The sequence below is a fragment of the Podarcis melisellensis genome (assembly GCF_964234715.1).
Source record: "Podarcis melisellensis genome assembly, chromosome: 15".
Classification (NCBI taxonomy): domain Eukaryota; kingdom Metazoa; phylum Chordata; class Lepidosauria; order Squamata; family Lacertidae; genus Podarcis; species Podarcis melisellensis.
In genome coordinates, this window is record NC_138532.1 from 9306299 (window position 1) to 9436167 (window position 129869).

Sequence of the window (129869 nt, forward strand, 5' to 3'; positions counted from 1 at the left end):
GAGACCTCTGTTCCCCTTACAGAGGTACATGTTCTCAATGTGGTTTAACAGTCCATTCCTCTTCTCTGGGAAATCTGGGAGTTGTAGCGCTATGAAGTGGACAGGGACTCCTAATAACTTGCAGAACTTTTAACAAACTACGGTTCTCAGAGTTCTGTGTGGAAGCCATGACTGTCTAACATGATATGATACTGCTTTAACTGTGTAGTGCCCATGTAGACTTGATCAAGGTCATTTGGGGTTGAGCTGGGAACCACCGGCACATAGACCTTGGAAGGTTGCCTATGAGGGAGTGGGGGCCTCAGACTAAAAAAAGGTTCCAACAATTTTAGAATTGTAGAGTTGGAAGGGACTCTGAGGATCATCTAGTCCAACCCTTTGCAATTCAGGAATATACAGCTGTCCCATACAGGGATCGAACCTGCAACCTTGGCATTACCAGCACCACGCTCTAACAAACAGTAATACTGGGATTCAAGTCAGACTCTCTGACCTGCAAACCCTTTCCCTTAATCCAAGATATGTGTGGCCCTCCTTGTGGCTTCTCGACGATATGGGAAAGGTATTCTTAATGTTAGCATATAGCATTAAATAAAGCAGCGAGAGTCCAGGGAGAAAAGAAATCCTGGCAACACTTTACTGAACAAGACTGAACAGAACTCATGCACAATCTGAGGAGAAAAGAAAAAGAGAGAGTTAGATACACAACCAAACATACAAAGAAAAAACCCCTCAGAAGCACACAAACAGTCACAACACATGTTTCCTCACCAGATATCGTTCTACTCTACCTGTTTGCTAAAGCAACACCTCTGCCACTCTTGGTTAACTGATGTGGCTAAAATCCACTACATACCCTCCAACATTTCTCCAATGAAAATAGGAACGTCCCATTCCATAATGATAATTTTACTATTTATACTCCACCCATCTGACTGGGTTGCCCTAGCTACTCTGGGCAGCTTCCAACATATTATAAAAACATAATAAAACATTAAACATTTTTTAAAAAACTTCCCTATACAGGATTGCCTTCAGATGGCTCTGGGGTTGGATAACTGCATACCCTCCAACATTTATCTGATGAAAATAAAGACACCCTAAGAAAAAGTGGGGCATTCCGGGATCAAATCAGAAACCGGGAGGCTTCTCTAAATCAGGGATGTCCCTGAAAAATAGGGACACTTGGAGGGTCTGCGACTAACTGACAATTTAACCTTTTGGTTATGCATGGAATTATTGTTGCTGCTGCTGCACTTCCAACACTGAACATTCTCAGCAGCTGTCTCAGTCCTTGCATACTCTTTTCCAGCTCAGAGGCCTATAGAAATATTTATTAATAACAACATAGCTCGGGAGAAGTGTTTAGATCAGTTTCCTCTCTTTGCTTGAGCTGCACAACACAACTCACAGTGAAGCAAAAACTTCCCTCCAGAGCCGCCTGCAAGTCCATGTTACTTTCAAGGAGCTGGAATGGCAGAGAATAATCACACGAAAGGTCCAGACCCCACTTCAGCTAATGAAACTATAATGACTCTGAGTTCTCCAGGCAGCCCTGTTTTCCAGTTAAAGCCCTGGAAGCCTTGGCGACAGAGGGGAAAAGGCAGCTGCAGCAAGTCTCAGGGCTCCCTGCAGCGATTCCAGGTGAGCCAGCCTTGGCGAACTTTCCAGAAGAGCTTTTATTTATCATCTCGCAGCCCTGTGATTTATTCCTGGCTGTCCTGCCACCCTCCGAATACCAGACGAATAGAGTTGCCGCGTTGCCATTTTTTGCTACATTGCAATAATGCAAATCCCTTATGCGAGAGGTGTCCATATTTCACATTCTGCCGACATATTAATTGTCCTGGGAAACTGAAGCGTGCATGGGGCAAGGGATGGGAAATGGAAATAAGTTCCCCTCCCCTTTTCAGCAGATTCTTAACTTTATTATACTTTTTGACCTCTATTGCTCGCTCGCTTTCTTTCACACACACACACACAGAGAGAGAGAGAGAAAGAGAGAGAGAGAGAGAGAGAGGGAGAGAGAGAGAGAGAGAGAGAGAACCAGTGAGACAGAAAGAGAGGAGGGAGAAATCCCTTCACCATGCAGATGCAACTGTATTTTATGCTGCATGTCCCAGTTTCCCTGTAATTTCATAAAGTGCAAATGGGCTGTCCGGCTCCCAAATGCCATATCGGTGGTTTGTCATAACAGTCATCAGTAACTGTCACCTCCTGCCTGGGGCTTAATTAACCCACTCGCTCATTAGCATGTCCGTGCAGTTGTAAGGAATGAAAGCCTGATTATTTTCTACAACAGTCGTAGCCAATTACTGCACCAAAATGGAACCACATTAATCAAATCTTTAGTACAGTGGCAAATTCAGAGATATCAGATTGCAAAAGACTGCAAAACTAATATGTCACTGTCAGCGGGGCTACACAGGCATTTAGTGAATTGCATTAAATAGATGGCTTCGCTGAAACCACATGAATTTAATATGTGATGGGATCTGGAAGCTATTAGTGTGACATGGCAAAGAACTGGGAGCTTGGCAGTTTGGGACTTTATCCTTGAACTCAGCAAAGTAGTATGGTAACTTGCTTATATGTGTGCGAGGCTTTTAAACCATGCACAAGGAAATTGCCTGGCTGTAAGAAGAAGAACAATATTTTGCATATAGCTGGAAAAATATGAAACATAACATTTTTTAAAAAGCTTTTTTAAATAAGTCCATAGTGAAATGGGTGGGAGGATTTAAAGAAGGAGGAGGAGGAGGAGGAGGAGGAGGAGGAGGAGGAGGAGGAGGAGGCACCGTTTGATCAATTGCCACCATCCACTAGCAATGATAGGCAGCAAATGTCAGACTGGGAGAGAGGGACCCCCCCCCCATTCATACACTGCATAATCAACCTCTGGAACTCATTGCCACTGGATGTTATAATAACCTCCAGAAAAATTGGTTATTGTTGTTTAAAAAAACAAACAAACCTAAAACTCATGGTATGTAAAGCTTTTGGTCATTCCAGATCACACTCACCCCAAAGGGGAAACTCTGTTTCTAGAAACAGACGCACGTCTTCCACTTTACAGAGCAAAGTAAAGGCATCTTGAAGTTTCATTGGCTCCAGTGAGAGAGGCATAAGCATATGAAATATTCGGGTCACATTAAAGAGGCATACCAGAGCATACTCATTTGGTTTCTCAGTGGGGGTTGTTTCCAAGTAAATGTGCTCAGCATCAGAGGCTTAATCATGCACCAAATAACCGTCACATGCTCAGGTGTGCACTTCTGCGTCCATTCCTTACCACAAGCTTCCACTGAGCTCTGGGACACAGCAAAGCAGCCAGGTGACAGTGATGACTGATGAGTCTCCACAGTTCGGGGCTGCTCTTACACAAACTGCCTTCATCAGCAACTTGCCACTGCCATCAGTTAATCTTGCCGCAAAAGGTACACTCCAGATACATTTGTACATTTCCTTTCGCAGTAACCTAATCTACCATCCAGTTTATGCATACATGCTCAGAGTGGTTTCTCCCCCTTTCTGTTTTGTTATGTTTCTTCCCCCTTAAGCAATCAATCTATCTAGTGGATGAGTCGCAACTGAATTTAAATACCGGCATTTTCATTATCTCCAGGTACAGGAGAGTAGAAAGAGAGTGAGGCAAAACAAGGTTGGAAATACAGTAAAATAAATTCCAATCTATTGAGCAATATACTTGTTGTTGTGTGTGTTTACATATGCTCACATACATTCTCTAGCTTCGTTATGTCTGGTGTGTTTCACCAATCTTATTTCAGCAGAAATGGAATAGATGCAGAAAGTATGTTATGATACCATTTCCATTGTCTCCCCCATTGCATCAGCTCATTTTTCAAAGTTATTTTAATAATGGAGAATTGGAACAGATCCTTCCCTTCTGGGCACTTGGAGGGGTTTGTCATTGGTGTTCTACTAAGTCTTCATAGGAACACAGAAAGCTGCCAAATTTTAGCAAGTTACCCAACTAACTCAGTAGCTCCCCAAGTCTTTCCCGGCAATACCAGAAGATGCTAGAAATAGAACCTGAGACATGCATGCTAAATAAGTACCATATTGGCCCAAATATAAGCCACACCCGAATATACAGTAAACCGCTCCCTTAAAATTCCACATGCACTCACACCCATTCCGTTTTACCGTATGTCTGTTTCAGCAGCAATATCGTAAAAGCCATTTTTTGTAAGGTTGCGAATTTAAGCCGCACTTTAATTTTTCACAGTCCGAATTGGGGGGGGGGGGAATGAGGCTTATATTCAGGCCAATACTGTATTTATTTCATAAAACGTATATACCGCTAGCTTGTAGGAAAAACCTCAAAGCGGTTTACGAAAAAGATAAAACAATAAAATTATCACTAACAAATTGACAACCATAATATAAAACATACAGAAAGTTAAAACCACAATAGAATAGACAAAAACGCAATTACTACTCATGCAAGCTTTCTAAATATTTGGGTAGAAATAAGATTGTCTTCAGCAAGTGCCAAAAAGAATACAGTGGTACCTCAGGTTAAGTACTTAATTCGTTCCGGAGGTCTGTTCTTAACCTGGAACTGTTCTTAACCTGAAGCACCACTTTAGCTACTGGGGTCTCCTGCTGCTGCCGGGCCGCCAGAGCATGATTTCTGTTCTCATCCTGAAGCAAAGTTCTTAACCTGAGGTAATATTTCTGGGTTAGCAGAGTCTGTAACCTGAAGCGTATGTAACCTGAAGCATATGTAACTCGAGGTACCGCTGTACAGTGCGTTCCAAAGTGTCAGTGCTGCCACACTAAACAATCGAGTTTTCATAGATGCAGCGCAGATGTTGTGTAGCACCTGTCAATATGTGTGCTCTACACTCACCCAAAGCAGTTCTCAGCTCCTTGCACAAATAGGCATGATGTCAACTGTGCTGTGATGTGCCCCACTATTCCCAATCATTCCTGCAATGTGCTCTGTGGGCTGCTGCTCTTGAGGTTGGCCCAGAAACTGTACCTTGTGCCAGAGCAATAAAATGTGTCCGTTCAACTGCTCACTGGAGCAGGGAATTGTTTCTGTACCTCTTATGGGTTTGACTCTTTTATTTGTTTTATCATGGTGGGCCCTTGTGGCAAAGGGTGAGTAAGAAATCTAATAAATAAATAACCAATGCATGGCCATTGTGCATCTTTCAGGGGAATCTCAGGAGTTGAATGTGGCTTTCCAGGCCTTTGTGACCCTCCTCATATTACACTTCCTCCTTAGCCTCACTCCATATTCCTAGAACACATTTCTTGCCGCCTTGGCTTTGCACTCCTTTTGAGTGTCTTTGCCTGGCTGGAATTTGTCCTTGAACTCGGACAATGCCTTTTGCTTGCCTGGATGGTCGACAGAGAGAAAGGGATTTATGTGTAAAGCTAGCCTACTGCACAAGGGTAAAAATATTCCTTGTTGCCCTGTTCACATTTTAGCCTGTAGCCCTGCTTACCACTGGCATGTGGTCATTAGAAGATTGCCCAGAATGGAAGGTGGCCCTGGGCCTGATATACACCAAAATATGTGGTCATTCTTTCCAATTTGTAATCCTTAAGGTAGTCATTTGTGCCTTATCAAGAAGATGAAGACAAAGAAATGCATCAACAGACCAGAGGGGAAAAGAGGACTCTGAGTTCTGTACTGTGTGTGTGTGTGTGTGTGTGTGTGTGTGTGTGTGTGTGTGTGTATACACACACGCGCACACACAAATTTTGAAATAATTAGCAGTCATGGACTGGCTGGACACAGAGGAATGGTGTGAGGAACCACCAAGGGAAGAAGGTTCAGAGTCTGGGAGGTAGTGGTTGGACAACAATGAGGTGTCGGACATTGAGGAGGTAACAGGGCTTCATGAGCAGAGGAGTCTGTGGCAGAGAGAAGTCCAGAATGAGAGGCAGAAGCTGAAGCAGGAGAGTGGAAGAAGGGAGACCAAGAGGCTGAGATGAGTCAAACTGGTGAAGAGTCACAGTTGTCTCTCCACTGCTCTTTTTATAGAAAATGAGGTGGCAGAACCCACCATGAATGCCTCCCTTGTTCTCTTATAATAGCAATGGCGCCCACCTGAGGGGTGCCTTCCAAGAAAGCAACTGCCATTATCAGAATTCAAGGGTATATTTCAATCTGGTGGAAACATCCAAGGGTGCAAAGCAGGGCCAATTGGGTGGGGGGAAGTGTGGTAGGGGTTGTGGCCTATGAGAATCCTAGAGGCCAGATAGAGAGGTCTGTAGGGTCTCATTCAGTCTCTGTGCCATCCCATGCTAATTTATATGCAAAGTGCCTTGGGGAAATTGACAAGGTTGATGCATAGGATCTCACCACCACTGGTTTGTATCCAACAGTAGTCATGAGTAGACCTGTTGAAATTATTAAGCATGCCTAACTTATGTCCATTAATATATATTTTTTCATTGTGTTTATATATTCTGCCAAGGCACCCAAGGCAGTATACAATTTTAGAATACTAAGCAAATGATATAGCATGTAAAATAGGAGTGGAGCAGTCTGACTGGAGCAGGCCCTGAGAGTGTCTGGGCCTCCCTCCCTCATATTCTTCTGTTTCCTTACAGGGCAAATGGTGTCCATTAGCCTTGCCAAGAGAAAGGGGGCAGTCCAAGTGGAACAGGCCCTATGTTGTCTATGCCTGCCTGCCATAGGTCTGCTCTGCATAGATGTTAGTTGGATCAAGCCTATTGTCTTTTGCACCTATAACCAAAGCAAAAACAAAGAAGTTAAATTTAAATAAAAGGTGAAGAAGCAGGAGATCTTGGCTCCGCCACCAAAGATCCAGGGCTTGCCCCTGCTACCAGGATACCACCTCAACAATGCCTCTGGTTGCAGTGGTACTAGTCAGTCTCCTTTTCTATATGTACCCAAAGGCCCGGGGTACCCAAAGCTATATCGTATCGGGGTGGGTCATAGGATCTGCAGCAATGGATTTTCACAGCAGTCTCCAGGAGAAGTCATTTATAAAAGAAGCATTTTGTAACAAAGAACAGCAGGTTTGGTAAAGAGATTCAGATCAAGAGGTCCAGATTTTGAAGACTTTCCTAGCTGTGAGCGTTTATTATTGCTGGTGCAGTTCGTACTGGCTGAATAAAAGTGACATTTTGGCATTGCCAACCCAGCTTCACGATGCCAGTAAAGAAGGTTGCTTGTTATCCTCCAATAACTATTGAAGTCAATGGCAAGACTGCCTCTGGCGTCAGTAGGCTTTGGCTCAGACGTGGTGTGGATACACGTTGCCATCTTCGAGGCTGGAAATAGCCTAAGAAGTCAAATGTCCTGGGCGATTTGTGTGATGAGGCTGGGACTCTTTTTAACAGACGTTCTGGTAACCTTAGCCAATAGCTACCTGTCATCCACTTTCTGTGTGGTAACACTAGGAGACACCTAAAATTGAAAGACATATAAATATACTGAAATGAATCCACAGAGAATAAATAGAAACATGTCACACCCATGCACTTGAATTTCCTCTACCACTAAAGAGAGGCTTCCCACCTGTGAGGTTCGTGAGTTATGGGTCTTTTCCACTTGCGGAAGAAATGTAATATGGAGCTGTCCCCAGGCAGGTCCAGGGCTTGGAGCCTGTGCTTCATGCAGACACGTGGCCTCAAAGGATATATAATTAGATCCCTCACCACCTTAACGAAAATCTCTGCCAATTAATCACGTGCATTTTAGTCAATTAGTGACTGAATCAATCCATTAAATCTGCTTAATTTTGCATATTAATAAACCAGGAGCAAAGAAAGGGTGGAAATGCTATATTTTAGCCAATGCACGCACATGTAAACAGTCTGCAAGAGAAGGGGACTGCCTCTTCTTAGATGGTATCTTCTACCTGCAGGAGTTTACCAGTTCTGTAAGGTTTGTAATTAGAACTGGAAGGAAACGCACTCTTGAAATTCTCCACCTTATTTGTGAGTTAAGGACAAAGTGGGGAGCATCACTTCTGGAGGAAAAGAAATTCTCCAACAGTTTTGGGGGACTGGGGTTCACCATTCACACAGCTTCTGCCTTACCCACTAATGTTTTTTTTTGGGGGGGTGTCGTTGCTGTTTCAGCTGTTTTTATGGACAAAGTAGGGGAAGTTTCGGGAATGGACCATTGCTCAAAGGCTGAAGAGAAGGTTAAGAGTCAGTACAGTGTAGTTGTTAGAATGTTAGACCACAACCTGGGAAAGCAGGGTTCAAATCTAGGGTTACCATACATCTGGAATTTCCCCAGACATATCCAGAATACCACATTCATCAGTAATGTCTGGGCAGAAATCAACCAAATGTCCAGGAAAATGCAGGTGTATGGCAGCCCATGTTGGCAGTGCCGATTTTCAACTTTTCTGTCCGGGTTTTCATTGTTTGGAATGTGGTAACCTTATTCAAATCCCACTCAGTCACTGGGGCAGTCACTGTCTCTCAGCCCCACCTACCTCACAGGGTTGTTGTGAGAATAATAAGGTATATGCCACTTTGAGCCCCAAAGTGAGAAGGTGGGATAAAAAAGGAATAGATAAACAACATAAATATGATTTTCAGGTTTAGAAGTTTCCAGGTTTAATTCCTGCAACCTCAAGATACAAAACGGGATACAAAAAATAATTTCCTCAGGAAATTATTTCTTCAGCTTTCTTTATTTTTTAATTTTTAAAAGATCTTCTGTTTCTGTTAGAACTTTCCGAAGATACATAAATAACTCAACAATCTAGTGAACAAATCTCTTTCTTACTCTCTTTCTTCCAGCATTTGATGGTTTCTGCCTCCCAAGCAAATGACATTGCAATGGAGGTTTTTAAAGTCAGGAGTCAAATGGCGGTTTAAGACCAGGCTTAAATGGGTCTCATTATTCAGAGAGAGCAAGAAACTGAGACGTCATCTGCAACGGTTCAGAACAAAGACTAGGAACATAGCATCCTGACGCAGAGGAATTTTATAAGTGTTGATATATGGCTTACATTATTAACTATAATTTCTGTAACCACAACTAGAGGAAATAGACAGGCAGATGCACTGAGAATATTAATGCTCATTCCCAAATTACTTGCAGTTCACTCCAGGTTCTCTTGTGAGCCAGGGCTGACGTTTCGTTTTGTAACAGATTGCCTTTCGTTCAGGTGCTTTGCCCTTTGTGAGAGAGCTGTTGCTCTACATGCTCTGCTGTGCATCATAAGGACATCTCATCACTGCTTACATTCATACTTGCAATTCACCTTTGAACGTTGACGGTAGTACTCAAAGCAGCCATATAGTCATGATGCCAATGGTCGGTCAGGCTGAAGGCCCCAGGGGCTCAAGAACCTAATTTGGACCTTGCAAAACAGTATGTGAAAGGCAACACAGACATCTTTTGAATTATTATTTTTTTAATCTGTTTTTATAGGTTTATCTTTATTGTTGAATTTGATAATTAAGCGGGATATAAATTGTTTAAATAAATTAATAAAATAGACGCTTCCCCAGAACTGGGGATCTTGCCATATACTAGTCCCCGTTCAGTGTCAGTTTGCATTTCTTAGTGCAGAAAGTATTGATCTGATGTGTAGGGATCTTTCCTATTCTAATTGATTCAAGAGGGTTCTGGAAGCTTCTCTGTGTGAAAGAAACAAGCAGAAGGTTCCTGATGTTTGGGTTATTCCTTCAGAGAAGCAGAGTACAGCTGGTTTAAACTTGTTCTCTTATGTCTTTCTGTCAGGGTCATGCTGACTATAAAAGTAGGGCCAGAAGGAGCCTGGAGGTTTCTCTCTTTCTTTCTGGTGTGGTGTTCTATATGTAGTGTTAAGGCTTCGGACTTATTATAAGTTATTGTAAGTTTAAGTTAAGTCTGCTGCAACTGGATTTCTTATGGACTGTGCCAATCTAGAAGGTATTGGGTTTGTGACCATTATGCTCATTTGCCTTCAGTAGGAGTAAATCTCTGCTGGGTGAAATATAATTGCCTGTGGTCTATTTTCTGGGAATCTTGCAACATGTTTACTTAAGTTGTTACTCTGCTAATTATACATTGGAATCTACTCTGGATCAATATTGAGTAGAACTTCCATGACATTCAATTCAGTGTGGCCCCATATCCTTTACTCGTGTACTCATTACTTCTGAACATTCTCTAATATGAGGCCGTTTCTTGATTTCATCCGTGAAATGATAGAGAGGGTGTACCGCCCCATGTGCTCTATCCATCCGCACTGCGTTTTCTTCCAAGCCATCCCACATGGCTCTTGCAGTGGGCGCAGTTCCTCAGAAGCACATAAAAGAAAATGCTGGACCACTGTGGTGTGTGTTTTTCAACAGAAAGTATGTAATTGTTCCAAGACTCCCACCCCAACTCTTTGTCATTCTGTTAAAATCTAATTACCAAGACAACTCTCTTCATTTTAAGTCATCATCGGGCCCAATTATTTCTAATGCATGCACGCAAAGAAAATTAACAAAAAAAAAAAATAACAAGAGGGAGGGAGCGAAAGGGGAAAATATGTATACAACAAAACAGCACATATGCACTCACACACAAAAGACATTGAACAATGAAAAGGCATTCGGTAACCTCCGCCTTTTTTCACAGTCAGACTTCAAGTTTGTATGTGAATTTATGCCAGTTTTGACATTAGCAAAGAGAATTAACAGTTCTCGCAAAACAAAACAAAAAAATGTATTATTTTTTTTAAAGAAAGGAATGAAACTTACACAAAAGAGATTTTGTGTTTCAGGCAGAATAAATTATAGAATGATGTTATTAAAACACTTAGTTGTTAAGTTGCCAAGAAAAAATCCAGTATATTCACACGGACTCGAGGACCTGTCTCCATGCAAAGTAATTAAATTAGATTTATGGGCTGCATTACATCAGTGTTTGATAGTTCATTTTTCCTTTCTTCATATTTTGTCCTGCTTTATTAGAGCATGTGACAGATGGTAAAAATAGTGTGAAGTTTCTTGGCCCTGTGCTAAATCCCCCTTCGGTAGTATATCTCTCTTCTGTCAGTTCTCCCCAGCGATGATAAATTAACCTCTCCTCCTTTATCCCAAGTGTGGCAGTAAAGCAGTCTTTGACACAGAACTATCACTTTATCTTAATCTGTGCTGTTCTAGGGGTGGGGCAGAGCACAGGGGGATGGCGGGGAAGAGAGAGAGAAAGAGAGAGGATGCAATCAGGACTCTGAATTGATAGCATCAGGAAAGGATCTGTACGTGGGACAGAAAACAGGGGGATGAGCTTGGAGATGTTGCTCCCCATTGGTTTGTCGGATTTGTTCTGGGGCTGGTGTCCAACTTAAAGTATTCCATCAGTGCAAGGATATCTGCTTGCATAAGGGAGCTCTCCCCCCTCCATGCCCCCCCCCAAATCTGGTTTGGAGGGATGGGGAAAACCCCAAAACAGAGTTAGGGGGACAGGATGGAGGAGAGGGTACATTGTGCAAATGTAAATCCTTGTGCTGATGGGACATGGTGCCTACGGCATTGGATGCAACTCATGGGTTGTGGTTGTTGTTGTTGTTGTTGTTACTTGCTGGTCTCCCTTTGGCTGCTGGTAAGGCAAAGGTGGATGAAAACAGCATTGTATTTGAGGAAATTGTTTTACAAAAGTGTATTAGGGGAAATACCATAGGAAAAAAATGTGTCTATTGGGAGGAAATTGCACAAAAATGCTGGTGGGTTTTCATGATGACTTTCAAAAGAAAAACCGGTGCAGAGAACTAAACTTAGAACTAGAAAAATTAGAAACAGAGAGAAACTGAAATTGGGAGTTTCTCCCATCCCTACTCCCTAATAACATTGTTTAGATCCGCGGCCGTAGAATATAAGTGATTTTTGGTATGAGAACCAGTTGTTCCTATTTCCATTTTGTAATGTTAAAGGATATGTAAATACACACAGCTGAGAAGTGTCTGCTATTGCCACGCCATCTGTGCATTTATGCAGGCAGGCAGCACTAAGGTTGCGTTCATGTTGTTGTTGTTTAGTCGTTTAGTCGTGTCCGACTCTTCGTGACCCCATGGACCAGAGCACGCCAGGCACTTCTGTCTTCCACTGCCTCCCGCAGTTTGGTCAGACTCATGTTTGTAGCCAACCATTTCATCCTCTGTCGTCCCCTTCTCCTTGTGCCCTCCATCTTTCCCAACATCAGGGTCTTTTCCAGGGAGTCTTCTCTTCTCATGAGGTGGCCAAAGTATTGGAGCCTCAGCTTCACGCTCTGTCCTTCCAGTGAGCACTCAGGGCTGATTTCCTTCAGAATGGATACGTTTGATCTTCTTGCAGTCCATGGGACTCTCAAGAGTCTCCTCCAGCACCATAATTCAAAAGCATCAATTCTTCAGCGATCAGCCTTCTTTATGGTCCAGCTCTCACTTCCATACATCACTAGTGGGAAAACCATAGCTTTTACTATACGGACCTTTGTTGGCAAGGTGATGTCTCTACTTTTTAAGATGCTGAAGGCTGTGTTCATACATGAGGTTAATTCTGTTACTTTTACTGAATACAAGGCAAGTGTTTTTGTCTCATTTTCTCACGTTCCTTTCAAACTGCATTCACGGTCATAGCAAGTGGGGCAGTGGGGCGGTCAACACTGGGTGACATCTCTAAGGGGGGTGACAAAATCCCCCCTGGGAGGATCTCTGTGCAGTCTCCCTGGGCGCCGATAGACCCTCTGGGCGCTGATTACCCAATGGGCTCTGGCCACAAGCTCCGCGCTGTCTGCCGGCTGCCTCCCCCCCCCCCCGCGCCAGCTGTAGGGAAGATGAGGCCCTGCAGTGTGCACCTCCCCGGGTGCCTGAGAGGCTTCCTTCGCCACTGACTGCAGTACAGTGGTACCTCTGGTTATGAACTTAATTCATTCCAGAGGTCTGTTTATAACCTGAAACTGTTCTTAACCTGAAGCACCACTTTAGCTAATGGGGCCTCCCGCTGCCACCGCACAATTTCTGTTCTGATCCTGAAGCAAAGTTCTTAACCCGAGGTACTATTTCTGGGTTAGCGGAGTCTGTAACCTGAAGCGTCTGTAACCTGAAGCGTCTGTAACCCGAGGTACCACTGTACCAATACAGTGGTACCTCGGGTTATGTACTTAATTCAGTTTCAGGTACATAACCTGAAACTGTTCTTAACCTGAAGCACCACTTTAGCTAATGGGTCCTCCTGCTGCTGCCGTGCTGCCAAAGCACGATTTCTGTTCTCATCCTGAAGCAAAGTTCTTAACATGAAGCCCTATTTCTGGGTTAGCGGAATCTGTAACATGAAACGTATGTTACCTGAAGCGTATGTAACCCGAGGTACCACTGTATATCGCTATGTTTCAGCCACAGCAATAATTACCGCAGCATGAACAGAACATTAAAATCAGGACAGAAGCTCCTCTGCTCGACAGTTATTTAGTTGGGAATACATTAGGGAAGTATATTCAATCCTTAAGTCCCATGTGTGGGGCTTGACTCACTCTCTAGCCAAAAGAGCCCCCAACAGAGTATTAAAACACAAGTACAGTATATGCGGGTGGTACTGTGGGTTAAACCACAGAGCCTAGGACTTGCCGATTAGAAGGTCGGCGGTTCGAATCCACGCAACGGGGTGAGCTCTCGTTGCTCGGTCCCTGCTCCTGCCAACCTTGCAGTTCAAAAGCACCTCAAAGTGCAAGTAGATAAATAGGTACTGCTCTGGCGGGAAGGTAAACAGCGTTTCCGTGCGCTGCTCTGGTTCGCCAGAAGCGGCTTAGTCATGTTGGCCACATGACCCGGAAGCTGTATGCCGGCTCCCTTGGCCAATAAAGTGAGATGAGTTCCACAACCCCAGAGTCAGTCACGACTGGACCTAATGGTCAGGGGTCCCTTTACCTTTACCTTACAATATAGGTTACTGAACCTTTCAATATCCCGCTTTAGATACTTACAGTGTGTACAAAATACAAAGTTGTTCTCAAAATATGGAGTCTGGGCTTTGACCAAGGGTAGCTTGGTCAGGGTGCTTGTTCACTTTGGGGTAGACGGACTTTTCTGAGGTTGTTTCAAGTTTGACAAAATGTTGAGCTGAAGAGAAAGGCATGCAGAAACTAAGCACAGAACTCCTGCAATTTTCCGAGTTAAGGGAGCCACAAACAGATTATTTCTGGAATCATAAAACATGAAAGTGAGCGATAACCTCGTGCTATATTCCATTCCATTAGTTTTACAGAAGTGGCTTTTACATTGTGTGAAAGCTCAAATATAATGCGCAAAATAACAGGGAAGCATCAGGAAAATGGAACAAACTGCAATGTGAATGCAGCCGAAGAAGCGTGGGATTGGTCTCCCTGATGCGCTGCTTCATCTCTGAACTTGTCCAGTTTGGACAAGCAACCAATGGAAGGTGCTCTGGGCACCCACAAGTATAATGAGGGATCTGCACACATCCACACATGTGCACACAGTTTCTGCCTTTTCAGACTTCCAGAAGATTTGATTCTGCGTATGCCTTCATTATGAAGACCAATCAGGCGTCCAATCATGAGAGGACCTGCTCTCTGTTCAAAAATCAGGTTTTTTTTCCTCCTATTTAACAAAGGCCGTTTTTGGTACATCTTTCTTTTCTTGTCAGCCTCAGCTGAAAGGCATTGATCAAACTGTTCAGCTGCTTGGACCATAACTAAAGAACACAGACTATTTTGTCACAGGCAAGAATGTAATCTCCCGCCTGGGCAAAGTAGTTCTCTTCCCTTTGTGTCTCACTTTGGCAAGGAGGCTGAGGAGAACATGTGCAGATCTACAGACAAAAGAGATGACTTCAGTCTAGTTATACCAGCATGAATCAATAGTTCTTTTGCTGAACTTTAAGCAGAGGTCCTTGTTATGGGCTACTTTAATTTAATATTATTTTTAATCTTTGCTTCCCAAGTATAAGGATGGAGTGTCCATCAGTAAGTCCTATTAGGACAATCTTCTCTTTGAATGTTGCTACACAAAGTTTCTGTGAAGTTTTTATTATCACCAGGGGGGTGACCTCTTGAGCAAACAGTAGTAACTAGTTATAGAAATTTCCCATCAACTCAAATGAGGACAGGCTCAGTATGTATAAGCTATTTTGGTGAGTGTTTAGTAGGGATGTATGAAGGTATCGTTTTCTGCATTGCTCTGCATTAATCATGTGCAACACTGTTTCCATTCCACTGCAATTCATATGCTGCCCCAAATTATTTTATTCCTCTCAGTATCCGCTGTGATGAAATTATGTGCTTTGCACAATTTAATTGATTAATTATGCAAAACACATATATTAAATTATTTGGCCCCCGTTCATTTCAAGGCAAAAGAAACACAATGCAAATGAGTGGGGGAGCAATCATTTGAAAACTGAAAGCCATAGCTACAGTGAATACCAGTCATAGTTGCTACATTGATTTATTTCCAGACATGGGATGAATAAGCAAGCACTGACAAGTTATGCTCTTCTCAGAATCCTGCAACATCCCTGTTAATGGTAGGGGAAACTCATCTGCATTCCATTATTATTACCTTATTATTACCATCATCAAATATCCATGAATGTTGCCAAATAAACTCTTATTTAGCAGGAATGTGCCAGCTATGAGTTTGTTTGGTCATATATATCACAAACGGCGCCCAAGCAGGAGCAAAGTCAGAGGATTCCATATCACCCTTGGCAGCATGTATTTTGATTCAGTTTTTGGGAAATGGCAATGAGCATGACTTCATTAAACCATACAGCCATAGGATAATGAGATGCATCCTTCCACCTTTGATACATCACTAGATGAGTGGTAACCAACAGATATAAAGTTAATTATCAAGAAGAAAGGTCAGCATCAAAAATCGATAAGAGACATAGCTTAGTGTCCAAGATGACCTGTTTGCCAACAATAATACCAGTCTCCATTGCAACCTGCTTCCAGAACTTGTGTACATAGTTACCTACTCACCACATTTGCCAATATATTTCTCATACTTCTTTCTCTCTAGTCCACATCACAGCAACTCTAACTCTAATCTCTCTTCTGAAATCTCTGGCTTTATCTGTTGAGGGAGAGAGGGGGCACATCCATTTGTAGTCTCAGACAGAGTCACTTGATCATATGCTCTCCTTAATCACACATCACCCCAGGGTATCACCTCAACACAGGAAACTTAGCCTAGCTTAATTAGCTTTTAACACTTGCTGATTCCGGGCAATTAAAAGTATCTAGCACACATCTTAATACCCACAGATCTGGCTTAATACGCACCAACTTAATATACACAGATCTGGCAAAATGCACACAGTCTGGCACCCAGTCTCAACACTCCAAACATTGATTAATCCTAGCACGAGCCCGATCCACAGAGTATAGAGGTTTTATTATTATCACAAACTCATATCACTATGTTTGAGGACTGGAGGTAATTTAAATGAAACTGTTTGTTCAGATTCCTAAGAATTCCTAGGAATCTGAACCCCCAATTATCACAAGGAGGTAGAACAAGTCATGATGCCAGTGGACCATCTGATAGCTAGTTGGGTCTGGGAGTTTACATTTGAAAATAAGAACTCTGATTTGTCATAGTTTATGCAGAGACCAGACACTGCCCCAAAATAATTTATAGTTTTAATTACCTCTGAAAAAGCAGCTTTTAGGTCTTGAAGCATGATTGCAATACCATCAGTAAATAAATATTTTTATCCTATCTTGTAATGCTGTTGCATGCATATTGATAAACATGGTCATCCTATTGTCCTCTTGGGATTGTAGTTCTTAGTGCCAGTCATGGCAGAGAGCCGTCTTGATGTTCAGCTACTCTAAACATACCTGGGCTCTAGATAAGTTTTAAGATCTGGACATGGGCTTTTGCAATAAGCAAGAGAATTGACTAAGGGCATTTCTAGACTGTTGCTGATTTGGAGAATGTGCATTTTTTGGTACACATTACTTGGCTGAAGAACAGCATTGCACAGCTGGGTGAAGTGTGCATTTCAAGTGTTCACATATTGCTTTGGAAAGTGTGAATTAGTTAGCTTTGCCTTTAAACATGAACTGAATTGAATTCCCCATCTCTACCCATAATTTAAAAATTCTGAGCTCAGGAATTTGTTCTGAAATCCAGAACTGAACTGAGATTACAGTCTTTCCTTCAAAAAAGAAAAGAAAAATTCATCTGGTTCACACACTCACAGCTTCCCCCCGCCCCCCATTTATTGTTAACAATTGGGAGACAGAAATTCATGTCAAAGTACCTAAAATCAACCTGAAATCTGCCAGTAGATCCCCATCTACTTTCTGTCCACTGCTGCTTTATGGCATATCAGGGTTCTGGGTGCCAATTTATATTTCATGAAATTGAGAAATGAGGTGAGATATCCCTCATTCCATTTCTTTATCAGGGTTCCCTCTGCCCTTTAAAACACATTAAAGCTTTGCAGGACAGCTTTCAAAACAGATCAGTAAAACTAAGCAAAACAGAGACCATTGTTGAGCCAGGTATATGCCAGAATGTCTTGAACTACCTATGGATTGCCTAAGCTGTTTTACCTAAGGACATCTGAGAGAGATGCTCCATAGAACCAGCCTCAGTAAACTACCACTTGCATTTTGTACTAACCAAAGTTTCGGAGAGGTCTTCAAAGACAGTCTCATAACAATGCATTACAGTAGTCTAATCTGTTGTGTTGTTGTTTAGTCGTGTCCGACTCTTCGTGACCCCATGGACCAGAGCACGCCAGGCACTTCTGTCTTCCACTGCCTCCTGCAGTTTGGTCAAACTCATGCTGGTAGCTTCGAGAACACTGTCCAACCATCTCATCCTCTGTCGTCCCCTTCTCCTTATGACCTCCATCTTTCCCAACACCAGGGTCTTTTCCAGGGAGTCTTCTCTTCTCATCAGGTGCCAAAGTATTGGAGCCTCAGCTTCAGGATCTGTCCTTCCAGTGAGCATAGTCTAATCTAGTGATTGTCAAATCACAGAGCATGCTCTCTGTGACTGGGCTGGATCAGTCTGGAAGCTCATGTAATAAGGGAGGAAACAATCTCATCACACTCTCCCTACCTGGAGGAATTTAGTTTCTTCTTCTGAGTACTCACCATTTGTTTTATTTTATTTTAAGTGATGTTCTCCCATTTCCGTGCTGCTCCGGTCTGAGTGTCGCACCACATTAAGTAGCCAATCCAATTCCATTATCAGTCTAAGTAATTCTTATCATTAAACGTGTAATTTATTTCCTCTGCATTTTCCAAAATGTGAAATATTACTGCTCATTGTGTGCCCAGAGAGAAGGGGAATGCTCCATTAAGTTCAACACGGCTCCTCCATAAGACACAGTAATTATATGCATTTTTTACTGCTAACTTCCTACTTGTAGATGCTAACAAAAGAAATAAGCTTTTAATCCAAACATAATTAATATGAATTACCTTCAAACTATACCCTGGCTTTGCACCATTAAACTTAATTTTTGTTTTGCCTGATAATTGTGTTATCATTACCATTTATAAGAGGACTCTGGGACCTTTACTCTCTTCTTCGCCAGGACCAAAACAACCAGCGAGGGAAACCTATGCTGCCTTGTGTTTGTGGTGGTGAAGCCTTGGATGCTGATTGGCTGAGCCAATGCAATGGCTTCCGTACAAAATGGAGCAGTTTGATGTCCAGCTTCTGTGTGGGAAGAGAAGGTTGTCTGTTTGGCTGGGATTAAAAATTCACACAAGTGTGGCTGAGAACTGAGATGGGAGTAAGACAGGGTTTCCAGAACTCTTGAGCTCTTTGATGAGCTTATAAAGTTGTCAGTGACCTCAGCTCTCAAGGAGTCTGTGTGTTTGTAGGTGTGGTGGTGAAGTACAGCTTTGAAGGCTGGTTCCAACATCTGTTGAAATGCTCCTTGAAACTTTCCACAAAGCTCCTTGAAATTGAAATTCTCCTTGAAATTTTCCCTTTTACTATATATCTTTGAATCTTTGGAGGAAAGGGAGATGTTAGAATTATTCTTTTGACACTGTAAAAAATAATTGTTTAAAAGTGAAACTCTGCACTGTATACGTTTTTTTAAACAATAAAGCAGCATGGTCTGAGAATACTGTTGTATTGTCAAATCATGTTATTAAATAAAATAGTTCCTCATTGACAAGGGAGGTAAACTCTGTACATGCACATGCCTTATATTTCTTAGGTTTATGGTTCCTTATTAGTATTCGGGGGCACTGTACAAGCATGCCCCCACTTGTGTGTGATCAACTCACCCATGACCACATATCCACGTGGTGTCGGGAAATAAATAAATACGTTCTAACTTGAAATGGTGGGAGAGAGCTGGAAAACCTCATGGCTTGTGGGGAGACCCTCTCCAGATTCTGAATTGGACGTCAGTGAGCCCAAAGTCCAGGGAGAAAAAAGATGTCATGGGCTCCAGAATGGTGTGAGGTCTGGAGGGTTGCAACACAAAAAGGGGCCTTTTCTGCAGTGGCTCCCTTTTTCTGGAATGCTCTCCCCAGGGAGGTTCCATGGGTGCTTTCACTAAAAAAAAATCTTTAGGCGCCAGGCAATAACATTCCTCTTCAGCCAGGCCTTTAGCTGATTAACATCCTATACACTTTAAAACATGTTGTGGGAAAGGGTGGGGGAGGGGGTTATTGTTTTGTTCTTGTTCTTGTTTTTATTATACAGTCTGTGTTCTTTATCTTATATTTTTATGTCGTGAAATGCCCTGATATCTATGCATGAAGGGCAACATATGAATTTAATAAAGAATTAAAGAAATGCATCTGGAGGAATCACTTGCAGAAATGTGTACAAAAGTCAAAACTGCATGCATACAAAACTGAGTTTATTAAGACAAATTCACATAAAATGCTGAAGGAATTTCATGAGGATCTATATATATCCTTTTATATATATATCCTTTTATATATATATATATCTCCTATATATATATATATATCACTGTAAAAAATAATTGTTTAAAAGTGAAACTCTGCACCTGTATACCTGAGAATACTGCTGTATTGTGAAATCATGTTATTAAATAAAATAGTTCCTCATTGACAAGGGAGGTAAACTCTGTACATGCATTCGGTACATATATATATATATATATATATATATATATATATATATATATTCACAAATTGCTGCAGGAATGTGGATAACTGAATTTAAGATTAGAAAAGAAAAAGAACTGGAGAGAACCAAAAGTGATAGATGCTTCCAGGCCTAATCCTGGCACTAAAGAGGGAGTGATACACCAAGTGAGGGTATGCTACAGAGCTAGATTTGGAAAGCTGAAAGGCTAACTTGTGGTTCTACAAAACATAGCTAGACTAGAGTGAAGAGGAATACCAAATACAGGAATACAGGATGACCACATCTTTACCATCAGTCAAGCCCTGGGGCAGCTGCTCCTGCCCCTTCTTTCTGAAGAGCAGAGCCAGATACTGGGATTGCATCACCAACTGCCAGGGCCAAAAGAGACAAGCAGCTCCACATGTTTCAACATGTCCAGATTCACGGAATACTTTTTTCTTGATGGTTTCAACTGTTTTCAAGCAAGCCCTTGTGGTCTCTTCCAACTCTATGATTCTATGATTCTAAGCTTGACTGAAGAGGTGGGGGAGGAGCAAACCCTGTTTTCCAGCAGCGAGTCTAGATCTAGATCTAGTCTGTGACAAGGACTGGGATGGGAGGTTGGAAGGTTGAGCAATTAAAGTTGACTCAGAACATTTGCACCACAAATCCACTGCGTGCTCGCCACTGACTTTTCGCTGTAAAGAAAATTCATTGGAAAGGATGGGATAACACCATGTTGATGCTGCACTGTCAAACCTCCCTGTAAACAAACCAGAATGAATAAACAGGTCATCTGGAAGTGACCCTTGTATAAAGCACAATGGAGAAGAGAAGACCCTGATCTCTTATGTGACATGGGAACTCTTGCCGAAGGTCAGTCCCCTTCTTTGAATAGAAATATTACGGACCACCAAAGATAATGGAAGGGAGGGGGTTGCCTCCCCACTGTCACCAACAGTGCACAATTGCTTCCAAACTGAACAGGGCAGAGCTAATTGGCTCGTAATGCCCGTGACTGAATGATGAATATTCTGGAGCAGACCCCAGAAGAAGGAAAAAAGACAATTCAATTAGCTGGCCCATTTGGAGGAACAGCTGAGCCAGACAAAAAGCCTTTCCGCATTCTCCTCCAATGAGCCTGGGGTGTGAGGCAGCCTTGGCTTGGTGCTGGGTCTCTAGTGGGCAGGTGTTGAGAGACCCATCTAATAAAACATCCATGAGTCATTCAACCGAACGTGCCATAACATGTGTGGATCTGCTTGGAATATGAGGTTCGTGAGGTAGAGGGGACACAGCCATTTCTACTAGTGTGGCTTCATGATGGTACATGTAAACTGAGGGGAATAGCAAACTGGGTGGGCAGCTGCTATCCTGGCATGCATGGGGTGTAGCTGGAAAGCCTCCTGAGCTACTAAATCATTTCTCACAATTTTCTGGACCCAGCCAGGCCCCACATGCTCCATGTGCAAACAAATACCAGACTGTTTGTGTCATATTCCTGATTCCTGTGATTCCCTGTGCTCCATAGAGGACAATGGCAGTAGAAAGCAAAAAGGTAGTTGAGTAAGGGGATGGCTGAATCAGTTAATTTCAGTTTCTCATTCTTCTTAAGTTCAGTTCTTCATATTTCTGCATCCATTTGCAATGTTTCTTTTTTTTAAAAAGAAGAAATCTTCATGAGCATTCATCAGCATTTCCCCATGTTCCTCCAAATATACACAATCTGCATTCAGCTTTGCCTAATATACAGCATTTTGTGTTGTGAACCGCCCCAAGATCTATGAATGAAGGGCAGTATACAACTTTAATAAATAAGAAATGATAATAAAATGTCGTGCACATTTTTTTGCAAGGAACTTTGCAAGGAATTTTGTCTGTCATGGTCAGGAAGGCAACCTCACTGATGCATCAAGGTGCTGGTGGTCTGGCCAGAAGGTGAGGGATATTGTAGGAAGAGTGAGGATGCAGCGCCACTCAGCCTGACTGGTGGACAAGGCGGGGCAAGAGAGCCACTGGGTGTGGGTCCCAGCCAGGCATGAAGGATAGAGTGAAGATGAGCAAATGAGAAACGGGGACTGGAATGGAGCATAGAAAGCAAGCATGAATATGTGAGGACAGTGGTACCTCGGGTTACAGACACTTCAGGTTACAGACGCTTCAGCTTACAGACTCCACTAACCCAGAAATAGTATCTTGGGTTAAGAACTTTGCTTCAGGATGAGAACAGAAATCGTGCTCCAGCGGTGTGGCGGCAGCAGGAGGCCCCTTTAGCTAAAGTGGTACCTCAGGTTAAGAACAGTTTCAGGTTAAGAACGGACCTCCAGAACGAATTAAGTTCTTAACCCGAGGTACCACTGTACAAGAAACATGGGACATTGATTGAAACAGAAAAAAGAGGAAAGAGCATCGCCTGAGGTGAATGAGGAAAGTTTGCAGCTGAGTAATTGCCCTTTTCTCCTCACAGAGCTACAGTTTCTAGAATGACTCAACAATCAATACCTCTTCCCAGGGAATTCTGGGAATTGTAGCTCCTTGAAGGGAATAAGGGTCTCCTAACAACTCTCAGCACCCTTAACGAGTTTCCAGGATCATTTGGGGGAAGCCATGACTGTTAAAGACTGGTATGATTCTACTTTAAATGCACAGTGCAGATGTTGTGTGTCTGTGAAAGAGAGACTCTGTGTCCATAACTGTCGATAGCCGTATAAATGGCCACACCCACCGGAAGCTCTGGTCATGCTTATTGGCATATGTCCCATCACCTGACGCCACCCGACCACATGGGCAACATCGCCCATCCCTGTCCTAGATAAGGCATCATATTGCAGAATCAGGTGTGGGGTGACGATGACCACAAAAATATGGCAAAATCTAGGAGAAGAAATACAGAGAGATCTGCCACCCCCACTAATGTGACTAATGAAAATGAATGTGATCTTAATGAATGAGTAATGAAACAAATGTGATTTTAATGAATGGATAATGAAACGAATCATTTTAAAAAAGAGAGAGAGGAGCAAACGGAGAAACAAATAATCTATCTACCTATCTGTCTGTATCTTGCACCACCCATATTGGTGGACCTGCCTTGTAGATCTTGGAGATTTCTTTATTCTAATAAGCCATGAAAGCCCGGTGACGAGACCACAAGAAAGAGGCAAAATGACGTCTCATAATTATTTATTGAAATTACTGCTGCTGTCAAGCAAGTCTGAATTATTGCCCGACTCCATTAGCTGACTTGCTATATGTGTGTGAGACAGAGGGAATGAGAAAATGATGAATGAGAGAGAGAGACAGAGAGAAAATTAGAAAGGGAGAAGACAGAATGAAAGAAGAGTAGGGGGGGAGATACACTGATCCAATTTATTTCTGCCAGTGGAACTCTCCTGTCAGAACATGCAGGTGATGGTTTGTTCTGGCAAACCGCTGTCATAATGGTCCAGCATTTCAGCTGCCGGCAAATCTAGCTTTGCTGTACTCACCCCTCTCCTAGGTAGATGCTTTTCGGAGTTGCAGGAAACATGGAGCAGCTTTTACAGGGTTACTTTCCTTGGAAGGAGAAACTGCAAGAGCTATAAGGTACTTTAGCAATAAACTGTTTATTGATGAGTGTGCAGGAGGAGCAGGCATTCAGCCTTAATTTTAAAGATCCGGCATCCTCACATAAAATAAAGAACCCTCTTTCTATGCCAGGAATGCGGGAGGAGAAAGAAATACAGACCAGGCAATGAATGGTGGGAACCTGGGTTAAAAGTGGGGGATCTCCCCTTTCTGTCCAACTTCAGCCACTTTTAAAGGCAAATCAGGGATGCTGGCTCTTTTCCCTCTGACCTGAAGGCTGAGGTGGGGGGGGGGGTTTGGTCAACTGAGGGGAGGAGGATGAACAGGATGCGGCAGCAACTGAACAGAAGGTTGCAGTCTTGTCACCTAGAACCAAGCTCCACTTCTGAAGATGAGAGCCCTAATGGAGCACATATTTGCAATCTCAACATTTGGTCACTGCCATGCATCTATTTGTCTTGATCACCTCTGTGTTCCATATTCTGCCTGAGGTTCTGTGGTTTTTATTTCTCTCTGCATGTAACTTTGAAAAGTGATGGACAAATAACTGGGGTAAAGACAACAAGTAAGTGTAACTCATGCTACAGTCCAATCACAAGCAAGACCCAGTAATGTGGAAGAACGTAGTAGAGGGAAAAATCACCATGTAAAAAATTTAAATGGAAAACTTTGTTTTATTGGCCTCACTCTATGATAGGTTAGTCAAGTGTCCTACTTTACAAGGACAGTCCTCTGTCTGAAAGGCTTCTCATCTAAGTCTGGTTTAAAGTTGAAGAACCATCCAATGGGGGAACAGAGGCCTCGGCACCTGGAGAGAAGGCACTAAAGAAGGTATGGAGAACCTTTGATGATTGGATATTGCTGAACTACAATTCCCATCATCTCCAGTCATGCTTGCTGAGGCTTGGTTCCACTGAAAATATGAACAATTCTCACCTATTATAGCTATTATCATACAGGTTATTATACCTATAATATTATGCACATATTCACTCCAGGTTTCCTAATGTAACGAGCACATAAACAGATGCATGCAGCAATGCATAAAACGGTATAAGAATGTATATGTATTAATATACTTATAAAATTATACTGAAGAAATATAGAACCGCATGGGGCTCAGCTCAACATATAAGCAAAAAAATGCTTTTTGTAAGTGTATAATTTTGCATAGCATTAGTAAGGCTTTAAAAAAAGAAAAAGAAAACACAAGCAGCTCAGACATAAGAGGGTGCTCAACACAAGAGGTTGATCAAAGCTCAGTAGGGTCAGACCTGATTCCTTCTCATTCCCTCGCAGGCACATGGGTCATCTGGCAAGAGTCTTATCCCTCAGTGCCATGGTGAGATGTGTTTCTGCTGCAACTGCAGTAATTCGATATAATTTTTCAGCTCTTCATAGAAGTCCGCTAATCTTCCCCAGTGGGCAGTGTTGCGGCTGGGCATCCGCAGTGATCTGGCTAGGGGCGGATGGGTGACGCCCCCCTCACACTGATCCAAGCTGTGTCATGTCCTCGCCAGCCAATCAGTGCCAGCAGGGGCATGGCCGTGGGTGATTTAAACCACAGTGCAGCCAAGGGGCTGCCCTCTTACACCACATGCACATTTTATGCAAATCCCTGTCCTCCTTGGGCAGTGCATAACCCAACTACGTGAGTAGTCTCAAAGTCATGCAAAGCATTTAATGTGCTGGTCCTGGGGGCAAGGTTACTGTTGGTGTGGTCAAAGTCCGGTCCTGGGTCACGAGTCTGGAAACAGTTCACAAAGAGCGAGGTGGGGTCCGAAGCAGGAAGCCAGGTGGGAACGGGAACTCTGGGAGGACAGGTCTGGGTCCGGGCAGAAGCAGGTATTCAACGACGTTGCTCCCACAACCTGGGACCAGGCTGACTGGCCTTTATCTTCTCTGAGACCAGGGGCAGTCCCGGCCCCCAGGAAACCCGCCTCTCCTGGCCTTAAGGCGAGCACTTCTCCTGGGAGAAACCAGTTCCCTCCGCCTCTCTGCCCTGAGCCTCTGCAGCTCAGGAGAGGCTGGAGGGTTACTGGACCCAGGGGGAGACTCACCTTCCCCTGACAGGGCTGGGAGAGGCACACCTGTAGGCACTGTGTCCTCAATCACCTCCAGAGCCAGAGTGGAATCACTTGGTGCTTGCTCCTGAGGATCCGGCACAGGTGCAGGCGCTTCAGATCCAAGGCCCCACCCCAGCTCAGCCGGCCCTGGAAGCAGGGACTCCTGTGCAGGCTTGGGTTCCTCCGGTTCAGCCTCTGAATCGGATTCCCAGGCCATCACATTTAATCACTTATAAATATTGTGGGCTAAATAGTGGAAGTTGTTCAGAAGTGGGAAGTTTCCAGCACCAGGGAGTCATAGAGAGTTTCTTGCACCACAAGATTCCAGCACCTTGCCTCCTACACCAACAGAGTCAAAATTCTACCTCAAGCCTTGCAGACTGGAAAATGTTTATTGACGCAATCTAAGTTGCAGTGCAAGCTGGGTCAACATAGTCACTTTACTTTTAGTCAGCCACTTGACCTCAGCCACTCACACTAAGCTTTCGAAAATCACATAATCACTGTATGGTCTTCACTCTGAGCAACTTGCCTCACTGCAGAGGACCAGCCTGGCTGAGGGCCTGTTGCCCTTCCTACACTGCTGCCTTTAGAGGCTGCCTCACACCAGACGACAGTGCTTGTTTCTGGCCCTTCTGAATGTCAGAATGCCAAACGGCATGACCTCATCCATGCTAGATGGGGATATCAGCAAGCTTAGAGAAGCCCCCCCAAAAATTTGGCAGTGGAACCCAATTGGGAGAAAAATTGCCCTGTAGCAACGAGGATCATGCTCGGTGTGCATGAAATATTGACTAGCCATGTGATGGAAGACAGGAACACTTTTGTTGCCAGTCAAATATAGGCTGCATTCAAATGCTTGTTTTATTGTGTTTCTTTCACTCTGCAGTACCTGTTGTGTTTGATCAATATACTTTTTGATCAATATACTGCCATGTCACACTAAACCACTGCTGCCATGCTATACTCATTTGTAAACCCTGAGGGAAAATCTGTACCCACTCCCTTGTGGAGCATCTTCAGGAGAGAAAAAGGCTAAGGACTAAAGGTAAAGGTAAAGGGACCACTGACCATTAGGTCCAGTCGTGACCGACTCGGGGGTTGCGGCACTCATCTCGCTTTATTGGCCGAGGGAGCTGGCGTACAGCTTCCGGGTCATGTGGCCAGCATGACTAAGCTGCTTCTGGCGAACCAGAGCACCACAAGGAAACACCGTTTACCTTCCCGCCAGAGCGGTACCTATTTATTTACTTGCACTTTGAGGTGCTTTCGAATTGCTAGGTTGGCAGGAGCCGGGACCGAGCAATGGGAGCTCACCCCGTCGCGGGGATTCGATCCGCCAACCTTCTGATCGGCAAGCCCTAGGCTCTGTGATTTAACCCACAGCACCACACAAATGTGGAGTGGAGTCCCAAAGACGGTTGGATTGTGCCTTGTACTTCCGGCAACTCCTGCAGCCAAGCTGGTGCCCAACATATTGCTCTGCTTTCCTTTGGACCACATCAGTGATGCTGAAAGGGGGTTTTGTCGTCTGGGGAGCCCAGGACCTCCATATGTACTGCCCAGACTTGTGCCCTGAAGAGGTCACTACTAGGTTTGATTTCATCCCTGAAGGTGCACTCCATTGTCTTTCAAGATAGACAGATGCCAACAACAACAAGCTGAATTTTAAATGGCTGGAAAGAACTGTACGCTGAGATACCACCCCAGTTTTCATCACATGAGTATCAGTGGCATGATCATGAAAGCCACAGGAAAATTATATCATAAAACTCAGACAGTGTAGTTTTTCTAGAAACAATTGTTCTGGAAACAGTTAACATGGAAATGTGTACTAAACCACCATGAGGTTCCACCAGATTTCCAGGAGTGGCTTTGGTATCATGTGAAAGGCAGCAGAAATGTGAAAATTAACAGGTAAGGAAATGTCAGGAAGACAGAATAAATTGCTATCTGCATGGAGCCATAGTGATAGAGAATTCACAAGCTGAGTTGTGACTGATATGTAGTGAAGACAATATGATCAAATTCAGAAATTCTAATTCATGCTGTTCATGGTTAGCGAAATTGTAGAGGAGAGTTTTCCACCAAATATTATTGGGAGGAGGAGAAGTTATTACATGTGTCCAATTCTTGCCATACTCAGGGTAGACCCACTGAAATTAATAGGCATAGATAACTTGGATCTATTAATTTCACTGGGTCTTCTCCGAGTCGAGCTTAGGTGGGAACAACCCATTATTATATTTGTTGATCACTTTTCGCAAAATGAATCAAAGCAGATGACAAAAAGAATAAAAATGCAGAAACATATTTAAAACCCACAACACAGAGTAAAACAAAAGAATAAAAAAGTGTCTGTCCACCAATAAAAATAAAAAGGATGAACCCTTGGCGGAAGATGAATTGCAGTGGAGTGGAAACAGTGCTACAAGCAATTTGTAGGGCATGGAAATGGAAATCCAAGCCTTATTACATCCCTACCTTTGTATCATAGCTACAGCCAGTGCTTCTGACTGGCAAATCATCTCACCACAACTGCCCCTTCACACATACATATCCAGGAAACTTGAAGGTTTCCCTGATGTTCCATGAGGGCCAATCGGCTTCTTGCCCACTCCCAGTTCTCTGAAAGGCTCCTCAAATCTTACTCTAGAGAAAGTGAGGGGGCTTAAAAAAACCTGTGGCCCCCTGTCTCCCCCCACATGTGCTTCCTTTCCCAACCTGCTTACTGATAATAATGAGCCCAGACACTTTTATTATCATTATTAATTAGCACTTTCAAGCAATGGAATTAAATCAATATGGTGGACTGAAACTAATTTTAACAAGCCATTGAGATCAATCATTGGGACTTTTATCTACATAAATGCCACTAAACTCAGCTCGTTAGTGTAACATTAGCTGGGGAAAGGGGTGGGGGAGAGAAAAGGAAGACTGGCGGGGTTTTAATTAGGGAGACATAAACCGTGCCATGATTTTTCTTCTTTGATTTGCTTTTAATCTCATCTGCAAGTTCTGCCAGTGCCCGACTTGATTATTACTCCCTTCAAAGGCAGCAGGGGGAGAGCAGGAGAGAGAGACAGAGAGAGAGAGAGAGGACAGAAGCAAGGAGACACTCAGAACTGCTTGGCAAACTTAACTGGCTGCCTAGCACTTTCCCCCATTAATATCACTAATGGCTTCCAACTGCCAAGTGACCTTCGCCTCAAGGTAGACTAGAGTCAAGGGAACATTGGACAAGAGGAGTAAGGTCTGCTCTGGCTCCCCTGGGAGAGCACACATATACAACAATATATAATTTTGACATTCAGTTCTGAATCCAGTCCTATGGTGCTGATGTGGTAGGGAATGCTGAGGCCTGAAGCAGTCTTTCCTCCAAGGACTGCCACTCATAGAAGGGCATTTCTGTAGTCCAGTGATGGGGCACCTGTGGATCTCCAATTGTTGTTGGACTACAACTTCCCTGACTGTCACCATGCATGCTGGGGCTTATGGGAGCTGTAGTCCATCAACAGCTGTAGGGTGGCGGGTTCCCCATCCCTGCTGTAGTCAGTCACCACCATTATGTCAAACAATGGTCATAATTGCCCACCTCATGGATGAAGCTACCAACACAAACACATTTGTCTGGTCTGCTGAAACTGGGCACAAATGACCCATTCCAGTTATACCTACACAAAGGTCTATATAGTTAAAGCTATGGTTTTCTCAGTAGTGATGTATGGGAGTGAGAGCTGGACCATAAAGAAGGCTGATTACCAAAGAATTGATGCTTTTGAATTATGGTGCTGGAGGAGACTCTTGAGAGTCCCATGGACTGCAAGAAGAACAAACCTATCCATTCTGAAGGAAATCAGCCCTGAGTGCTCACTGGAAGGACAGATCCTGAAGCTGAGGCTCCAATACTTTGTTGTTTTTAAAAAAATAATATTTATTAAATTTTTGTTTAAACAGTAAAAAAACATACAGAATAACATATAATTTTCCAATATCCACATTTCATTCTCCTCATTGGACTTCCTCACAACTCTCGTTCCTGCATTCCAAAATCTTAAACTTTACCAGCAATTTATTAACTTGTTTCAATTCTTATAGTATAATTTTCCAATATTAAATCCCTAATTTTAGAAAATTTAGATCACAGTTTTAAAGACTTAGTTTTAACATAGTATTTATCCAAAATTTGTCTTTTCTTTTAATTGCATTTAAGTTCATATTCCTTTTAACTAATTTATTGGTACCATGTTGTTGCTAATCTTACATCTTTCTTAACATTCATACAATTTGCAATGTTTTTGTAAATAGTCCTTAAATTTCTTCCAGTCCTCCTCCACCAGTTCTTCTCCCAGGTCTCGGATTCTGCCAGTCATTTCTGCCAGTTCCATATAGTCCATCAATTGCATCTGCCATTCTTCCAGTGTGGGCAAATCTTGGGTTTTCCAGTATTTTGCAATGAGTATCCTTGCTGCTGTTGTAGCATACATAAAAAAAGTTTGGTCTTTCTTTTGCACCCTCTGGCCGACAATGCCAAGAAGAAAGGCCTCTGGTTTCTTAGGAAAGGTATACTTAAATATCTTCTTCAGCTCATTATATATCATTTCCCAGAAAGCCTTAACTCTAGGGCAGGTCCACCAGAGGTGAAAGAACGTTCCTTCAGTTTCTTTACATTTCCAACATTTATTATCTGACAAATGGTATATCTTTGCAAGCTTGACTGGGGTCATGTACCACCTGTATATCATTTTCATAATATTTTCTTTCAAGGCATTACATGCCGTGAATCTCAGGCCGGTGGTCCATAACTTTTCCCAGTCAGCAAACATGATATTGTACCCTATGTCCTGTGCCCATTTTATCATAGCTGATTTGACCGTTTCATCTTGTGTGTTCCATTTTAGCAACAAGTTATACATTCTTGAAAGTATCTTAGAACTGGGTTCTAACAGTTCTGTTTCTAACTTTGATTTTTCCACCTGGAATCCTATATTTTTGTCCAACTTAAAAACTTCTTTAATCTGAGCATAATGTAACCAATCTCGCACTTTATCCTTTAGTTTCTCCAAACTCTGCAGCCTCCAGTTACCTCCATCTTTTTCTATTATTTCCCAATATTTCGGCCATTTGGCCTCCATATTGAGTCTTTTCGGGGCCTTAGCTTCCATTGGTGATAACCACCTTGGGGTCCTATTTTCCAATAAGTCTTTGTATTTTGTCCAGACATTAAACACTGCTTTTCTGACAATATGGTTCTTGAAAGCCTTATGAATTTTAACCTTGTCATACCACAAATATGCATGCCATCCAAAAGCATTGTTAAATCCTTCCAAATCTAAAACATCCGTGTTTTCAAGAAGCAGCCAGTCCTTCAACCAGCAGCTGAGGCTCCAATACTTTGGCCACTCATGAGAAGACTCCCTGGAAAAGACCCTGATGTTGGGAAAGATGGAGGGCACAAGGAGAAGGGGACGACAGAGGATGAGATGGTTGGACAGTGCTCTCGAAGCTACCAGCATGAGTTTGACCAAGCTGTGGGAGACAGTGGAAGACAGGAGTGCCTGGCGTGCTCTGATCCATGGGGTCACAAAGAGTCAGACATGACTAAACAAAAACAACAAAAATTCCTTCCAGTAGCACCTTAAAGATCAACTAAGTTAGTTCTTGGTATGAGCTTTCGTGTGCATGCACACTTCTTCAGATACACAGATAAACAACAACAGTTATACTATACTATATACTATACCTTAAGAACATGTGAAGACCCTGCTGGATCAGATCAAAAGCTCATCTAGTCTAGCATCCTGTTCTCACCATTTGGGAAGCTCACAAGCAGAACTAGAACACCACAGCACCCTTCCCAGTTTTTATTCTCCCTTACATCTAGTTTTCTATGTGCAATGACTTTTTGAGTATGGGGTATGGAGGAAAGCTTTCAGTAACGTAAGTCTTCACCAGCAGTATGAAGTGACAAAGCTCCACCATTGGCCTAGCATCAAAGTGAGCAGCTTACTTGCAAAATATCAGCCTGAGTAATATTTCATTGGCTGCTTGAATGTTTAGGAGTAAAAGTGTGTGTTTGTTGGTACATTGGTTTGATCCAGGGGTGGGAACTGTGTGTCTGATGGAGCTGATGGAAGTTGGACTCCAACAACATCTTGAGGGCAGCATGTTACCCATCCCTGTCTTAATGAAAGGCTAAGCTAGACTGCTATCAGAGGCAAACTTGCCTTTTGCATCCATTTGGTTCTCCTTTTCTCTCTTCCTTTCTTCACCAGCTTCAATCAATTTTATTTATTTATTTTTACTGTTGTACTTAACTGGTGAAAATGTGATGGATTAGTAGAACACCATGTGTGATGTGCCCTTGTGAATGCTTCAGTCTGTGTCAAGATGTTTCAATTCTGGTTTGAGGATTTGCAAATGGGTTCATCATGTTCCAGAAGTCAACTTTAAAGTAGCTTTGACATGGATCCAGATCAACAAAACTATATTGTGCAGACTTTCACAATAAATCCAGAATATCATTGAATATTGTATATTTCTACCCAGAAAGTAAGCCTCATTTAGTATAGTTGTATTTACTACCAGGAAAGTGTCTATAGATTTACAGCCTGAGAAAATAACAATTTGCATATATTTGATTCCCACCCACCCCCATCTTTAGCCATGGACTCAGCCTATAGAGCAAGATGAGCGCCGCAACCCCAGAGTAGTCTGCGACTGGACCTAATGGTCAGGGATACCTTTACCTTTTTAGATATTCAAAAGGCTGTTCATCTACAGGAATTAACATTTTCTCCTGTTAGACATGTGTTTACTCAGCTCATATTACAAATGATGACCACATAATATCTGACCAGTACATATCTGACGAATGGCCATCTTTGTGTGTGTGGGTCAGACTAGACTGAAGGCATTGTGAACCATATTCTTTACTGCCATTTAAACAATTCACTTAGCAAATTTAAAAATAATGACTATAATTTAAATAGAAATATGGCTTCCTATGGCCACCCTTGTCTCAGCTTAGCTTAAAATTTAGGATCTGTCTCCCATTGCCATGTTTACCCTACACATTCCTTTCATTCATATTTATGAAACAAGAGCCACTTCACCTCCTTTTTTGTTTCCAGTCAGAGGTCATTGCTTTCCATTTGGAATCAGAGCTGAACAGGATCTCAAAGGTCATTTAGTCCAGTCCACTGCCAATGCAGAAAATCTCTAACCTCTCTTTAAAAGCTAAGCAGAGTCCACCACGTTCCAAGGCAGTCTCTTCCCATATTGAACAGTTCCTCCTCATATTTATTCAAAATCCTGTTTCTTGTAATTTGAACCCATTGGCTTGACTCCTAGAATTCTGGAGTCAATAGTCAATGTGAAACCCACCAGTTGTTGTTGGACTCCAACTCCTATAATTCCTGATCACTGGCCATGTTGGCTGAGGCTGGTGGAAGTCCAAGAACATCTAAAGGGTGCCAAGTTGGTTGTCCCTGTTCTAGAGCAACAGAAAGCACATTTGTTCCATCATCCATCAGACAGCCCTTTAAATAGTTATCATTGCTCTCCAGGTTGAATATATCAAATTCTTCCAAATTATCCTCATAGGATTTGGGCATCTCAACAGGAATAGATCAGAAATGAAACATCCCCTTGTTACGTACAAGATGTTCTTCAGTTTCCTTGGCAGGTCATTTCCTACAATCCCTAACAAAAATGCTTCAGGGTTTTTTACAAATGTTAATTGGAACATTTTCTTCAACTCATTGTATATCATTTCCCAGAACTTTTAAATTTTACTACAATCCCACCACATATGATAAAAAGTCCCTTCTTTTTCCTTACATTTCCAACATTGCAACAACGGCGGTAAGTCTTAATAGCACAAGGATGGAAGAACGAAGAAATCCCAACTAAAGAACCGTGGCAAGCGAAACTGATGGACTATGTGGAAGTGGTGAAATTGACACACAAACTGTGTGATAAGGACAACAGTGACTTTAAAGAAGAATGGGAACCCTTTACAAAGTACCTAAAGAAACAACAAAATGAACTGGACTCCTTGGCAGGTTTTGAATAAACATACACAAATTTATTATCGGTAACATACAAATAGATAAATTAAGGATCTTTACAATTTTATAATATGCAGAGAATAACACGTGGTGAAAAAACAGATAGGGGAGCTGAGGGAAGTTTGGGGGTGGGTTTTTTCTTTCTTTTTGGGGAGGGGGGAGGAGATAATAGGGGGAATTAGGATGACACGTTTTTGATAAATGAATTTGGTAAAATTCCCAATCCTTTGGTCCTCCTGGCCCAGTTCCTCCTGTGGGGTTCTTCATGTGTGTTCACCTATCTTCTTGAAGCAAGGTAAGCAATGAGAGGAGCGAGCAGGCACAATAACTTGCACACACTTTGGTCTCTCCTCTGGCAAGTAGTGTGGATCAGGCCCAGAGGAAGATAGGAGTGAATGGGTGGCAGCAGCAGTGGCATGGCAGTAGCCACATTCAAGGGGTAGGGGTCCCGCTTTGAACATCTCCTGCAAAAATCTGGAACCAGCACTGGAAACTGCAGTGATGGCTGCAGTGCAGGCTTTCCCAAGCTGGTGCCCTGCAGGTAATTTGGAATACAGCTCTTATCATCCCTGGTTACTGGTCGCATTGGCAGGGGGGCACCAGTTTGGGGAGCACTGCTATAGTGCACCTAGGTAATGGATGGTGCCCCTACTAGCCTTTGCATGTGATTATCTTGTGGTTCAAAAAGAGAGAGTTAATATTTGTATGCAGCAGAGGGGTGGGGGTGCGGATATTGAGAACATCAGGATGGCACTGGGATTTTAAATCACTGAGCCCTGCCTGTCAGCCAGTTTCTCTGCAGAAAGCTCTTAGCAGTTAATTTCTGGGTAATTTATTATCCTTCAGCTTAGCCCCACAGTACCATTAACAGTACAGTGACACAACTGAGTGAAATATTGTCTAATTTATTATCTTATTACTCCTCTGGAACAGGATCAATTAATTACCCATTAAAGTATTTCAGTTGCAGAGATTTATTAGGGGACTCAGCGTTTTAACAGATGATTAGTTATATATGTTTGTTTGCCGGAGGAACACAGACTAGCAAACAACTGGAGGGGAAGGGGAGAGGCACACTGTGCTAGGAGGGAGCTAATGGATCTTTTCTGGACTCTCTGAAAATGGAGCAGTCAATGACAAGAATTATCGACTCATTCACTTGTGGTTTGGAGATAACCATATGTACCAAGAGGGAAGGAGGGGGGAAGAGGGAGAGAGAGTGAAGGGAGAGGGGGAAAAACTCTCACTCAACTGCTTTTTCCATTCAATAAATTTGCTTCAGAATATATTGGATTGGGGTTTGATGGCTATTTCGTGTTTTGCAGAGTGCTGACACTGGTATGATTCAGTAATTATTGTTTCTTTTAAGTTATTGCTGTAATTTTGCTTTCTAAGATCCCAATCAATTCCTGCCTCTCAAGGGCACGCTTGAAAAGCGATATTTGAAAACAGCCCTCTGATAGATTGCGCCGTTAGACAGTGGCTGAGACAAATAGCCTAATCTGGCAGAAATTAGCTTGGCTTCCACAGATAGTTTTATACAGCAATGTAAATTATATTGTCAGGGCCAGTCACTTTCCTGCTTAGAGTGCAGCTAACAAGAAGCCATGGAGATATTACAGGGGCTGCCTTTCATCCCTAGAGCAAGCTGCTGCAGAGCCATTTATAAAAGGGGGGGAAGAAAGAACTCCACAGCAGGCGGCTGGGAGGAAGAATAGATCTGACTGTGCCTGAGCCTAGGCTCGGCTCATGATCAGCCATGACAAGGTGGGCATTGACAGGGGGTAGATGGAGAGTTCTAGAGTGTAACCCACACCACCTGTGCCTAAGTAGAGGAGGTCTCCTGAGGTGCTGTTAGTGTTGTGCAGTGACTAGACTAGCATGGGGAAAACCCATGGTGGTGGATGGCGCCTCTCATCGAGCCTACACAGGGGAGTGGGCGGGCTTACTGAGGTGTAAGGTGGAATAGTAAAGGTAAAGGGAATGCTGACCATTAGGTCCAGTCATGACCGACTCTGGGGTTGCGTGCTCATCTCGCTCTATAGGCCGAGGGAGCCGGCATACAGCTTCTGGGTCATGTGGTCAGCATGACTAAGCTGCTTCTGGCGAACCAGAGCAGCACACGGAAACGCCATTTACCTTCCCACCGGAGCGGTCCCTATTTATCTACTTGCACATGACGTGCTTTCGAACTGCTAGGTTGGCAGGAGCAGGGACCAAGCAACGGGAGCTCACCGCGTCGCGGGGATTCGAACCGCCAACCTTCTGATCGGCAAGTCCTAGGCTCTGTGGTTTAACCCACAGCGCCACCCATGTCCCTTCCAAGGTGGAATAGTAATTTTCCTCAAATCAGGACCAGATTACCACCTTTCTAATAGTCCACACTGCCCTGGAATGGTATAGAGGAGTTGTGGACAATTTTGAGGCACAATTCTAGGACCTTGTGGGCAACTGAAACAGCAAACACCCGGTGTTCATGGATAAACGGGGAAAGATTGCCCAAGGTGGTGGCATCAGCAGTCATGGGCTCTGAGGGGCTCCAATGCCTGCAAATTCCATCCACTTCTGTGAAACAGGGAAGGAAAAGCTATTGCTGTTTTTAGATTCCCCATTTTAGTGAATGGGCAGGGAAGCATTTTTAACAAATCCAATTCAGTCCTGAATAATGAGTTGTACTGAAAAGGCACAGATCAACTTTGAAACAGATTGGGATGCCCCCCCCAAAGCAGAAGCAAAAGAATGAGCAAATGCTCTGGGTTCAAAAGGGAATCCAATAATACAAACTCTGCCCCAGAAGGAACAGTAAGTGGCTATTTAATGACCACTTCAGGAATGCCAGAACCACATGAATGGACAGGAAGCAATTAATTTAAGAAGCAGAAGCAGTTTTTAAAGGAAGCGGTAAGGAGGAAACTACTAATTAAACAAGTTGTAGTCTGAGAATCTGAAACAGGTATGTTGATAAATACTTTCAAAGGGTCTACACTGAGCATAACTGGCATTGGATACAAATCTTGATTTCTTCACTGATGCCACCGAAATAATATTGCTGACAATATAATATGATGGCTGTGTGTACCTTACCCTGTTCCACCCAGTGACGCCCTGTGGGAATTTGACCTGCAACACCCCAGAGCCCACCCAACCTGGATCCATCCCTGAATCAATTCAGAGAGCGAAACTAAAGGTTTTCTAAAATATTTTTTTATTTTCACCCATCAAAACCATTTTAAAAGGCAGGGATGCACAGCACCTCGCAGGACTAGATCCTCCTGCTTAGCTATTGTTAAGTGAGGTGGTCCAATCCTGTTCAGGTGCTGCTTTACACTCCACAGGAGTGATGCCTGCTCCTGCAGGGTGAGGTGTCAAGCAAAAAGGAGAGATGTGGGAAGGCACAGTTGCCAGTGAGGCAGGTCTTGACCTTTATCACAGTTGCGTGTCGAGGTCCCCAGGGCCACCCCAAATAACTCACACATCACACATAAATTTTGTTTAAGGTTTTTGGCATAATTTTGGCCACAACTTTATTAAAATACAAAAATGTGAGTGGTTGCTTAGGCATTGGTTGCAACTATCTGCCCCCCAGTGGGGGACAGACTGACATTCCGCAAACCTGTGAAAGTCAGAAAAGGGGAATACATTTGGGGGTAGCGACAGAGCAGGGAACCTGCCCTCAGCCCTCCCTCAATGCAACCAGGGGCTCTTGCGTGGCCCTAGCCCCTTGACAGGGTTCGGACAAAAGCAATAGTGAGCCCCTGATTCCTTTAACAGAATCCCTTGCAGCAGCAGCATTAGAGGGGCAGGCACAGCCAATCCATGCCCCTCAACCAACCATAGCTGTCAACTTACAGATTTGAAAATAAGGGACCAGCGGCCAAAATAAGGGATCTGCAGCCTCACCTGTTCCAGGCACTCCAGTCTTCCTGTCCTCCTGCAGTCTGGTCAAACTCATGCTGGTAGCTTCGAGAACACTGTCCAACCAATTTTGTAACCAGAGGTTCAACTGAATAGACTCTGAATCACATGCACCACAAGGCCTATGCAGCCTCAACTTAAGATGGCTCCCCGGCCTGGCTTTGCACTGCAAAGTTTGCAGCAGCACGTGCAACAAAATGGTGTCCAGCATTCAAAAAAACCCTCAGCTTGCATTAACTAGCCACACACGAGGCATGCAAGCTCCACCCCCCAGTTGTTCTTAGACTTCTTATTGGGTGAGCAACACAGCCAAGCAACACAGTTGGAGCCTCCCTCCTCCCTGGCTGGCAGGGAGGGAGGGAGAGGAGCTGCTTCCTTTGAAATTTAAGGGACATAATTTGAGGGACATCTATCAATAAGGGACAGCAGCGGGACATGGCGCTGGAATAAGGGACTGTCCCTTCAAATAAGGGACACTTGACAGCTATGCAACCAACCAAACCATAAACCAATGCCTAATCGCAACCTTACAAATTGTGACGATTTGCTACGCAGTAGGCAAAAACCAAATGGCCCCAGCCAATCAGCCAGATGGACAAAATTCCTACCGGGCCCCTGCCCCAAGAGCAGATGGCCCCATTACAGGCATAGCAAGGTCAAAGCGAACAAACGTAAATATAGGGAGGAGGGATGGGCAATCCCATGCCCGGGGCAAAAAGAGGAAGCTCTGTGCCTCATGCAAGGAGTTTTAACATTCCTGGCTGTCAATCAACAAATGGCAACATTAACTTCTTCCCAACAACAAGGGAAGCCCAATCACAACAGTGGCCAGCGATCAATTAGCCTGCGCCACAACTTTGGAGTGTCCTGTCCTGCGGCCCCTACCGCAACACGTGCTCTCCATGAAAGAGAACACGCTTTCGCCTCAGGTTTCAGCCGAATCTGGTGTGCAGCCCTAGATAATATTGCAAGAGGTGATCTTGGTGACCCTCTGTGCAAGACCTCTTCTGCAAGTTAAGAAAATAAGTAAGATTACCCCCAAGAGGTGAGCTTCCAATTTTATGATTCTAATCAACTATGATTCCAACTTGTTAACAGAGCACTCTTGCCCCAGCCCCCAATATGGTTTTCACTGTGTATTCATTATGATTTGTGCCCATGATGGTGTCAGGGTGGTTATATAAAAACCTGTTTCAACACAGTTGACACCCGCAGCATTTTTTGGACATTTCCAACCAGTGCACCTTCTGTTTTTTATACCTTTTTGGGGGGAGGGGTGGGTCCAACCTTGCTGTGCTGAACTGCAAAAGTGCCCCTCCAAATGACAAAAATGCAATAACATCTGGAAGCATCCCGGACTGACGTGTGGACAGTCCAGTATAAATCTACCACTAATATTCTATTATTGCATTCATGGCATTTTGCAGAATACACCTGTGAAAAACAAAAACGAAAAACAGAACTGGAGGGTCCTTGTGCTTTTAAATGTATCATTACGAAGCCCCCCCCTTTTTGTGTAGACATTCAAAATTTGATTCAAATGAATTCAGACATCAACATTACACACCTTACACTGGCTTTGTTGTTGCCAGTGGGAGACAGGAGACCATCTTCCAGTTTATGGGGTGGAGCCTTCTGAATATAGAACTGTCAGCAAATATGAGATAGCTGTTTTGCACGTCTCGCGTTTGTGCTGATGCAAGCTAGAAACAGCTCTATGATCTGCAGGTATAACACGCTGCATTGCCTCAGTGTTTCTTAACAGCTCCCAAGGAGATGCACACACACACACACACACACACACACACATGCAAACACAGAGGAACCTTTCGAAAAGTAGAAGGCAGCTGCTCTTTTACAGGTGTAGCTCAGGGAAATCAAGGGGTTTGCCCAGAAGCGTTCAGAATCCATGTTTATGCAGTATCCATTAGTGTATGGTTTCTCAGATAGCCCTCGAGTTGGAATGGGGAATCCCAGTGCTGCTCGACTGGTAAAGCTCTAAAATCTTAGAGAATGTTGCAGCTGTGCTTTAGTATTTATGAAGGGCTGCCTTGCTTCCAATATGAACACTTCTCTGTCCTTGAGAAGGGAGAGTGGAGTTGCTTCTGTCAACCCCACCCCATATATTGCCAAACCCACCCATGCTTCCACTCGTTATGAATTTGGAAAGTATGAGAGGGGTGCTACATGGAATCATAGAATTGCAGAGCTAGAAGGGACTCTAAGGCTCATCTAGTCCAACCTCCGTAAATGCAGGAATCTTACCTAAAGCATCCATGGCAGATGGCCACCCAACCTCGACTTAAATCCTAAGTCTAAGTGGAGAACCTTACATTTGTCCTTACTGAAATTCACTTGGTTAGTTTTGGCCTAGTTCTCCACTCTGTTAAGCTCATATTGAATCCTGGTGTTCACTTCTGAAGCATTAGCTACCCATTTTGATCCTTCATCCAAGTCATTTATAAATATGGACTGGTGACCTTGGCCCTGACACCAGGAAAGGTCCTAAAACAGATAAGTAAACAGTCGGTCTGTGAGTACTTAGAAAAAGATGCTGTGATGACTAAGACCCAGCACGGGTTTCTCAAAAACAAGTCATGCTAAATAAATCTATTCTTCCTTCCTTCCTTCCTTCCTTCCTTCCTTCCTTCCTTCCTTCCTTCCTTCCTTCCTTCCTTCCTTCCTTCCTTTCTTATTTTCCTACCTCCCTTCCCCTCCCCTATGATGGAGTTACAACCTTGGTTGATCAGGGTAATGCTGTGGATATAGTGTATCTTGGTTTCAGTAAGTCATCTTGTTTGTTTTTATAAAAAACTTGGATTCAGGGATTCATGGGTCACCAATGACTTTTGATCCATTTGCCCCTTCTTAGGCAGGACCAGACTACCCACCCTCCAATGAAGCAAGGCAAGGCGACCACCTCAAGCAGCAGGATTCACAGGGGCAGCAGATCTAGCCTCCAAGGATTGTGTCGCAAGAGCTGCGGCAAGCTCCTTGAAGGCTGGATCTGCCAGTTCCTCAGCAGCCCCCTCCCCACAATGCCACTTCTACATCACCCTCTTGGTGAATAGGAGGCACTGATGGACTTCCACTCATGTTCCTGTTGTAGACATTTATTCCTCCTTTGTTCCTGATGTAGATCTTCACTCACCCATTCTTCCCTCACTCACTCAGCCATTTTGTGCTTAGTCCCGGTTGCTAAAATGTCTTGGGTCAGCCCTTTCCTCAGTCTCCTCACTATGGTAACCTGGAAGTAACAGAACTACAGTGGTACCTTGGGTTAAGTACTTAATTCGTTCCAGAGGTCCATTCGTAAGCTGAAACTGTTCTTAACCTGAAGCACCACTTTAGCTAATGGGGCCTCCTGCTGCTGCCGCGCCGCCGGAGCATAATTTCTGTTCTTATCCTGAAGCAAAGTTCTTAACCTGAGGTAATATTTCTGGGTTAGCGGTGTCTGTAACCTAAAGCGTCTGTAACCTGAAGTGTCTGTAACCCGAGGTACTACTGTAGAAGAAAACCTGCCCCCAACTTCTGCCCTGGCTTTAGGGAACTAGCAGGGCTTCCAGTGTGGTGGAGGGTCCCTCACTCTGCGTCTCCCCAGCCCCCCATTAGGATTGTGCTGCCCCCATTCATTCATTTACTGGCAGACAATGAGCAATTTAGCTTTGCAACTGCCATAAGTGAAATCTGGAAATATTGCTACAGATCTGCAGTAACAAAGTTTGGAGGTGCAATGGCACCCCAAATGGCTAGAGTGAGCAAGCTATTAATAAATGGTAGGATTTAGAAATATTTGGAGTATGGAAGGGGAGATGCCAGGACAGTCAAAAATACAGGCTAAGCTTCTTTTCCAGGCCAGGGCCTCACCTGGGATAGAAGTCCTTAAGACAGGCATGTCCAAAGTTCATTTTGGGGGTCTAATCTGCTCCACCAGTTAGTTAAATCTTGCAGTTAATTCCCTGTGGTAAAATCCTTTTAAAAAACCCTCAACAACATCATATCCTAACAAAAGGTCAACAACTTTGGTCGGCCCTCATGGCCCTTCAATTCATCAAATCTGGCCCTCTTTGCAAAAAGTTTGAACACCCTGCCTTAAGAGAAACAAAAGGTGCTGGAAGCAAGTCATTAACCCATCAATGGAAACCGTGAACCAGGCAGGAGGTTCTGCCAGTGAGGGAAGGAGGTTGCCAAGGTGACGGGGACATGATGTCACACAGGAAAAATGTTGTCCTTTTTTAAAAAAAGGACTGGATGGGGGGTGGCAAGCTGACAGATGGGGAGGAGTTACTTGGAGCAGGGGGTTGGGGGAAGTGGAAAGGAAGCAGGCAGACCTCCATGAGCTACTCTGAAGGCCATCTTAGCAGGCAGGTACAGAGGCACGGAGATGGCAGTCAGGATGCCTTGGGAATCCAGAGCTGCACTGCTGAGGGAACAAGCCCCTCTCTCCAAAGTAGACCCAGGTGTAAATACATGTACAGAGAATAAACTGTATTTCTCAAAGCCACTGGTCTCTTCTGTACCTCGCTTTCCCACCCAAAGCACAGCCCTATGTGAGCACCTCCTGGAACCACCTGGAATATTGCTTCCACTCGGCAGAGATTGGGATGGCTTGCAACCTTTGCAACAATAGGTAATCAACCTTGTTCATTCTTTTTTTAAAAAAAGAGTATTTATACTTTTCAAGTTTATACATTTCACTGATTGTACAATCATTTTGACATTTCTAAAACTTGACTTCCTTCCCCCTCTTTCTGCGGTTCCTTATATTTATTTTTAATATCTTTTGCATATCCTAATTAACTTAATTTGCCCATTTATTCATCTTCTTTAAATATATATTCTTATGAAACTGCAGGTTATTACAATAATCCTGGCAGTGTTCTTATCTGTTTACAATTTATCTGTAAATATTCAATAAACCATTTCCATTTTTTAATAAAAAGTTTGTTATCTTGATTTCTTATTCTTCCAGTAAGTTTCGCCATTTCTGCATATTCCATTAAGTTTTTGTATCCATTCTTCCTTTGCTGGGACTTCTCTTCTTTCCATTTTGGGGTGAGTAGCATTCTTGCTGCTGTAGCATAAATAAATTTCTATACTGTTTACGTAGTGCTGCCCCTATAATTCCCCAAGGAAAAGCTTCTTGTTTTTATTTTATTTTTTACAAAGGTTATTTTGAACATCCTTTTTACCCCAGCCAGAAATGCTAGACAGGGGTCTCCAGCGGGTGGGGAGGGAAGGGTGAGAGGGGGGTGCCCACCCATGTGGATGCGAGCCAGATGTTAAGGGCTTGAGGCAATCCACATGGGTGGGCAGCGAGAGGGGTGCCAGCCTCCACCGACATGGGGCTGATGGCTTGGGCAGGGAGAGGCGCTGGGGAGGCGGGACTGGGCGAAAGACGTTTTGGGGATGTTTTTTGGGTCTTTCCTCCAAGATGATATTGTTCCCTCAGATTCCTTGGAGGAGGCCCCCTTTCTCTACTTTGGGGGCTTCCTTTTGGGCCTTTTCTATGTTTCTCTTTGGGGGTTCTCTTTTTTGGGGATAGGTATTCCTATCACAGCATCCACTTCCATGTATGTTACGTTCTCTAAGTTGTCCAAAGATTTCATCCATTCCCCAGCTTGGTTTCCCCAGCCACTCTGGGCGGCTTCCACAGAGACCAAAAATACACTAAAATGTCACACATTAAAAACTTCCCTGAACAGGGCTGCCTTAAGATGTCTTCTGAATGTCAGGTAGTTGTTTATCGCTTTGACATCTGGAGGGAGGGCGTTCCACAGGGCGGGCGCCACTACCGAGAAGGCCCTCTGCCTGGTTCCCTGTAGCTTTGTTTCTCACAATGAGAGTGGCAGAAGGCCCTCGGCGCTGGACCTCAGCGTCCGGGCAGAACGATGGGGGTGGAGACGCTCCTTCAGGTATTCTGGGCCGAGGCTGTATTTTCTAATCTTAAGTCCAGGCTTCCTCAACCTCAGCCAGCCCTCCAGATGTTTTTGGCCTACAACTCCCATACAACTACCTAGCAGGACCAGTGGTCAGGGATGATGGGAATTGTAGTCTCAAAACACCTGGAGGGCCGAGGTTGAGGAAGCCTGTCTTAAACCATAGCATGCTGTAAATTTTATATCCATATTTCATCTGGAACTCCCAGCAGGGAGGAAGGGCCATAGCTAAGTGGTGGAGCATCTACTTTGCATATAGAAGATCCCATGTTTAATCCCTGACATCTCTCCGCAGAGCTGGTAGAATCCCGTCTGGAATCCTAGGCAGCTGCTGCCAGTCAGAGTAGACTATACAAAGCTAGCTAGGCCAATGATCTGACTTGGTTCAAGGCAGCATTCTATGCTCCTGTGTCAGATGGGCAAAAGGTCTAATCTTTTCATGAGGCTGCTTCGTATGGTCCCATGCAGTCTTTCTCTTATGCAGTCGAAGGATGGCTTTCTAACCCTGACATGGTCTGGATTTAATGGCTTGACCTTGGGAAGGCTTCAGCAGCAACTCTCCTTCCCCCAGCACCGCTTCTGCGTCTCCTTTTATGCACATTTTACAGGTTGCACATATATTTAGATATATAACATCTAAATGGAGGGGGAGGACAGAGAGTGCGTGCGGGGAAGGAGAGAGAAAGGGAGGGGGGAAGTCCCTTTTATATCTGCGGGCTGCCTTCAGCAGCAGCAGCAGCATTCCTAAATAGAAGAGGTTAAATATATTACTGCCATTACACTCTACAAGGAACACATTCCATAAAAACCAAGGTGCTGTAAATTATACAAATATGATGCTAACAAGGCAGGAAATGCACTGCTAATGAGGTCAGTGATAGAACTCCTGCAGTTCTGCAAATCATGTGCCAACCCAGCGCAGGAGGGGTACAAGCAGGCCTGGGTCAGCATTTTCTGAGCTGCATTCGCAGCCTGCTGTTTAGAGAATAGTTATACAGGTAGATAAAAAAATCTCCCCCCACCTTCTCTCCTTATTTATGCGTCAAATAACCAAAGCACCAGACGAGCCCGCTTTGCATTAATGTACTTTGCTATTATGCCTATTGTTCTGCAGTGCAGGGTAGGGAATTAGTCACTGCAATGTGCAAATATTGGTTACACTTTGGAAGCAAGCTTGCTTTTGTGTTCCTATCAAGCTTCCTCCTTGGAGGTATTAAACATGTTGCCATCAGAAAGGTTGTGTGTTGGGCTCTCGCTTTTTAAAAAAATATATCTTTCTGGTTTAAACACAAAACGCACACACATATATTTGCTGAAGCTTTAGAAAACATCAGACAGCTATCCACTCAGCTGATGAGTTTCTAGCAGCCTTCCTCTGCAAGGCAAGCAAGGGAGACAAAGGGCAAAACAGAAGAGGAACATAGGAACCTGCCTTAGGCCAACCATGTTGTCCATCTGGTTCAGTACTGCCTGCACTGGCTGGCAGCAGCTTTCCAGGGTTTCAGGCAGGAGTCTTTCCCAGACCTAGAGCTGGGATGCACATGCCTTTGTTACATCATAGCTGGACTACTGCAATACACTCTTCGTGGAGCTGCCTTGGAAAAGTGTTCAGAAGCTTCAGCTGGTCCAGAATGCTCCCACCGGATTGCTGACTGAGGCCAGTTACAGGGATTATGTTACACCCCTGATAAAACAACTGATCCATTTCCAGGCACAATTCAAAGTGCTGGTTATGGCCTATAAATCCTTCCTATTTCTAAGATAAAGTTCAGAGATGGGCTGCTGGAGGACAGTCCTCTATTTGAATCGAGACATTTTTGCACCGGCGGCAAACCACAAAATGGCGCTCTTCTCCCCCGCCAGGGAAGGAGGGGTAAGCGAAGATCTGCATCAAGAACAAGGGGGTGTCAAATCAACCGTATTCGGCAGCTGAAGTGGGATTCTGAGGCTGCTGCAGGGAGGGAAGGGTCCCACTCTGAATCACACCAGGCAGGAGCACAGCCAGGAGTCTGCAGAGGGCAGATGTATTACAGTATTTTAATATTAAGAGCATGGGACTCTTAATATCAGGGCCATGGGTTCATGTCCCATGTTGGGCAAACTATTCCTCCATTGCACGGAATTGGACAAGATTACCTTTGTGGTCCAATCTAGCTGTACAGTTCTATGACTCTACGAAGGTAGAGAGCCCGACAATAGGTGGAGCCAGAGCCAATGACAGGCAGAGCCAACTCATTCCGGTTTTGTCTCCCCACTGCTCCCTGCTGAGTTCTACAAAGGCAACATTGAGACAAAGGAAGCTGACTGCCAAGCTATCCCCTGAACTGGTTCCGAGTAGGAAGGAAAGTAGACTGAGTGAGGGTGCATGTGCTCTCATGGGTGAGGCTGAACTGGCCCATCTATTCCAGGAAACTGAGGGTGACTGTCTAGTTGCTGTGAGGACACCTTTGGGATGACTACAGAACTCTTGTTGTCTTTAAAAAGCAAAAACCGAGGAAGATGTCCTCCTTGGTGGCTTTTCCATTGCAAACAACTGTGGCACGTAGAAAAGTATTTCATATTTAATAAGCATGATATTTATTTTAACTAACCAGCCGCTAATTATGAAAACACACTTTAGAAGCTGAGCAATTATGCAGTAATATTTTGCACAGTCGCTAAGCTTCCCATACACATGTCCCTAATAGTCAACATATTAATTGTAGGCACTCCTCCATTACACAGAAATGCAGCTATTACATGGAGACTTTCTAGGGAATTTATATTCTGTAGCTAGGCAAAAATGGGGGACATCTGATGGAGCGTTTTTCCTAAGATCTGCTACGGGGAATCCTTGCAGGACATCGCCTACGCAACATGCCTTTTTGACATTCATGCCTTGTTAATAACCAGTGGATTTTGCAGAACCCAGCAGCACCCAAAGTATTATCAGAAATAAGATGAGTGATTGTATGAAATTCATAGATATCATAGAATCATAGTGTTAGAAGGGATCTCAAAGGTCCAACCTAGTCCAGCCTCTTGGTGATGCTGGAATTCCTCTTCTACATCATGTTGGGCAAAAGATTCCTGCATTGCAGGGGATTGGACTAGATGAGCTTCGTGGTACCTCCTAACTCTACAGTTCTATGATTCTATAATCACCCTTGGTGTCCATTCCATGTTTTGTTGAAATCCTCTAACAAAGAAGAATCCACCACCTCCCACGGCCATCTGCTCCACAGTCAGGAAGTTTTCCCTAATTCACTGCAACAAGATGGGACTTAGCCAAGTCTATGGAGGAAAATGAGATAAGGAAAGCCCAGCCAGATTATCCCAAAGGCCAGCATCCTGTCCTCACAGTGGCCAACCAGATGTTCATGGGAAGCCTGTAAACAGAACTTGAGTGCAACAGCATGCTGCCTACCTGTGATCCCCACAAACTGGTTTTCAAAGGAATACTGCCTCTGATAGTGGAGGTAGAACATAGCCATTAGGGCTAGCAGCCATGGACAGAGTGAGTCTTTCCATTGCTATTAACCCAGAAAGCTGTGAGGATCCTCCAGGTTCAAAGATGGTAAATCTCTGAGTATCAGCTGCTAGGAGGAGGTAACAAAACGGTGGGCTATTACCTTCATGCTCAGCTGGTAGGTTTCTCAGAAGCTTCTGACTGGCCAATGTAGGACTCACAATGCACTGCTGGGCTAGACAGACCATTGGTCCTATTTAGCAGGGCTCCTTCTTGTGTTGCTAGAAGAACACATGGCCACCAAGACTGGAGAACCGTGACTGAGAATGCAGCAAAGCTTTTATTGGGTTAGGGCAGTTAACTTATTTCCATCTGTAGTGGCTGCTCTCTATTCATGGAAGGTTAGAGGACACCACAGTCAATAAGCTGGTTCTGCCCCTGTTGCCTTTCATACTCCATGAATCGGAGGATGAACTTGTGAAGTGGGGAGCCTCCTGCATTCACAAGTTTGCCCTCTACGTTATGGAGGATGGTAGAGATGCTGCTGTGGAGCAGAGATACCAGGAGTGGGAATCCTCAGTACTCTGGTCCTCCAGGCCTCTCTATCTGGTCCACAGAACTCTCCACAGGCTGGACCCCATTTTATAACCTGTGTGTTTTTTGCCTGGCTGGAATGTGTCTTTGAACTATGAATAGGGTTCTTGCTTGTCTGAATGGAAGAAGTGTATGCGTGTACAAATTAACCTATTGTACAAAGCTAAAATTTGTACAATCGCTCTACCCACTTTTGTCTCTGGCCTCTCCCATCACCAGCCCATGAAAGGTTGCTCCTCTGACTAAAAAGGTTCCCCAGTCCTGACTAACACAGGAAGAGGAATGACAAGCCCCAAGTTGAGATCACTGCTAGGAATACGATCCAAACTATGGTTCCAGCAGCTCACCAACATGGGGCAGTTGAACAGAGAGGAAGGGGGAGAGAGCTGGGGAGGAGGCTCCAGTTTTTAGCCCCGTGGCTCCTGACATTATTGGAACGAAATGTAAAAGTCTTTATAATTTATTTATTTAGTTGCCCCCTGAAAAAAAGACCATTTGATTCAACATCCACCTGTGTATTTACCAACCATATTCATTTTAATACGTTTTGTTGACTTTGGGGTGATTATTATTATTATCCTTCACACTAACAGTTGTCTCAAAGTGACTTACAAAGCCACAAAATACAAATACAGTGGTACCTCGGGTTGCATACGCTTCAGGTTACAGACGCTTCAGGTTACAGACTCCGCTAACCCAGAAATATTACCGCAGGTTAAGAACTTTGCTTCAGGATGAGAACAGAAATTGTGCTCCAGCGGCACGGCGGCAGCAGGAGGCCCTATTAGCTAAAGTGGTGCTTCAGGTTAAGAACAGTTTCAGGTTAAGAACGAACCTCCGGAATAAATTAAGTCCTTAACCTGAGGTACCACTGTAGTGTAACAATCATTAAAAACAACAGCAAAATGCCTGGACATGTTTGCCCCTCCATGACTATAAAAAGGGTTAATCCGAACCACCCCACTGCTGGATGAGCACTGTAATACAGGCAAGAAATCATATGATAATAATGCTTGCAACAGATTTTCTCTTCAAAAAAATGAGAGAGTGCTAATAATGCTAATACCATTAAATAATGACAACAGCAGTACAGCAGAGAGGGAAGGGGGGCTGAAAAGGGGTGTCTGGTAAGGTGATTCTGCCACTTCCTGCCCTTTTTCTCTCTTATCTTCTTTCCAGGAGGGTCTGTTCCGCCTGCCCGCTGCTGCTGGCGGTCATGTGTTTCTAAGGGCTTCTCTGCCATATGGCTCCTAGTTGGGATGATTTATGAGGTGAAGAAAGCAGGCTGATAAATTTTACTGCTAGTCCCAGCATAGACCAGGGTATCAACAGCCCAATCCAGACAGCCCTAATGGAAACTGCCGGCACCACAGAGCAAGGCATTATTTATGACTGTCTGTAATGCCACTGTTGGAAATTTATCATCACTTCTCTTGCGCAAGCTGGAATCACAGCAGAATGGCCAAAGGAAGGAGGAGGAGGAGGAGGTGGCGGTGTGGTGGATTGGGCAGAAAGCAGCCTTGTTCTTGGGAATCGACTCCCTTCCTGCACTGTAACAGGCCAAAGGTTTCTTTAGAAACAGAAGGGATGCTGGTGAAATGTTTCATTGGACCCCACATACTGTGATATTTACCAAGGGAGGAAATGACACGTTACAGGAGGAAAAGGGATCATCAACAAGCGCAGCACGCAAAGTGCAGCAGATGCCGGATTATGAGAAACTCGGGGCATATTCACAAGTGACACTTTAAAACCGCATTTGGAAACCAAATGCTCATAAATTAAAGGACAAATATATATTTCCTAGAAAGTGTGGTTTTAGGAACATAGGGAGCTGTCTTATATTGAGTCAGACGCAGGTTTGATGAGGCCCTAAACAACTGAAGGTTTTGGGGCCCTTTATATGTGATATTTTAGGGAGCAGGCTAGCAGATGGGGCCCATTACTTACATCATAGGAGCCTACACAACACAAAACACTGTTTCTGTATGTAGGTTTTGTTTTATTTTTTATCTTGGAAATGTACATGCAGGGATTTTTTTCTTTAAATTTCTAGGGGCCCCGCAAAAGAGTGGGGCCCTAAGCTATAGCTTGTTTAGCTTATACATAAATCCGGCACTGATCAGACCATTGTTCCATCTCAGTATTGGCAGAAGGCCTTCTCGGTAGTGGCACCCGCCCTGTGGAACGCCCTCCCATCAGATGTCAAAGAGACAAACAACTACCAACTAGAAGGCATCTGAAGGCAGCCTTGTTTAGGGAAGCTTTTAATGTTTAATAGGTTTCGTATTTTAATATTCTGTTGGAAGCCGTCCAGAGTGGGGTATAAATAAATTATTATTATTATTATTATTATTATTATTATTATTATTATTATTATTATTATTATTATCTAACCGGCTGGCAGCAGCACTCTGGGGTTTCCAGCAACATAATATTTCCCAGCCCTATCTGTAAAGTGCCATGGATTGAACCTGGTACCTTCTGCAGGAACAACAGATGCTCTTCCACTAAGCTATGGCACTATCCTCAAACAGCTCTTTCACTCATTCATTTCATGGCAGGATTCCTAGAATCGTAGAGTCAGAAGGTTCCCCAAGAGCCATCTAGTTTAGCCTCCTTGCAAGGCATTAATTTCAACTAAAGCATCCCTGACACACGGCCGTCCAACCTTGGCTCCAAGGAACGAGAGTCTGCCATCTTCCAAGGGAGTCCATTCCACTGTCAAACAGCTCTTACCATCAGAATGTTCTTCCTGATGTTTAGTCAGGCTCTCCTTTCTTGTAACTTGAAGCCATTGGTTCAAGTCCTACCCTCCGGAGGAGGAGAAAACCAGCTTGCTCCATCTTCCATGTGACAGCCCTTCAATATTTGAAGATGGCTTTCATATCTCCTCTCAGTCTGCTCCTTCTTCTTCAGGCTAAGCATACCCAATTCCCTCAACCATTCCTTATATGGCTTGGTTTCCAGACCCTTTATCATCTTTGTTGGCCTCCTCTGCACATGTAAGGTAAAGGGTAAAGGGACCCCTGACCATTAGGTCCAGTCGTGGCTGACTCTGGGGTTGCGGCGCTCATCTGGCCAGCGTACAGCTTCCGGGTCATGTGGCCAGCATGACTAAGCCGCTTCTGGCGAACCAGAGCAGCACACGGAAACGCCGTTTACCTTCCCGCCGGAGCGGTACCTATTTATCTACTTGCACTTTGACGTGCTTTCAAACTGCTAGGTTGGCAGGAGCAGAGCTCACCCATCGCGGGGATTCGAACCACCGACCTTCTGATCGGCAAGTCCTAAGCTCAGTGGTTTAACCCACAGCACCACCTGCGTCCCTTCTGCACATGTCAATAACCTTCTCAAATTGTGGCCCCCAGATCTGGACACAATACTCCAGCTGTACTCTGACCAAGGCAGAAGAGAGTGGTACTATGACTTCCACCATTGATCAGGACACTGTACAACCTAGACTAGTATTAGCCTTTTTTTACTGTTGCATCACCCTGTTTGCTCATGTTAACTTGTGGTCTAAGACTCCTGAAACCTTTTCACATGTACTACTGGCAAGCCATGTGTCTCCCTTCCCCCCATCTTCAATTTGTGCAGTCTATGAGTGGATGAAGGAGAATAAATGAGGGGACATAGGAAAACAAGGCTTTTTCATCTAACATTAAACCAGGGTTTGGAACTGCATGTGAACGGATCTACAAGTGCATCTAAGCTCTCTAGCCATCTTGGAAGGGCATTTTCTCTGAAAAGTGGTGATATAAATCTGTTCCTAAGTAATTAAGATGGTGTTACTTGTGAATGCTTCTATACAAGATAAGAGGGATAAATTATGGGGAGAAAAGAAACAGAGTTGTTTAAAAAACAGTAGCCATGGCTTCATCCCACATAGATAGTTGGAATCCATCAGTCTTTAAAGACAATGGGGTGCATTCAGGGACGCGGACTTATAAAAAATATTGGGGGGGGCCGGGAAAGCTCATGAATAATAAATAAGCTCATGAATATGCAAATAAAGTGGCGCCGCCTCCTCGTGAGCGAATAGGGGAGAGTGTGCTGCGCCTATTAATCAGCTCCAAAGGAAATTGGGTGGAGCTTTTGTTCGGGAGGGAGGGCAGGAGGCATGCAGCCCGCCCCTCCTTGCGCATTTTGGGCTGGGGGAGGGGCGGCGATGGCGCTCTGCTGGAGGGGCGCCGGAGATTATTGGGGGGCAGAGCCCCCCCAAACGAATTTTTGAGGGGGCTCGGGCCCCCTCAAGCCCCATGGAGTCGGCGCCTATGGGTGCATTGTCAAACTGCTGCATTGGCCTCCCCAGGGCCCAAACCTGGGCAATGTGTATGGAGGTGCTGGGCTGCCCAAACAACAAGACCCCCCCCCCTCAGCCTCACTGATGTGGTCCAAAGGAAATGGTGTACTAGGTGCCATCCAACCATCTTAGAGATTCCACTTAGAGATATGGTTTACTCCTTAGCTTTTTCTGCTCTCAAAGATATCCCGCAAGGCAGCAGAGGTTTAGAATCAGAGCCTTCCTTCTCTTAGATGGGCTAGCTTCTTAGGTTGAATAGCCCCATCTGCCACTCATTTCTGTCTGCAGCACCTGCGGAAAGTACCTTCTTGACTATTGGACCCACTATTTGGGTTTGACACCCATCGGCCACTCTCACCTGGTTTAGCTAGCCAGTTGAAGCTATTCCCAAGGTGTGGCCGTTTTTGCATGCTGACAGCTTCTAGGAGCCACAGGTGAGAACTGAGTGCAGGGTGGAGACCAAAGGTGGACAAACAACCCAGAAGGATAAAGATGTGTCTCCCACCCGAGGTACCAACCCTCCTCTAACAACCCCTACGTAGATAATGCATCTGAATTAACATGAGGAAATGAAGGAGGGTGTTCTTAGCATCACTTACGAAAATGCCATAAGCAATTGATCTCAAGATCTCAAGTTGGAGCATCTCACTCAGCCCCTGAAAACTAAAAGAACAGATGGAAACCCGCCATGTGAGACAAAACATCTCAAAATCAAGGATGCAGTGCAAACCATCAAATCTTTTTTTAAAAAAGCAATAAATTATAGAGCGTACAGTAGTCACTGTCTCAGTGTGGAAATCTAACTTCAATGAGGGTACTCAAACCCTAACTCTAAAGCATGCATTTTGTAAGAGGCTAGGCTTACTGAATGAACAGATCTTATTCACAGGATAGTGATAAAAGCTAATATCAGAAAAGATTCCAGCAACTGTATTCCTTCTATGGTTGCCCCAGTCTAAATTTCTCTCTACTTCCTCAGTTGTTTCCCCATGTGTAATTTTAAATTGTAAGCTTCTCAGGGCAGGGAGCTCTCAAACACTAAATTCACCATATAATCTCCTGTACAGACAACTGTTGCATGGCCTATGCCTTTGGGAATAATCAAACAAAATTAAAAATTATGCGTACAACTTTACTCTGTGCTTAGCTGTAGCAGGTAGGAGTGCGGGAGTTCAATGCTGTTCACAATTACAGTGGTACCTCAGGTTACATACGCTTCAGTTTACATATGCTTCAGGTTACAGACTCTGCTAACCCAGAAATAGTACCGCGGGTTAAGAACTTTGCTTCAGGATAAGAACAGAAATCGTGCTCCGGCGGCACGGCGGCAGCAGGAGGCCCCATTAGCTAAAGTGGAGCTTCAGGTTAAGAACAGTTTCAGATTAAGTACGGACCTCCGGAACGAATTAAGTACTTAACCTGAAGTACCACTGTAAAGGCAAACCTAACTAATTTGCAATTTCTGAAACAACATATGAACCAAAGCACAACCTTCCTTTGAAATTCACAATGCAGCTCTCCAGCAAAGTAATGCATACACAAATGCACACTGGAATTAAGCGTACATATAAATGCATATATTAGTTAAAATAACATATACAAATGCAATTACTTTTGGGGAAATTGCTTAGCAGTGATGCATCTGCTAGGCAAACTTGCACGCAAGCATTAGGAGAAATTCACACTTAAATGTTGATTAATTTTCATGAAGACATATATATATGGAAAACTGCAGTTAAGGCTGGAAAAATGAGAAACTGATATTTACAGATTCTCTGTCCATGGGCTATAGCCAACATTTGATGTGTGAGTTTCAAATACTGGGCAACAGAGGAATCAGATGCAACAGTTGTGCTAGCAGAAACTCATTGCACAACAGACTGCGCAGCCTGTTCTGCAGCAAAGTTCACAGCAACCTGTTTGTGCAGTATCTTGTGCCATATCATTTTTCCAGTGGAACACATCTACTGCTAAGTACTTTACATTGGATAAAACCTCCTGCTCCCAGGTGCCTCAAAGGAAATGAGAAGTAGTCTGAGAAGTTAAGGGCAGAAGTGGAGTTCATTCTTATATTTCAGTATGAGCAGTCAACTCATCAAGCGTATTCCCACCAGAACTAAAGATTGGTCAACTCCAGCCTCGTGGCAGTCTATAGCCAGGCCCCTCTGAGCAGGCTGGATGCATCATTTGACGATGCTAAGGATGCTTTTGAATTATGGTGCTGGAGGAGACTCTTGAGAGTCCCATGGACTGCAAGAAGATCAAATCTATCCATTCTGAAGGAAATCAGCCCTGAGTGCTCACTGGAAGGACAGATCGTGAAGCTGAGGCTCCAATACTTTGGCCACTTCATGAGAAGAGAAGACTCCCTGGAAAAGACCCTGATGTTGGCAAAGATGGAGGGCACAAGGAGAAGGGGACGACAGAGGACGAGATGGTTGGATAGTGTCTTCGAAGCTACAAACATGAGTCTGACCAAACTGCAAGAGGCAGTGGAAGACAGAAGTGCCTGGCGTGCTCTGGTCCATGGGGTCACGAAGAGTCGGACACGACTAAACGACTAAACAACAACAACAAAAGGATGTTCTCTTTGATTAGGCACCTCAGCTTGTTATATGCACCCAGCTGGGCACAGTTGGATTGTGGATCAAAACATTGTTGCAAAATACAAACCAAAGCAATTCTAGAATAAGGCTACTAAGAACATACATTGACAGGAGATGAGTTCATCCACTAGAAATTGTGACGTCCTTTACCAAAATGTTCCACAAATACATTTTCAATGTGTCCCGTGTGACATTATTTGTAGGCCTTTGGGCAATCCTTGTCAACAGATTTCTGATAAAGATGGAGACACCAAGCTGTGTGCTAATGCTGTGAGTTTAAAGAAGTGTCAACGGTTCTGTATTTATGGAGCAATCTCTAGACTTCCTGATGCAGTTGATGCCAAGGTTTTTATCTCTCTCCCTCCCTCTGTGCCGGACTTTGGAGGTAATAATACTGAAGCTGTCTTGGGGAGAACACTGACTAATTCTAGGGATGTAGAAGTCATGCTCAGCAGACAAATCTTACCAAGTAGGAAAATCCATCAGCAGAGGGGGAAGAAAACTCCCATCTTGGCAGTGATCAGAATTCTCAGCACTAACAACATTTGCTCAACTTCTTCAACAGTCCCTATGGGCAGAAGTGATTAAGGCCTTTGTCAATAGGACAATGATGCTAGAAACTGGCTGATCAAATACTAAATATACTTCCGGGAGGGGGTGGCATCCAAAAAAAGGAAAGATAGAATTTCTTTTTAGCACCTACTCACACTACATAGTGATATAAACTGCATCAGTAAAACTTCATGAAATAGTTTAATTTTCATATTGATGTCTTTCTGATGCAGCTAGAGCAGAGTTGCCAACCTCCTTTGGCACGCGGACACAATTGGAATTTGAGAAAGTCTCGCGGTTGGCAGTCAGAAAATGGTTGCCATGGAGGAGTGGCATTAATACAAAATGGCTGACACATCTGAAATAGCAGAAAAAAAGAGACAAGGCCACAAAATGGTGCCTCTTTTCATATTCAGCAGCATATTATTATTATTATTATTATTATTATTATTATTATTAATAATAATAATACTCCGCCCTCCCCAGCCAAGGCCGGGCTCAGGGCGGCTAACAAGCAATAATAAAACAAGTTGAATGAATACAACTTAAAAACAACATTAAAATATTGAAACATTAAAATATTAAAATGCAGCCTCATCACAGGAGGAGAAAGAAAAAAGAAAGAGGGGGAGGGAATCAAATTGGCTCCAAGCCAAAGGCCAGGCAGAACAACTCTGTCTTACAGGCCCTGCAGAAAGAAATCAGATCCTGCAGGGCCCTGGTCTCATGAGGCAGAGTGTTCCACCAGGCCGGGGCCAGTGTTGAAAAGGCCCTGGCTCTGGTTGAGGCTAATCTAACTTCCTTAGGGCCCGGGACCTCTAGGGTGTTGCTATTAATGACCTTGAGGCTCTCCATGGGGCATACCGGGAGAGGCGGTCCCATAGGTACCAGGGTCCTAGGCATAATAATAATAATATCATCAAATAATAGTCTCTCATGTATTCTGGATTTTTGAGGGGATGCTTACCGAGACTTTTACAAGTGACATACAAGGCACTGGTGGGCTCCCTAGTGCTCCTTATCACCATATTGGCCATCCCTGAGATAGAGTGAGACTCAAAGGGCAGATTGGATGTGGGCAGACAGAAAGAGGGAAGGCTGGAAAGGGTAGAAAGGAGAAATGTAGTTTCAATATAATGGGGAAGAGATGGAGGTGGGTGCAACAGGACTAGGCCATGGGCAGCAATCTGAGGTGGGCTAGGAGCTGGAAATGAGGAGGCCAAAAGACAAAGCCAATCATCTGAACAGCAAGTATGAACCAAAGCATAAGCCAGGAGATAAGACTGAAGAGGAAGTAAGAAGTCAGGACAGGAGAGTCATTGGAGGAACTGGGAGACCAGGGTTCAAATCCCCACTCAGCCATGAAGCTCCCTGGGTGACGTTTAGGCACTCGCTGTCTCTCAGCCTAACCTACCTCACAGGTTTGTTGTGAGAATGCAATCTGGGGGAGCTACGTATGTCACCTTGACCTCCCTGGGGGATAGGTGGGATCTGAATGCAATAATAAATAAACCAAGAATACAGGAACCCCCAGGAGCTCAGTAAGACTTTGTTGCCCAGGTATGGCTTAACATGTGCAGGAAGCTCTCTTATAGGGCTCCCTGTCCGGGAGGATTCAATGGGCAGATTCCATGCAAGGCACAAGGCAAGTAGCTGTCACCTGCTTTTAGTGGCTCAATACACTGGGCAGCTGTGCACAGATATCAGCAGCTCCTGACATTGTGCATGGAACCAGTTGCCTACTTTCTCAATGTCCAAGGTCTTTTTTGAGAACGCAGCTGTGTGGGGAGAGAGCAGTGGCAGAGCACGTGCAGAAGGTCTCAGCTTCAATTCTTCAGCAATTCCTGGTAGGTTAGAGAAATTTCAGGGCCCTTTAGTACATAGCTTTATTCCGAACAAGATTAATTTTTGATCTGATCCAGCAGAAGTCTTGCTATTTATTATATTTTAAAGTATTTATATACTGCTTGCTATTTCAAACATCTCTCTAACTTTCTCTCTATATATGTCAAAAACACAGTATAAAATTAGTAAAACAGCGATAAAAAGCAAATAAAAGTGGAATAAGCAGAAATTCAAAAGATGCAAACACAAAACCTGAGCAAACAGGTAAGTCTCCACATGACATCTGGTACAACCGATGGTTCTACTTCATGGTTGACAAAGAGAAGGGCATTCCACATTTTTTTAAAAAATGCCAGTTTTCAGGTCCCCACCCTGTCAAATGTTTTGCCAAAAAAGCATATGGCTAGTCTCCTAGCCAGTCCAAAAGAATTCTTGCTCTGCCAACAGCTTGCCAAAAAAACCCTCTTTTCTAGTCCCCCAGACCATGCAGTTTGGGAGGAAATATCATGCTTGAAAATGCAAATTTGCTTGTTGGGTTTCTGGCAAGGGTCAGAATGTAAGAATACAAGCAATTCACATGGAGGGGGGGGGCGAGGGAGTCTGATATCATGGGACCAGAGACAGAAACGCATGTGACAACAAAGTCAGCTCTTCAGAGATATTATCAAGCCTCCAGTCTGCTGGTGCAAGAAAGCCTGATAAGGATCTGACCTCCCGGGTGTTGCTCTTCAAAGCCAGCCCACAAAATTCAAATGGGGCATCCATCATTGGCTTTCATAAGCAACCGTATCTCCCTGGGCAACCCTCCCCACCCTCGCACCCCTCAAATTTCATTCCTGGTAGATTTCCACTGGAGCCACTATGAGTCTGCATTCCAAGTGAGATTCCTTTGATCACAGTGATTCTGCAAATCTGGCTTGGGCTGACAGGCTAGCAGGGAGGAAGAACATTGTTTCTTGCCTTCCAGGATATGGGTTCAGTTCTTCTGGAACCACAAGGAGGTCACTTAGGTTGACTCTAAAGTTTTGATCAAGCACAATGGGAAACAAGGTTTGCTGGCACACAAAAAAAAGTCTTTAAAGGCTTCCTGACCCTTTTAACCCCTTCATCCCCTGAGAAGCAGGTACTGGAGACAGCTATTTTCCTCAAATGACTTTAAACCTTTCCTTTGTCATCAAGGAATTCTGTGCCTTAATGGTGGATATAGCTTTATCTTGAGGTCCAATGTAACGCTAGGTATGTTCTCCAGGGAAAAAAATTGTTGTTCTTATATCCTGAGAAGTTGGCAGAGGATTGGCCTAATTTGCCCTTCATTTTCAGGCTGTAGGACAAAAGTAACTACGGTGTCTGTCCACACTGACTAGTTTAGGTTCTTTAATCAAGAACCCAAACATAGGCATGCATATCATTTTTTTAAAAAAAATCTCTTAAAAATATTCACTGCTTTTTAATACCCATGTCACAGGCAGATACCATGGGACCAGGAACAAAAATACATGTAACAATGAAGATGGCTCTGTTGTTGTTGTTGTTTAGTCGTTTAGTCGTGTCCGACTCTTCGTGACTCCATGGACCAGAGCACGCCAGGCACTTCTGTCTTCCACTGCCTCCCGCAGTTTGGTCAGACTCATGTTTGTAGCTTCGAAGACACTATCCAACCATCTCGCCCTCTGTCGTCCCCTTCTCCTTGTGCCCTCCATCTTTCCCAACATCAGGGTCTTTTCCAGGGAGTCTTCTCTTCTCATGAGGTGGCCAAAGTATTGGAGCCTCAGCTTCACGATCTGTCCTTCCAGTGAGCAAGATGGTGATGTGTGAACAAGTATTTTCTTGTGTCTGTCTTGATTCTTCCAGCATTCAGTTACATTCATTCAATGAACCCAGGTTGTAGTATTCTGAGGAAGGGAGAAAAACATATCCCTATACACTTTTTCCACAATCCCAGACACCTCTATCTGTCCTTCCTTGCCTTTTTTTTTTCTAAAACATAAAGTTTAGCACTAATTTCTGTGTTATTTGCAAGCAGATTTTTTTCCACCTGGAAGCAAATGACATTGAAATGCGCACTAAACTTGCACTTTTCTGCTACATTCCATGCGAAGGCTCAAATATAATGTGAAAATTAACAGGGAAATTTTGGGGAAGGAGAATAAACTGTTGTATGACTGCAGCCTTGCCTTATATTCCTCTATATTTATGGAAATATATTGTGAAATTAACAGTTGGGGAAATGGAATAAAGTGCCCTATGAATGCAGCCACGGAGAGTAAACTTGCACTTAGGGGTGCAAATTCTGCAGGTAATGTTGACAGCAGCATCATTCATAGGCTGGAAGCAAGTTAATTCTGAGTCGGACCTCTCAAGGTCAGCCCAGGAAGATTCACTTGCTCTTTCCCGTTCTGGATCAAATGAACTCCCAGCTCTCCTTCCCCAGTCAGTGCTGTTTTATGTTTACACCTCCAGTGACAAGCAAAAAAACCTTGACAGACCAATTACAATCCACTTGGGTGTTCCTCTCCCCAACACAAAAGGATCTCTAAATGTTCTCTCAGTGAGCCCTTAAAACTCACCACTCACTGAGGAGCAGCATTGACAGGTACAGCACGAGGCCCTTATTAAGAGTGCAAGGAAGATCATTCAGGTTTGAACACACAGGCTGCCATCGGAGTCCAGCCTGAGAAAATTTGGTTGTTGTAATTCCATTCTGAGATTCCCAATTAGCAAGCAACAGCCTGTCAGCAAGCTGTTAACACAGAGAGTTTCGGAGGAAGAGCAGCACAGAGCAAAGCAGAAAGGGAGGCGGGTGGAGAGAGAGAGAGAGAGGGACTGATACTAAGGGTAAGCAACATGACAAGTACTTTGGTTGTTGCACTGACAGGACTGAACATATTACATGCCGTTCAACAGTGCCTGGGTTGAATAGGAGCCATGCCTGCTTTTTTCAGGTTGCTGGTGGTTGCTCTGAGGAAATTATTCCCAATTAAATGTTCCTCTGGATTTGGAGGCTCACAATGGCCTGTTCTTCTTGTTATTATTTTTCCAGAGCAACACTGATAAGTTAGAAATCTACAATTCACTTCCCATTGCTTTCTAGATTATGTACAGTCAAGACTCCTTCATTCCTTCTCTGTGTGTACATGGAGGAGGGAGGAGGGCCAGGTCTCTGTAAATATTCAGTGCATCACACAAGCAGAGTGAGGCTCCGGTTTGAAAGATCTCAGCCGCTGGAGCAAAAACCTAAATGGGGAAACTGAGACAGCTGCCTACTGTAGACGACAAGCCGTACACTGCAATGTCCTGTATATCCAAGTGCAAACCTACTTCTCAATCAGGATTCCGAAATTCTATCTTTGATATGGGGGGCTGGTTCTTCCCCCTGTTAAAATACAGGCAACTCCCCATTTGTGCGCATTCAAGTCATCCTGCCAACACACATGGTGCCTTGGAACAAAACCCCATGAAAATGGGGAGTTGCCTGTAATGGCAGGTGGGGAACCCCTTGCTGATCTCATTCCATTCATCCTGTATATGATGTCAGTTGTAGGGCACGTGGTCATGGCTTGGACCAAACAGCCTTGTGGGTGTGCCTTGGGCCAAGTAGCCTTGCAGGTCAAATGGGGAAGCCTGGTGGGCTGGCAACTCCCCACTGCAGCAATAGATCTCCTGCCCAGCCCTGGCATAACAGTTCAATGATGCATTGAGCAAGGTTCATCAACACCCATAGGTCCCCAGATCCTCAACATTTGAATCTAGCTTCTCAAATTTGACTTGGTAAATACATAGGCAATTATATTGCATCAACATATTTTCTTTTTCTTCAGGACACGTCCGGCCGGGAGGGACAAATGGGAGGGGAACTATGTGTCATAAAAGGATTGTTGACTCTTCGATCTTCTGGCCTCCCTAACCTAACAGGTAAGCTTATAACAAACCCACTCTCTCCCACATTTTTGTGTTGTTGTTATGCAATAATGGGGAGGGTTTGGTGTGTAGGTACATGAATAAAGACATGTTTACCTGTTGCACCTCGGCTTTCCCCAAGGTGATGTAGCTTATTCTAATTAATGGTTTAACATTGTTGCAGAAATGTAATAAAGGAGCACATATAACTCTTCAAAGGGAAGGTCTAAAGCAAAGCTAAGTCCCCTTCATTCCAAGGGAACCATGTGATTACTGAGTGGTCTCAGGCATACTACTAATGCAGTGTGGGAACTGACCACAGGGAGGTAGAAAACTAACATATCCCAGCATTCACTAGTTATCGTAATCCAAAAGGAATGAATCCCATCCCTAGCAAATAATGGCAAAAGAATTCTGTTTTGCAGATCCCGTTTTTAACTGTGGCATGTGTTGCTCATTTAGGGCCTCTGCAATTAATTAATTAATGCTGCAACCTCCCGAGAGCTGCAAGGGGGATTTGCCATCTGTTGTGTCTCTTCTCCCACCAACTCATAGAGCCACATTTCCAGGTTGGCAGAATCATTGTAATTAACGCTGTATCTGGACGTTAAGAGAGGCTGCCTTCTGGCATTTGCTATTAGCAAGAGTCAGACCCTGTGTTGCAGCAAAGCCTATCCAACAGGTTGAGGTTTTTTGTTTTTTTTTAAAAAAAAAAGGTTTTCTCGGCCCCATCATAAAAAAATTGATGCAGGCAAGAATATAGCCCCCAATTGTCAGGGTATCATTGTCCCATCCTGAGTAGCAGCCAATATCAAGTAACAGAGGAAAAGGTGCCAGTCAAGGATCTCTCAGCTGTATGAAGGATCTATCAATTATGGCTATGCACAGCTTCCCCACAACCCAGGGACCACCTACCCCCCCCCCCCGGATCTGCCCCCAAATCAGTTCATGGGTTGGGCTAATGTTTCACCAGAATTTTTTAAACCCTGAGTAAAAATACACTTGGAAGGGGGCTAGAGACACTGTGTCACCAAAATAAGGAGGGTTTGAGCCTGCATGGTGTTGTTTCACAAGCTTCTTCCCTGCAGAGAATGCATTTGCAAAGCACAGGGGCCTGCAAAATCAAATTCTATGCTCAGCAGGATTCAATCCTGCTGGGTTTTGCTTCTGTAGTTTATTCCCTGTGGTGGGGCTGCCTGCCTCACCTTCTTTCTGCCTCTGACAGTCCCAGATTGCTTTAGGAGGCCCAAACCACAGCAAAACAGGGCTGGCTCTACCTGACTCTGCCCAAGCTCGGATCCCCCCAATCTGGCATGGTTTCATCTACTGCACATTTAACAAGCTTGTCTGTTTGTTCACTATGCATTTGGACACCTCGTAAGACGTCTTAAGCCAATTTTGCACGATGGGGACAGGTTTTCATCTATTTTAGGATGAAATTGGATGCCATTTTGAATCAAGATGGCAGACTTAACCTTTCAGACTTGATATTTCAAGATTCAGGATTCAGGTAAATCTTACCTCAACACCGGCAATGGGGCAGCAGACTTCGCTTCATCTCAGGGCAGCAGGCTAGCTTCTTTAGGTGTCTCAAGGGAGATGGAGGGGGGAATTGCTGACCTACCCCTACCCCTTCAGCATCTGCCTCCCATGGCAGAACCAGCCCTGTAGCCCAGGAGTCAGCAAACCTTTTCAGCCAGCGGCCAGTCCACTGTCCCTCAGACCTTGTGTGGGGCCAGACTATATTTTGGAGAGAGAAAATGAACGAATTCCCAAGCCCCACAAATAACCCAGAGATGCATTTTAAATAAAAGCACACATTCTACTCATGTAAAAACATACCGATTCCTGGACCATCTGCGGGCCGGATTTAGAAGGTGATTGGGCTGGATCCGGCCCCTGGGCCTTAGTTTGCCTACCCATGCTGTAGCCCAAGGAGGTGAGCAGGCTGGAGAAGAAAAATGGGGACTGCAGAAAGGGGAAGTGGCGAAAGAGGTGGCAAGTGGAAAATGAGAGGAGAGTTCCTAGCTCATAAAATGCATTTAGCACTTTAAAAAGCAGACACAATCTCCCATTTGCTTTTGGACTCTGGAACTCAGCCGACTATTGGAAAAAGCACTGGGAATCGATCAAAAGTGACAAAGCCACCAACTGCAAAACAGCCAGCGGGGCTGAGGGAGGCCGGCTGATCGGCTGCGTGTCAGTCACATAGCTTCAGAGAGTCTTGTACACATCATGCTCAAAGAATGTGCAATCTTTTGATTTCCACATGACATTTCCCCTCTAGCAGTGAAAATAAGAGCATTGCATTCATGCTCATGGAGAAACTGGGAGATTGGCTGGGGCAGCAATTCCACACACCCTTCATCTTTTGTATCTCCCAAGGCTAGGAGTGCAACCAAATGCCTACATTCTCTTTGGCCAGCACAGTGCCTGACATATGTGACATTTCCTTTTAAAAGCATGAAAACATGCAGAGGACGGGAACAAAGATCCCACTCATCAGCAGGCCTAATGAGTGAGAACTCATCCTTCTCCGAGGAATTCTTGGAAATATGAATTTGCTAAGATCTTTTTTTAAAAAAAAGCAAAATAAAATCACTCAAATGGATAAAGATAGGCACATCTAGCTGAGGAGCCCTCCTGTGAAAATACGCAGATGTTTCAAAGAAATGTGCACAACATCAGCTAGTCTGAGATGCCCAAAGCCAATCACCATTTCACATCGCCATTTGGGTTGCATTTGTTTTGATCCAATCAGGCATGGAGTGTCAATGTTCAGCCTGCCATGTCCAAATCTGAGAGAAGTAGCCTTTGAGACGCAAACAGATCCTTTCCATTCTTATCCAAAACACACAGGAGAGTGGGCAGACACCAGGATTTTCCACATGTCACTCTCAGTAACCAATATATATCTAAATCATTGAGCAATGCTCTATGTCTTCTTCCCCAAGCCGGTTTGCAAATAGGGAAGTTCAGTTTCTCTCCGTTTCCCATTTTTCCTGTCTTAAGTTCCATTCTATACCTTTCCACATCACTTAGTGGGTTGTTTTTTAAAGTCCCCATGAAAATTATTTAGCACACTTTTTTTTTTTTTTTGCAGAGCAATATTCCCTGATGTGAGGCAGATTCACCAATATATGCATTTTATGTCCATTCCACCATTAAAAACAAAAACACAGATGGATTTGTCTGGAGAACTGCATGGCAAAATCCGGAGGTGCGCAAATTTCAAAGGATGGCTGAGTTTCAGTTCATGTACTGTTTCAGAAAGTGAAAACTGGGCAGGTTCACCTTTGAATGCAAATTTAACTGATTCCCATCATCCCTACCCACAAGTAATGAGTTTCCAGCACTCTTTGTGCCACAGCAACTGGAGAGCAACAGGCTGGCAAAGGATGGCCCTAAAATCTTCCGAAAATACAGAAATAGGGACTAGAAAACAGAGCAATTGGTGTATAAAGGTCATCATGGGATCTAGTCATCTTTGGTTCCCTCCTTGTCAATAACATGAGCTCCTGCATTGGTGGGGGTCCTTGTTTAGCTGTGGATCAGGCAGATATATGTTGGAACAGAAACATATACAATGGGTTTCTAAAATGTTCTACACACAAAGGCATTTGATTTATAGAGCGTGCTTAACCATTACTGAATGTGACAGTAAATTACATTTGAGCCAGTCTTGGAACAAGGCTTGAAATATCAGTCCGCAGTTAGTGAAAGGTTGCCTTGTCCTGCCCTGACGCTACCTTATCCCCAAGTTTGTTAAATATTTGTTTAATATCATATTGTTACACTTTGTAGCCAAGACCATTATACATCAAACAAACCTGCTTGTCAAGAAAAACAAGTGCAGTAGAAAGGGGAAAGAAAAAAGAAAAATGACATGTGAAGGAGGAAAGGGGCAACATAAGGGTGGGACATTCTAAAGTACATTGAATAGACTAAAAGGAAAAATATTCAATATTCAAAAAAATATTCAAAAAAAATATTTTCAACATTATCTCCAGTTTTAAGAAACTGTTTCATAGACAAGCAATTATACTGTAGTAGCTGATTTGACGCGGGTGGCGCTGTGGGTAAAAGCCTCAGCGCCTAGGGCTTGCCGATCGAAAGGTCGGCGGTTCGAATCCCCGCGGCGGGGTGCGCTCCCGTTGCTCGGTCCCAGCGCCTGCCAACCTAGCAGTTCGAAAGCACCCTCGGGTGCAAGTAGATAAATAGGGACCGCTTTCTAGCGGGAAGGTAAACGGCGTTTCCGTGTGCAGCTCTGGCTCGCCAGAGCAGCGATGTCACGCTGGCCACGTGACCCGGAAGTGTCTTCGGACAGCGCTGGCCCCTGGCCTCTTGAGTGAGATGGGCGCACAACCCCAGAGTCTGGCAAGACTGGCCCGTACGGGCAGGGGTACCTTTACCTTTACCTAGCTGATTTGAGCAGGATCAAATCATTTCATATGAACAGGCAGCAATAATACTCAATCATAGATGCTCACTATTATTTCATATATTTTTTTCAACTGAGACAAATAGTAGAACAACTCAAAGCTAACTGTGGGTTACCATGTGAAAGAACCTCATATGAACATCTTCTTGAGCAAAATGGTTAAATTAATAACAAAGATCTATTTAATACTCTCAATATGTGCAAAAGAATTGGGACTAAACAAATAGTGGGTTAATAATCTTTGAATCAGAATGGATGTGGGCATTCAAAAATATCCCCGGAACATTTACTAGTGTGAACCTGAAAGAGAATTATCTTAAGACAATTTTCCAATCCTACCTAACTCCACCCAGAATGGTTTTTATTTTTATTTTGCCAAAACATGACCTGCATTGCTGGAGGTGTAACGGGATTAACGTGGATTTAATACATATTTTTGGAGCCATGTTGGTTGCTTTTATTTGTGCTCATTTCTGGAGCCTCGAAGAACAAGAGTTAGCACTACTTGGAAATAAGGGTCAATATTAAAGAACCAGTGTGATGGAGTGGTTAGTGTTGGACTATTATTTAGGAAAATAAATCCCCACAGGCATTAAGTTCACAGGGGGACCTTGGGCCTAACCTATCTCACAGGTAGGCTATTCCCACATTGCAGCTGGCTGGATCAGGTGACTCTTGGAGTCATTTTCACCTCTGCAATTTATGATTCTAAGTATAAAATCGGGACGGGGGGGACCAGTACACCACCCGGAGTTCCCTGGATATAAATGTAATAATGAGTTTAGTTTTAGTTAGTAGTTTTTGGTAATTACTAGATAGATCAGGGATGGGGAGCTGAAAGAGCAGATTCTTATTTCCCCTACTCCCACCCTTGGGCCCACATTTGACAAATAGCAATCCACCTGATGTCACAATGATGTCAGGTGACACAACATTCTAAAGCAGAAAGACCAGCTCTTTGGGGCTACTTCAAAGCACCTATCTTTTTACCTGCGCACACCTGGTGCCATTACTGTCAGTTTGCATTTCTTAGTACAGAAAGTATTGATCTGGTGTGTAGAGTTCTTTCCTGTTCTGCTTAGTTCAAGAGGGTTCTGGAAGGTTTCTTCTCTGTGTGGAAGAAGGTTCTTGTTTGGGTTATTCCTTCTGAGAAGCTGAGTAAAGCTGGTTTAAATTGGTTCTGTTATCCTTCTGTCAAGGTCTGACTATAATAGGCCAGAAGGAGCCTGGGTTGCACTTATGGTTTTTTTCAATCTCTTTGTTCGGGTGTGTTCTGTTCTGTATATAGTGTTAAGTTTAGTCTTATTATAAGTTTTTGTTAAGTTTAAGTTAATTCTGCTGCAACTGGATTTCTGATGAACTGTGCCAATACTGAATGTATTAGATTTCCCTTCAGTAGCAGTAAAGCTCTGCTGGATGGAAGAGGGGGAAAGTAATAATGAAAATAAAAGTTGGTGATCATGGCTGCTTATTGGCACTAGTAGATGGCAACTTCATATCAGAGTTTCTTCAAAAGTCCTTGCGAGATGCCATCTGTTTTTGGTGACATGTTGCTGCTTAAACTATCAATTTACCCTGGAACCTCTCCTATGGTTTTGTAAATATGGAGATCTATCACAAATTGATTATATACAGGTGCAGGAAGCTTGTTGCTAACACCTTCTTCAGTGAAAACAGATACAACAAATCCGTTGTTTGACTCAATCACTTGTGACATTTTAATGAATGTCTTTCACTGCGGTGGCTTTTATGTCTCTTTGTGTGTTTTCCAAAATTCTTGCAGTTCCTCCACAAATTCCATTCTCTTCTTACGTTTAAGCTGCCATAATTTATGCTATTTTTTTTTGTTTTTCCACATTTGGATTTGCAATCCACTTTGTAAATTATGTCCTTTCCCCCCTTCTTTTAATAGCTTCCGTAATGCTGCAATTTAGCTGGGTGGGTTTGCTTTTTAGATCTCTTTCTGCCTTTCTCAAAAATTTGTAGCGTCCATATATTTTTCTTTACTTTGTGGCATACATATATTTTTTTGTCAAATAGTGCTGTTAGAGCATTATCTAAGTCTCTGCCTGGTGTGCTTGTTTTAAAGAGTATCCATTAATTTCTTTAAAGCACTTTTTTATTTTATTACCTGACCATTCATTCAGGCAATCAATCATTGTAACTAGTGCCTCTTAATCTTGATGTAGGCATCCTTGCTGAACTTAGTTCATTTCACTCCAGTGAACTGGATGCTTTGGCAGCTATAGAAATATGTGGGAACTGCAACAGAATTTTGTAGCCGGAGATGGAGGGGAGGGATTCCATTTATTTCACATTAAAGGCGAACCTACCAAATTTGCACTTTCTGAAACTGTGTGCAAACTAAAACACAACCATCCTTTGACATTCACACTTCACTGTATTTCACAGTGCAGTTGTCCAGCCATGTAATGAGCACTCACACTTTACATTGTGGGTGTCCTTTGCAGGATCGCGCGTGGTGCTACAGTTCCCAGGGAGCTTACTGGCAAACAGGGGCTGGCTTGCCTCTTAGTGTGGATTTTTGGAGGTTCACACCCAGCCTCAGTAATCAAGTTTCTTGCTCGGATATGGGGCCAGCCCCATTTATAAATAAGGGGTGGAGCCAACAATAGCCAGGCAGTCGGCTCTGGAGATTCACCCTCCCTTTCAGAGGACGAGATGGTTGGACAGTGTTCTCGAAGCTACCAGCATGAGTTTGACCAAACTGCAGGAGGCAGTGGAAGACAGGAGTGCCTGGCGTGCTCTGGTCCATGGGGTCACAAAGAGTCAGACACGACAAAACAACAACACCCTCCCTTTGTTTAATGTTTGTTGTTTGCAGGTTAACATTTTCTTCCTGTTTAGCGGGCGCTGCTACGGTCTTTGACTGGTTGCTGTTGAAGGACCGGGAAGAAATTTTCCTGCATTGGCAGGTTTTGTCTTCCCCGTAGCAATTCATCACAACTTTGACGGTTATGGCCTTGGGTGGAATCCTTTAGTCTTTTCTTCCCTGTTGGGGGGGGGGAGGCATGAAGTGGTGACTCATGCCCTGACGGCAATTCCAGGGTCCCCCTCTTAAAGGGGTTTTATATATATGGGTGTCACTGGCCATACACTGAAAGGTCATCAGTGAACTACCCTGCGTGCAGGGATATGGGCTGGGCTACCTGCTATACTTATGTCTTGCAGAGCACCCCCATATCCCATTAACCCTGATGAGCCCCAGTTCCTGTTACGATATTGAAGCAATGTTGCTGCAAAGTCCTAGCTTGAGAAGTAAACATGATGGGAATGTTGGGACTGCCTGTGGGGAACAGAGGGACAGTCAATTCACAGTGCGAAGCACCGGAATTAGCTCAGAGTGTAATATGAGCTCTTCCGTTTATTCCTGTCCAGGAAGTAAAGGAAGTGTTTGCTACTACACTGCTGGAATTTGAAGAGAGCAGTCATGTTTTTTGTAACACTGCAAAGACAGAAATAAAAGCATGTAAATACGTTTCTGTCTATCTCTTTCCCCTGCCAGGGGGGGCAGGAAAGAGGGGGGGGTGTTCTTCTCACGTTTGAGAAGAATCGCCAATCGAGACCTAGCCTGCGCTTGCTGGGGAATGCAGCCAGGGAGGTCAACAGGGAATCAAGCCGGGTGCCTGGATTGTTGCCAGTTTCTCCTGATATGGGCTTGAATTCCCGACAGTTCCCCCCTGATGGGGGGCTGAGAGGGATACACACCCAAGGCCTAAGCCAAGGTCTTCCTACATTCAGAAGTTTAATAAAGTTGTGGCCTAATTTTAATTCCATATAATGTTGTCAAAGTCTTTATTCATTCCTTATGATCCCTGGGGGCTGGGGCTGTCGCCGCCGGATCACACAATGTATACATAAATGTATATGCTAGGGTAAAGTGTGCATAAAATGCATATATTCATGAAAATAACTGCAGTTTTCTCCGTGACTTGTTAGTATTCTGATCAAAAAAATTTTTGTCCCCATGGATCAAAAGCAAAGCTAGCAAGTGAAGCTCTACACACTTTTTCAGTGAATGAAGGAGGTTATTGGAACACCCCTTCTGTGTGGCTTTCTACATTTTATTTCCCCCTAATATGCTGCCATATTTCATAAGTATGGGTAACGATTATGTAAGCAACACCTCTGGGCTGCTTGGATAACCTGCAAGCCATTCATAAAGTTTGTTTCTCCAAGCAAGTGTTACAGAAAACAACACCCAGGCTCTTTTCTCATTTTAATATATATCCTAGGCCAACTTCCTTCCTCTGTGTAAAAATGCCTGCTATCCTGCTGGTGGTAATAGATGTCTCATTTTCCCCTCTCTAACTTTCTAATTTCAAACTGTGAAAGATCTCGGCATACTGATCCTGGTGGTCTTAACAAGTCTGATAAAAAAATAATAATACTGGACCTGAAAATATTCAAACAGTGATTCCATCTCTTCTCCAAAATTAAATTTAAGATTTACTTAAATTCATTAACTACCCAGTCCTAGGGAGGTTTATTTTGAAGAGTTCTCAATGGGTTGTGGAAATGTGGAGGAGAAATTTGTGTGGCTTATATCTGAATGCAAACTGACCCAATTTACACTTCCCAAACCAATACACACACTCTGAAACATGACTATCCTTTAAAATCTACCCCTCCAAATTTTTTACAATTCACTTACAGTGGCACCTTGGTTCTCGAACCTAATCCATTACGTTCAACTCCCAAAATCATTCGAAAACCAAAGCACAGCTTCCGATTGGCTGCAGGAGCTTCTTGAACTCAAGCGGAAGCTGCGTCAGACGTTCGCTTACCTCTGGGTATGTGGCGTTCGGGAGCTGATTTGTTCGACAACTAAGCTGTTCGAAAACCCAGGTACATCTGTATAAAAAAGTATACATCAGTAAATGCTCACAAAAATGTGTATATTACTGCAAATAACGTATAAAAGTGCATTACGTTGGGCAAAATTATATACAAAATTTAGGTATTAGGAAAGCTGTGCATTAAAAGAGAATTTTTTTTGCCAACTTTTAAATAGAGCTTGCAAACTGGTGTGGAAATGTAGCAAACTATACATAAGGCTGGAAAAACGAAACTGGAAATGGGAGATTCATCCATCCCTAATTATGGGACTGTAACAGAGCAAAAACCGTATCTTTTCCTCCCTTGGGGGGAAAAAATCCATTTTTTTGCCATGGAGTCATTTCCTCAGTGATATCTTAAGTGAGCCAATTAATTCTCCTTTTGTCCCCATCCTCTCTGCTGAGTTCTACAATAACAACACTGAGACGAAGGGAAAGGAAGTTGGCAGGTATTGCTGCAACACGCTGGTAGGGTGATGTTGCAGTTGCCCTAAGAGATCAACCCTCCGCAACTTCCCTCTCATTTGTTGGTTTCTGCTACTTTCCCTCCCGGGAATCAACATAAAATTGGATAATTTCAAAGATGCATTCATCACTGTCGCTTGGGAAAACTTGTGCAAAGGCCCCAAGATGGACCTCAGGCCCTTCACCTGTAGAAATGCACTTCACTTTCACATCTTTATGATTTAATTCAAGTAGATATGAATTAAGCAAACAATATTTTTCATTTTTTGTTACCCGTCTTTTTCTTAGATCAGATCTTTGGAGTGATGTAACTTTTGCCCTGAAGTTTTCTCACTCACCCTTCTAACCAGCTGAGGTCCATCTATAGATTTCTAAGGCAAGGTTCACAATAAAGACAGGGTGAAGTCCAGCTGATGGTGACTTGTGGACTTAAAGTATGCATAAGGAACTTCAGACCCAGGAGGCAACCCTCCAGGAATCTCTCTGTGACCCTTGCGGCTCTTCCCAGCTCCTTCCCCCAAACCACACTCATCACTGGCTCTGCTTTGCACCATCCTTGAGTCTTTTTGCCTGGCTAGAATGTGTCCTTTAATGCTAATCATGCTTTGTGCGTGCCTGGGTGGATAATAGAGAGCAGGGTGCAAGAGTGAAGAAACTGGCCCACTGCACAAAAGATAACATTTGTATTCATCCATCTGCTGGTTCCACCCACAACTAGCATGTGGTACCTGGAAGATGGTCCAAAAAGGCATGTGGCCATTGAGCTGAAAACACCTCTCCATCCCCGACTTAAGGAGAGAACGTTCCTGCTCACAAGGAATCTCACAGGACGACAACTTCAAAGTCAGGGAAACACTGGTGGCGGTAGAAGCTTCCCCAATAACAATTTCAGTTTTCATGTTTCTTAATCTAAAGAACACCAAACGTCTTGGCTCATAGAACAGTAAGAATACAGCAGCTGGAGTAGCCTCCAGCAACACATAAGGTATGGAGGGGGGTTGGAGGGAAGGGTGTCTTGGGCAGTGACCCTTCGTATGAAAAATAGGGGTGTCACAAGTTTGACCTCATTTCCATCTGTGCAAGGTGTGAGGGTATGGGCTCTACCCCTTCATTCCTCTGCATGTGTAGGCCAGGCCTTATTAAATCTGATCTCCTGGCTGCAATTTCCCAGTTGTCTCAGCTGTTGTTACTTATTCAACTGCTTCTTATGCTTCGCTGAAGATTGCTAAGCAGTTCTTAATGTCCTTAAGTCCCTTTCCTTTGTGGCTTTTATGCTGCTGACAAACTCACTACCAAACCCCACCTATTACGTTAGACAGTGCAGAAGTTTGTTTGTTTTAAATTGATTGCTTTTTTCAATGGGAAATGAAGACCTTTAGGGATATTTTACTATTTTAAAATGTAATGTGTCAGCCTTCATCCTATTGCACGATGTGCAGAACCAGCCTGTGTATATTGACTCCAAGTCCCACTAAGTTAAATGAGATTTGGGGTACAATCCTGGCCCCAGCCACTGCCTGGCAGGATCTAATGGAGTGGATGCATCTGCAGCTCTGCTCAACTTTCCTGCCAGGGTGGGGGGGCCAGTTGCACAGCCATCAGGCCTAATGATGTCACATAACACCCAAGGAACCAATGGATTGCAGGCCATCTCAGCCCCTCCCTCTCCAGAACACTTCATTTCACGGCTTTCTGCTGATTGCTTCAAGTGGGTAACTCAGTGGCACAGTTTCCACCTACCCAACTACCCTAAGGAAATGGAAGGCCGGGGGGTGGGGCAGGGCATTATGCTGGCATCACTCCATAGGCAGACACTGGTGGAGGTTGACAGTGCTAGGCAAAGAGACACCTCTGCCCCATCCAACTCGTCCCCAACCTCGCCCAAAGGGAGTTTAGAATTGCTCTGCAACTCTGAAGGATTGCAGACTTAGTTCTAGATAATATTGTGAGTGTGTTTTACTAGCTTATATTCTTTTTATTTATTTTTATTTAAAATGTCTGTAAGGAGACATACAGTCCAAAATGAAATAATGCCAGATCAAAGCTGTATATGTTAACGGCACGATTGCATACATACCTAGATGTGATTGCAATCTGAAGTCCTGTCATGCTGGATAAGGGGAAGGTGGGGTGTTGCTGTTGCTGCTACACCAATGTAAAATAGCTCTATGTAACCTATAGAAGTATAACCGAGCAAGGGAGAAGAAAACATAGTGGTGCAAAAATGGCAGACATGCCCCATGGGATTGGTGGAGAATATGTCAGTTTTGATTTCACTTTTTCAATCTTAAATTTGCCTCTCCACACTTCCACATCAGGCTGCAATTTAAAAAAAAAAAAATGCCTGAAAATTCATAAGAATTTCAGTTCTAATCTCTCCCAATAAACACACGCTTGCATGCACATTTTTGCAAAACAATTTGTCCAATTATATGGCATGTTTTTTTACTAATATATGCATTTATAGTTTATGCATTTTAGTACATATTAGTTGGAAGGAGAACTCCATTGCAAAATTCAGAAACAGGCAGATTTGGAAGGATATTTTGTTTCAGACAGTGGAAATTAGGCAAATTTGCCTTTAAATGTGGGCTTTTCTTTTTTAAAAAAATCTCGCCCTTCACTAGTAGAGATGGACTAATCTGTTATTTTTGGGTTCCCTCGGTTTCTTACTTTTCTAATCTTAAATTCAGTTATTCACGTCAAATTATTATTTTTAAATTTGTCTGCATTTTAGGACACATTTCTCTTAATATACACATTATTATAAGCAAATTTCCCTAATATAATGTGTTTTTGTATGTTATCATCACTTAAAATGTATGTATTTACATGCACACTTTCCCCTAATATACACATTTTTGTACACATTATAAAATGTCAGCGTTGGGCTGTTTAGCTGGTGTTTGCAGCACCACATTCTTGCCTTGACCCAGGGGAGGAAAAGGTGAGAAAGGCTTTGCCTAGTCATCATGATTTCACAAAGCAAGAACAACAACAAGGGCTACAATTCAGGATGATGGTGCACATGCTGCAATAAAAGAGACCTCACCTCTGGAAGATCAGCATCTTCTCTGGGTCACAGAAGCATGGAAAAGACCTATTCATTACTACAAATCAAAACACTCCCCCCCTCCTCTCAAGAGCCTCGGTTGAATCCTCTCTCTCCTCCCTTGCCATCTTTCCCATACAGTGGCGTAGCGTGGGTTGTCAGCACCCGGGGCAAGGCAAGTAATTTGTGCCCCCTAACCCGTGGATTTGCGCCCCCTAACCCTAACCCCCAGATGTTGCGGCCAGTGCGGCCGGCCCCCCTGCACCCCCCCACGCTACGCCATTGTTCCCATAAGAGGCTTTCAGGGGAATTTCTGTCTATGTTTGGGTTATTGAGATTTGTTTATTTTTTAAAAAACCAAATTGGCAAGGATATTGACTGCAAATCTAAAAACCCAGAAACACGAAAAAGAGATGTTAACAACAGAACAAACAAAAGTTTTCGATTAACCATTTCAAATCTTTGGATCAACTAAACTGGTTCCCCTCAATTTATTGAGCAACATGCCTTTTAAAATAACAAGAACCCTTTAACTCATTTGAAATCTATGTTCTTGGGAAGAAGAAGCCTCCCCGTTGCTCTCACTAAAGAAGGAATGTCTCTCCTAAATATTGATCCCTGCTGTGACACAGACATACGTCATCTAACAACAAAACTTGCCTGTAGTGAGGGGAGTCTTCAAAGTTCTTGTTTTATTCTCTTCATGTATCTTTATAATTTATTGTCATAATGACTGAGCCAGGCTAGCTCTAGTCTCTCCCTGACCCACTACCAAACAAAGTCCTCAGAGGACAAACTGCACAACCCACAGACTAAGGGCCTTGTGGAACCCCTTGAGAGGCCCTCAGGGGGAAGACCTGCTGAAGAAATCCTAGGCCTACGAGAGACAAAGGCTGATGCCCTCAAGGATGCCAGCATCAAAAAAGTCTGGCTCTGGCTCAACATAGAACCTGTTTGCAGACCCCGAATATTCATGCACTTTGGGACTAAAGGGCTCCTCAAGCAGCAGTCTCCTTGAGATCAAGGAATCCGTGAAACACCATCATCACCAGCAACTCTGGTTAGGATGTGCCCTGGGAGGCCAGAGTGCATCAACTCTTCTTTTTGAGCCTCCCAGTTGGTGGGGACACATATTTCTGGCTCCTTGATGCTGAACCTTGGCTCCCATGGCTGCTTTGTGATCACCTTGACTTTCTGCCTGAACTTGCATTTGGATCATATTTTGGACCAATTCCCTCTTTGTAGCCCTCGTTTGTCTTGGGCTGTGACACCATCACCCCTGCTTTCCTTCTTGAGTTGGAGACTTGTACCAAGTGGTGTCTGGTGCCCATTAGGATTAGTAGAGTGGAAGGCTAGGAGGCTACTGGTAGGTAGACTCAGAGTACATGCCAGGCAAAGCTAATGACAGGCAGAGTCAACTAATTCTGGCTTTCTTCTTCTTCTTCTTCTTCTTCTTCTTCTTCTTCTTCTTCTTCTTCTCCTCCTCCTCCTCCTCCTCCTCCTCCACCACCACCACCCCCTCCTCCCCACTGAGTTCTACAAGGGTGCAAAACTGGGACTTAGGAGGAAGAAGCAAACAGCAAGAGTTGCTTGTAAGTAAAAAGGCAAGCAGGTGGCATGTTTCTGAGGTCAGAATTAGGCTGGTGTAGCACTGTCCCATTTGCCTTCGCTGCTTATAAAGGTAAAGGGACCCCTGACCATTAGGTCCAGTCGTGGACGACTCTGGGGTTGCAGCGCTCATCTCGCTTTCTTGGCCAAGGGAGCCAGCGTACAGCTTCCAGGTCATGTGGCCAGCATGACTAAGCTGCTTCTGGCAAACCAGAGCAGCGCAAATCCAAACTCTTCTTCTTCTTTTTCTTCATGGGTAACATCTGTATGTGGATTCACGTATAAGCATTGGGAGTGCACAGAGTAAATGGTCATGTGTGCACAGCCTACATGCCAAGAACACATGCTTTCCATGCAGAAGACCTCAGTTTCAATTCTTGATATGGTATCACTGGGTAGACCATGAGGGGAAAGACTTGCGCTGCAAACCCTGGAAAGCCACTGCCAGTCAGAGAAGACACTACTAGGCTAAATGGACAAACATAGTAACTTTGTTTAAGGCAGCTTCCTATGTCATCCACATAGGAAAAGATTATTATCTTAAAGGCAGCTGCTTAGCAACTCAGAATAATCCATTTCTTCTGTAAAGGGTTCTGCTTTGCCATTTGAAAGATCTTTGACTAGCAGCGACGGATGACGGTACTTCAAACATTTCGGTGTTGCTGTTTCAGATAAGCATTTAAAATCTTTTTCACAGGATCTCCAGACATCTTTGATACGGAATTAAGGCTGGCTATCTTCTGGAAGATCTTTTGCTGTTCGGTCTGCTAATGAATCATGAACCAAACTGGCAGACGTCTAGAGCTTCCACTTCTGGTGTGACATTCATCAAAGAGTAATTGGGAACTCAGAGAAGCCGTTAGATATTAAGAAACGACCTCAGGGGAAATGTCAAGGGTGTGTCTATATAGGTGTGTAGATGTTTGCAATACTTATAACTTTCTAGTGTTCTATCAAACCCAAAGCTGCTAATATTTGTCAGAATATTGTACGTCCCATTGAGAGAAGTGGGACTTACAACCAAATAAATATTAAATTTATTTCCCTTCCTCCGCTATATGCACAAATAAGATTTTTCAATGTGGTTCACATTGGTCTGTTTTCACTTAGACTGGACCATGATGAAGATGATGACCATGACAGGCGAGGAATGTCCAGAATGAGGAATTAACTCAATTGATCTCAACTAGGGCCAGGGCCTTTTCAGTACTGGCCCCAACTTGCTGGAATGCTCTGTCACAAGAGACTAGGGCCCTGTGGGACTTGACATCTTTCCACAGGGCCTGCAAGACAGAGCTGTTCTGCCTGGCCTTCGGTTTGGACTCAATCTGACCCTTATGTTTCCCTCCCGTTATGGTTTTGATCTATGGGCTACTTTTAAAATGAGGCTGCATTTTAAATTGCATTTTAACCTGTATTTTAAATTGGGTTTGTTTTTTTTCTTCCTCTTTTTCCCCTATTATGTTTTTACTGTGCTTTTATTGGTATTAGCTGCCCTGAGCCCGGCTCTGGCCGGGGAGGGCGGGGTATAAATAAATTTTTTTGTTGTTGTTGTCAAAAGTACAATTTCAAGTTAGAAAAGTCATGTCTCTCAGTCCTACATCAAAAAATCGTAGAGTTAGATGGGACTACAAGGATCATCTAGTCCAGTGTTTTTCAACCTTTTTTGGGCAAAGGCACACTTGTTTCATGAAAAAAATCACGAGGCACACCATCATTAGAAAATGTTAAAAAAATTAACTCTGTGCCTATATTGACTATATATAAAGTAATTCTCTTGAATAGGAATCAAATAAACACAAAGAAAGTATTTTATAATTACTTTATTATGAAATAGTAAGTAAACAGAAATATGAAAAATTATAAAATACTTTATTTTTAAATCTTTTGAATTTTTCAATTTTTCCCACAGCAACATCTCGCGGCACACTAGTGTGCCACAGAACAGTGGTTGAAAAACCCTGATCTAGTCCAACCTCCTGCAATGCAGGAATCTCTTGCCCAACAAGAGACTTGAACCCACAACCCATGAGATTAAGAATCTCGTGATCTACCAACTGTGCTACTCTTAGGTGAGCATCCAATGAGGCAGTTGCAGCAACAGACAGGCCCCACCCCCAACCAGGGGCAGAGAAGGGGGTGGGTGGGCGGTCCGCCCCAGGTGTCATCACTGAGGGGGGTGACATTCGGCCCGCCACCTGCCCGCGACTCCCAAGCCTACCCCGAGCTGTTGGGGGTAGGAGAAGAGCTACACCTCCTTGCCGGAGGCCTCCCCCCCCTTCCCCCTTCATTTTCACAGCTCAGGGGAAGCTTGGGAGATGCAGGCAGGTGGCGCCATTACCATCCCCCACTCCTGGGCTGCTTCCTGGGGGGGGACCTCCCCCAAGCTGTCAAAAGAAAGATGGAAGGGACCGCCCTCTGGGACACTCACCGCCCTCTGGGACACTCACCCCGCCCCCGTGGCTCCCGCCACTCCAAGTGCCAGATCAGCTAGTTCCGCCTCTGCCCCCAATCTCGGCTTATGTATCTTCCCCACCGGAGCTGCAAGCAAGCAGGTTCACACACTGCCTGTCTGTAACTTTCTGCTTCTCCCTTCTTATGGTCTTAAGAGTCAGTGGAGCTAGGAGAGATGGGGGCAGGAGGAGGAGTGTGGAAACTCTTGACTCTAAACTAGACTGTCCTATCTCTCATTCCTCCTCCACCAATTCTGCAGCTTTACCTGCCTCTGACCCTGGTCTCCTGGCTGTTACAGCACAATTCAAAGTGTTGGTGCTGACCTTTAAAGCCCTAAACAGCCTTGGTCCTGTATACCTGAAGGAGCATCTCCACCCCCATCGTTCAGCCCGGACACTGAGGTCCAGCGCTGAGGGCCTTCTGGCGGTTCCCTCACTGCGAGAAGCAAAGCTCCAGGGAACCAGGCAGAGGGCCTTCTCGGTAGTGGCGCCCGCCCTGTGGAACACCCTCCCATCAGATGTCAAAGAGATAAACAACTACCTGACGTTTAGAAGACAACTGAAGGCAACCCTGTTCAGGGAAGTTTTTAATGTGTGACATTTTAATGTATTTTTAATCTTTGTTGGAAGCCACCCAGAGTGGCTGGTGAAACCGAGCCAGATGGGCGGGGTACAAATAAATTATTATTATTATTTATTATTATTATTATTATTATTATTATTATTATTATTATTATTATTGGCTTCCCCAGATCACAGGCCCCTTCTTCAAAGTCAGCCTCCAACCCCACCTTCTCCCGGTGCCCACCCATCAGAATCTAGCCACCATTCTTCAGTATCCAGCTTGTCCCTGACATATTAGTATTAGTATTATTTTGAAGAACCAAACAATAGTAAGCAAATGTTCACATGAAGCTGTCAAGAAGACCCTGTGAATCCCCGCTCTGAGCACAAATATAGAAGGGGGCGTATGGAGGAAGAGATGTGATTCTCATCCCTGGTTTTAAGTACAAAATGTGTCACACCTGGAAGCAATTAGAAGGAGACTTTACTAATTCAGAGCTAATTGCTCTTCTGTGGAAACTCCAGCACTTGAATGGCACTTCAGGCTTCAGTAAAAGTTTCTCACTACTGGAAATGGCACAAAAAACATTTGACTTGCTTTGAATATTTTATTGGCTGGTGATTAAGCAATTTTGTCTGCTGTTTCTGGGGGGAAATATTCGCTCAATTATGATGGGGAGATGTTTGCTGCTAATATTCAAAATGAAAGTGTCAACATTGAAACTAAAATAACAGCCCAATCAATGGTGGGTGGGTGCAGAAAGAAAAAGAATATTTCTCCAGATATTTGTTAGGCTACCTTCGTCCTTTATCATTGGTTATGCTGGCCACAGGATGGGGGGAGGGGGGATAAAGGAAACCCAAGAAGACCTGGTGGTTCCCCACCCCAATGCAAAAGTTGTTTATCTCTCTTCATCACTTTGCCACAGGAAAGCACAAAGCCAATGGTATCATTCTTCGTCACTGTTTATATATGGTCAGCAGAAGAAGAAGAAGAGTTTGGATTTGATATCCCGCTTTATCACTACCCGAAGGAGTCTCAAAGCGGCTAACATTCTCCTTTCCCTTCCTCCCCCACAACAAACACTCTGTGAGGTGAGTGAGGCTGAGAGACTTCAGAGAAGTGTGACTAGCCCAAGGTCACCCAGCAGCTGCATGTGGAGGAGCGGAGACGCGAACCCGGTTCACCAGATTACGAGTCTACCGCTCTTAACCACTACACCACACTGGCTCTCTCAGCATTTAGGTGCCGGGCAAAAATACTCCTGTATATACAGGCTTTGGGATCACAAGTTGATATTAATATAGTATGATTCTGACCTGTTTTGGTGTGTCACCTTTTAGTGGGGCGGGATGGAATTTCTACTTTCTATTCTTGTTGATGAATGAACACTTATTATTCTTTTATTCTGTTATGGATTTTGAATGTTCAATACATTGTTGTGTGTCTTAATATTTTGGAAGTCAGTTTCAGGCACTTTGTAAAAAGTGTTGAACAATTTAAAAAAAATAAAAAGTAGAGGAGAAGACTTTACAGCCCAGGAAGGACATTGTTGTTTAAGCAAGGCTTTAACTGATGCAGAAAGCCATTTTATGTTCCTTCCTGTCCAGGAGGAACCAATGACCAGCCTTGGTGGGCAAAATCAGCCCAGGGCCTGAAGGTATTTCTATATGCCAAATGGAGCAGCTGTGTGCACACAGACGTCAACAGCTTCTGAGATAGGCACAATATGGGTATCACTATTTGCAACCTAGACCAGTGTTTCCCAACCTTTTTCTGACCTTGTTTCCTTCCTGTGTCCAGAATTGCAGTAGGGAGTGGGGATATGATCTGAGGCCTCTGTGCTCTAACCACTACACTTTACTAAGATTGAGGAGCCACCCACCCAAGCCCAGTGTGACCAGCTGATAAGCAGGAAGCTCTTCATACGCATTGCATACCCCCCCCCATCACTGAGTACAGTAATAGTGAAAACTTCTGGCGACCTCAAAAGCAACCCTTTTCCTCACAACTCAGAGATTTCAGTGGCAGAACAGCATCTTCGCCGTAGAGTATCTCTTTGCGAAAACTTCTCCCCTCTTATTTGACGTTCCTGCTGGCATGTTGTCTATATCACCGATGCATTTGCAAATGATGTTTATTATTTCATAAAGCATGATGAGACTCTTCTGATACTTCAAAGCCAGCTGACAGTTTTGTTAGGGATAATCAAGAAACTTTTGGACAATTACGGCAAAGGGTTTGACAGCAAGAAAACGCACAAACCTTGTAACTGTAAAGTAGCACCAAAGTCAAAGAATCTTTGCTGAAAACAACTTGAATATTCATGTAATCCATCAGGGTTTCATCCCCACCCCCTTTAATGCTTCATGTGTCTTCTCCCTGCAAGCTCAAGAAAGCTTATATTTATCTGTATAATATGAAGCTGTTCTCTCCCCTCCTCCTTTGCTCCTCTTACAATTCCTGTAGCTCTGCAGAAATCTTCCATTTCTCACCACCCCCTGGAGAAAATTTGGCAAAATTGCTCCCCCGATTTCATTGGCTGCAAATTGAGTGGGAAATTTGAGGCCACTTTCATTCAGCCCTTTACTACATGGGTTGTTGATCGGATTCAATGACCCAGTCTCTGACTGCACTATAAGACCACCTGCCTTGAGTTCCAGTAGATTCCCCAGCAAGATAGGGCTTCGTTTTTGTTTTGTGTTTAATTTATTGTTATCTAGGCTTGGAATGTTCCATGGAAGAATCTCCCAGAGATAACTCTAAGTCATCCACTCTCTGAAGAATGCAGTCACACCCTGTGTGGGTAGACAAAGATAACACTGAGTTGCAATCACAGTAAACACCTCCTGATAAGGTTCTCTGAGCTGCTATAGAGCTCTGGAATGAGATAGAATGTACGGCTACACATTTCCATTGCTATCTGACCATATCTGCAGTATTGTTTCAATCTGACAGTTTCAGCTGATGTAAGTGGCTTCAGCTGAACCTCTATGAGTTTTCCACTTTGAAGTCCATGAGAACATAACCAAACAAAATGACGGAATTGCCGACACAGTAACATGATGGCCACAGTTCTATGAGGGGTTGAACCATAGAAAGAAATGCAGGAGATTTGTATTTGTATTGAAGTAGGTCACAATAGGGACGCAGGTGGCGCTGTGGGTTAAACCACAGAGCTTAGGACTTGCCAATCAGAAGGTCGGTGGTTCGAATCCCCGCGACGGGGTGAGCTCCCGTTGCTCAGTCCCTGCTCCTGCCAACCTAGCAGTTCAAAAGCACGTCAAAGTGCAAGTAGATAAATAGGTACCGCTCCAGCGGGAAGGTAAATGGTGTTTCCGTGCGCTGCTCTGGTTCGCCAGAAGCAGCTTAGTCATGCTGGCCACATGACCCGGAAGCTCCCTCAGCCAATAAAGCTGGACCTAATGGTCAGGGGTCCCTTTACCTTTAGGTCACAACTTTTCATTGATTAAATGAACAAGGCATTGGGCATGTATTGATAAGTAGGGTAGAGTCAACCGTGAGTTGGGGAATCGTCTCTGACATACACCAGGTGTTGCGATCACACTCAGGCCACCATTTGGAGAGGTGCTATGCCTCCCCCCAAGTGTGAACTCCTGGACAGAGACACCCTTCCTGAACCCCTTTAACAGACTGCCTGATCAGCTAAGGATCCAACCCACTGCCCTCCCACCCATGTTGTGGCTATGAGGTAGGCAAAAACCTGCAGACCGGCCAATTCATCTGCAGGACAAAATCTCCCCTGGCCCCAAATAAGGCAACTGAATAAAGCATAGCAAGTCCCTCACCCTGACCTACTCACTCACCTTAGGGCAAGCCACTTAACAGCCTGGGTGACGTGTGGTCCCACAGCATTCTCCCAAGAAGATAAGCTACCCAAGGCCACCCTCTTAAATACAGCAGAGGTGGAGCTGGTTAATCCCCCTCCACCAATGACCAGATTGGCCCCTTCAAAGGGCCTTCCTACCAGGCCAGTGGAGCTGGAGGAGAAGGCGCTGAGTGTCCCCCTACAGCCATGCAGGAAGATGGCCTCCGGGACTGGGCTTCAGCCATGCTGCACAGCAAACACCACTTCCCCCGATGCTGTACCAAGGGCACAGCAGGGTGAGACCAATGCCATCCTGCTCACCCACCCAGGTCTCAGTAATGCAGACCTTACATTGCCATATGTCAAAGAAACCAGCAACCATCACCAAGAACACCTGGGGGGGCTCATCTCAGAGAAGCACACCTGCTACCAAAGACCCACAACCCACATCCCACAAGGATGTCACATAGAGGAGGGAGAAAGGTTTTCTGCTGCTCCAGAAAAGCAGACACGGACCCACATCCCACAAGGATGTCACATAGAGGAGGGAGAAAGGTTGTTTTCTGCTGCTCCAGAGAAGTGGGCACGGAGCAATGGATCCAAACTACAAGAAAGAAGATTCCACCTAAACATTAGGAAGAACTTCCTGACAGTAAGAGCTGTTTGACAGTGGAATTTGCTGCCAAGGAGTGTGGTGGAGTCTCCTTCTTTGGAGGTCTTTAAGCAGAGGCTTGACAACCATATGTCAGGAGTGCTCTGATGGTGTTTCCTGCTTGGCAGGGGGTTGGACTTGATGGCCCTTGTGGTCTCTTCCAACTCTATGATTCTATGATTCTATGATTCTACAACTGAAGGATGCAATCGGCAGAACATGCCTGGCGCAGCCCACCGGCCCCATGCAAGGCAAAGCCAGCCCTACCCTGATCTCCCTTTCTCAAGATTCATCCATTGGACTTTGAATTTGCATGTCAAGTAAATCAGCTCTGGGGTGGATCAGCTCCCTGCCAAAAGCAAAGGGGCTTGCATTGGAAACAGCCCTCAAGGCAAGTCTAGGATCTAGGAGTCTTGGTTGACCACAAACTTGACATGAGCCAACAGTGTGAAGCGGCAGCTAAAAAACCCAATGCAATTCTGGGCTGCATCAATAGGAGTATAGCATCTAGATCAAGGGAAGTAATAGTGCCACTGTATTCTGCTCTGGTCAGACCTCACCTGGAGTACTGTATCCAGTTCTGGGCACCACAGTTCAAGAAGGACACTCACAAACTGGAACGTGTCCAGAGGAGGGCAACCAAAATGGTCAAAGGCCTGGAAACGATGCCTTATGAGGAACGGCTAAGGGAGCTGGGCATGTTTAGCCTGGAGAAGAGGAGGTTAAGGGGTGATATGATAGCCATGTTCAAATATATAAAAGGATGTCACATAGAGGAGGGAGAAAGGTTGTTTTCTGCTGCTCCAGAGAAGCGGACACGGAGCAATGGTTCCAAACTACAAGAAAGAAGATTCCACCTAAACATTAGGAAGAACTTCCTGACAGTAAGAGCTGTTCAACAGTGGGATTTGCTGCCAGGGAGTGTGGTGGAGTCTCCTTCTTTGGAGGTCTTTAAGTAGAGGCTGGACAACCATATGTCAGGAGTGCTCTGATGGTGTTTCCTGCTTGGCAGGGGGTTGGACTCGATGGCCCTTGTGGTCTCTTCCAACTCTATGATTCTATGATTCTATGATTCTAAGTCACAGCTATGGAGGAACAATTGGGGGCAATTGGCAGTTTAAAAGTTGGTGTTCAGTGCAACCCCTGCTGCTTTGGGGCAGGATCAAGTTAATATCAAAGCTCCTAAATCTCTGGGCTGGGCAAGGTGTGGCAAACTATGGCTGGGGGGCACGCATGCTGTGGCAGGAGCAGTTTGATGAATCAGTCTTCAGAAATGATAGGCTATAGGAGAAGAACTGGTGGAGCTTACCCTCTTGTCACTCAGACACATTTCTCCTGGATCTGCCATGTTTCCAAAGAGGGTAATAGATCCACACATCTTTGAGAAGGTGCTTCACAGAGCTGGAACAAAGAGGGCTCTTGCAATTCATAAATAATATTTAAAGCCCCAATTCTTCTGAGGCTTTGTAGTCTGCTCAGTGGGAATGCAGGTGGTGCTGTGGTCTAAACCACTGAGCCTAGGGCTTGCCGATCGGAAGGTCGGCAGTTTGAATCCCCGCGACGGGGTGAGCTCCCGTTGCTCAGTCCCTGCTCCTGCCAACCTAGCAGTTCGAAAGCACGTCACAGTGCAAGTAGATAAATAGGTACCACTCCAGCAGGAAGGTAAACGGCGTTTCCATGCGCTGCTCTGGTTTAGCCACATGACCCAGAAAAACTGTCTGCAGACAACTGTCGGCTCCCTCGGCCAGTAAAGCGAAATGAGTGCCGCAACCCCAAACCCTGGAGAGCTGCAGCCAGCCAGTGGAGACAATGCTGTGCTAGATGGACCAGATTGATTCAGAAGGCAGCTTTCCATGTTCTTATCATTCAAGGGGAGAATGTGTGAATAGGGCTAGTGATTTCCATTGAATGCCTGGCTCAGGGATGGGGAAGCCGTGGCGCTCCAGATGGCAACACAGCTGGGATTCAACTCCCATCAGCCCCAGCTGCATTGCCAGGGGTCAGCTGGGCAGTCACTGGTTCTCTGATCCCTGTCCTAGCTATTCACTCAGTGTGCCACCTATCTTCCAAGGGCGTCTTACCCATAATGGTGCGGGCCGCCAGGGCGCCAAGTTCTGCAGGGCACCAGGGAAGAGGCGGAGGGTGGACGCAGCGCCTTCCGACATCAGCTGACTGCCCTCGCCCACCTCTGCCATGTCGTGCCAAAGCAGCGCCGCGCCCGGAGCCTCCGTCTGCCATGGCCACCACGGCAGGAAGTGGCCAGCTGAGCAGGGAGGCGCTGTATCCAGCCCCCGCCTCTTCCCTGCCAGAGGAGCCGCCCTCCAGCTGCTGCCCGCCTCCTTCAGCCCCGCAGGCAGCGCTGTCCTCCCTAAAAAACTCTGGGAAATGGGGGTGCGGTGCTGGAAGGAGCTTTGCACCATGGCGCCAGATATGTTTAAGACGCCCCTGCTATCTTCCCATCTGCTCCTGCAACTGATACACCTCTGAACATTCTTGTGCACCAGTTACCTCTTGGGCAAGTGGCTCCCTACACAAACTCTTCAGGGAATGTACTGTGGCAGAGTTATGTGCACTGGAGAGCTGCATATATCCATCTGGCCCCAGGCAGTGAATTTAACATTCACAAGGATTTCATGAGGTTGTGTGAACACAACTACAGAGAGCTCTATTGCTGTGCAATTGCTTGTGTCAATAGCGGCAATCATAGCTACTTTAAGGGAAATGCAGAATCTGGGACTGAACAAGAGACAGGAATGAAAACCAGCTGAGCACATCCTCTGGGTCATCAGCTATGCTGATTGCCCCTCACATTGATTGATGTTCGACCCATAGACATGCTGTCAACTTGACATGCAAGAATTTCTCCTGGTTGATGTGCCCAGGGAGTGTTTCGTTTTATCACCAGCCTCGTGCCGTTGAGGGAGGGATTGGATAATAAGGATGTAAAAATCAAAGCCACTGATCTAATAAGACTTTTGTGCGGAATTAGTGGGAACAAATACTGACAGATTGCTAACATGTAACAGTGAAAATTACCGACATGATGAGACTCTTGCACCCTAACCAGCACCTCATGTTATCCCATTAACAAAACTGATGAGACAAAATTGCTAATAGGGGAAAACTTTCAGGTTGGATTATATCACTCCTGTATAGCATCGGTAATGGAACGAACGAAAGGAAAGCAATATGATAAAAAAACATGATGGCCAAGCCTATCATCCAAAAGAAGCTGACATCATGTTTCAGTTCCAAAGCAACGAACATAGGCTAAGGGCTGTTACTGTTTAATTAATTGGTTAATGAATCTCTACCCTGCCTTTCAGACAAGGCTGGCTGCCAAAGGAGCTTACAATTAAAACCCGCCTACAGCTAGGGCATTCTCACAAACACCATCATGTGTTGAAAGCATGGGTGGCAGGATCACGTGTTGCAACTTACCCTGGACAATGGTGCGCACACTTGCCATGGCCTGTGAAGGGGAACCACTTGGTGGGCTGCTTGGCCTGGCCACCAAACACATGACCAGCAGGGTGTGTGGGCTCAGGGTTCATCAGTGGCAGAAGGCAGGGCAAGTGAGTGCAGGCTAGAAATTCTACACAAATGTTTTGTCCCCATCCCCACCCAAGAGTACTTTAACAATATATTAAATAACACAAGGAGAGTGCTGCTGGATGTCAGGGACTGACCCTCCCACGGAGGAGGAAGAGGAAGACAGTATAGATTTACAACAGTGGTTTGCAGGAGGTCACAGCTCAGAGGCAAGAGGAGGGGAAAAGTTGGGAAATCATGGGAGAGGAGGAGGAGGCAGAAGCGGAGCAGCAGCTGGCTGACATGGTGTCATTGGAAAGCATTCCAGACCCTCCATCTCCCAGAATCCGGCGAGCATTAAAAGTAGGAGAGCAAAGAGCTCAAAGACAGAGAGCGCGTAGCAGCACCCGTAGAGGAGGAGGAGGAGGAGGAGGAGGAGGAGGAGGAGGAGGAGGAGAAGAAGAAGAAGAAGAGGAGGAGGAGGAGGAGGAGGAGGAGGAGGAGGAGGAGGAGGAGGAGGAGGAGTTTGGATTTGATATCCCACTTTATCACTACCCTAAGGAGTCTCAAAGTGGCTCACAACCTCCTTTCCCTTCCTCCCCACAACAAACACTCTGTGCGGTGAGTGAGGCTGAGAGACTTCAGAGAAGTGTGACTGGCCCAAGGTCACCCAGCAGCCGCATGTGGAGGAGCGGGGACGCGAACCCGGTTCACCAGATTACGAGTCTGCTGCTCTTAACCACTACACCACGCTGGCTCTCTAGAGGAGATGATGAGAATGACAAATGAGGAAGTGTGAGAGACGGGGGTAGAGATTCACTTGGGACAACACCATTATCCAATAGGCTGGGTTCTATAGCCTCTCTCTGTAAAGATTGAAATAAAAAAGGACGGTAAGAAACTTTATACTTTCCTGGGCAACCAGTTGGGAGCCGCTGACACTGGACCAAGCCAAAGGTCCACCTCCTCCAGTAGCCAGTCTTCACGGTCAATAACCAGCTGCCTACAAGCAGGACCTGTGATGGCCAATAACACAAGTGTGGAGAGTGTGTTGTTGTGCTCAGGTCCCTGTGGGCTTCCTGTAGGAATCCGGTCGATGACTCAGAGAACAGGATGCTGGACCAGGTGGGCCATTGGCCTGATCCAACTGACTCTTGTTTTGTTGTGTACTGCAAAGGAACACACATGTTAACAGCATCTTTTTAAGGCATCCTAGAATAAGGACAGAAAATAAGGGGTGTACCTGGAAACAAGGCTCATTGGGGCATATCCCATCACTCCTGATTTTGCACTTTGTATTTCATGTGCTTATTTTGTTGCAGGTGCTGCTTCAGCAACATCCCTCTCAAGGTGCCCATAAGACTGTGCAGCCCCAATGCAATGTCCTGGATTCCTTCCTCGCAAGATTTGGCATACACGGCAAGCAGCCCTTATATGGTAATTTCCTGAATCTCAGCTTGAACTCAGTTGTGTTGCAGGCTTTAGGGAGAAGAAAAGGCTTCCAAACCACTGAAAGCTGAAGTCATTGCTTTTCTGTGATGATGAATTATCACCCTCCGTCCAAGAAACATTGCATAAGCAAAGAATTTATTCTAGTCCTGATAAATCCTCTCCAACGAATATGTGTGAGAATTCCAGTTCTCACTGGGGACAAAGGCTTTGCTGCCACCGAGCCATTCTTTCAACTGTTCCCAGCAATACTGGCTGTTGATTGAGATCCAGAGTCTTCCCACGTGACCAAAAGGGCACAACAGTAGAGCTGCCATTATTATCCTAGCAGAGGTCCTGTGCCTTTAGCAGCTTCTTCTTCTTTGGCGATCACTCGTAGCCAAGTAAGATTGTCTTCCATAAACATGGTTTTAACAATGAGTCGTAAGTGACTGTGGAGGCCAATTCTGGACCCACACATCCTTTCACAGTGGGGACATTGGTTCCCAGGCAGGGGTTTATCACGGTGTGGATTTGCCAAGCGTGCCTTCCTCTTAGCACGTTTCTCCCTTGCGTTCTAAGTTCGAGTGTCTTCAAAGTCCATGACACCTTTGGTAAAGGCTGTTCTCCAACTGGAGCGCTCGCAGGCCACTGTTTCCCAGTTGTTGGTGTTAATACTACATTTTTTTAGATTTGCCTCGAGACAGTCTTCAAACCTCTTTTGTTGACCACCAGCATTACGCTTTCCATTTTTAAGTTCGAAATAGAGTAGTTGCTTTGGAAGACGATAATCAGGCATCCGCACAACATGATCAGTCCAACGAAGTTGATGCTGGGGTGTCCAATCCACTTGTTCCATTAGCCCAAGGATTTATATTTGAACATCAGAATTTTCCCTTTCTCCTACCCACTTCTGTGGGCCCCACACCCTCCCCACATCTGCTGCAGAGGGTTGGGGGAGCCCCTATAACATATTTAAAGGGCACTCCAGGTGAGGAGATGGGGAGAACGTTGCATTGCACAGGCAGAAATCCCTGTGCTGATGCAATGCTCACGTAGCACTACTTTGGATACAACTCATAGAGTTGGAAGAGACCTCAAAGGTCTTCCATGCCATCCCCTCTCCTGATGGAAGAAATTCACTGCTATAGCATCTACATCTAGCAGGTGGGCAGCCAGCCTCTGTTTAATAAATTCTAACAAAGGAGAATTTACCACTTTGCCCACTGTGGCATCCCCTAGACAGGTAACATTTTACTGGTTGGATTTCTGCCTGCCCTGCTGCTGCCTAGCCCCTCTGACATATAGACCAAGAGACACTGGCGGAGGAAGAGGAGTGGGGGGGGAGCGCACTGCCCCCAGCATTGCGATCCCGGTGGGGTGCCATCGTGGCTGTCCCCCCCTCCCCCTGCAGGTGGTGTGCCACGCCCCAGGACGCGCGTTGCACTACTGCGGGCAGTGCGCCATGTCCCTGGGATGCATGCAAGCCCCACCTCTGCCTGCTCTCTGCCCCCCAGTGCCGGAGCATGAAGCTCCAACACTATCAAAACAAGGCTGTTTGGAGATCTCAGCAACATCTAAGCCTTCTTCAGATGTTCTTCTCCCCACAGGATGAGGAGGAAAAGCAAGGATATGGAACCTAGATCTACCTTCTCCATGCATGTTGAAGCACAGCAGACTCATCACTACAAATATGCTATTAGTGTAAACACATACAGAGATGATACATTCAAAAACCACTGTCCAGTAAACAAACACGATGGCAGATCCCGGCAAACAATGCACAGGAGCCAGGAGTTGGTGGCAGGGACACCATTCCCTACTGAACCTGTAAAATCCAAAGCAGACAAACAGAGGTGTTTGCCAGTCAGCTCTGCCTCTTTCTCTCCCTCTCGCCCGGTTTTAAACTAGAATTTCTCATAGTTGGGAAACGGATCTCAAAACATTGCTGGTCTGCAGGGAATTCTGGAAGTCTGCATATGTTACCATTTGGAAAGAGGAATGTTCTGTGACAACCAAAATTTATGGTATCGAAATGTGCTTTCTGTCAGGGCATGGCAGCAAACCACATGGAAATGGCTTAGTCATTTGGTGTTCTCACTAGTTTACCATGAACTCCTTGTGCCCTGTGTGTGTGTGTGTGTGTGTGTGTGTGTGTGTGTGTGTGCTGGGTGGGGGGACGTTCTATTTTAATTCTGGCGCCACCAGGTCACTTCCTGGGGAATTGGAGAATAGGGGCTTTTGGCCTGGTTTTCCCCACCCACCCTGTCCTTGGATAATATGGTACATTTTGCAAAAGCCAACAGATGCAAATGAACAAACAGCATCTCTCTCTTTCTCTCTCTCTTTTTGTGGGAAAGAGAACAGCAGCTGTGAATTTTAAGAAACAGACAGCTGAACCGGGACAAAGGCAACAATCCTAAACCTCACTTACCCAGAAGTAAGTCCCATTAACTTCAATAGGGATGGGATCCCCCTGAGGAGATGAATCCGTCCATTTCCGTTTCGCTCAGTTTCTCATTTTGCCAATCTTAAATTCAACTCTCCACATTTCCAGAGAAATTAACATTTTTAGGGGGCAAGAAACAAAATAAAAACTTCATGTAACTTAATCAGCATTTTAGCATTCATTTTTCCTAGTATACACTTTTGTGTATGCAGTCTTGATTAATACACACACTTTTGCAAGCAATTCCCCTAATATACATATTTTTATACATGTTATTGGACTTTTTGTTTCTGTTCATGTGTCGGTTTTGTGAAGTGCTAATTCAGTAAGCTGAATTTCTCCTCCACTCTTGATTCTGAGTAGATACAATTTAAACCAGGCTCCCAGAGACTCATGCAACCAAATTGACTTGTTGAGGAGGTGGTTCATGTGCAAGCATGTCATGTTGCCTATTTGTCTGGAAGAGTAGTATGCATTGTTCCTTTGTTAGTTTAAATATCTATCCTCTTCTAACCTCAAAGCCAGAGTCGTCTATGGTACAAGCACATATTCATCAGAGCAGTGGAAGAAGGCAGAAACCAAAACATTTTGCTCTAATAATTTCATATCTGCTTTGTTAGTCATTGTAATAAATACGGTATATTTATTAGAGCTATGCTGAAATTTTCAAGCATTTATTTTCAAGCTGTTTCTTGAGCAGGTGAAGATGAAATAAAACATCCCTACAAAGTCTTTTGGTGAATGAAATGTCTCCAAGAGGTTCAAGAGGGGATTTTTACCTACTTTATTTAACTTTACAGAGTAGCCATAAGTTTTCCATTTTCTTTCTGTACATATTAAACTCTGCTGCTTCCTACAAACTGCACTTTGGGAGAGATGCTACATCGTGACACACAGTTCTGTTCCCTAAGGCATTCTGGAAAGTGTGACTGTGTGAAATGGCCTGTGGCTATCTCCACAGTGTTCCTCTGCTCTGCATCTCTGCTCTGCAGATGATAGAGGGGTAGAGATCATATTTAAATAAAACCACCATTAAGAGAATCTGCTAGCTGCTCCCTGACCATTCAACACCCTCAGAAGACAATCTTGGGTTTTAGTTACAGGTAGGTAGCCATGTTGGTCTGTCGTAGTCGAAACAAAATAAAAAAATTCCTTCCAGTAGCACCTTAGAGACCAACTAAGTTAGTTATTGGTATAACTAACTTACCAATACCAATAACTACGGTAATTTAGTTGGTCTCTAAGGTGCTACTGGAAGGAATTTTTTAATTTTGTTTCAAGCTTGGGTTTTGTCAGACATACGGATGATCCAAGTTCCACACCTAGAGAGAGCAGCCACCAGTAGATGTCATGGTGTTCTGGCAAAAGATCCAGAAGATCATTCTTATGTGTAGAACAGCGACAGATAATTCAGCCCTCAACCCACCAGATGTTGAAGAACTACAACTCCTATCATCCCTGACCATTGACCACGCTGGCTGAGGCAGGATAGAAATTAGAAATTAGAGTACAGCAACATATGGAGCATCACGGGTTCCCCATCCTTGTGTAGTCCATTTGGTTGAGGAAAATCAAGCAGGTGTTCTTTGAAGGATGCAGAACCCTCTCTTTGTGATCATGGTATCTCCCCTGCCAGGTAAGTATACCGTCTCAAGGATGTAAACATTGACATAAATTCACATGAACAATTACATGATCACCCTCAATGCATGGCAAACTCTGCACTCATTCATCTCGCTCACATTCCTAACACGTCAACTGGGTTGTGTGAACTAGCCCTAAGGCAAGTGAATGGCTTTTGTGACCAGCTTGAAGGATAAGAGCCCTAGTTCAGATGTAGCAATCCAGGTGCAACAAACCATAGCTTAGCTTTATCTCAATGCTTTGTAGTTTGTTAAACCACAGTTTCCTGTGATATCCAAATTAGGAAACTGGTTTGAGTGCTCTCTTAAAAACCAGAATACTAATCTTGATTTTGATTCCAATTTACTATCCTGCTTTGTAGGAGCAAACCACAATTTCCCAGTTCAGATACCATAGGTAACTGTAGTGTAACAAACTAGGAAGCATTGAGTTAAGACCTGAGTGAGAGGGAATGAGCAAGCACCCAGGTGCCCAGTTTGCTCCTGATCCAAGAAGCTACGGTGTATTGGACAAAGGTCATTACATCAGAAGCAGGCCATAGTGCTTGATGTAATCTCTAGACCCTTTCATGCTCTTTAACCTCAAGTTGCATTAGGAGAACACACACAGTCATTCAGCCTCCCTTTTGTATTCTATACCCTCTGCACTAAAAAAATAAAAATAAATGTAAAGGCCTTCTTGAACTCTTCCTTCTCCAAGCTTTTGTACAGTTCAGCTTTAGGCCCAATGAACAAAAAAAAATATGTGGCAGCTGTGCATTGTATTCGCCAGTAGTCAGTCAGGAAAGTAATTGGCCAAAGATTATTCTGTATAATTGAATGGCAGGGGCTTTGTATACCAAAGAGGGACGTGTCTTTGTCAGAAAAGTCTTTACAAAGTATCCAAGCTCCGGGTGTCACAGAGGACAAGTTTTTTAATCATGTTAAAATGATTTATTTAAACGTCAAGACGTGTCACCTCACTTCCTTTCATTTTTCAAACTGTTTGTGTTTTTTCTGGATGATAAATTTATCTTCAGACAGCCTCAATATGACTAATTAACTTTGAAATATAAGAACCAGATGTGTGAGCTGGAGAGCTTTCTGAACTCCTGCCAGACATCCCCCCCCCTCCTTCCCTCTCCATTGCTTGCTCCTTCCTGCTGGCGGAGCTCATCTCGCTAAGTAGACTACACTCTGTACTCTCATACGAGGAAATCCACATCATACTTTAGCAACCCAAATTGATTTCTTTCCCTCTCTCGTTAGAAACGTTTTTAAAAGGAAAACACATTGAAAGTGACCGCAGTATGTTCAAGGCACATCACCGTGGCCTAGAAAGCAGGAAAGGGGTTGGCGTACCTGCCGTAATGGTATTTAAAGCACGGCGTGAGCCATTATAATGCGCCTGCCGCATTGAAGTAGCTGAAGCTACACAGTGACATCAAATGATGGGCTTTTAAAGGAAATCTTTCTGTGTGAAGCGTTCCTCCCCCTCCTCTGTCTTTCTCTTTTGATGGCATGGCACAGCACGGCAAGGCAATCTGAGCTGCGATGGGAGCTGTCAATTAAACCAAACCTCCTGTACGCCAAGGGTAGGAGAATCTCAAACCCAGGACTGAATGTGGTCATCGAGGCCACTGTATCTGGACCACAGGACTCTCTCCTGGCCACAGCCCCTCCCCCCAGACTACACCCCTCACTGTCCTTGATTCATACCATCCTTGAGTGTTTTTGCCTTGCTGGAATGTGTCCTTCAACTCTGAAAATGCTTCTTGTTTGTCTGAATGGAGGATAGTGTGGGGTTTGTGACTGCTTGGAAACTAATCTAATATGCAAAGGTTACATACATACGTGTGTGTGTGTGTGTGTAAAGTAAAGTAAAGGTAAAGGTACCCCTGACCATTAGGTCCAGTCGTGGCCAACTCTGGGGTTGTGGTGCTCATCTTGCTTTATTGGCTGAGGGAGCTGGCATACAGCTTCCGGGTCATGTGGCCAGCATGACTAAGCCGCTTCTGGCGAACCAGAGCAGCGCACGGAAACGCCGTGTACCTTCCCGCCAGAGCAGTACTTATTTATCTATTTGTACTTTGACGTGCTTTCAAACTGCTAGGTTGGCAGGACTGAGCAACAGGAGCTCACCCCATCGCGGGGATTCGAACTGCCAACCTTCCGATCGGAAAATCCTAGGCTCTGTGGTTTAACCCACAGCGCCACCTGTGTATATATACATACATATATATATATATATATATATATATATATATATATACACACACACACACACACACACACAAAAACACACACACACACACATACATGTGTATATATATATTGCTCAACCCACTTTTGCCTCTAGCTGCACCCACCATTAGCACATGGCCCCCCAAATATTTCTCAGAAGGGAATGTGTCCCTCAAGCTGAATAATGTCCCACTCCCCACATTGTGGCCTTGCCACTTTAAATCTGCACAATAGCTAGGGACGGACAAATCAGTCTATTTCTGGTTCATGACACTTTGACATGTGCAAGTCCATCCTGTCCCATTTCAGCACAGATCTCTCTTTACAAAAAGAACAGTGAAAGGCAGGCCCTCCAGAGCTTCTTTGATAGGGTTGCCATATTTCAAACATTTAGACAGAAAATCCGGACAGAAAAGTTTTTCGCTTTTTTAAGGTTTTGAGCTATTTTTAAGGATAAATGGCAAAAACGGAACTGCCGACATGCACTAACCCAACTGCAGTATTCTGGATATGTCTTGGAAAAACCAGATGTATAGCAACCCTATTCTTGGACTACAACTCCCATAGTCCCTGCCCAATGGCCAAGTAGGTAGGAGTGATGGGATCTGGAGTACAGCAACATCTCATGGACAACAGCATACCTCCAACCATTTGGTGCTGTAAATATATTTTAAATAAAGCAAGTTTAGAACATACTACATTGTAGTTGTAGTAGTAGTTAAAGCATTGTAGGGCTGTATTTAGTTACATGCACTCACAGCACTGGGACACGGGTGGCGCTGTGGGTAAATCCTCAGCGCCTAGGGCTTGCCGATCGCATGGTCGGCGGTTCGAATCCCCGCGGCGGGATGAGCTCCCGTCAAACGGTCCCAGCTCCTGCCCACCTAGCAGTTCGAAAGCACCCCTAAAGTGCAAGTAGATAAATAGGTACCGCTTTCTAGCGGGAAGGTAAACGGCGTTTCCGTGTGCTGCGCTGGTGCCGGCTCGCCAGAGCAGCTTCGTCACGCTGGCCACGTGACCCGGAAGTGTCTCCGGACAGCACTGGCCCCCGGCCTCTTAAGTGAGATGGGCGCACAACCCTAGAGTCAGACAGGACTGGCCCGTACAGGCAGGGGTACCTTTACCTTTACCTTTTACTCACAGCACAGTCTTAACCATGTCTACTCAGAGGTAAGTTATACTGAATTCAATGGGCCTTATTCCCAGGAAAGTGGGGTTAGGATTGCAGCTTTAATCCTTTCACCATTTGCCTGCTCTGTGGCATTTCAGGGTGTGGAAATGCATTGAGTCCTTCTGTGCAACACATCTTACTGCAGTTGTGTGCTCCTGCTGGTGCCCTGGCACTGCTTCACACTCCCTTGCCCCCGTCTCCCCCCCAGTAAGCAGCAGCAATGCCGCTGACGGGAGGTCAGGTGAGTGTGGCACTCCACCAAGCCATCTGCTCCTACTTTACTGTCCCCCTCTTGTTTACCCCTCTAGCAACAGCCCTGTGAGACCGGATATTCCACTTCCTGTATTGTAGCTGGGACGTTCCAAGCCATGAAATCTTGACTCATGGAATGAGTTGGTGACAGAGGCACAGCTAGTAGAGATACAGGCAGCGCCTGAAGACTTAGGTTAGTTAACACCTCTCCGAGAGAAAAGGGGCAATTCATTTGCATATGTTGCTTCGCTGAGATGGATGCAGATGTAAATCTGTACAGTCCCTGAATCTGTAGCTGAAGGATGTTGCTTCGTTGAGGTGTATGCAAAGGTACACTTGTGTAATCCCTGAACGTGAAGCTGAAATAGGAAGGAGCAGGGGCAAAAGTAAGCATAACCTTTTGCTTGCACACATGCAAACACACTTCTCTTCCCTTCTGCAGCCTGGGGGAAGTACCTGCTTTGCATGCAAGCTCAATGCCTGACTTCTCCAGGCGGGGCTCAGACAGACCCCAGACTGAACCCTGGGACAGCCACTGCCAGTCAGTGAGATCTATAATGATCTAGATAAAGGTAAAGGTAAAGGTACCCCTGCCCGTACGGGCCAGTCTTGACAGACTCTGGGGTTGTGCGCCCATCTCACTTAAGAGGCCAGGGGCCAGCGCTGTCCGAAGACACTTCCGGGTCACGTGGCCAGCGTGACATCGCTGCTCTGGCGAGCCAGAGCCGCACACGGAACGCCGTTTACCTTCCCGCTGGTAAGCGGTCCCTATTTATCTACTTGCACCCGGAGGTGCTTTCGAACTGCTAGGTTGGCAGGCGCTGGGACCGAGCAGCGGGAGCGCACCCCGCCGCAGGGATTCGAACCGCCGACCTTTCGATCGGCAAGTCCTAGGCGCTGAGGCTTTAACCCACAGCGCCACCTGCGTCCCAATGATCTAGATAGCATCTCTCAAAAATGACACCTATACATCGAACTGATGTGACAAGCAATACCTGGAGATCAAATGTGTTTGGACTCCCGAGACGTCTTCCTCAGTGGTCAAGGAATTTGTAGGATTCAATCTGGCACCCAAAGTTAGCCACTTGATTGTTCTATATATAGAAGAGGTTGTTGCAGGTGTATGTAGGAACCCCTGTAACTGCCAACTATATCCATATGTTTACTGTGTGTGCATGCATGGTAAACATAAAGCTGATATAAAAATATGAATTTCTACTAGTGCCCAATCATATATTTTTAGGCCATTCTCCAAGACTGAGAGGGATCAGGAGAGCTGCTCCTGAGCTAGAAGGACCATTGGAGTGACTTCTTATAAGGCAACTTTTTCTGTTCCTTATCGACTATAAAGCCACTTGCACTCAGAAATTGTGGCCGAGGTGGGAAGATTCACAATGTTGCTTCATTCTCATTGCATCACCACAGAACTCCTTGCTCATGTTGGGAAGAAAAACTCAGCAGAAGCAACTATGGTGGCAATTTGATGACAGGTTGTTCTGGGTATGACTAATTAGTGCATATGCGCACACATGGCTTCCAGGGCCTTCCTAATTATAACCATAGAACTGAAAGGCTGGAAGGAGATAGAGAAATCATGTAATCGAACCCTGTGCATTGAGGGAAGGCTCACAAATCAATACTGTCCTATCTAAAAGGGCATGGGTAGGCAAACTAAGGCCCAGGGGCCGGATCCAGCCCAATCACCTTGTAAATTCAGCCCACAGATGGTCCGGGAATCAGCGTGTTTTTACATGAGTAGAATGTGTCCTTTTATTTAAAATGCATCTCTGGGTTATTTGTGGGGCATAGGAATTCGCTCATTTTTATTTTTTCCCCAAAATATAGTCTGGCCCCCCACAAGGTCTGAGGGACAGTGGACTGGCCCCCTGCTGAAAAAGTTTGCTGACCCCTATAAAAGGGGAACAGAGACAGTCACAATCCAGCATCTAATATGATCCTTATTATACTCAACATGCCCCAAGACCTGCTGTTGACATTATTTAAAATAAAAATAAAAATACAAGTGTGATTTAGGCTTGTTCCGAACATCTCTGGAGCCACATTCAGATGGTTCAAGTCACTGAGATGAACCAGTGGTTCTCCAAGGGTGTGGTGTACCACACTGGTGTGGTAGGAGAGGATGGCAAGTGTGGCAGGAAGATTCAAGAATGACCAAAGAAACATTTAAACATTTCAGTGTAGTATAATATAGTATCAAAATAACTTTTTCCCCGATATACAGTCAGAAACATAATCCATGCTTCTTTTCAAGAGCACTGGCTATTCTTCTACAGGTCTCCATGACATACTGTTGTGAACAGGAATTTGTGTTGATGAGAAGATAAGAGATTGTTTGTCTCAAATTAGACCTAATGGAAATGAGATCACCTGGCAAAAGCAAGCTCACACCTCTCATTGAATTTGTATACATACATATGCAAGAGGCTCATTTATAATTATATTATGGATATCATAGAATCATAGAATCATAGAATCATAGAGTTGGAAGAGACCACAAGGGCCATCGAGTCCAACCCCCTGCCAAGCAGGAAACATGATTCATGTTCTTACGTGGCTGCATTGCATTATACTTTCTGGATGTCCCATGATCATATTACAAAGTAGTTGTGTTCTATGTTATAAATCAAGCGGTGCTTTTTGTTATAAATCAAGCGGTGCTTTTTGTTTTCCGATGTATTTGCTACCAATAAAAAGATTCAGTGTGGTGTGGGCAAAATTTTATTCTGAAAGTGGCACAGAGAAAAAAGTTTGTGAACCACTGAGCTGAAGGAATGCAGGAGTGTGGCCATGTCAGCCAGCACTACTTCAATTCCATATGCTCACCTTACCCTGGCCCAGAGGCATCTGCACATTCAGCATGAATATCTGTAGCAAAGGTGGGGGACCTCTAGGCTATGGACCAAACTTGGCCCATTAGGCCTTCCCATTTGGCTCACCAGGCCATTTTGGAAAAGCCACACCCACCTGCCCTACACTTGTCATAATAAATGACATCAGGTATGAGGTTGGTGAGGGTGGGGCTTCAAAGGGCCAATCAGGAGGTTCAAGTGAGTGCTTGATTGTTCCTTTGCTGGAGCAAGGTGTGCTCCCACATGCCCAACACTGAATCCATAGATACTAAGGGGGTGCTAATGAAAGTACAGGCAACTCCCCATTTCTGTGGAGGTTGCGTTCCGAGGCACCACACATGTCATTTTGGTGCGCATAAGCTTGCCCCAGCCCCTTCCAGCGCCAAAAATGGTGTGTCCAACATGCACAAATGGGGAGTTGCCTGTACACAATGCTGGGGGCAGGGCTAGCTGGGGAAAGTGGGTGGAATAAAGAATGCAATTTTTATCTGTGCACAGTAGGCTAGTTTCTACACAAACCTCTCTATCATGCATCCAGATCAAAGCAGGAGTCATTAACAGAGTCCACGGATGCATTCTAACCAGGAACAAACACTCAAGGTGGGAGCAAAGCAAGGCCAGTGGTGTGTATGGCCGGGGGGGGGGGAGCGTGTCACTGGGAAGGAGGTGTGACCAAATGACCAGACAGAGAGGCCTGGAAGGCCACATTTGGGCCTGGGTTTGAGGTGCTTCATATCTGTTCTATATTCTCTTTCATAACTAAGAATGCAAGAAGGCAGTGATTTCTGTTCAATCCAGTGTCTGTCGCAAACAGCGCTCCTTCTGTTCAGATACAGTTTGACTTCTGCTAAAACCTACTGTGTTCCTCTCATTGTTCTGTAGGGCCAAAACTAATGCATCAGTTATGTGACTCACTATAACTTCGATGCATTTCAATGGACAGCAAGCAGCAAAAACAATGCAGAAAATAATATAATTATTTAGGTAATGTTTGCAGATTAAAAATGAAATAATGGTGAATACCATCCCTGACCTTGGGCAAACATATGATCTGTGGTGATGTTTCTGCTAGGGGTAGACTCCAGATTTGGCCAAAGCTTGAACTGAATCAAGCTAATTCAGGAGGATCCAGACATGGGCCGAGTCTGGTAAAAATAATAATTCCAGAGTGATCTGGGGCTGTGAATGGGAAGGCTGCAGGGAACATGCTGGGGAAACAGACCCCATCAGGATTGTATCGTCCATTCACCAACTGTATCACTGGCCCAGATAAGGGGGAGTCTTGTGCACAGTCCTAATTTCTGCTTCCAATGGAATCATCCAACATCCCTATTCATAATCCACCATCAGGAGGAGCTTGACAATATTCTTGCTAACTTTATGCCAATGGATAAAAGATAAGCCATGCTGAGCACCTTTTTCACCAAAGTAAAAGAGAGTTATTCTGCCATGGAACCCGAGGAAAACTGCAGAAAATCCCACTTTTTAACCTGGCTTTTCCTGCCTTCTTTTGCAGCATTTTAGCATTTTCCTTTAAAAAACAAAACAAAAACCTTCCATGTACCCTCAGCGAATGCTGAGCTCCCCCCCAAAAATGTTCAAAACAGAATCCTCTGAAACTCATTCTGCCACATTGATCATGCTTGCCAAGAGATCAAACTGAATGGTTGAAATACTGAAGGGCGATGATGTTGGGCTAAAATTTTGTCTCTCTGGCTTGCCCACTGAGTATCCCCATCGCAAGCTGAGAAGCTTCATTCAATAAGAGGCAGAGGCTATCTCTGCAGGCTGTCAGCCTTGACAAGCAGAAGACTGGTTTCCAATGGCATCTCCCACTCTCTGGTGCTACGTATTTAATAAAGCAAAACCTAGGATCAAGGAAGAGGGAGGGACCACAACCTCCTTTCTTCTGCTGTTACTCGAGTTCTTTAAAGCTTGCTTCCCGTCTGGCTCAGTCTCTCTCTCTCACTCTCTCTCCAGAAAATCCTTTCATGCCTCCCTCGCCAGACTGACATTTTGACAAGTTGCCACAAGTGACATCTGATTTGTACAAATTTCAAGACTAATAAATCTACCTGTCAAAGCGGAAACTTTAAAAGGAGCTAAGCCCAGCGGGTATAGTTTAACAGAACTCAAGTTGATGAAACTGTGGGATGGAGAAATTATATCTGTCACAATCCACCCACATTAGTTCTGCAGAGATGTTGGCAACTGAAACAAACGTCTTTCACAGCTTAGCAAAAAACATACACATACATGCGCACACACACAGAGAGAGAGAGAGCAAGTCAGCCAGTGAGGTAGAAGGGGGGAAAGGAAAAGCGATGTTTAATACTCTGAGTAACAAGTAACAGTTCTGTTTGTAAACTAACACATTTATGTATTTACTTAATTCCTCATTTGCTAAGAGTTTGTTTGTGTGTTCATGTGGGTGTCTGAGCATGTGTGCAGAGGGAGGACGTTTGTTGCGCTGTGCTCTCCAGCCCATTAAGAGATTGGAGCTTATCTAGGTCTGGATCCAGTAAGCCCTGAAGCACAGGCTTAACTTCAAACAGAGAAGACATTCCAGCAAATTCAGCTGTCCCATTTGCGTGCTTAATTAAGAGCTCTACCACATCAACGGTGCAGGGCTGAGACAGCTGTGACATTCAGAGAAACATCAGAGGCAGTAATGGATCACAACAGTCCTGGAATCAGAGGGAGAGCCTTAGCACGTGTTAACTAAAAGCTTCCAACCACCTCCAGACGCACCCTCAAAGATCCAGGTCCGACGGTGTTCATTTCTCCTGAAGCTCACAAGAGACATATTCCATGAGCCAGGTGTTTCTGCAATGTTCTCATTGTTAGGAGAAAAGGTTGTTTTTATACAACCCAGAAACATCCAATGAATTAGCCTCCAGCAACCTGATATCCTCTAGTTGCGTTGCACTACAATTCCCATCAGCCCTAGCCAGCACATGAGCCAGCTGGGGCTGATGGGAGTTTAGTGCAAAGCACCTGGAGGGCACCAGGTTCCCAAAGGCTGCAATGAATAGATTAATAATCTTCTTATTCCTTCAGGGGATCCAAATGTAGCTCCATCCTAGGTCACTGTGTGCTTTGAGGGAGTTTGTTTATGCTCAGGGACTCTTGGACAAGGTGATTTCAGGGCCTTTCCCCTCCTTCATAAGCCTCACTTTCTCCTTATTGCTGCTTCTGTTTCTGCTACCCATTCACCTGCCCAGTCCCTTTGGTACCAATTCATGCCACCACCCAGTAGCAGAGGACATAGGAAACTGCCCATCTAGCTCAGTATTCAGTGTCTGGCAGTGGCTCTCCTCAGCCCTATCTAGAGATGCACAAAGGTCTCTTCAGCCCTACCTGGTTGAACCTGGGATCTTCTGCATGCAAAGCAGATACTGTACCACTGAGCTATGGCCCTTCCCCATAAGCTGAGCAGAAACTGTTGCTCCTTTTCCTTAGTCCCATCACACAGTTTGGGAGGGCAGGTGAACAGGCAACAATACAAGGGGGTGAAGAGTAATAAGGCCGAGGGTATTAGTAATGCACTCCCTAGCAGTGGTTAAGCTAGAGCAGATGTCCAATGATTCTGACTGCTGATGCAAACTCTGTCTACACGTCTCATCACATTATCTATTGTGCAGTCACAGTTATCCCAAGGTGACTCAGAAACAGTTCAAAGATCCTAATTACCCAGAGGCTCTTTGAACTCCATTTTGGCTACTTATGACTCATGCAACCATGAAAGAAAGAGAGAAAGATGCAATTTTGCTGAACTTTCTCTCCTTTGAAAGATGTGGTAGGGACTTTTACTGCAAACAGAACGTTAAGCTTTTGAACATGAGGTCCCACTGTTAAGACTTACCAAGATATACATAGCATAAGAAGACAGCATGATTTCTTAAGTATGAGTGAACATGTTAATAGAAGCATCTTAGTACAACAAAAATCCTTTGCTGTGTGATCGCTTTTGTAACATATCAGAGGTGAAGAATCTGCACGCAAAGGTGAGCTTCTGATATATGTGTCCCAAGGATCATATCCTACAAATTCTGTGTGGTAAGTATATATGGAAATGTGTGGTGCATTGTGGGATATATAACTGTAAACAAAGACCTTTCCTCTTTTGCAGCGTTCTGCTTCAGAGTGGTTTTTTTACCACTAAGATAGGGATGGGAAACCTCTGGTCCTCCAGAGATGTGCCAATGTATTTGTGACATATTCAGATGCGGTTTGGCCAGCAGGGGGTCTCCATTTGACTGGCAAGCATATGATGAGAATTGACAAACGTGATGGCCATTGGTCAGGGATAATAGGAGCGATCATCCAGCAGCATTTGGTGGCAGAAACGGAATGGTGGAGCAGCAGCACTCAGCTGACCTCCCAGCAGCTGAGTCAGTGCTGCTTTTACTAGGAAGAAGGGAGGAAGCGGAGGGGAGGTCAGTGAACCCAGCAAAGCCAATCCGGCACTCCTGCCTGAGCATTTGCACAATGCTGCCCTCCTTGCTGTGTCAGGTGAGTGCCACCCCACCATCACACGACCGTCTGGAGGGTCACAGTTTTCCCACCCCTAAAATGAGACTTGTGCTGCTTCTATTTCGGCTAGAGAGACCTGAGAATCCCATTTGTTGTTCTCTCCTGTGGTTGATGCGTAGCACAAAATGGCCTTATCCCTGGCTGCAGCACTGAGGATGTCTTCAGGTATGTCTCATAACAGCAAGGAATTGCTGAGATGATTATTTATGACAGCTGGCTCAGTTGTAACTTGCCCGTTGCCTTTCATTACAGGGGAGGCACAAGTGTTTGCTCTTTCCACTCCAGTCCTATCTGCCAAGAACATGCCAGTTCCTTTCCTCCTCCTCCCACCGCTCCCTTTCTATGTGTGATCATCCTGATCTGCCTTGGTTGAACAATGTATGTAAGGCAAAAGAAGAAACAGCTTTGATGTATGCATGTTATCCAATAACTGAATTGGAGCCTTCGATTCTTAAATGTGTGGCATTTTGATGGGGGCCTGTGGAATAGCAAACCAGAGGGAGTAGAGGACAAAAGATACGTGAGACACAAATGCAGTCTACAAAGGTAAAGGTAAAAGACCCCTGGATGGTTAAGTCCAGTCAAAGGCAACTATGGGGTTGCAGCACTCATCTCGCTTTCAGGCCAAGGGAGGCGGTGTTTGTCCACAGACAGCTTTCCGGGTCATGTGGCCAGCAGAACTAAACCACTTTTGACATAATTCTGACAGTGATGGAAACCAGAGTGCACAGAAAGACCGTTTGCCTTCCCACCACAGCAGTACCTATTTATCTACTTGCACTGACATGCTTTCGAACTGCTAGGTTGGAAGGAGCTGGGACAGAGCAACGGGAGCTCACCCCGTCGCGGGGATTTGAACCGCCGACCTTCTGATCAGCAAGCCCAAGAGGCTCAGTGGTTTACACCACAGACTTTAGCTGGATACAACTCATGTTTTTTAACTGTTTCCCCACCAGCTGTTTTCCCACTCAAAAACTCCTCCCTCCACCTGCTTATTCCATGGTGGATTTTTGGGTATGCTGTAATACTTCCATTAGAGAAACAAACTTCATTATTGCTTGCAAGTAAGAATGGGGGAAAATTTCAATCCAGTTCACATTTAAAGGTCAATCTGCTTAATTTGCACTTTCTGACATGGTACGGGGACTGAAACACAGCCGTCCTTTGAAATTTGCATTTCTCCTTATTTTGAAATGCAATTCTCCAGCCAAGTAATGTGTACAAAAATGCATATACTAGGGTTAAGTGTCCACAAAATGCAAATATTTCTGGAAATAAAATGCATTATATGGAAAATGTGTGTATATGGCAAAGCCCTAAGGATATAGAACAGCACCATCTATTGGCTGGAGGAGTTGCTTTTATGATCATGAAAATGAAAAATGAATAAGAAGCCTATAGCAAATATGGAAGAAGAAGAAGAAGAAGAAGAAGAAGAAGAAGAAGAAGAAGAAGAAGAAGAAGAAGAAGAAGAAGAAGAAGAAGAAGAAACCCTAAAATAGTCAAAATAATCATGTGTATTTAGTGCAAAATGTCTTGGACGTTGACCAACAATTCAAAGGCTGCAGTAAAAGTGCCCCAAAAGTATACAGCTGCTTTCAGTAGGGCTCAAGTGACCTAAGGAACCAATAGGGTCCCATCTGCCCTCATATAATTGCTCACACTGGCCTGTTTCCTGAGTGCAAGCTGCTCAAGGACCATCTGAAGTCCTGCTTAGCCTCTACTGAGTTGCCAGCCTGCAACTCAGTAAGTCAAGGTAGAGGGAACAGAACACAGTTTTGTTATTTCATGACACTGTGCTCTCCTGGGTCAGTGTTTTGAGACACATGCTATTGCTGGGTATGTTATTTGTAATCGTATTGTTTGTTCAGTGAGTCCTCCAGCTCTGGGACTTATTGCTCTGTGGTTGTAGCTGGACTTTCATGGCTTCGAAAGGGGACCAGGAGAGACACGCCTCTTCCATATTTCACTGAGATGGAAACCACATTGCTTTTCTGCAATGACTCAGTTCAGAGGCTGGCTTCCCCCTCCCCCACGCTTTTGTTTTAATTTATATTTAAAAAAGAAAAAAGAATTTCGAAACTGACAAGTAGGCATTTTCCTGCCTACTGAGCTTCCTCACATGTCCACAGGCAGAATGGGGGTTTGGTGAAGTCCATGAATTTTTTTGTCCAAGATTGATTTGGCCTGTAGCACCATCTGAACATTTCTGCTGGCCTGAACCCACTCCTCCTTTCCCCCCCCCATCCTTTCTGTCAAAAGACCTCCTAGTGACTCATGCTCAGAAAAAGCACAAGGCCTGGAGATTATCCCAGAAGGATTTAACCCATTTTTCAAAGCTAAACTCTGCTTAGGAAGATTATAGCACAGTTTATCCAAGAGTAAATAGTGCTTATTTCAAACTCTGACTACACAACAGGGCCTGGCTTCCTAGGGTGGCCATGCATCCTGTTTTACAGAAGGAGGTCCTCTATTTGAAGGCTGGTCAGAAGACAATCCTCTGTTTGAAGTACTGCCTGGTCCAATTCTGGTTTAAAGGTCAAGAACCATACATAGCAGGAGCTGGGACCTAAAGATTCCTATTAGCACAGTAAGGGACGTGGGTGGCGCTGTGGGTTAAACTGCAGAGCCTAGGACTTGCCGATCAGAAGGTTGGCGGTTCAAATACCCGCAACGGAGTCACCTCCTGTTGCTCGGTCCCTGCTCCTGCCAACCTAGCAGTTCGAAAGAACGTCAAAGTGCAGGTAGATAAATAGGTACCGCTCTGGTGGGAAGGTAAACGGTGTTTCCGTGCGCTGCTCTGGTTCGCCAGAAGTGACTTAGTCATGCTTGCCACATGACCTGGAAGCAGTACACCAGCTCCCTTGGCCAATAAAGCGAGATGAGCGCCGCAACCTAGTAGTCAGGGGTACCATTTTAGTCCATATGGTGCCCAACTCCCATCATCCCTTAGCTTTGGGCCAGGCAGACTGGAAAGGTCAATCAGGAGTAGCTATTGTATTGCCCTTCAGATGTTCTGCCCTCCTGTTATTCCCTGCCAGCAGGGCTGATGGTCAAGGATGATGAGAGTTGCAACCCCAAAGCTTCTGGTGTTGGCTACCCATGATCTAAACTAGGGTTGCCATACGTCCGGAATTTCCTGGATGTATCCGGAATACTGCAGTCGGCAGCAGCTCAATAACTTTAGCCAAAAAACACAACTCAACAACTTTTCTGTCCGGATTTTCACTGTTTGAAATATGGCAACCCTGTCTAAAGCACGGTTTGGATGATTATTTGAAATCCCATGAATTACCTAAGGTCTTGCTTCTTGAACTCTTGTTACTGCATTAGTGCAGTAGTGGCGGATTTGCTCTGCTTCAGATTGTTCTGTGACTCTTCCCCAGTGCTGACACATTGCACAACAAATGAAGGACAAAAATAAACCAGGATGCTATGACTGAAAACTAAACAGTGTGGCCATTCCCAAACGTTTGCAAGTGCAAACAGCGTTGAGAGTAGGACTGGGTGCATGTACCCCAATATCATCAAAAGCACAAATCATCATGAATGTTCAATAAGCTTGATATTTGAAGAAACCCTTATTCACATTTTATAGTTGAAATGGGAAAGAGTGGCAAGTGGCATGCATTGTATTATTTAATAGATTTTATTTTCATACAATCATATCCTGCATTTTGAGCCTAGACCCCTCTCCTGCCAGCCAGTTAGCATGACCAGTGTTGAAAACAATTCATAAAATGAGCAATCTGTCTTCTTAAGAAAGAATAACAATGAATTGGAAACATGTTTATGTCCTGTGCAATTCTACACATGTTCACTCAGACATAAGCTTCACTGTGTTCATTGGGGCTTGCTCCCTGGTAAGTGCTCATAAGATTGCAGCTGTAAGCATGCACGGGCACACACACACACACAGACACACACACACACACAAATCCCATGACAGCAGTCAGGCTTGAACTATTATTTTTTTTCAGGACCACCCAGCAACAGAACAAAATCTTGCTGACTCTGATACTGATTCTCCTTTTAGAAAAGTTGTCCTAGACATTTTCTTTATGGAAGATGGATCACACTGAGTTGACAACCATCCAAAATTGACATGAACTGTATGGCTTTGTCTAGTGTTCAACCCAGTTATTGGCCCATATAGAGATATACAGGAAATAGTGGGATGAGCAGTAAATGTATATTGAATGGTGAACTGTATACACAGTGAAGAAATTGCAGGACAAATTTGACCACATGCCAAAATGCCCACATATTCCCAACATGGCAGTCTGGCCAGTGGTGATTCAACTTGCTGCAAAGTTATGCTTCATGGTCATAATATTAAAGAATTGTTAGTTTGGGTGCAGCAGCTGTATGTCTGAGTATCCGGGTATATTAAGGGTATATTAAGTCAGACCATTGGTCCTTCTTGTTCAGTATTGCCTACAATAACTGACAGTGACTTTTCAATGGTTTCAGACTGGGAATATTCCCAACCCTAGAGATGCTGGGGATTTATCTGAAAGGGTGACATATACACCATGGATTACACAGGATCATCATGAAGGAGGAGGAGGAAGAGCACAAGACAATGGCAACTACTACAACAAAGTGAGTTGCATAAGGTTGGCACAGTCCCAGAACACAGCAGGCCTGCACAGCTTACACAATCTCTGGCAGCCTGGAATGGCATCACAAACCCATTTCCATGCCTACCCAAGACTTCAGAAACAGAGGCTACACCCACAGCAACACAGCAGAGGGCTTGCATCCTGCTCGGTGGGTGGGAAGCACAACAGGCCTGAGCCACATTTGTAGCAAACTTTTGGGAATCCCCCGTCCTGCTTTGATGTGCCTCAAAAAGCCAGACCATCAAGGATTATTCTGCTTGCCAAGAAACAGAGCTTAGCTGGCTTTGGAAGGGCAGGCCATTGCGATAGATGAGAAAGAAGGCATGCGGGTAGAGCTCTCTCTGTCCTATCTCATCTATCTTGGAGGTGGTTCTTCTTGATTAAGGCTTCCCCTGCCTTTCTCAAAAACCATCTGCCATTGTGGAGTCCAGCTCTGGTCTGTTACATAGGGCTGCCTCGTAGCAGATCAGACTATCTGTCCAGGGAGAGCCATTTTGTCTACTCTGATTGGCACCAAATCTCCCAAGTCTCACACTCTGCTACCTGGTCATTTTGTGGATGCTAGAGAGTGAATCTGTCAGTAAGGGCTGCAGCACAGTAGCACAGTAAGTTCCTTATACGCCAAAGGTCCCAGGTTCAACCCCTCCAGGAAAGGCTGGCAGGCAAGAGTCCCATCTGAAACCTTGGATAGTTTCTGCCATCTCAGTGTAGACAAGGGTTGTTGTTGTTTAGTCGTTTAGTTGTGTCCGACTCTTCGTGACCCCATGGACCAGAGCACGCCAGGCACTCCTGTCTTCCACTGCCTCCCACAACTTGGTCAAACTTATGTTTGTAGCTTTGAGAACACTATCCCACCATCTTGTCCTCTGTTGTCCCCTTCTCCTTGTGCCCTCCATCTTTCCCAACATCAGGGTCTTTTCCAGGGAGTCTTCTCTTCTCATCAGGTGGCCAAAGTATTGGAGCCTCAGCTTCAGGATCTGTCCTTCCAGTGAGCACTCAGGGCTGATTTCCTTCAGAATGGATAGGTTTGATCTTCTTGCAGTCCATGGGACTCTCAAGAGTCTCCTCCAGCACCATAATTCAAAAGCATCAATTCTTTGGTGATCAGCCTTCTTTATGGTCCAGCTCTCACTTCCATACATCACTACTGGGAAAGTAGACAAGGGTAGGTAAGCTGTTTCAGTCCAAAGGCTACATTCCCTCCTAGGTAGCCTTCCAGGGGCCACATGCCACTGGTCAGCGGGGCCAGAGGCAATGGTGGGTGGAGTAATAAATGTATAGACTATAGTGATCATGTAAATACTGCCTCCCCCATCCACCTTCCAGCAAGAGGTTTTATCAGAGTTCACTGGCACATTTCAGCCAGGCAAAAAGGGGGTGCAAAGCAAAAGAAGGGGTGGCTGGAGAAAGGGTACATACCCTCCAACATGTCAAGGCAAACAAACAGGCCATGCATCTCCAGGGGCCACACTCCTGCACATGTCACAAGATCCAAACAAGATCATGGTCTCAGAAGATGTGCTTTTTTTCAGGCTTCATAATCTCGTGCGAAAATGCAGGATGTCCCGATTTTATCGGGGCGATTGAGGGGTATGAGTGTGTGATGTGGGAAGAAACTCAAACGCCAGATAGAGAGGATTGGTGGGATGCCTGTGGCTCCTGGACTCGAGTCCCGTCCCGTCCCGCCCCCCCCCCCCGCTATGGACCAACTTGGTATCAGGCAAATGCCTATATCAGTGGTTCCCAGCGCTTTTTTTTTTTTTGCCATACCCACCTAAGCATCTCTAAAATCCTGTGCCTGCCCCCGTGACATATAATTCTTATTATTCAAAAAGTGAGCTCCTATTCATGTGGAGGAAACCTAAAAGGCCATTAACTTGGTCTAAACAAACTTCCAAATTGTTCCCCTTAAAAATCAAATTGCCCCCCTGTGGGGCATGTCTGGCGAACAAAAAAAATCACCTTATGCTTTGCCCCGTCTGTCCTTAAGTAGAGATTTAAAGGCCTAGGAAAAAACCAGAAAAATTGGGGTTTTTTCCAAAGCCGTTTTTTAGGTCCATGAGAAAAATGACAAAGAGGAAGAGCAAGAAGAAATGGAAAATGATAGTACAGTAGTTCAGAAAATGAGATAGAATAAATCGCATGTATATGTTTGTGTCTTCTGGTTCTGTGGTTTGTTTATTTTTAAAGCACTACTCAAAGGGTAGACCTTCTATGGAGCTTAAATACTGAGGTGGACCTTAACTTTATTTGCTGTTGGTGCTAAGGGGCAAATTGATTATTTTTTATGTTGATGGTTTCTTGCTTTTTTCCTTTTCTTTTCTTTTGAGGGAAAGGGGGTGGTTACCTGTCTTATTGCAAGCACAATACTTTTATCTACACTGTGTTTCACCCAATTTGTAAAACTACTCCACACTGAACTTTTTCCAATTTTTCCAAAATTTCCATGTTCCCCGGAAAAAAACAGGAGAAAAAACGTTTTTTTCTCATGGCGTCAAAATTTCCGGAAATTTTACATCTCTAGGCATGTGCCTGTTGGGAACTACAGGCCTATATCCTAGAATTACACTACCATCAGTTCATGCATGATGGATATATGATCGTTAAAGAGTTGGAGGCGTTTGAATGGACCATTTCATTCTTAGTTTTCTTCACATAAACAGGCCAAGGGCCTAATGATTTCAAGGTAAAGCTTTTTTATATTTATTAAGACAATTCAGGGAACATTTTCAAGCCCTGCTGACATCACTGTAATAAATCACCATCTTGTCTTGCGGTAGAAGAAAAGCCAAAATACTGTCAGGTCTGATTTTTTCTGGCTACTCAAGTCTCATGAGCAAACCATGTGTTTTTAATCAACAAATCTTTGTTTTGCATTGCTGGGACCCCAGAACTCTTTAAATAGTTAGCTTTTACCAGAGGGATACTTTAAATTCAACACGCTGCTTCCTCACTGGAAAGATTAGGAAACAGGACACCACATTACAGATTTACCAGGCTTGTCTTGGTCTTTGGGAAACTTGTTTTTGTTACAGTCCTCAATGGCCTGGAGGGCTTCCCGTTTCTTTCCTCTGGCTTAATTGGACAAGTCCTTCCCTCATCCATGCACACACACACACACACGTGCGCACACCCCTACCTATCAACATTTGTTGCTCATGTCATAACACGCAAATCAACCTCGGCCAAAACAGAGGGGCCCGGTTCTTCCACCAGGAGGTGTCGAGCAGGATGAGAGAGGAAATGGTTAAGTGTGGTCTGCTTTGCAAGTGAAGCAGCATAAAGCCACCGTGGGTTTTCCATTCCCAACCAAGTACTCAAAAGCAGGGGTTTGGGACCTTTTTCAGCTCAAGGGCCACATTCCATTTGCTGTAACTTCCCAGGGGCCACATGCCAGTGGCCAGAGGCCAATGTGAGCAGAAAAACAAATGCAATAGTAGGCTAGTTTACAAACACACACACACACACACACACAGAGCTTTCTCAGTTCTTCATCCAGGCAAGCAAAAGGCATTATCAGAGTTCAAGGACACACTCCAGCCAGGCAAAAATATCCAGAACACAACTCAAGGCCCATGAGGGGTGCAGCCTGAGGAGAGGGCATGGCCTGGTGTCCTGTTCTCACTGGGCACCTGAGAAACCAGGGGACAGAAGTAGCAACAACAATGTGGGCAGCAAATAGAGCATTATCCAGCGCCCGTGTCCAGGCAGCAGGGTGTACAACGAAGGGTCAGGCAAAAGGCAAAATCGCAGCAGCCCAAAGTCCAGAGTCCATGCCAGAATAATTTGCAACAAGGGCCTGGAGAGAGGCAGGGTCACAGCAATCCATGGTCAGGTTTAGCAGGGGATCCAAAAGCAGGCAGAGCCCAAACCTGAGACATAGACACTGTTCCATCAACACTTTCAGCCCAGCACTGGGTTATTTGAGCTGGAGCTGCTGGAACCATACCCCGGGCTCAGCTGACTCCAGTAAACTCCCTTCTCTCCAATGGTCTTCTTAAGACTCCGAGGAAGTCCTTGCCTGTAGTCACTTCTCCAGATGGGCCAGCTTCCAATCTGGCATTTAAGGCCCTTCTTTTCCCTTGGGCTTGAGACCTATTCAGCCTTGATATCATAGCCTGAACTCACCCTAACATCAGAAGCTGAACTCATCTTCTTTGGCCTTATCTCAGGACCCTGGCTCCTCACTATCTGAGGGAGCATATTAGCATACCAAGGCTTGGTGTGAGGTTGGCTCCTCTGGTCCTGAGACATGACAACTGGGAAGAGTTCTGATGGCCAGATAGAGAGAGGGTTGGAGAGAGGCCATAAGAACTTAAGAAAATCTCTCTTCAAACAAAAGAGCTTCGTAATACAGCATCCTTTTTCATACAGTGACCAATCAGAGGCTTTTGAGAAGTCCATGACTGGGTCAAAAAGGCTATGGTTGACTCAGCAATTGGTGTTGAGCTGCACACTGCTTTAGAGCCTCAAAGTTCATGATTAACAGCCACTGAGAGATCTACTGACAGATCTAAGCATCTGGTTAGGTACACAGATTCAGAGCACTGGTCCATCCAGCTCAGTATTGCATACACTGGCTTGCAGCGTTGAATGGTTTCTTTAAATGTAAAGGTTCATCATTGTTCCACTCGATGTGCATGTCTTTAAGGGGCCAGAGCAAGGGCCAGAACAAAATAACGAGACCCAGCTTTACAGCTGTGAAACATAGCAGGGGCTGCTGAGTTGTATTGATTAAGCTGTGTCAGCAATTGGGTGTAGTATATAAGGAGCAGCACCTAGCTCTCCCATTACCCTGGGGGATGGGTTGGTGGTTGGGTCTGGTTTGTTGTTGATGTATTTAGTGTATAAGGAGTTTTTGTTTTTGTAGTTAAAACCTTGTTTAAGTTATTTTTGAGTCCCTTTTTAATGCATGATCTCCCCAGCAAGCTCTCTGCAGCGCTACCATACTGCAAATAGTCAACCCGCAGTAGCTCTTTGGGGTTGCAGACAGGGATTCCTCCTAGTCCTACCTGAAGACACCAGGAATTGAACCTGGGATGTTCTGTGCACAAAGCAACTTCTCTACCACTGAGTTACAGCCTTTCACAATTTGCAAGTGTGCAGCAGGCGGTTGCCGGGCTGGACAAGAGGTCTTAGTAGACCTCTCATCATTAGTGGATCCACCACCTCCTTGCCACTCTTGCTGCTGCATATTCACTTCTCTCTCTCTTTCTCTCTCTCTGTGAGCCCAACCTGCACCGTGTCTCCAAAGGAGAGGACCACGCATGTAGTGTCACTCAGGGAAGGAAGATGAATAGACAAGGAGGAGGTGAAGGCCCAGAAAATGTCAGGAGCTGGCAGTGGACGCCCTATATATTTATGCACCTCACTGATGCCAACTCTCCTGGCCTTTCCCCTATGAATATATCTATCTAAGTTAGCAGTCATGGCCTCATATCACTCAGTCAGGGAGGTAAGTTGACTCAAATCCTAAACCATGCCTTTATTGTCCTCCAAACTTGGGGGGGAGCGGTTTTTGTCTCTCAAATACAAGGTTGCTGCTGTAGGACCTTATGTTAGCCCCTCTATACTGAAAAAAGCTGTTGAGATACTGTATGATGCCATAGCAGGAACCACAATTGGCTGGCATGAATGCAATATTTATAATCATGAAGAGAAGAGGTGGCATTTCTGTAGGAATTTCCTAGGAACACGTCACAATTTACGTCACTGCAGTTTAAGCTGAGCCATAGGATGAAGCTGTTAATCATTTTAGTCTCCATCTTATATGGAAGATGTTCTGTATGGCTGACCCAACTGACTTGTTCTTTCTGTGGCTGTCTACTTTTACTAAATCAATTTTTTTTCCATATTTAAGGAGAGCCTTTCCAGATGACCAAACAAAACAAAACAAACCCCAACTTCTGACTGCAGCCTCCAGAGATATTAGCTGGCCTCTAGAAGAGGCAGGGGCTCTACATTCCAGACTCTGGTTTCAAGGTCATAATGAAACGGGAGATACCTGGATCTTCTTTCATGCCCCTTCAGATAGTCTCCTCAGCTTGCTTGTAAATGCAACATGTTCTGCCCACTTGGCACACAAATGTCAAGGCTGAGAATAAATTTGGAACACAACCCCATGCGAGCACATGGGCGACAGTCATGGGGTGACGCAACATTCACTGAGCAGGCACAGCTAAGGAAAATGTGCACGATGACCACCAACCAAAAAACATTTATAGGAACACAAGAGGAGCAGCATGCAGTGCCCCCAGACTGTCACTATTTTGCAGGAAGGATTCAAGCGCATACCAGAGATTCAGATTTGCATAATTAACTTGGATTAAAGTGCCCTGTCACCCTAATAAAACAAAGCCATTTTTTTTGAAAGAAAGAAAAAAGAAACAGGCCTTTTACAGTTAGGAAAGGAATGCCTTTAAAAGTGTGGCGCAGGTGAATGAAGATGTATAAACACCCTGAAAATAAATCAAGGTGAATGCTCATTATCTGACAGTCTCCCTGAAAATAAAGCAGAACAAAGGTTCAATAAAGACTGGGCATAGGTGTTATGTACTAAGCTTGGATCCTAGAACAATAGGCAAGTAGGATCTTAGAATGCAACAACTGATTGGCTTGCAGGAAAAGACCAATCAGGCTCCAGGAGGGAAGCAGAATCAGCCAATCAGATGGGACTCATTGTGTAAATAATGTATATAAAAAGCCTGAGGTTTGGGGGGGGGGCAATAAAATCACTGTTTTACAAGCTGCAATAAAGAGCATGAAATCGCTACAGGACTCCAAGTATATTTCAATAGTCTAACCACCACACAAGCTTTGTGAAAGCAAATTGGGATGAATGCTGAAAAAACAGGACACGTTGTCTCACAAGCCATCTAGGTTTGTCTCTTGCCATCTAGGTTCCACTTCACAATTACCCCAAACAGGATAGAAGACCATTGCTCATTTAACATGTACAAATGATTTTATGCATGCATGTCTGTCATCCTTTTGGGACAGTAGACTGCTGGTGCTACGACTAATTCTCTACTGCTTTTGAAACTTACTGAGATTGCCTTGATTTCAGACATTTCGTCTATCTAGAGTGCTAAAAACACTTGGCTATATATCATGGGAGTATCCAAAGCAGTAGGTAATTGTAAGGAATACGATAAGCATTGTGTGGCGAGAAATTAGATCAAACCAAAGCTTCCTACCAGGACACAATAATTCTTTAAATTAATTAAGAAAAAACAAGCTCAGGGAATTAATATCTAATTTGTTGGTTAACCGCATGAACATAGATTGGGAAGTAAAAGGAATGCCATGAACACATTTTTTGAAAGTATTCAAGGTTCAAGAATAGTAATGGATTGATCTATAGTCCATTATAGGGAATAGCTGAAGCAGTTTTAACAACACATCTGTCTGAGTCAAAGCACTGTACAAAATCAAATAAACAATTTAAAAGATTCCCACAAGTAACAAAATGCAAAATTAGCAGCATTCGGAGTGCATTAACATAGCTGAGAGATCTAGTTCCAAAATAATGCTAGCTAAAAAGCTACTATCGGCAAGGAAAGTTGCATGTTAAGTAAAAATTCAGTCCATACTGGCAACACCACCCAGTGACAAAAAATGTACTGTATCAAAACCATACATTTAAAGCACATCCAATGCACATATAAAGCACATGACTTCCTCCACCCAAAAATATGGGAGCCATTGCTTTCCCCTCAGAGATCTACAATCTGAAGATTGTGCTTAACAGATTACAGTCCTCAGAATTCTTTGGGGGCCGTCACGTGCTTTAACTGTGGGCTTGTCCACACTTCTGATTGCCCCGTGCCCAGAAAACATGGGACTGGGCAGTTTCCCACTTGACCTGAGCTTTCTAGGTACGAATCCATGTGGTTTTCCCCTTGCCCCACTCCTTTTCCTGCAGTGCATATTGGCAATGTTGTGAATGGGGTTCCCAATTTATGCATCCTATTACCCAAATAAATAGGAAGAGCAGGGAAGTGGCAACATTCAGTACAATCTTAGTACACACTGGCATCCTGGTTGCCCAGTGAAAGAATAAGTCCTATATTTGTGTGAGAGAGAAAGTTTCAGTGACCCAGCCATGTAGCTGAAGCCACCAACTTCCTCCCATCCATTCAGTCTCTCAAGGAATGTGAGGCTTCCCCTCCCACTAGATTATGGGTGAACTTTCCCCTCTCCATGAACTCCTGTTAGCTCTGGCATCTCCTGAGCACATCTGATCCAGAGGAGTTGGTTGTGAAGCTGGGAATATTTCCTCCCCTCCACCCCTGCTAGCAAAGCATGAATGCAACTTTGAAACACACACTTCTGTGACCCCTCTCCCACACAGCCCGGAGAGATCAAAGCCCTCGTCAGGGAATCAAAGCATGTGACGGGCAGGTGTCCATCCCCCTCAACAGGCCTATGATGAATCAAACAGCCTGACCCACAAGGAGATCAAACAGGACTCCCACTGACTTTTGGTTAAAGCCAGCCTTCAAGCCACCCTAATTAAAGTTTCCTTCCCCCAACAAACACATACAGACTTTCTTCTAAGCTGACCACTGTCCCATGACCACCTCCATTTCCCTCTCCTTCGTCTCTCCTCAAACAAAGGATGCCTAAGAGTTTTGAGGAGGGAAAAATCAATCTGAGCTTCCAGAGGAGTCAGAGACACAGCACACCTCAGCCTGAGCCCTTTTACTTGGTTCCATTTCATCCCCCAAAAGTGCTGCAAACCCCATCAGATGGATGGGGGGGGCTCCTGGTTTCTGAGGGTGGCTTCCTAGCAGAATACCTTTAGTGCTCAGGTGCAGAAAGTTCAAAATAAGTATTTTGGCTCAGAAAGGGCCTCTTTGCCATCAGAATGGAAACATGAAAGCATTAAGAGCCATCAACCTCAGCAAAATACATGGATGGTAAAGGATCTTACTTCCCAGTGTTCTCAAGAGAGAAATGGCCTATTTCAGCCACACATGTGCCATTCAACATGGGTAAGAGTCACATGTGTGTGTTACCTGTGTACTAGGCCCCAAATGCACCCTAATACATTTAAAACTAGATCATACCACTTCAAACAATCACAGATTTCCCCCAAAGAATTATGGAAACTGCAGGAGTTAAGGTTGCAGAGAGTCATTAGGAAACCCCTGTTCTCCCCCCGGGGCTGCAATATCCAGAGTAGTTTATCAGTCCCTCCTCCCATGGAACTGTGAAAATTGTTCTGATCAGGAAGTGCCTTTAATTTGGGGTTTGATATAGAGTGTGTGTGTGTGTGTGTGTGTGTGTGTGTGTGTGTGTGTAAAGCATAAACTATATTAAACATATTTTCTTTTTCCAAAGATGACAAGAAGTTACAGATTAGAAGAAAACAAACTATTAAAATATACATCTAAATAGTACAGCACAAACAAATGCAATGGCTGCATTCAAATATTGTCAATTAAGTGTGCAAACTGGGGTAGAAAAAAAGGAACGTGTAAATTATGTAAACCCTAGCAGATTAGAAATATACACATTTGTATTTAGGAGCTATACATCTTTGTTGGCAAAGACCTTCAACATAAGATATAAAAAGGGTCCAGGTTGCTATTGTGTTGGTATTTGACACTGGATTCCTGGCCTGCCCAACTTGTTAAGTAATGTAGGCTGGATGTTGTTCCTCCCATTAGCAAACTCACATGGTACATTCAGGATAGCTAGCTCAGTTGGTTAGATCTTGGTGCTGACAACACCAAGGTTCCAAGTTTGATCCCCATATGGGATAGCTGCCTATTCTTAAATTGAAGGGAGTTGGACTAGTCTCAGGGGTCAGCAAACTTTTTCAGCAGGAGGCCGGTCCACTGTCCCTCAGACCTTGTGGGGGGCCAGACTATTTTTTGGGGGGGGTGAACGAATTCCTATGCCCCACAAGTAACCCAGAGATGCATTTAAAATAAATCATACATTCTAGTCATGTAAAAACATGCTGATTCCTGGACCATCCATGAGCCGAATTTAGAAGGCGATTGGGCCGGATCCAGCCCCCGGGCCTTAGTTTGCCTAGCCATGGACTAAGTGATCCTATGATTCTGGGCTGACAGGGTTGTGGCTAAAATGAGGCAACTGAGAAGCATGAATGAGGTATCACTATGTTCCAGGTTTGCAGAAGTACACAAAACATTTGAAAAATCAAAGGGGAAACCCTCACAATCAGCAGACAATGAGCAGTCCTTTTAGGAGAGAGGATCTACCACAACATTTTGTTACAGGTCCTTGTCCATGTCACAATGCAACTCAGATCCCTAGTAGATCTTAATAACTTAATAATGAAGGCATATATGGGAGGATATGGCCCTGGTACCTCATATAATAACTTGGTGCAGGGAATCTGTAATCAGATCTTCAAGTGCCTATTCTATGAAGAGCAGTTGCAAGGGCCCCTGAATTTGATAGGGCTGGAGCAGGGACGTTTCCAACACAAGGGCCACACATTCCCTCACGGACAACCCTCCAGGGGAAACTTACCAGTGATGGATAGAGCTGTAGGCAAAAGTGGGCAAAGCAATGGATGCGACTTAGAACTAGGCCACATTTCAGCTGTGCAAAATTCAGCGGCTTTTACAGGTATACACTTCATCATCCTGCTTCTACGCAGACGAAAGGCATTCTCACAATTCAATAATAGTTCAAGGAAGGTGTGCTGCCAGGCTGGGAAATAGTGTGGGCTGAAGTTCCCTGCCTCTGGGATAGGGAGAGGAGTGCCAGGAGAAAGGTGTATTGCCCTTTCCCCAGTTCAATTTTGGGAGAAATCCAGTCCCAGATCTCCTATATCATGTATAGTTTGGTCTTCAGTATCTACACTTCAGTGAGATCTTCCCTCTGTGTGCAAAGAAAGGACAATCTTACTAAGATCTTCCTATTTTCTCTCTTTCTCTCTCTTCCTTTCTTTTGGGCATAGCTAAAAAGAATATGATTTTTCTATTTAAAAAAAGGAAAATACAAGTCTACTTCTGTTGATAGAACCACTTGAATGCTCTCTATAACGACCTTTTTTCTCTCTTAAATAATCAAGAAATAGCTTCCATGTTTATATTTTTAACCCAAATTTTGATGGAATCAAACCAGAATTTGCATGTTCAGACGCAAAAACCTCCCCCCTAAATAAATTCACACAACTCAAATTTTTGGTTTGGTTTTTGGCAGAATTTAGGCCACAACTTTATTGATTACAGAACGTGACTGGTTGCATAAGCTCTGGTTCGACTAGCTCCCTGCACCCTTGCAGGTAGCGCTGACCCAGGGTTCCATCAAAGGTGAGCCAAGGGTGAACACCTGGATAAGCAGAAAGCCGGGAACAGGCTTTCTCCACCACCCAAATGTCCCCCTGGACTCAGGCACGGGCACAACCCCCTCTCAGGGGTTGACCAAACCATCGAGTCCCTGGATTCCTTTAACGGAATACCCTTCACATAGGGGTGGCGAGAGCGTTCTCCCATCCCTATCACCTGAACCAGAGCCTATCCACAACCTTACAAGTTGTGACAATTTGCTACGCAGCAGGTGAAACCCAAATGGCAACAGCCAATCAGCCAAGTGGGGAAAATTCCTGCCGTGCCCCTGTCCCAATGACAGATGACACATGGCAGCATAGCAAGGTCAAGCACAAGCCCTAAAAGTAGGGAGAGGTGGGCGGGTGTTCCGAATGCACACGTCAAAAGAGGAAGCTCTGGGTCACGTGCATGGGCATAAATAGGTCTCTTGAACCATTTGGACTGCGTCCCATTGGCCAGATTGCACCCAGCTATGAGGGACCTACCAATCAGGTGTTGTGGCTGACCAATCGTACCCACCCACAACACAGTGTGTCAGTTTTCCAGGTCTCACCGCGATATGTGCCCACCCAATTTGTGGATCAGAATTTGAAAGGACCCAACATATTCTCCCAAGGGAAAGGCTCTCATATAATTATTACATCAGGACTGGGGGGCCAGCAGAGTTTGGATCAGACCCCATGCCCCTGTGCTCTTTTGGCTGGCTCCCTGAGCGCACTATGGACCCCTTGTTTGCTTAATGTAAGCCAACTGTGACTGTTTTCCTTTCATCGAACACTGAAGGGTTAGGGTCATCTTAATCCAGCCCAGACCCCAGACCACTTGCTGGGTTCTTCTTAGCCACAAGGAAATCCCTGCTGAGGATTGGCCTTCAGACTTTTACTCCTATCATCACTGTGTTTGTTATTCCCTTGCTCTTCACCACTTTTGAACTTGGTTCTCCTCCGAGGACTCCAGTTGTTCACATGCACCATGATCTGGAGGCTGGCAAACGGGGTCATCTGTCACTGGGAAAGGGGTCAGAGCTAGAGCAGTCACACAGGCTAAGCACTTGAATGGGGCACAGGTCAGCTTGGAGGCTTACAAATTGTTGAGCTGTCACTACTAGGTGTGATTGATGGTAATGAATGAGGGCCAGGAGAGACGCAGCCTTCAGTCATACGCTCATGCCTTCTGCTTTGATGCTGGCACTAGCACAAACCACCTTTCACAGCCTCTGCATGACCTCTTCCTCCTTCCCGGTTTACAGGCCATCCGTCAAACACTTGCCCTGAGGCTGACCTTTCTCCATAGAGGAGCCTGTCTATAGCTGCACCATTTTCTTTCCAAAAAAACCCCGCAAGAGGAATTTTATTAATGCTGGCCAGGAGACATTGCAGACTTTTTCAAGGCTCATTGGCTTGTGCCAAGAAGGAAAAGCCACAGAGAATGCCAACTTCATTAGAAAGGGTTCCAGAGAGACCCCAAGATGCACCCGGCAGGCTATGGGTTTAAGTAGATAAACACAAAGGTATGTGTCTCTCCCTACTATTTCCCGACAATTTACACAGCTGCTTCCAATCACCGCTTTGATGTTCTCCATCTCTGTTTTCCTAGCTGATGGCTTCTCCGCATGGTTTCTGAGGTCGGGATGGGTGAACTTCAAAAGCTTGGGAAGTCAGGTTCAGAGAAGTGGTCAGAAGTTCACAAGTTGCTCCATTTTTAAGTCCAGAGAGCAAACTCATGGGAAGTCACCAGTTTTCCTAGCATGAGTTGGGTCACAAAACACAACACATGGAAGGAGGCTCTGCAATAGGGGGAACACCTGACTGCTTTTAATTCAGCCCAATTTCTCTTTTGCCAGCTTGCTTTTTTAAAAAAAAAAGATACATACATGAAGCCTCAATACTACCCAGTGCACCATTTTAAATGTGTGCACGTTAAAAGTGGCATTTGCAAAATGTGAAATGGCTGCTTATTTTCTCTACCGGCAGAGGTGGCGAGGCAACGTCAGGAGAAAAGGGATAACTAGAGTCTCCATGCTCCCAGTCCTGAAGGTGTTCTGTTTTTTTACAGAGTCCTGAGTAGTTTCTTTTTTTATATATAAAGATTTTTATTAAGGTTTCAACAAGTTTTATCATAACAAACAAAACAAGATAACACAATAACAAACAATAAACAATATAAAACATAAAAGTCATACAAAAATATATAAGTTCAACTCTTAATTTCATGTAACTTACTTTCCCAACTTCCTCACACCTCCCTTTTCTGTATTCCAATTTCCAATTTAGTTTCAGCAAATTCTTCCTCTATTTTGACTGATTTTAATATTGCTTAATTTCTTTTAAATTAACCATTACCGCTACTATCCACTTATCTTCTAATCTCCCATCATTGATTAATTTTGCTGTATTTCTTTATTTGTTACTTATAAAACATCTTTGCACATTCCTTTCAACTTTGTCACTAATGCCGCACTATCTCACTATCCTGCATCACTTTAACATTCAAATAGTTTACAATGTTTTTGCAGATAATCTTTAAATTTCTTCCAATCTTCTTCTGTTTGTTCTTCTCCCATGTCTCGGATTCTGCCAGTCATTTCTGCCAGTTCCATGTAGTCTATCAGTTGCATCTGCCATTCTTCCAAGGTGGGCAAATCTTGTGTCTTCCAATACTTTGCGATGAGTATTCTTGCTGCTGTTGTTGCATACATGAAAAAGGTCCTATCCTTCTTTAACACCATCTGGCCAACAATGCCCAAGAGAAAGGCCTCTGGTTTCTTAAGAAAGGTATACTTAAATACCTTTTTCAGTTCATTATAGATCATTTCCCAGAAAGCCTTAACCTTTGGGCACGTCCACCAGAGGTGAAAGAATGTTCCCTCAGTTTCCTTACATTTCCAACACTTATTGTCAGGCAAATGATATATCTTTGCAAGCTTGACTGGTGTCATGTACCACCTATAAATCATTTTCATAATGTTTTCTTTCAAGGCATTACATGCCAGAGTCCTGAGTAGTTTCACCCAGGCAGCTTCTCCTATCAAACTGTTGTGAATAAAGGGGAACCTGGTTGCAATTCAGAGCAATACAAATTTAAGTTGTGTCCCTTAAGTTGGGTACACATCAGCTAAAAAGGCAGCAAAAGAAACCACAGACCCGCCTAGCATGTTTTTATACTAAATTATTTGTTTACTTAGCATTCTTGTGATTTAAATACAATATATATCACCATTTTCGGGGGTGGGAAACCTGTGTGCCTGCTCAGTCTGCTGTTGATGGGCTACTACAAGACCCATCTTACTCTCCCCTCTTCGGGTTCTTTATCTTTAAACTGGACTTGGACCAGGAAGTCTTTTAATCTGAGGACTGCCCTCTATAAAGTAGGACACATGGCCATTTTCTAAATGGGGCAGGTAAGGTAGCTATCCTAGATGGAGAAGGGGACCCATCCATAGAAAGCCACTTTATACCAAGTTCCACTATCTGAATTGCTTTGAATTAACAGTGCTTGCCTCGGCCCTACAAGAAACAGGGTGCTTATCATGTCTGCACCTTGTTTGTGGAACCCCTTGCCTATTGAAGCAAGCACCATCAGTTGTTGAAAAGCCTGCTGTCCACGCAGGTTTTTTAAAAAGTATAGTTCAATCCAGCAGTTATTGTGCACCACTGTCCAGATGTTCAGTACTTTCATTCCGCTTTATGAATATGTGATGTTCACCACCTAGATAATTGGTTTATTGTGCAGTGTATAAGCCTATGAAATAAATAAATAAAATTGTGATAATGACAATAATTATTATAAGAAATTCATAATGAGAATACCAATTTCTGCCTGAAGGTTCAGAAGTCCTCCCCACACACCCGACTCCCAAATAGGATTTCTCTGAGCTCATGAGACACTAGTGAAAATGGATATTGATCATTAGGAAGGATGGCAAGGAAGGTAATAGCTTTGGACAACCTTGGGGAAATGGCATCTCCCATTCCTACAAAGCTGGTAATGTTACGTCTTGTATTTTGTACTTCATTTGCGCTAATTGGTGAAATGTCTGGTCACTTTTTTAGTTCAGTGGACATAGTCATAGCCAGCATCTCTCTACTTGCCTGCTAGGACCAGCCCAAGACATTTTGTTGCCTGAGGCAAAGGACAAGATGGCAGCCCCTTCCCTCCATTCTATACAGAGGCTGACTGGACTGACAAGGAGAAAGCATCCCTATATGCCCCGGAGTGCAGTGGGCTAGCTTAAGGAGCACAGGATAAACTGTGTGGCACATAGGTGAAACAACCAGAAGGCAGGTGAAACTTCTGGGGAAAGATACATAATGAACTGGAAAAAGTGTTGAAAATAACTTTTCCTAAGAAACTAGAAGCTTTTATTTTAGGTATTACAGGACCAGAAATCACAAAGGACCAGATGAAACTATTTGTGTACGCGACCACGGCTGCGTGGACTCTCTTAGTCCAGAAATGGAAAAATGGCACAACTCTGACCAAAGAAGAGTGGCAGACAAAATTTATGAACCATGCCAAGATGACAAAATTTACAGGAAGAATTAGAAATCAGGAAGAGGAGGTCTTTAATAAAGAATGGGGAAAGTTCATAATTTATTTGAAAAACTATTGTAAACAACTAAATACATTAGCAGGATTGACAGAAAACTTTTAGTAAAAAATTAGATTGACAAAGGATTTATAAAAATAGTTATGACAGAGATACAGAGGGGGAAATCGTTACATTAAGATCCACAATTGGAGGGGGGGAGAGAAGTCAGAAGGGATTATATATTTATGTATTTAATTCATTTGTTTATGTAAAATAGAAAAAGCAAAAATAAGATTTATTTTTTAAAAAGAAGCCAGGTGAAATGATGGAGGGATGGCATGGGAGGATGGCTAGTCCATTATGGCACCTGAGGCAAACCACAAAATGGTGCCTACTTCTCTACCAGGGAAGGGTGGAGTTGAAGGAACCAGGAGGGGATAAAGATCTACATCTGCTGCCCCTGTGGATCCTGTTGCCTGTCCTTGTCTCGTGGGTGGGCCGGTCCCAGCAAGTGGGGCACTGCCCCACTAACTACAGTCTGCCGTCAGCCATACTTCTTACTTGCAACTAGTCCAGGGAGTGTCGCTGCTGTCAACTTCCTCCTCAACTCTTCTGTTGCCCTTGTAAAACTTACTGTGGGCAAACTATGAGGGGGGAGCCATTACCTTCATATCCTGCTTGTGAGCTTCCTGGTAGCATGGACCTAGCATGGCTAGATAGACCCCTGGTCTGATCCAGAAAAATAGTAATCCATGTACAAAGAAAGCTAGCAGGTCAGGGAGAAGGCTAAATTGGAACCCTTCCACCTAACATCTAGTTTTCTATTCAGGGAAGAATTATGTTGTGTGAGAGACCTCACCTATGGCATATGGCCTGGAGCTCATATAGAATTGACCACGTCAATCTGCCCAGCTGTTCCCACAAAACTGAATTCCTGAATTTTAAGTGGCCTGGTGGTTTTACAAATCAGTAGCATGTCCTGAAAGCACTTTGCTGCTAGTAGTCTCTGTACTGACCTTGATGAGTGTGATGGCCTGGGAATCCGATTCAGAGGCTGAACCGGAAGAATCCCAGCCTGCACAGGAGTCCCCGCCTCCAGGGCTGGCTGAACTGGGGAAGGGCCTTGATTCTGAAGCGCCTGCACCTGTGCCGGATCCTCAGGCACAGGTACCAGGTGAATCCACTCTGGCTCCAGAGGTGGTTGAGGACTCAGTGCCTACAGGTGAGTCTCCCCCTGGGTCCAGTAACCCTTCAGCCTCTCCTGAACTGCAGAGGCTCAGGGCAGAGAGGCGAAGGGAACTGGTTTCTTCCAGGAGGAGTGCTTGCCTTAAGGCCAGGAGAGGCGGGTCTCCTGGGGGCCGGGACCGCCCCTGGCCTCAGAGAAGATAAAGGCCAGTCAGCCCGGTCCCAGGTTGCAGGAGCAACGTCATTGATGAGCTGTTTCGGCCAGCATCCAGTCCTTTATCCCCCAGAGTTCCTGTCCTTGCCTGGCTTCCTGCTGTGGACCCCGCTTCGCCCGAGGAGGACTGTCTGCCAACCCTCAACTCAAGTCCTGGACCTCGCCCCACGGTAACCTCCCCCCTGGACCAGCACAATGAGTTTCAGCAGTCGGATTGAAATGTGCTTAACAATTAACAGTTGATTTAATAGGGTAAGGAAACAGGAAAGTTGCAGCCATCTAGATGGTGGCACCAAAGAACTGGGTTCAAAATGAAACAGTTCAGCCTTCTTTGTTTGTTGTGTCCCCCCCCCCTTTTTTTTGGCCTCCTTACTCCAAGACAACCCCCTTCTCTAGGCCAGAGATGCAGGTTGCTTCATGATCTGTTGGGCAAAGTAGTCCCAAAGCTTCCCGGTTCCCTTCTAACACTACCCCCAATATAATGCTGGCCTGAACTTGGTCTGCAAAACCCAGTGAAGTCTGGACGCTCCTTGAAAAGCCAAGAGCCTGTACCCCAACACAGAAGCAGACCTGACCATCTGGCAGCTCAATTCAGCCAACAGCGCCTTGACCCCTTCCGAGACCACACAATGTGCTTGACACACCGTTTAATGCAACACAATGAAATATTGAAAAGGGCTTTGAAACCCCAACGTGTTGAGGCAGAAATCTACGGGAGATGTTTAATACTAATTCTATTAGGCATCTGAGTTAATGAATCACAACTGTAAGAAATCATGATAATCCAAAAGGCATTAGTGACAGATTAGCTTCAGAGCTGCCATAAAAGTGCCATGATGCTTACCTAGCGGCATGATTAATTCCAGCAATACTTAGTGGCATTACGGTGAGGAACGAGGGCAAAGCCTGGCGTGTGACAGGCAGCCTTGTGCCAGCCAAAACCGTGGTGGGAGATCCATGGCTGAGCCAGAACGCATCAGAAGATTGCTTTTCTTTAGAGAATTTCTTTTTTTTATATATATAATAATGTTTTTATTTGCTTTTTTCCAAGGTCAAATACATTGTCAGTTATTCAACAAAGGCAGTTTTACAGAAAGAAAAGAAAAAAGGTTATAAGCAAAAAAGAAATCGTACTTTGCAAAACAATTTTTCATGATCTACTGGACTTCCCCACATCTTCCATCCCCTGCATCTTTTTCAATAAAATAAAGTTACAGCAAATTAATACCTTGTTTCCTGTGTTTTTGTACTTTCCTCAATTGTATATTAGGTTTAGGGGAAATATTATTAGTTCACAATTCCAACAGTCCTCAATATAGAAACTTTACCCTAGACTTTAGTCATTTCACTCTTTAGAGAATTTCTTATTCCCACCCCTCTACATACACTTATCATCTAGGAAAATTTTGTGTGCAGCAGCCACCATTTACCCACCATTTACCAACACAGAGTGTCCCAAAATGAGGTTCACGACATTGTGAAGGATGGGAAATGATGGTCTGGTTGCCACTTTCAGCAGCAAAAGGAGCAGGGGTGAAAAGACAAAGAAGCTGTGCAACACCAATATGGCACAAACACCCATTCACACACACACACACACACACACACGCCCCTGTTGAAGAATTTATCCTCCCCATGAAGGAATTTGGTGAACAGATTCCTCCTCCCAAATATCTCTAACATAAATTGGGTGTCAAGAATTCTTGCACATGTTATAGCAATTTGCACATGTTATAGCAGATACTGTATTTGGAACCTTTGGCCCTCCAGATGCTGCTGAACTACAACTCCCATCATCCCTGATCATTGGCCATGCTTGCTAGGGCTGATGGGACTTGTAGTTCAGCAACATCTGGAGGCCCAAAGGTTCCATGTTAGATGATGTCAGGTGCCATTGGGGCTACAACCAGGAACCCAATCCTTTATTCCCGGCTGTTCCATGTCATGAGCCTCCAGGGCTGCAGATCCAAGTTGGTTCACCTCTACCTGGCGTCTCAAGTTCCAGCACAAAGTTCTTGAGAACTTGGCAGTGACATGATCTCCTTTCCCAGGTGTGCCCAGTTCTGGGTTTCTGTTCCATGTGTCTGCATGTAACTGAAGTTCATCCCTGAAACTATGAGTGACAGTGGTTAAAATAAATAAACATTGGGCGGGGGGACTTTGCAAGCTAGTCTTCAGAATGAAAGGTGCTATTGCGAGAAATGCTCCTTGTCAGTTCTGATGCAGATCTTTATTTAGCTGTACATTACAGCTTGTTTCTCTAGCCTGCCTCTAGGATGTATGAAATTGGGCTGGGGGAGAGAATTATTGGGTAAGGAAATGTGTCTTTATTATAATTGGAGCTATGCATAGCTCCCCAAATTCACCTTGCATCATTTTCTAAAATCCCAACCTGTTTTTATGTTGCTTTGTGCCCTCTCCACTTCACTTTGTGCCTCAGATAAATTCTGAATCACTCTGTATAAAATGATATTTGGCCCCAAAGTGGAAAAAGCAAACAAATGAACAATGGTAAAAGAAGCATAGAGGTGGGCACACTGAGGGTATATTGAATACAAACCCTTTCTAAAAAAAACCCCACCAAAAACCACTATACAAAATAATATATGATGTCAATACACTGGAAAACTTTCCAATCCCAATAAGAAAGTGTTCAGGTATCCTGCTTGGCAAGGGGTTGGACTCAATGGCCCTTGTGGTCTCTTCCAACTCTATGATTCTAGGTACAATCCAGTTGAAGGGGCCAATCACTTTCCAAGCAGCCCTTCATCATCATCATCATCCACTGACAGAGGTTACTTTTGACAGAGCTCACCTTCTCATACAAATATTTCCAACATAAAAGTAGCACTTGGGGGAGGGGATTCAGAAAACGCTTAACCCAAATGTACCCCCAATCCCAAACCCTGATTTCTGTTCCTATGTATTTGCTCCTTGGAAGCCATGTTTGAGATATTCTTCTTTTTTGCTATGTGTTCCCACTCAGTCAGGGATCATGCAGTGACAATGCTATAAAGCCAATCAGATATGGTTCTGTGATGATGTCACAAGGCCAGTTCAGAGTGAGGGCAATGCTTCCTGAGGAAATGAAGGCTGACTGAGCCCCTATTGAACCAAATAAAACGTTTCATTGCAGCTTTGGGGAATTGTTTTCCCACCTCTTTATTGCTCAGGTTTGCTTATTTCTCAAATGGGCATGTGCCAAATTGACTCTCAAATTACCTGCTAGCATGCGAGCTGAGATTAGCTCATCCGAGTGCAGCACCTCCATGTTTGACGTATGGCCAAGCAAAATATGGGTTTAATCAAGGGGGGGAATTAACATGATGTTTCAGCACAAGGTACTAGCATCTTATCCTGGCGATCAAGGCAGAATCTATTTGAAACCAGATGGCACTGATGAAAACTAGATGGTTTGGTTACATAAAGAGAGACAGGTTACCACAGTAAAATGTGCAAAATCAACCTATGATTCCCACCAAATCTATGTCAATTTCCAATCCTACAGGTGACTCTTTTTGCCTTGTGGTCTAATCACAAACATTTAGCACATCAAACCATTGTTTACCTTTCCTTAACCTTCTCCACATGTGAATGGTATTTTGCTGCAATGACCCAAGTAGGTTAGATCTCTTCTCCACCCAGTGGTCTTTGTAGCTGGTAAGCTTCTCTCCAGATCTGCCTTTTAAAGGTGAGGTATATGTTTTACTAGGGAACAATGCAACATTCAGTTAGCCCATAATCCAATAACGTAACTCTGTCATACTTACAATGTTTTATTTCCATGTCCTTTGCTCCTCTGATTTATTTATTTTTCAGAGGTGTCCGTTCCAGGGTGTTTTTGTCAAGGTTCTTGTTTTGTTCATATATTTTTAATGCTCAATTAAAAAATATTTCTAAGAATTGGGGCGGGGGGCTGTAAAAAGGAAACTATGTACAATTATAACAAACACCAAATCAAAAAGAAATGCTGCCCCACAATTGATATGGTGTTCCTGCCCTGTTAGGTTTTGCTATCTCTCTTAGTGCTTTCAAGTCTCTCCTGATGAAATCCATTTCCCATGAAATCTTGAGTACAGTCCTTTAGCCCCACACCTTACTGCAGCCTTCCACAATGTGGAGTCCGCCATATGTTTCAGACTACAACTGCTATCACTCCAAGCCATTGGCCGGAGTTGTAATCTATTTGGAAGCCGTGTTGGGAAAGCCTGCCCTACTCTGATCATCCTAAATTCATGTAACTGAAATAAATGCATCTTCTTTCTCTGTTTACCCCACATTCTTCCTCCTTTGTCTCCTCATGTAAAAATTTAGTTCATAAGCACCTCAAGACAGGGTCTTCTATTTCATAATCATGCACTTTCTTTTGCCAAAGAGAGGACAAAAGAAGAAAACAATTTGCATCAACTAATTCAGGGGGACCCAATGCGTTGCTCACCAGATGTTGGGCTACAACCCCCACCGCACCTGCCCATTAACAACATCTGGAAGGCTCTACACTGGCTGTCCCTGAGCTCATTTATATGTCTAGATACAAATATAGAAGTCATAACTATATTTTAAATGGAATGCAATGCATGTCACCATAGTGGGGAAGTCTGTGACCAAGTGACTTCTGTGCCTGCTCAGTCTGGGTGTTAACTGTGGGTGGGTAACTTCACATCCCTGCTATTATGCCTGCTTATGATTCTTCTTCAACAGTTCTTGGATTCGACAGCCTTTCAAATAGAGAACAGCCCTTTGTAACATAGGGCACATGGCCACTCAACGCTAGCCACACAAGTGTTTAATTCAAGTTAAGGTTTTTAAAAAGCTGCTCTTGGGTCTTCAAGTTAATGCTGATCTTCTAAGCTGTACCTGGACCATAACATCCATTTTCCAGGAACTGCTGGCATGATGACAGACTTAGGGCATAAATATTATAAGGTGATCAGTGGCTTCTAACCCTGATGGATAGGTTCTACCTCCACTGTCAGAGGCAGCAGGCTTCTGGATACAAGTTGCTGCACACAGCAGGAAGAGAGAGCACCCTTGTGCTCAGGTCCTGCTTGCAGTTTTCTCACAGGCACCTGAGAACATGATGCTGGACTTGGTGGGCCATTGGCCTGATCCATCAAACTACTCCGTTGTTG

At 44.4% G+C, this 129869-nt stretch overlaps 3 long non-coding RNA genes across 4 annotated transcripts; 2 read left to right on the forward strand and 1 right to left on the reverse strand.

The window, feature by feature from the left end:
• The first annotated feature begins 58404 nt into the window (after nucleotides 1-58404).
• Nucleotides 58405-76699, forward strand: LOC309358301. Of its 2 annotated transcripts, XR_014163429.1 has the most exons (4): nucleotides 58405-58473; nucleotides 58745-60855; nucleotides 75963-76176; nucleotides 76376-76699. It is a non-coding gene; the product is annotated as an uncharacterized lncRNA (long non-coding RNA). The 2 variants fall into 2 exon arrangements; XR_014163430.1 differs by lacking the exon at nucleotides 75963-76176.
• On the reverse strand, nucleotides 70086-111980 carry LOC309358317. The gene is made up of 3 exons (XR_014163447.1): nucleotides 110487-111980; nucleotides 109455-109497; nucleotides 70086-70156 (listed from the first exon to the last, which is right to left on the reverse strand). It is a non-coding gene; the product is annotated as an uncharacterized lncRNA (long non-coding RNA).
• Nucleotides 102036-113434, forward strand: LOC309358280. The gene is made up of 4 exons (XR_014163402.1): nucleotides 102036-102338; nucleotides 103120-103413; nucleotides 106848-107472; nucleotides 112747-113434. It is a non-coding gene; the product is annotated as an uncharacterized lncRNA (long non-coding RNA).
• Nucleotides 113435-129869: the final 16435 nt, after the last annotated feature.